The sequence below is a fragment of the Meleagris gallopavo genome, chromosome 2, assembly GCF_905368555.1.
Source record: "Meleagris gallopavo chromosome 2, MGAL_WU_HG_1.1, whole genome shotgun sequence".
Classification (NCBI taxonomy): Eukaryota; Metazoa; Chordata; class Aves; order Galliformes; family Phasianidae; genus Meleagris; species Meleagris gallopavo.
The window spans coordinates 8,466,116-8,588,011 of NC_139405.1; the positions used below are offsets into that span (position 1 = coordinate 8,466,116).

The 121,896-nt window shown below is 41.1% G+C and overlaps 2 protein-coding genes and 1 non-coding gene across 5 annotated transcripts; 1 reads left to right on the plus strand and 2 right to left on the minus strand.

The window, feature by feature from the left end:
• Positions 1–40,958: 40,958 nt before the first annotated feature.
• On the minus strand, positions 40,959–41,030 carry TRNAM-CAU (transfer RNA methionine (anticodon CAU)). Its single transcript has one exon. It is a non-coding gene; the product is annotated as a tRNA-Met (tRNA).
• A 3,925-nt stretch (positions 41,031–44,955) lies between these two features.
• Positions 44,956–110,624, plus strand: FBXO11 (F-box protein 11). Of its 2 annotated transcripts, none has more exons than XM_085218845.1 (23): positions 44,956–45,443; positions 77,818–77,945; positions 78,052–78,133; positions 83,145–83,286; positions 84,619–84,748; positions 85,678–85,761; positions 85,844–85,976; positions 91,524–91,630; positions 91,717–91,828; positions 96,714–96,820; positions 96,906–97,043; positions 102,645–102,862; positions 103,143–103,228; positions 103,310–103,404; positions 104,162–104,284; positions 104,381–104,466; positions 104,820–104,896; positions 105,002–105,145; positions 106,461–106,571; positions 107,676–107,783; positions 108,616–108,724; positions 109,102–109,200; positions 109,276–110,624. In XM_085218845.1, exons 1-23 carry the CDS (start codon positions 45,335–45,337, stop codon positions 109,403–109,405), a joined length of 2,658 nt encoding a protein of 885 aa, XP_085074971.1. In that variant the 5' UTR covers positions 44,956–45,334; the 3' UTR covers positions 109,406–110,624. The 2 variants fall into 2 exon arrangements, with proteins under 2 accessions (XP_085074971.1, XP_085074970.1); XM_085218844.1 differs by having other exon boundaries at positions 44,957–45,443; positions 83,142–83,286.
• Positions 110,591–121,640, minus strand: MSH6 (mutS homolog 6). 2 transcript variants are annotated; one of them, XM_085218842.1, is made up of 10 exons: positions 121,353–121,640; positions 120,569–120,771; positions 118,752–118,927; positions 115,026–117,567; positions 114,526–114,791; positions 113,875–113,992; positions 112,360–112,449; positions 111,606–111,760; positions 111,210–111,409; positions 110,591–110,758 (listed from the first exon to the last, which is right to left on the minus strand). In XM_085218842.1, the coding sequence occupies exons 1-10, from the start codon at positions 121,547–121,549 to the stop codon at positions 110,677–110,679; spliced, it is 4,029 nt and encodes a 1,342-aa protein (XP_085074968.1). In that variant the 5' UTR covers positions 121,550–121,640; the 3' UTR covers positions 110,591–110,676. The 2 variants fall into 2 exon arrangements, with proteins under 2 accessions (XP_085074968.1, XP_085074967.1); XM_085218841.1 differs by having other exon boundaries at positions 115,026–117,570.
• Between the last annotated feature and the right edge of the window lie 256 nt (positions 121,641–121,896).

Genomic DNA, 121,896 nt, shown 5'->3' on the forward strand with positions numbered 1-121,896 from the left:
ACGGGAACTGAACAAGAGAATTATCACAATTATGAACAAAAAAAAACTCGGATAGTATTTTACATAAAAGCTCGCAACACAACAAACCTCTATATGTAAATTTAAAAAAGCCTCTGTCATGTGTCATTCAGCAGAATGCTTTGATTTTTAGTTTATTTTTCAAGATTTCTCTCATCTAGACCTTACTAGATAGTAAGAAAGAGCTCCTGGGCACTGAAGATGCATTAAGTGGGACATAACTTCATTCAAACTAACAACATTCTTGGCTGACACATGAAGGTAACGGCTAGTTATGTGTGGAAAGGAATGCAGCCTCCAGAATTCCCCTCCCCAGAACATGGGAAAGGAAGTATCTGTGCTGAAGCACAAACCACTCCCATTACAAAGCCCTCACTGCCATTGATTTTTCCACCCTTCCACAACAAGGCTACAGCAAAAGCTCCATTTCCAAGAAACATCTCAAAAATAAGTAACCTACCCTCACTCGCATTTTAAAGCGATGAAAATGATCACAGGAAGACATGGAAACATCTAATCACCTTCCCTTCACACTGTAACATGATGGAAAGCAGAGCAATGACAGCAGAGTAGCAAGGTCCCCCGCTGCAGCAAGAGGGTATGCTCAAATGCAACAGCCACAGACATAGAAATAAATGAAAGATGCTACATACCCTTAGGAGGCCTCAGACATGCAAGAGATCTCCAGCAAAATCCCCTTGCCTCTACTGCCAACCCTTAAATGAGGTCTGGGAAGGGCTGGATCCTGGCTCCACCACTTCTGGTCACTCAGGAATACTGCATGCACTGAGCTCCCCTGGGTTGATTGCCTGAGTTGGACCTGTCTTCCCACCAATCACTCAATCATGTGGTTCAGCTGTGGCTTAGCATTTCTGCTACACGCTCCAACTCCTGAAACCCCTAAATCTCCATCACATCAAGCTGCACAGAAGGTCAATCAGTTGACATAATTTTGCTCATCTGCATTGGAGGAAAGTGACCTTCAGCCAATTTGCAGCAGCTGATGCTCTGGCACAATAGGGTAGATGATGACAGTGAGGGAAAGGAGGCATCACTCATATTTGTCTTCTGTGAGATTTGGGTATTAGCTTCATGTCCAATGGCACCTTACATCAATACTTAGGGCAAAACAGGAGAGAGAGGGATAAAAGCAGGGTAAAGAAACTGAGAACTACAGAGCTTAGTAAAGCACACAGGAAAAAAGCAAGAGTTCCCACTGTGTGTATGTGTCTTCCTCATGGCTCAAAAGCCTTTGGATGAGTTGCACAGACACACTCTTGAATTGCTAAATCCGTATCATCATTTAGACTATTTTCCTGCTGTGAAAGGATGGGTAAGAACGTCTAGACACTAAGAGGCTGAGCCTATTGATGCCATCAGGATCTGTCCTCGTCATGCTGTCAGCTCTATAGACCACCACAGCTGCACTCTCTGGCTCTCCAGCTGTGCTGTGCAAACTGCCTATGTCCCTACCCAAAGAAACGCAGAGCTATTACGTGATGATGAAAAATACATATTTTTGGGGGAATTCATTTCTCAAACATAATCCAGTGGATCTTCTCCAAAAGCCTCTTAGGCAGTCTATTCAGAAGTGTTTGTATGAAAACCAAAATGATTTAGCAACCTTTAGTCACATCTCCATTTGCACATACGTATAAGCACATACGAGGCGAGGGAGATTCTGCTTCTGAGCTTTGTCAGCGAGGGAAATACATGCACACCAAATATCATTTCATTGAGAAAACCCAGGGCTGCAGCACTTTGCCTTTTTCTCTCCTAGTATGAATTAACACAGTGGAGAGGGACACCAGACACAAGTATGTTTGGCATCCTCTTGGCTGTGTCTTACGAAGGATGAATGCAGAACTAGAAGGGAGAGAAAAGGGCTAGGAAAGGGGAGTTGCATGGTTCTTTGCATTTGACAGTGCACTAGAAGGTAGCCATGACACTTAGGGCTTTACTCAGTTCCTCCTTGCTGTCTTTAGTGTAGGAGAACAGTGTCAAGTTTCTTAGGAGCTATTTGCTCTTAAGAGTTTCAAGTCCCACAGTACTTTTTTATTATTATATTTATTTTTATTATATGTATCTGATGAAAAAAACCATGCAGCTATCGCTTCTAGCTGTGTTTGTATGTGTTATTATTTTCTGTAATGAGAAGGAGGAGGAGAATGAGTGTTGCAGCTCTCATAGCAAAGGGACATCAAGGATCTGTTGAGTTGCTGTTAGGTCTGGATGCGCAGAGCTCATTCAGTTTCACTGCACTATCCAGTAATAAGCTGTTTTTGCAGACATTCCCAATTAATTAGAATAGTTAGAAAGCCGTTCTTTAACATTAGAACAACATTGCCTGTTGGAGACTTTTCTGACAAAATTCAAACGTGGGGAATGTATTTCAACAGCATTTTGATAGCTGGGAAGATTCCAGCCTGTCATGAGAGAAATGGATGAAATTAGGAATCAAAAGGAAGAAAGCTTAACTTAGCCAAACTGTTCTGAGTTGTTATTTAATCTGGCTTTCTCAGCTGACGGTGCTCAGGTGATGTTTCTTCAGCTAACTCAAGCCAAAGCACAAGGCCAAAGAAAATTTGCATTTGATTTATTTACAGCTGAGAAGACTGAAACTATTGAAGAACAATGCAAACAGCCAGCAGCAAAAAAATGTAGGGGAAACAATGGAACTCCTGCACTTGAACCTGAAGACCGCGGAGTATTTATAATTAGAATCCAGTTTGTGTTTCTCAAAATTCAGGTCACGAGAGCCAGCGTTTTCTATTTTTCAAGGCCCCTACACTTGTGACTCAGACAGTCCTTCAATACAGAGCCCCAGCTCCAGCTGTTAGAGTTTATTGACTTCAAGTGAGCACAGAGGCAAAGGTTTGAAAGAAGTATGGCTAGTTCCTGTTAAAGGCTGCTATTATGAGCTATACGGTGCTTATTCAGCTCTACCATTACCATTGTTGAATTCAGAAGCCTACATTCTGATCACCATTGACCAATGCCCAATTTCACCCAAACTCTTGCACTGTGACCTGCATAAAGCCTATTCACACACCAGCTCATTAGTGATGTAACTCTGCACAAGTAGGCATGGTGCATCAGTGTAACAAAAAGGCTGGATCATGGGTGACAAGCCTTAGCAGCTGTGGGCCAAAAGCTCTATGCTTTAAAGGACAAAACTGAACCAAATTCGAGGAACTGGCTTTTTTTAAGACTTATTCCTGTAATCTTCACTGGCATGGTGGAAGAGGTTATTCAACACTCTGCCCCACATCTATCCAAGCTGGTGTTCCTCCCTATAGTGGGTGCAGGAATTGTGCCTGTTCTTGGCAGTGCAGGGACGAGCTGCAATGCACAAATATTACCAAGAGAACAAAGATTAGCTATTTCAACCTATTCCTACCATTTCACATGTAGGAAGATATTATTTGCTACATAGAGGGTAATTCCCCTAAAGGACAGCACGGTTAAGTGACAAATTAATTTGCTGCTTACATTCACTAGCTCTTCCAGCTGGCTTAATTCTCATCAGCCACCATAATTTATTAACAGTGAGGTGAGAAAAGACATGAATCAGCTTAATGTGCTATAAGTAGGGCATTGTCATGGCAACAAGATGCGGACTGTTTTCTACTATTTATGTATGGTTTGTTTTGTACTCAACCTTAAGATACTGCTTGAGACAACTAGAATTAGAAACATCTTTTTTTCTCGACTTCTTTTTTCACTTCAGTGTATCTTTTAAAAAAATTATCAAAATGAGTATGTGAAAGGCTCCAAGGCATCTCTCCAGGAAAACAGCTACCTATATCCTGCGTAACGAGTCTTCCTAGAAACAGAAGCCTTTACTCTGATCTCACAATCATTTCCTCACATTGTCACACAACAAATTCCATGGATTAACTCCTGGTTTATAGCAGTCTGAGATCAAAACCAGACCTTCCCAGGTCTATACGTATGGCTAGGAACTGGGGAAAAATTTAAGAGTGTCATTGAAAAGAAATTGTTTTGTAAAATAGTACATTCTATTTAGCACAAGACATGGGAAAACAATTCAGTATGTTGCATTTATCACAGACTCCTGATGGAGAGGTATGAAGCTGAAAATTCAAAGTAAATAATAAACGATTTTTATGGCCTTTCCAACTAAGTTTAAATTCTTTGCACCATTTGCATCAGCAACTAATAGTTTTCATACACCCAGATCTTCATCCAAACATCCTATTATTTACTACTGAGTTGCACAAAGGGAGCAGCTGGAATGTTAACACAGCACGCTGAAAAACAATTACCAATATTACTCTTCCAATTTCTTTATTTTTGCACCAACTGCAAATTGCAATCTGATAATAAATAACTAAGGAAAATTGAAATATCTCTAGGATGACTGGAGGAGAACACAGGGAAAAATGAAATCATTTTCATGGAAAGTTTTGCTATCTTAAAATACGGCTTTGTTCTGAGTAGGGACAAAAAAGGATTGAAAAAGTCACACAGTTTTCTCCATTAGGTACTCATTCATTATTTTAATGTCTGGTTTTATATTACCCTAGGTATTTGTTTGCACAACATGTAGGGCAACAGGCAGCTGGGCTGGACCATGACACAAATATGTTCACATTTACCAACCTGAGACAAAAGAATAAACAATACCATTTTGAACTCAAAACTTCTGTCAAGCTACAACTGCAGATGTTCCATTAAACACCACTAAATGATATCTGCTGGGGTCAACCATAGGAGCTAGTTAAGAAATGAAAGATCAGGATAGCCTTACCTCAAGGTTCAATGGATTATTCCGCTCAGTGCTGCTAATGGCCCCAAGTACACACAAGTTGATAGCAGTGAATTAGAATGCTTATGGAGGTCAAGTTGGGAGTCTTGTTTTCAGCACTTCCTTACTCCATGTTCAGTGAGCACAGTGGATAAGTCTGGCCTCACCTGGAAACAGTGGTGTCTTTCCCCAGTAACTGCTCTGGGCACTATAGCCAGCCCTATGAGCTCTATGTCCTTAACAACTCGCCTCTTCTAGCAATAATGAATAAGCTGTCAGCCATCCAGATACTTAAATGGTATGCCCAGTCCTTCCCTGGATACCTTTTCACTGCTCGAGATCCACCTTGCATTCTTCAAGGTAGCAGTGCCTAATGGACAGATTATGTTGCAGCTGCCTTCTCCCTCAACAGAAGGTGACTATAATTAACTTGGAAAGGACATATCCAGAAGTGGCGTATGGTCCTTTTTCCTTCCTCATATGTAAGAAGATGGCCTGAATGGTTTCCACCTTCCTGATACCTAACTGCTCAGAGTCACAGGGTAAGATCCTTAGTGGGTGGGTGGGAGGGAATGCTCATCAGCCGTTAGACAAGACTTCCATCACCCACACAGCGTATCCTTTCTCGATGTCAGAGAAGTGCTAAGTCCCAAATATTTTTTATCCCACTGCTAAAGTGTATGGGCATTGTGTGTCCCAGGCACATCAGGTTGCTACAAGTCTGGGTGCTGCCTATAGCTGGCATGTCTCTTTTGTGCTTATCCTGTCTACAGGTAAGTGCACTGAATGAGAGCCCATTACAATGAAACAAAAGAAATCCCTGCCCTTGTGCAATTATATACTGTTTTTCCTATGCAGAAAACAAAGAATATATAATTGACATAACTGACCCTTCCCAAAGCTAGTCCTTCCATCAAAAATAAATATACCAAATCCTTCTTTTCACATTTTAGTTTATATCTGTAGAGAGCAATAAATAATAACGTATTACTTATTTGTTGTTTGATACCAAAATTTTTTTCTTATGATTCTTGTTACTGAAAAACGCTGATGCAGGAGTCTGCCAGAGGAACAAGACTGGAATATCCTTCATTATTTGCATTAGCTCTGGTTATGTAATTTAGAACTAAATTTTTACCTCAATGAGAGCATCACTGGAAAAAGCATTCTTCAAGTCACACGTCTCTGCCCAGTTCTGACAAAATGGCAGAGGAAGAGGGAAAACAGCACAGAGCTTATGCTTCCCAAGATGGGGAGAAGAAGAATGAAGAATTTGGGCTTAGTTTACCTATTGTTGGTAAACAATACATTTAAATCAAACCTTGAGAGACATGAGTTTGGGCAGCCCTTTGCTGCCCAATATAGTTGGAGGAAATGCCAGTCCCATAGACAACAAATAGGAAGTAGGTACCTCCTTCTGAATGTACTGTACCAGCCCATGTCTTAGGAAAAGGGCTTCCCCAAGAGGCAGGCCAAAGTCCTTTATTCAACCCCAGGGTATCCTGGACTCACCTTTCTGCAGCACCTAAATCCCACCTGGAAAATACTGCTTTTGTTGGCAAAGACTTGATTTGGGAGGTTTGTCTGATTTCAGGTGATGTGGAACCGGGAGAGATCCTTGCCCACTGGAGAGCTTGGGCTTCAAAAAGGAGGTTCAGGAGGCTGGTGAGGATCACTCCTTGGCAGCTGGAAGGAGTCTCTCTGAGATTGCTTTTAGCTAATGATACTGGATGTAGGACTAGACAGATGTAAAAGAGTTAAAACATAGAAGTACTTGAAGATGAAGGATTCATCTTCCCTTACAGCATTCTTTCCATATAATTTAAAAGACAGCAAATCAGTAAAAGCAGGAACTGTTTTGCAAGAAATACAAAAGTCTGCAAGAGATTTAGTGTGCAGAGGACAAGCGCTAGGAACAACTTGATATATAAGGATTTCAAAAAATCAAAAACGACCATCATGAATGAGAATTGCAAGAAGATGCAAAGAAAACCCGGAGAGGATTTGCAGAAGTTGCAGTGCTAGCCACTTTCCTACAAAGTTGTGGCATCTGCTATGATGAAGAAATATATTTCATGGTAACAATACACGGAATAGTTGAGTATATTTTTGGAGAAAATGTGATTTATCTCACTGAAGCATCTCACAATCCCACCTAAGTCTAGCCCTTGGTCAATACCAAGGAAACACAACCTAACATTCTGTTTCGTACAGGGGAGCATATACCTCAGACCTGGGGCCAGGTTTCCTTGTTATGCTCATGGAGAAATAAATTTACTGCATACAATAATGCAACACACATGGCTAATGGGGAAGACGAACCATTTCATAAATCCATAAGAAAATGAGGATTGTTTTAGGCAGTATTATTAGAGTTTCCTAAAATATGCTTAAGACTTCACATGTTAACAGCATTCCTCTCAACCCAGCAGGCAACAGTGAGAGCTGAGGTGAGTGGCTTTGCTGGCACCACTCTAGTTTGTGCCTATTCCCTTGGAGAATATCACATTCATTAGAATTGCTTTAACTTACCTCAGTGCTTTCCAAGATAATCATCAGGGACAGAAAGGCAGAAAGCCTTCTTCCCACCCTACTAAATGCTCTGAGCCTTGCAAACACTTCTTGGTGCACCCAGAGGGGAGGAGAGGGCTGAAGGAAAGAGGGCAGGAGGGTTATCCTGCAGCCTGCAGGCCCAGCACACAGAGCTTTCCTCCCCAGAGCCTTCCTCACCCACGTCCTCACTCTGTGCAACCACCAGCAATCCCCAAACAGAGAAAAGTTGCAGAACTGCTGTTTTTGTTGGGCTTGCAGCCATAATGGACCTGGGAAACCAACTTGGGGCCATGCTGTGTGTGCTAGCAGGGCACATTTTCCTCCACGGAAATGTCGGTTCCAGAAGAGTTTGCCTGGCTGAAAAGGTGGTAGTGACACCACAGGGCACGTGGTGGGGAAGGAGAGGCTGTGTAGGAGCCTGCAGCCCCAGAGCCACCAGTCCTGGCCTGAGCACAGCTCTGGGCAAGGAAATTCAGGAATTAAAAATTAAAGTTTGCCATCTAGTGGTAGGCCTCAGGAGATGCTTTAAGACACAGCCGACCCCAAATTTATAGGTGATGGGTTTGTGATTTCTAAAAAATATGATGTGTTTATTTTTATTAACACTGGATGACCCACAGAAATCATGAAAGAGGGATTTTTAATCTTGGCAAATTGCTTGCTCATACGTGGTGTTACACCTGGACCGGTGTAACATCCAACAGGACATAATTCTGTGTATGAAATCCCGAATGATACAAGGAAAAAAAAAAAAAAAAAAAAAAAAAAAATCAAAGAATTCACGATAAAATAAAAATGAGACAATAAAATGCAATCATTTCCCACCAGTTCCTTCTTTTGTGTGGGACAGTGTTAGTTCCCAGGGGATTACTTCTGTCTTTTCTCTGAAGTTTTTATTTCCCCTTTGAGCTTAGCTGTGTTCATACCGAGTTTCTGTGATACTCTGCAGAAGCACATCCTATTGCAAGAGTCCCTTATAGCTTTGTCCGAGCAGCACAGGCCACCTGAATGGGATTGTATGTGTCTATAGGATCCCTATGGAGACCTCCTCTGCTGGGATGACTGATCGTTTATTTCTGTGAGAAAGAACCATGTGAGGCAGCAGGAACAGGGGCACTGGTTTCTGAAGGGAAGAAAAGGCTGAGGATCCTTCATGGAGAAAGCTAGCAAAAATGTCTGTACCTCAGAAGTCAGCCTGGAGAGGGGAAAAGGAAAGGTCTGGAAGGTAATGGGGTATATGATCTACTTTGGTGCCCAGATTGCAATTAATGAACTGTGGGCATTCAGCCTGATGCCTACACAGTCCCTTGTGCTCCACACACAACATTTCTGTTAGCAGAACTCCAGGTGGAATTAGCAATTTTTGCAGCATAATCACATTGTTGAGTCATACTTAATTTATGAACTGCTATAAACACAAGATAATTTTATCATATTGATATTGAGTTGATTATTTCCCATTCTGTATTTATGCGTTTGATATCTCCTTCTGCAGTATGGTGCTTCACACTTATCATTAGTGAACTTCATCTTGTTGATCTGAGACCATCTCTTCAATTTATCATTTTGCGTTACAATCCCACCTGCCAGACTGAGAAGATTTCACAAGTGTACTCTGTATTTATCCTCCAAATCACTAATAACAATATTGACGAACATCAGACCTGAAGATCTCCACACATCTGCTCGGGATGCTCACTTGACATTTACTTCCAGCTTGACATTAAGTCATTTGCGGAAACTCCTTGAGAGTTTTTTCATCTATTTGTATATACACTCATAATCATAATTTTGTATAAACTGTATTTTGCTAGCTTATATGTATGAATACAGGTTACTGGCACCAAAAATTATGTTAAACGTATTGCCTACTGTTTCTTCCAGTCATCAGTATTTAGAATACAGAATTGATGAAGAATAAGCCACTAAATTTATGTTGAAAGCCCAGAGAAGATAAATGCCCTGCACTTTTGGGTTCGACTTAGTGTGCAGTTTCAGCACAACAGAAATATTTGCTGATGATGAAGATGTTCCTTAATATAGCACATGGACAGAAATGATGCAAGTGCCTATTAGGCCTGAGAGAGAATTTCTACGCTTCCGGTAAAAAGTAAAAATAAGAAAAGGACTTAATAACCGTAACTGTGTCAGTTTTACTGCTAGCACATAATTAGTTCAGAAGAAGAGGATTTCAGAATGTCCACAGCATAACTGCTTCTCTCTACTTAGGTAATCTGCTTCTGATTCAGAAGCTCCAGTTCATGTTAATTTTTTATGTGTAGGAATATCTTCAGGGTCTATATCCCCAGAGCGGGGGCAGGAGGATGTTCCTTCCCAGATCTGGATTTTGTAGTTTGCAAAGGAAAAGTATTCAACCTAAGAGGAAAAAAAAAAAAAAAAAAGCACACGCTTATGAAAGGACTTGGCTTTTCACCACACGGGACTGCTCATATGTGATGCCTCTATTTCAGGCATGGGCTGGAGGGTTTCAGGATGCCATCAATCTGAAATATAGCGTCCACATACAGGCCCTCCCAGGCAGGTGCTTGGGAAGAGGCAAGGAAAGTGTCAGACCTGTGAGGGAAACAAAGGAATCAGGTAACAACCTTTCCCCATGAAAGCCTCCATCAAGGGAGTGCAATCAAGGAGGCGATCTTGCGAGACAGGGCCAGCAAAGGCACATGGGATGAGGAGGCAGCAGGGACCTTTAGGCCCAGCCCTGCTGCTTTTGGGGATTCTCCCGTCTTCTTGAGTTCCTATTGCTTTTTCTGTCTAATCAATGCAGAAGTAAATGGCATTTTGTAGGTGGCTGCATCACAACATGATGACCCAACGTCGTGTCCCATGAAATCCATGATGGCAATGAAGGATGAATCACACCACCGCCGATTCAGCTCCTACGTAGACCCACTGTAGGTGTTTAATGTGTCTGTGCCGGGCTTCAGAGAGTAAATCACACAGAAGCCAGGCTGGGAGACTTTCCACTTTACAGTAGTTTGGACAGTGCTGTTCTGATGCCCTTCTCAAGTCACAGCCTTTTCTTCTCTTGGATGGAGGTTAGGCTGCACTCTCTCCCTAGCCGCCTGCTAGTCCCTGAGGCCACTAGCAGTCTCAAGGAGGCCGAGCAACTCGGGAGGTGCAGCAGTGACCCAGCTCCTCCTGCCCACCCCACTAGGTGGCCCTGCGAGCCCGGCCAACAGCCGGGGCTGCTCGTCCTGCACAACGCAGGCGCAGCGCTGCACTGACAGCAGCCCAGCAAACACGTCGGAAACAGCCTCTTTTAAAGCAAAAATAAGAGTAATATTTTTTTTTTTTTCCCTTCCGCTAAGCTTTCTTTTTGAAGGAGCTCCAAATTCACAGTGTGCAAAATTGAGTTGATGGTTGGTCTTAGTGGCCTTTTCTCAACCTTAATGATTCTACGATTTTAAATGCAAAAGGCAGCTAGCTCTCTGTTTTGCCACACGGTGGGAAGGATGGTTTCTCCTCCTGGTTAGCACCGAGGCAGTGGACTCTGACCGTACCTCCAAATTCTGCTGGTGCCTGACAAATGACACCACAATCCCTTATCCCAGTTCAGCCCTTTACAAGAGACAGTGCTCTGATCCGATTCCTCCACTGTGATGTTGTGAAGTGAAATGAAGGGTGAAAATATTCTTTTTGGATTCCCAGATAGAAACATGCAGTAACAACAACAAAATTTGATTACTGTCAATGTGTGGATGTTCACACTCTCACAGCAAATGCCTCATTCTGACAGTAAATAGGGGTAGGTGGAGGCAGGTATCTACAGCCTCAGGCTGAATTAGGCATTACAGGCATATTCAGTGGCTGCCTCTGGTAAGCAGAGATCTTGCTTTGTTGCTCTGAGCTGCTCAGGTAATCCCTGAAGTGCTTCCAGAGGTCAGCAGAAGAAGGGAGGAAAGAGGAGACACTGAAGGAAGCACATGCAGATGTGGTTTCTGTGGGCCTGCAAAGGAGAGGAAGCAGGAGGTAAAAGCTGGAAGGTGTGCTTGGATTATGTGTGTATTTATTATTTAATGTCTTGTTCTCCTTGTAGCACTGAATCCGGGGAGGAAAAGAATGCCTCTTTCCTGTATGAGCTGGAGAAATCCACACCACATTTCTGTATTTCTCTTTCCTAATCTGTCAAATCAGGGCACCAGCATTTAGCAGCCTCTGCTGAGGCTTTCTTACAAACAGCTAAGATCATCAGGAAGGAGAAGGGAAAACAAGCAGCAGAACTGAGGTTTCTGAAGCCACTGCATATGGAGATTTCTGCAGCAGAAGTCTCTTCTCATGAAGGTTCTGTGTTTTGGAGCCATCAGTGGAGCTTGGGGCCTGCTGTGTCACGCACTGTACAAACACACAGGGAGAGACAATCCCTGCTGCAAAGGACATTCTATTTAAATAGACATGACAGAGGGAAAACAAAGGGAGGAATTGAAATGAGTTGACTAGCTCAGGGTTACACCAGTCGGTGCCAAAGCCAGAGGCAGCAGTTGGTATCCTGATTTCTAGCCCAGCAATCTGTTTTTTCTCATGGCCAACCACCTTTTGCAGCTCTAATGCTTACAGGGTGTTAATGGCACTACAGATAATTATATATTACTTGGTATTTTTAACTAGTGTGAGCTTTATGCATAAGCACACACACCACTGAACTCAGCCACCCAGCTCCCAGCCTATGAGGGGTTTGGAGGGCATTAAATAGCAGCTACAAGGTGACCTCTAGAGCAGAAATGTGACACAAGGAATGGGAAGGGAGGAGAGTCCAACTCTTATGAAATCTAGCTATTGAAACACCTTCACATCTTGCAACACCAAGTCAAAAACTCTTTGTCTTAAAGATTTAAGAACAGACATAGGAAAAACTGTATTTATCTCATGTTAATCACCTAGGCAACGGGGAAAGCAGAAATGAGCTTCACTTTCTACTGTGTTGTATAATTTGCAAGTTTATTCAAATGCCTGTTCTGACGTATCAGAAATACTTCTGGTTCTACTAAAAATTCACATTTTTAAGAACCAAAAAAGGTATCAATAAAGCAATCAGATTTGGTTTGTAGCTTTTCCTCTGATCCAGGCATTGCGTGCCTGCATGCCCAGTTATCTGATGTCCTACAATCTGCATTAGAAGTAGAGCCGCATTTTAATCTCTCCTTTAGGGGTTCCCATATATGCAGAGCCCTGGTTGCAACAGCCAGGATTTGATTGAGATCACAGCCAAGGAACGGGCTGGGAATTGTTCTTTCCTCCACCAGCCAGCAGGAAACAGTTAAAAGCCTCTTCCTCAAGCCTGAAAGGTGTTACAAAGGATATATCCCCAAAATGAAATAACACTACGCACACTCAGACCTGAAGCTTGTGCTGTAATAGTGCAACACAGCTTTTAGTGAGCTAAAAGCAATCCAGCCTGCCGTAGGATCTTGCAGGATTCAAGCCTCTGCTGGTATCTTGGCTTGGCCAAGCAGACAGGAAGACTGTATCTCTTAGCAAGGGAGAACAGCAAGGTCATAATTCTCCAGGGGCTTCATCAAATCCAAAGTTATTTCTGTTAAAATGAGAAATGTTAGCTTTAGTATCTGCTACATTGCACAAGGATGTAAAAATACATGGGTTAAAAAATCCTCTGTTGAAACTTAACCACTGTCTGAAAAATCAGATCTTTAAGACATCAAATAATTCACAGTTGCATTCTAAAAAAGAACAGGTTAATTTTCATTTAGTTGTTTCTCTTCTTGTCCAGACTGCACTTTGCATCTGACAGATTTTAATTTTCTTTCCACAGACTTCTTCATTTCCTAAATGGAAAAAAAAAAAAGAAAAAAAAGAAAAAAAGAAAGAAAGAAAATCATTCAACCTAGATGGTCCTTCCAGAAAACAATTTTATCCTTCCTCCCTCCCCTTCCCCCCCGACTTTGGTAGCGTCTTTATTTACATTGTTTCAAAACCTATTTTCCTTGAAAAGAAATGTTGATGAGGTTTGGCTTTCCTCCCTGCATTTCCTAGGCAGAGTTGCTGGTGCTTTGGTCTGCCTGCCTGAGCCCAACATGAATTCCAAATTGTTAGTATTATTTTACTAAGTAGAGCAGATTTTCTGACTTGAAACCGTGATGTTCCATTTTTGCCATACTTATAAAAACTTTCCCCCAACTTTGTAAACTTCTAAGTAATTATAGAAAAGTCACAGAGCTTCAAGAATAACCAAAGCCAAGATTATGAGGCCCAGTAACTGAGGGAATTAGGAATTTTTCCGTTCACTTCAATGAGTTTTGGTTTAAACACTATGAAGTCAGATTCATCTGTACATAACAAGTGAATGGAAAAATTCCAAATATGGACAATATGATACCATTCATGCAAACTACTGGAAAAGGTAGGAAATAGGAAAGGTGTACGGTCAGAATTGCTACCAATCCTTTTTGCAAAATATCAAAACCCCAGAAAAGGACAAGAAGGTTTCCTGAAGAAACAACAGGGTAAGCCTGTAAATTCTTTTAAAGAGGATGAAAGGAAAGTGGTGTTTGTGGCCAGAACTCCCAAAGCAGATGAGAAGAGAAAGCACAGCCTGAAAAGCACAGCACTGTTGGCTGCCCAGAGCATCAGAACCTGCCTCAGTATAGGCAGACTAAAAGTAAACCTTCACATGTAGGATGCAACCTTTTCTTCCAAGTTCATGCAATGGTATAGGGAAAGAAGTGAAGCCTGGAAAATTCAGAAAGGAATTTTCATAAGAACAGCACCGCTTCTCCGGGAAGCCCATTTCAATGTTTGATCTCTCCTTAATTGAAGAAATTCTCCCTAACAACCAATCTAAAGAATTTCCTTGTGTTTTGTCACTTGCCACCTGAGAAAAGTGACCAACACACACCTCTCTGAAACCTCCTTTCAGATAGTCACCAGGAGCAGTGAGGTCTCCCCTCATCTCATCTTCTCCAGATTAAACAACCCTGATTCCCTCAGCCACTCTTTATAAGTCTTAAAACACTAAAGGCTAAATGTTGGTTATTTTCAATAATTAGAATTAATAAAATAAATGAAATTCCTAATCATGCTGCATCTGCTTTTAAATCGTAAAAAGAATAATGACACACAACAATGCCATGCAACTATCAACACATGACAACTCTAGGAAGCACTGGCATCCAATAATTTGCCTATGAAAACATTTGTTAACATTTTAAAGTAGATAAAGAAGAATACCACTTACTTGTTGAAACAGATGAGCCTGGACCACTGGGAAGGAAGTTGAGTATGTAGTCCAACTATCTTCTACAAACAGACTTGCTCCACTTGGGCCCAAAAATAATGAACAAACAGACAGCCTTGGGCGTGCAAAGACAGACTGTGACATGGGCAGAAGTATGTGAGGTGGTAGGATAAAGAAGAGAGACTTTTAGAATACAATGATAGAATTTTGCAAGGAGAATGTTTTGGGGCATTTGGGAATTAACCGTGCCAGGTAATCTTTCAGACTTTTTAGGAAAAAAAAGAAGTGAACCTGCAGGTTACAAATGGGTAAAATACAAGACAGAAGCCATGTGTTGTCATTTTTACTTCTCCTGCAAAAGGCATCCTCCCTTAAGTCTCTATCAAGGAATGTGCTGTATATCATGGAAGAGGAGGCAGGATGCAGAAATTCAGTAATTTCCATTAACTGACACTAGGCTAAAACCATAATTGATTAAACAAACAAACGAAGTGGTTTGGGGAAGTCTATTAGATTCTGCTTTGCTATTTACCATTCACACAAGTTCATTATAGAGTACAAGTTTGTAAGATGCCCATCTGCCTATTAATAATTGATTTAATTTAACACGAAGTGTGTGTAATCTGTTTCCTCGTTCCTCTATAAATATAACCTATGAATCATTGGTAACCAGTAAAGAAGCTGATTGACCACATGATACTAACTCTTTTCCTAACTCTAGTGGCTGACTTGCATTTAAGAAAGCTAAACGTCCACTAAATACTCTGTGGTTATAACAAGGATGCTACTGGAAAAGGAGACAATTAGTCAGTGGAGTAAGATAACATTTACTTGTGGATAAGAGTTTATAAATGTGCCTTCATCCTTTTCCAGTATTCCCAAGTTGGCCTAATGTTACATACTAAATTATTATCAGACATGGGCCTCGCTGGCTTTGGCCCAACATCTTGTCTCTCACAGACCTAAGGAAAACTTTAAATTACAAATAGAAGATGCTCTTATTCTCCATATAATGATACAAGTATTAGTACCATCTATCTACCTCACAATCACAAAAGATTTCCTACTTCCAGTACTCTTTAAAGGCAAGGAACCGACATTTTTCCTATTTAACTAATTGGGGAATAAGGCACACAGAGTGTGCTGAGAATCCGACTTTGCAAGGGCTTTTAATTTTACTATTTCAACCATTTCTGTTAGTGATCATGTGTGTTTTTCACCAAGATTTTCACTCAGTGTGTGTCACTTCTTTTGTTAGCTCCAAATGTGCAAAGGTTGAAAGAGTGTTTTTACTAGTGAAAAATCTTTCAAGAACTTTTATAAATTATTCAAACTTCTGGTTTAAACTGAGCTCCCTAAAATGTTTCCTTTCACACACTTCTTAGTGCCAAATACAACCCATCTGGAATTATTATTAATTCTCTTGAACTGTATAATTCTAAGCACTATTGCAAGTGCTGGTTATTTTTGTGTTTTTTTTTTTTTTTTTTTAAAGAACGAATTGATTCAATGTTTTATAACCATAATTGGAATAGAGCGTTAAGACTCAACAGCTCATTTTTTTATTCCGGGAAATGGCAAGCAACACATCTTGTACTCAATCAGTTATATTAGCAGAGCAACGCTGAAAAGTCTTGTATCACGTAGCTATCATCTACACTTAGCTTTTCTTATTCAGTTATTTTCCATACACTCAAGTTAAAATATCTTTGGAGATTTTAAGAAAGTGTAGTGAACAGATAGGAAGTCTGCCCCACGCACTTCATTGGGCACATCAGACAATTAAATTCCCTGCTACTGAAGATCACAATCAAAACGCGAAGTATATTTCTCCATATACAAATTCCAATCAAAATGTTAATTCCTGGTTCACCATCAGAAATACCATGAAATTCAGTTTGCAAGAAGCCTTTCAAAAAAAAAAACCAACCAAACAAAAAACAAACAAAGCAAAACAAAGGCAAAGCTCGTGAACAATGAGCGTTTTCATGTCAACCTGTTTACCTAGTTTGTTATTGCATTAAATACTGCCCTTAAACTTGTGAATTATTTCCAGGATTTTCCATACACACCTAAATGAAGAGAACTGTGAAACTCTGTTGTCACTAACATAAGTGGCACAACTCCCATTGACTCAAATCCAGAGAGGTCTTCACTCAGATCAGCTTGGAATTTCTCACACATTTCTCCATGTTGAAGCAATGTTGGAGACACCTCGGTTGCAAATTTGGCTCTTTTATGGCTGTGCTGGGGAAAGTCGTATCTCTTTATTGTCTTTATTTTTAGATGTCAGGGAATTTTTCACTGAGAGAGTGGCGAGGTGCTGGCACAGACTGCCCAGAGAGGTTGTGGGTGCTCCATCCCTGGAAGTATTCAAGGCCAGACTGGATGGGGCACTGGGCAGCCTGAGCTGGTCCTTGATTTAGTGGTTGGCAACCCTACCAGTGGAAAGGAATGGAACTAAGTGATCTTTGAGGTCCCTTCCAACCCAAGTCGCTTTGTGATTCTATGATTCATACCTCCACAGGATTGCACAGCCTATCTGGTACAACCAGGCCAGTGAAGGGCAGAGGCTGCATCCACCACAACTTGTAGATTAAAGTATCAGACTTTCATTCCAGGTGACAAGTGCTCAGGTACAGAGATCTATAGCTATGGAAGCAATCAGTTTCAGAGTGACACAATTATGAATTCACAACCAGACTGTCATGATACAAACTAGGCTCAGTACTTATTTCTTTGGATGCTTTTCTGGTGCAATTTACTGTTACATGAAAGATATCCAAAACACAGATAAAAGGAGTACTTTTCCAAGTGCAAAATCCCCTCCAACTGTTAGCCATAAACTCACCATAAAGTAAGACACCACTTGTGTCTCTGGTTCAAAGCCTCGCTCAAAATAGAGTCAACTTTGAATAAAGGTGAGGCTACTCAGGGCCTTATCCAGGTAAGTATTTAATATATCCAAGCACGGAGAGCCCACAACCTCTCTGAGAGCCTGTTCTAGTGCTTGATTACCTTCACTGTAAAGATCACCTTGTATCTTAACAGTGTTTATCTCATCACAACCAGCGTCCACTGCCCCAGCCCTTCTGTTGTACACTTCCAGAAAAGTCTGGCTGTACATTTTCTGTGACCACTTACATAGTTACAGAGAAAAGAGAGATCCTCCCTTAATTACCTTCTCTCCAGGATGAATAACCCAGCTTTGTTGATCTGCCCTCATATAACATATGCCCCAACAACCTGACCATTCTAGCATCCCTTGCTAAACTTGCTTTGGCTTGTCCATGCCTACACTAGTGTGAAGTCCCAGACTGAACACAGCCCTGCAGATGTGGTCTTAGTATAGAGCAATAGGAGTAATCGCTTCCCTTGAGGTTCTGGCTACACTCCTGGTAATACAGCCAGTATGCTGCAGGCCTTGGCCGCAGGGGCTCACTGCTGGCTCTTGTTCAGCACATTGTCCACCCACATGTTTCCAGCTTGTGCTGTTGCATTATTATAGCATTCTTCCTTAGTAGGTGTAGGACTTTGAATTCGCCTCTGTTGAACTTAATGAAATTTCAGTCAAATAACTTTTCCAGCCAGTTGAGATCCCTATTCAGCGAACAGCCCTTCAGTGTACTACTGACTGTTAACTCTATTGTGTGTCATCAGTGAACTTGCTGGAAGTCCACCTCATTACATTACTCAGGTTTAACGAAGACATGAAATAGCATCAGACCCAGTCGTAGCCCTTGAGGTGCACCATTAGTACCTAGCTGCTGGTTCAACTTTGGTCTGCTGTATGATATTCCTTGGACCTGGTAGTCCAGCCAAGTTTCCATCTCGCTCCTTCCAACCTTCCTATCTCGCTCTTCAGTCCCTCTCTTTCAAGCTCAGCTCTGAGGATACTTCAGGAGATTGTGTCAAAAGCCTTGTTAAAGTTCAGATAAATGACATCCACTGTTTCATATTGCCTGCTGAGACCACTGACATCCACTGGAACTGCCCACTTCACCAGTAGGTGCCCAGCATCACTGCTCATTGGCACCATTCTGCATATTTTTGGTCACAGTGTTTGTCACAGAGACCACACGAAAGGATCCTAAATAAATTGGTATGCTGATATAGCTACAACATAGCTATGAGAACTCTATTGAATACCAATGCCAAAAGACAACTACAAAATAAAAATTGTTCAAAAACATTGGAGCAAAGTCACCAAATTCAACTGAGAAAAGTTTAATGTATTAGTAGTAAGCTTCCCTGGAATATTCCTGTAATTATTACAGCTCTTCAGGCACAAAGAAATAATTTTCTGGATTTGGATCACTGTGTTAGTTAGTCTGACAAGTCCAAAAATAAAGTAAATTTTCACACATCAATCATTAGCATATTTGCCTAAGAAACAGTGTGCAGAATTCATGCAAAATCAACAGCTTATTCAAGTAAATACATATTCATAATTATTCTATGTGAAATACTGCTTTCTGATTTTAGTCACTGAATACTAACTACATTCCTGACAAATAAACCAAAATAACAGTTCCTCTGTTACTATGGAGAGGGAGAGGAGAATGTACTGTGCTTAAAGACTAATTATGAAATCTTTGGAGTAAGAACCAGATACTGCGATCCCCTTGTATGCTATATATACATACACACACACACACACATTCTTTTGTGTGTGTGTGTGTGTGTGTGTGTGTGTGTGTGTGTGTGTGTGTACACATAAGCTCAAGATTTTACGTTCAAGGTTGTGGAGAGAGAGAAATGGAAAATGCTCGTGAGCTGGTCTGGAGACAAACTGAAGAGTCATTTTATGGGAGGGACATTTTCCATCATTCCGAGATACAGAAAGGGAAAGCACAGTTCTCAGCTGAAGTGAAACAAACATGAAAGCAGCTTTGGCATTAGCAAACATGCTGCCTCTTAAATTGATTCTAGCTCACTGGACACAGTCATCACCATCATAGCCAATCCCTATCCCTTCCACATCTCCAGCAGTTTGCATCACCAAGGAAAGATATATATCCTCAAAGGAATCAGTATGCATCTGTGTGCACATACACACCTGCAGACACACAGCCATTTGACTCCAAATCTACATAATGTGATTTTCTAGCATCAAGTAGAATACAATTGCTCCTTCTCACTCCCCTGATGCATCACAAGGAACTAGCATAAAATGCTTTATTACCATGGCTGTAGAAGTAGACTGTGAGTCACATGGATCACAGAACCAGTAGAGTGAAGAACGCTCCCTGCAATATGGAGCCTGCAGAAGCACTGCCAAGCAGTGAGTGCAGCACTGCCAAGCATCACTGCAGCAAGACGCAGACACTCAGTGCTCTATTCAATAAAGGCCAGGTTACGCTGCATTTCCCAGTATAGCTTAAAATAACATTTTACTCTTTACCACCTTTAGCAAAGGATTGCTAAGCACTTTGCACAGATTAATGGCATTCAGGTTCCAAGCACCCTTTGTGGTAGTTACCCATATGGCAGAGGGTTTTTTCTTCCCAAGTAGCACACTGCACTCATTATTATGCAGCAGACTTTTTGTTTCTGTATACCCAGCCTGGGCTCTTACAAGAAAGTGATTATACTTGCTTAAATGGAGATACTGGTGACAAGATAATTTATAATGCTTTGCTGCATAATCATGAAGCCAAGGTCAGGGAAACCTTTGACGTAGCATAGTCAGGGAAGTTGTAAATAAAGCACATACCATGAAAGGGTTCAGTCTCAGTGAGAACAGACGGACAAGAAAGAACAGACAAAAAAGAACCTCCCCCACTCCTGCCTTGGTGAAATCTCACTCCCTCTTTGTCTCTGGAGATACTGTGGTTGGCTAATTAGAGAAGGAGGTGGAACTATGAATCCAATTTCACTTGTTCTCAACTTTACCGTAATTCCTACGTTTGAGAAGCCAGTGAAGTGACACAACACTACTACAATTTCCCATTCATCAGCACAAAGCAGAAGAGCAGGAGTTGGGCTAAAAATAATTAAGAGGCAGGATCAGATACTGTGTGCATACATCTGCATGTATGCAGGCATGTCAGCCACAAGCACTGACTGGAAACAACAACAGCAGAAAAGGGGGAGATGAGCACTACCAGTATTTTTATCTCGACATACAAATACCCCACAGATTTACCTACAGCATACTTAGTAGAGAGGAAATAACGCCTGAGAAAACTGTGCTCAAATTGTACCATAAAAATCAATATTGGCATTATTTCACATGCACTGCTATTACTTTGCATCTGAGCAACAACAGCAGGGCTTTTCAGAAAACATTGGACCTACTTCTGTACTTCGCCTTTGTAGGCAGGCTGGGTGCGAGATGTGGCTGCCCATGGATGCTGCCCCAGAAGCACAGACAGCTGTTCCAGGGCCTCCTTCCAAGGCCACACTAGTCAGACACGTGGGTACTCGTGGTCATCTGAGCTGCTCTTCTATATCTGTTTGGATGAGATTGCTGAAAGAAGGAAGATATACCGGATAGGTAGGCCCAAGACAAATGGCTGGGTCATATAAGTAGCTCTGTGTGAGTATCTGCAAAAGATTCCCCAGCGTTACCACTAGACAGCCTAGACATACAATTACTTGCTCATTTTCTAGGAAAAACCTTAACTACATAGCGTGTAGCTCTGCTAACAAGCATACCAAGAAGAAATAACAGGCCAAATCCTCAAGCCAGTGTAAACCAACTGTATTTGCTTGCCTCTGCTAGAACGCCCTCTCTTATTTCAGCTCAAGAGCTAATGCACAGTACCTTAATATGCATTTATGTTAATATTTCAGTGTTTGAAGAGGTAGATCGTGCAACTGGCACATCAGACTACACGTAACCTCAAAAACCTTAAAGGATCTACCTCAAATAACCATTCAAGAGTGACTACCTGGCATGTGTAACCTCTCTGGAAAAGCCACAGTACCTCCCACCCACAGTACCTCCTTGTGATCAACGTTTCAGAAAGACGATACACATTACACATTCCTATTTTGAAGAGCAGAATTTTAAAGGAGAGAATAGGTTAATGAACAGAAGAAAATGTGAACAATTACCAGCTTTAGGCACTGCAAGATACAGGAAAAGAAAACATCAATAGACCATCCAGGTCCCTTCAGACCACAGCTGTAGCCCTCTCTCCAACACTGCCTCTTGGCAGAGACTGGATCTATCCCTAGGGTACAGGCTCAGTGCCAATCACTCCACAGTGTTATTGAGATGCATAGCACAACTCATCAGTGAGCTTTTTCTGCATAGGGGTGCACAAGGAGGAAAAGGTTGAGGTCAAAAGTGAGCTGGCTGCCCTGTAATGACAGGGTCTGGCATCACATAAGCTTAAAAAATAGCCCTGATTAAGAAGCGTAAGCAGTATTTTCTTTCACACAGTATGATCTTGCACTGCTATGCAACTTGAAATATGAGTATATACAAGCACTGAAATCTGCCAGAATTTGCAATCCTTTCACAAAGGCTTGTCATTCCTTTACCAGATAACTCTCTGTAAGATATGATGAAGAGGGAGTTGGAACACATCATATTAGAATGAATACAAATGTAATTATCATGCTTTTCCAAACACTTCCACTTGAAAAAAAAAAAAATAAATCTGTTAAGTAATCCTGAATCAAGCAGGCTGATCAGTCAGGAATAAGGCAGTTGAATTAGTAAATCTTCCTGGCTCTCATTTCTGAAAGACAAGATCCTGTAATACTTAAGTTAAACATTAGCTTACTCTGTGAGGAACCTTCAGAAATCAATGAGGATTGCACTACATGACTAAGACTGGCAGAATACAATAACAATTATAGACTAAAATTGGCCTTCATTCAGGTATTTCTGTTTTATTTTTTAGTGTTTTTCCATGTTCTTCCTCCTCTATGTCTGCACTCAAGAAAACACAGAACCTCCCCTCCCCCCTCACAGAAACCACTCAAATGGCTTCTTTCTCTATTATACAAGAGCTGCCAAATTTCTTGTTAAAGAAAGGTAATGTTTGACAAAACCTGGCAGATTCGAGTGTTATTTCTTAACCTGGACAGAGACCAGTCTTTCTGACAAAATGGAAGCAGCAATTTGTGGCTTTTAAATATGAAGTGGTTTATTCCTTTTTGAACAAGAAGCGTAGCCGAAATCAGTAGAGAAAGCATTAAGAAAAGCAACCTGGGTTTAAACAAAAGGAGATAAATGCTTGAAGCATTTCTTTTTAACAAAGTGTGGGGGAGGAAGAGAAAGAAATGAGGGGACATACTTTCCATTTGCAGTTCACTTCCTCAACTTCTCCCAGAAGCAGAACAGACTGTATCTTGTTAGAGAAACCAAAAGCCCAAAGATACTGGTAAAGAGAAGAGTATCAGCGTGATATAAAAACGGAGGTGTGAAAGAATATTCCTCCAGCCTTTTATTTTGAGACAGCTCAATGTTAAATCACGTTATGCTGCACAGAGAAACCTTGCTCCTTGAGAGCTGCAGCTCAGATTTCTCTATGGTCTTGCCTCTTGGGTGGGACTCCACAAATATCACTGCTAGGTGTCAGGCACAGCAGGCTCCTTGCTTCAGCCCAGACAGAAAGACATTCTGCTGGGGCAGCAGTGGTGGGGAGAGTTCCCCTCTGGCCTTACAGGGAAGCACTTGAGCCTCGATGGCCAGTTCAATGTACTGAAGAGCAGGCAACTTAGGTTAGGCAATTATAATGCAATGGAAAATGCAGCAATAACAGCAGAGTAGCAAGGTCCCAGACTGTAGCAGGCATAGATTTGCTCAAATACAGCAGCCACAGGCACAAAAAGGAACAAAGGTGCTTACCTTCAAAAGGTCTCAGGAATAGAGGGATCTCAAGCAAGATATCCTCACCTTCACTGCCAACCCTTAAATGAGGTCTGGGAAGGGGTGGATCCTGGCTACACACCTTTGATCACTCAGATGCATTGCATACACCTGAGCTTCGCTGGGTTGGCCCTGCCTTCCCACCAGATGCTCAGTTACTGCTTCAGGCCATGACTTAGCATTTCTGCTACTGCAACCCAAAGAGACGGCAATTTTCTGACTTCTCCTGATCAATGAGTGATAGTGCTACAGATGCTAGTGTGGCAGAAACTGCATTTTTGATCAAAAATATTATTTTAGTGGAAAATTAAGAAACAGGTTACTGAAAAGGAAGCAGTCCAGGAAAAAGTTCCTGAACTGCTAGGATTTCAGTAATGAAATCACACAGAAATCATCCTACTTTTAGGGTGCAGGCACTACAGAATGACAGAATAGTTTGGATTAGTGAGGACCTTAAAGACCATTTAGTTCCAGTCCCCCGCCATGAGCAGAGAAACCTCTCACTAGATCAGGCTGCCCAAAGCCCCATCCAACACGGTCTTGCTGGTTTCCTGCCTCCCCTGCTTAATTTCTCACACGTGTGGATGGAGAGCTCCTGCACACTGCAAAAAGTGTCCTGAAGGAAAACACACCAGACAGCAGTGTTCTGTTTCTGTGAGTGTGATTCACTCTGCCTCTCCACAGCTGAGGGACAGGTTGTGACGGGAGGCATTGCTACATAACTGTACTGCTATGTAACTGTCTGTGCTTTTGCACCTGCTAGTTTTAAGTCTCCATTTCCCTCCAGTGTTGTACAAACTTTTCTACTTGAATCAGATGCTTGAGATTTTTTCAGCTTGTTTTTTCAAATCAGATGCTGTCTGGCTAACTGAAACCGGTGGTATTTTCTGCTCATCTCCTAAAACCATGTAGGTTGAAATGAGGTACCCAGCATCCCTTCCACTCTTTTTCTTCAAAAGCGTCCTAGTTTCCATGGGAAAAAAACCTGTGAGCATAGGCTGGAAGGCATTGCAGTGTGGTCAGAGAGGTGACAAGGGAAGCAGGTCTGCGGGCACCTACCTGATGGCAGAAACAGAGCTAGTGTGTCAGGAGTGTCTTATTCTTTCTGCAGATACAGGCAGCAAAAAAAAAAAAAAAAAAAAAAAAAAAGATTTGTTGCTTAGTGTAGCGTTGCCTCCTATTTTGGAACTGGATTTATCTCTAAGCTGTTACTTCATTTCATGTTCCTTTCAAGCTCCTCTTCTGTGAAGAACATTTTAGAAGGAAATGCCACTGGATTACACAGCTGCTGTCTGCCTAGGCTTTAAATATGCCAATTTGCATCAGCCTGTAGGCAGCACTGAGAACAGGCTGGCATTGACTGCAGCCTTCCTGTGTTACTAGTGGCATCTTACTTTCAAATCCAAAACAACTGAAGGAAAAAGGTGTAGCAAAACCATGGAGAGACAGTTCTGAGGTACTAAAAATATTCCTTCTTCTGATAAAAACCACGTGAAACACAATACCCTTGGGGGAAGCCCTACAGAATGTCAGCATGAAGCTATAATAACTGATGGAAGAAAAATGAAGATCCTGAAACAAAAAAAGCCCCCATTTGTGGAACTAATCAGGCTGGGAATTAAAGTTATTGAGAACAAGTCTATTAGTAAGCACAGTGAAAACCTGAAAACATTTTAAAGATAAATGGAAACAGGTACTAAGAGAAAGCTAAGTCCTATCCTTGCTTTACAGACTCAAATAATTTGGATAAGAATTCAGGTGCAAAAATGCTACTCAGAAGCAAAGCTCTGAAGCTCTGCAGTAACCACTTCTGTTAACAGAAGCAGGCAAATCATTCTGGGAAGCATCACTACAAAATCTTCTAATGTTGCCTTTGTAGAGTACAAGTAGGTTTTCATCTCCTATAGAGACCTGCTGTACTGCTGTTCCATCTTCGGGTTATGCAAGGTCTTCGTGCCTTGGCAGACTGAGAAGAGCAGGCAATGTGAACAGCCTGAAAATTGGCTGTCTGCTCTGGCTCTTGTTAAACTGATTCTTGCTATAAGAGTTATCACTTGGGAAACAAAGATGTTAGGCTAGGATCCCTACATGAGGGAACCACCTTGCACATTTGGGGACTGGTATATGTGTGCATATGAAGGGATTCAAATTCAGAATAGCCTCAGGCTTCTTTTATTTTCAAAAAGAAAGCATAAATAACTGCTAGGGATGGACAGAGAACACAGATGTCAGAAAACAAGGCAACAACACTTTAATTTACTGCCATTTGCTCTTCTTTGTATGGGAGACTTTTAAAGGATATAGTAGTGAGAAAATGCTATACTGCAGAATCACAGAATTGCAGGGGTTGGAAGGGACTTCCAGTGATCATAGAGTCTAACTCCCTGCTAAAGCAGTTCCCTACAGCAGGTCACACAGGTAGGCATTTGGATGGGTCTTGAATATCTCCACAGGAGACTCCACAGCCTCTCTGAGCAGTTCCAGTGGTCTGTCACCCTCAGAGTAATGTAGTCAGTACTTCCTTAGAGAAAGGAAGCTAACTTTTAAGAGACATGCTTTGTTGAATTAAGCTAGAAAAGCATAAGATTATTTAGTAATCACCATTCTATAGGCACGGCACCAACCTTTGGTGAATGATAATGTTATTTCAAGACATTTCTAAGTATTGGTTTCAACAATTCCATGATTTCAGTATTGAATACTCAGGAGTGCCTCACTCCTCAAAATTACCTGATTCGTTTCATTTGGCACATCTGAGGAGCTCAGGGTTCAGTATCAAAATGTAACCCCATGGCAAAGCACTTAAAAGACCTTAACTACTAAATTAACATCCCTGTTTTCAAACAGACGTGTGAGATGAAGAGCAGACTCTGGATTTAGTGCTTAAAAACTTAGAGACCATATAGAATTATTTATAGAAACTAACTTAGCTGCAGCTATGATTATCTTGTGGGACTCATTAAGACCATGTTTGACATTTAAATAAGTTCTTGTTTCTGGTGGCAAGAATGACAGTGTGTACTTTAAAGATATTACAGGATATAGAAATGAAGATAAAAGCTTCAGAACCACCTTATACTTACTTTCTGCTCTGTCTGCCCTCTTATAACGTGAAAATATGACAAGAGGGATGGTGGCCTCTGAGGTATTGCATGGAAAGAAAGGAGAAAGTTAACTGGGGAAGCACCAAACTAGATGCCTGAAAGAAGACGATTAAGAGAGAAATAAGAATACTATATTGCTTCTGAATCCAGGACTACCAATCACTAATCAGACATTACGGAGCCCAACCTCATCTTTATTTCACGTGCAGTATAAAGCAAATGACTAGATAGGGCCTTTTCTTTTTTCCCCCCACAGACCTACGTAGCCTATCAAAAAGGCAGGATAAATTCACAGCAGCACTTCTATGCAAATAGCATAGAGTGCCCTAAAATAATCCTATGAACAATGAAAATTCCTATAGATTTTTAATTTTGCCCTTTTTCCTCCCTGACTCCTCTTAGTCTTCCTATGATAGTCTGTACCATCAGCTAGACATTTCCACTACAACTCTAGGGAAGCCAAAAATGCATGTGCATTTTGCTCCCCATTTATCTTTCAGCAACACTCAAACATGAGAACTTTACACATCTTGAGCAAATGTTAAAGTGTTAAAGATGCCATTAGTCACTTGGGTGTATGCCTGCTTGACTCCCATTTGCTCATGAATATCTACTAGCCATATAGAAGAGTATTTCTTTGAGCCTGCAGGTAGCAGGAAATAATGCTCAAATACTATCATGGTGAATGTAATATAAAAAGTATATAAAATATGAGTAGATTAGTCTAAAACATGGATGAAGATGTGTTGGGAAATAATGCTTTTACTTGAAAATTGGTTTTTCCCTCAGTGTGGCATGGATTGGGATTTTTTGTTCTCTTGATACAATATAAATCTGAGTTTTTCCCTAGACAAATAGAAATACATCAGTGTAAGTGGGTGAAAAATATAAAATCTGGCAGATTGAATGACTATGAGAAATGTTCTGTTTTTATCAGCTTATTATGTGGATTTTATATTTGGTTCTGTACTGGTTGTATGTCTAGGAAATAAGTATTTCATAAATGCAGATAATCAGAAAAAACAGCACACTGAAATATATATTCACCCGTTGTACACTGGCACATTCTTATGGATAGGCTCTTAAATTCAGAGTGGTTTTTAAGAAGTTGATTTAGAACTTTAAAAACAATTTTAATGTATAGAAGTTCTGAAGCTACATACATTGAAGACTGAGATGCTCAGAGACTGTAGTACATGGACTGATTGGTACCTTACAGACCAACCAGTAGAATTCTTGTTTGTTTCAGTTTATACAGACTGTACTGCCTAGCATCTTGCTCTGAAATTTAGCTGGAAATCAGAGTTAATTCCAAATGGTTCAGAATTATATGCAAACTTTTATACCCAAATTGGATAGGACAAGGGAGAATGGGTTTAGGTTGGATATTAGGAGGAGGTGGTGACGCAGTGGAACAGGCTGCCCAAGGAGGTAGTGAATGCCCCAGCCCTGGAGGCATTCAAGGCCAGGCTGGATGTGGCTCTGGGCAGCCTGGTCTGCTGGTTGGTCACCCTGCACATAGCAGGGGAGTTGAAACTAGATGATCATTGTGGTCCTTTTCAACCCAGGATTTTTTATGATTCTATGATTCAAATGCCTACGGTCTCTCAAACACTCCTTCCTAGAACAAAAAGACCGAGTTTTAAGCTAGTTAAAAACTTTAGAACAGATTCCAATTGGCCTGATTTTCTTTCAGTAGGATTGATCTGTAATTCATAATTTCTGGCACATGTCCCTAGATAAGCAATATGTCACATCCCTGTTGCAACATTGCATCTGCAGGACTAAATATATATAGCCCTCAAGATACACAGGGATGTTCAGCCTGAGCCTCTAATTTGTAGTTTACCTCCATGTTCCTATTTGATTTACCAAAGGCTTTTGAATATCTGTTCAACCTTGTTCACTTGGAAACAGTTCTTAGCATGTGTAATAGAAAAAAGTGAATGGAAAATATAGGAAACTGGATGGAAAAAGATCAGTGAAAAAATGCACTAGTTGATCTCTGAGAAATTTCTCGTCTTGCATTTTGTCACTGTATTCCCTTCAAATGCTTAACTAATCAACTAATTATCATTTATTTGGTTAATGAGAAATAATGCAAAGCATCTGACTGTACTTTGTAAAGGAGTATAAACTACACGCTTAAAATTTTCAAGCCATATTGACTCCATGATCTTTTTGGAGGTACCCTGATGGATTTCAGGGAGACATTTCTAGAGGATGCACAGCACTGACAGATATACTGAAAAACTGCCAAATAAATCTAAGCAGTTCCATATTGGAGGGAATTTTTCTTCTTTTTCTTAAAGGCAGAAATTTCAAAGTACAAAGTGAATTTGAAAATGCAAGCAAAGACAAAAAAAATGGAAGGCTATAGCCTAAATCACTAATTCAGGACATGCAGACTGGCTACGTCATAATAGGTACTCTCATGTAAAACAGAGAGAAAAGCGTTGCAGAAAGAAATGTGCATAAAACCCTAGTCATATATACTAGCTTATTTCCAAGTTATGGTATCCATCTACAACAAAACCAGAGAAGAATATGAATCTAACACCAACCTTGAAAATGTTAAGAGGGCCAATCCAATTCCTAGATAATTACCAGACCATGCAATTACCCCTTGTGCCTGAATGAGATGGAGCAAGAGGAGTATTAAATATCCTGAAGGATGTTATGAAGTTTGCCACTTTGTATAACAGAAAGCAGCAGAGGCAAAAAGACTGGTGACACAAGCAGAAATTAAGATTCTTGGGAAAAGGGGTGATATGGGTAAGTTTCTCTGTGATCCTTCTGATGCCATCTGCATGCAAAATCTGAATCCCTAGGACAGAATCCCTTGATTTCATGCCAATCTGCTCTAACATTGTTTTGAAACCAGTGAGGTTATGTAGGGTAAGGGCAGAAACTGGATGCCTGCTCAGGGAGAAGCTTATAGTTCCCCAGAGGATGACAGGCAATAACACAAATGGAGATTTTGCTCTTTAAACTTAACATTAATAATGCCAAGCTATTTCCCTTTCCACACTATTATGACTAGTTGCTTTTGTTATTCATAGTTACAATTACTGGTAGTGCATTAGGACCTGGAGATCTTGACTGTCATCAGTCCCAATGTGTGCTGTGCAAACACCTCATAAGACGGTGCATGTGGTCTATCTGCCCCCAGAGCTCAGCTTCAAAAAGACAAAGCAACCAAATGGAAGGAGGAGACCAGAGAAATGGGAAGGAAATCATCCAGACATCACAACTCCATGTCAGGATGGAAATCAAAATGAGACAAGCATCTAGCCCAATGCATTGTGACTGTTTCTCAACAAAACATGCACAAGAATTCCAAGCAGGTCTTGTAGCTACACTTTTATTTTGCGATGCAGATCACCGAATCACAGAATGGTTTGGGTTAGAAGGGACCTTTAAGATGATGTAGTTCCAAGCCCCTGCTATAGGCAGGCACAGCTCCTTCTAGACCAGATTGCTCACAGCCCCATCCAGCCTGGCCTTGAAGGCTCCAGGGAGGGGGCATCCACAGCCTCACTGGGCAACCTGTTCCAGTGTCTCACTACCCTCACAGTGAAGAATTTCTTCCTAATATCTAGTCTAGATCTACACTCTTCCAGTTAAAAGCCACTTCCCCTCATCCTGTTGCAAAGTGCCCTTACAAAAAGTCCCTCCCCATCTTTCCTGTAGGCTCCTTCAGGTACTGGAAGACTCCTCAGAGCCTTCTCTTCTCCAACTGAAGAGCCCCAGCTCTCAGCCTGTCCTCATAAGGGAAGTTAATTGGTCTCTCTAATACATACTGTAAGTTGCTTATACAACATGATGGATTACATTTTTACACTGGTACCTGGTAAAACTTGAGCTTGGTTCTCTCCTGTTGTATGTTTAATTATTTGACATAGGCAAACAACTGTTATTTCCTCCAGCTCCAGCTGAAGGCCATGAATGGCTAGTGAGAAACACAAGAGAACACTGGATACAAGGAACTCCAGCATGAGGCACTTTCAACAGCAATTAACAAGATCTATTCAGCTGCAGATCTGATAACTGAGGTGTGATAACTGGCACATGGTCACTGCAAAACTGTGAAGTGGGACTTTGAGCAATAATCTGAATACAAATCCTGTGTGCTACCAGGGGTTACAAACTCTGTAATAGCAAATCAGGGGAGAGTAATAAGGTGTTGCGTTTTTTGTTTGTTTAAGATGATTTCAACTGTTTCTTTCATGTCAAATACGTGCAAATAAACCTGAGCACCCTAAGACAAGTTAAAATATATACACTTCAGAGAATCAAAATGTTATAACATTGTTAATCTGAAGCAACTAAAAAAGACATGTAATTTTAAGGGGAATTCATTTTTTTTTTTCTTTTTCGCAATTCACGTCATCAGAATTCTAAAAAACAGACACTGGAAATTTTTTTTCTCCTTGAAAGTGGTATTTTAACATCACTACATTATTGTCAAAGAAGGAAGCTTAGTGAGCATACCATCACAAGGTTAAATAAAAACAACAGAGACAAATGGCAGTGCTAGTGATGCAAAAAAGAAAAACCAAGCCATTTCACCTGACTAAACCAAATAATAAACAAAGGCCTTTGAACTGCTAACAAGTTAATTCACAAATTGTAGGGTTCAGTATTAAATATAATACGCCACAAGAAACTTTCTCACAAAAAAAAAATTAGAACCAGCCTCAATTCAGCTTGGCTTCCACTGTGCATCCCTGAGAGGGGAAATTCTTCTCACGCAGGTGGAAAATAACTGCAAGCTTTGCCCTACGGTGAGTGTGCAAGAGGCTGAGGCAGGGTAAAAGGAGTGAGCAGGAAGGATCTGACCTGAAACAGAACAGCAGACTTAAAAGGCACCGGTAAATGAAAAGTCATTCCAAGATTAGGTTCTCAATGAAAAAATAACAAAGATGTTTTTTGGTATGCAGCTGAAGATAGATTCCATATGAAAACACTTAAAAGGCCTTATTGATATTTTTCATTCTCAACCCTCTCTGAATAAGTACAACATATTGAAAAGAAATAAAAGGCATTTTTAAAAACTTCCTGAAATGTAGATGTGGAAGCTACGCAACTGATGTTTTCACTTTCCAAATCAAAAAGATTTTGATGTTGCAATTCCTTCACACTTTTTTCCTTCCATCTGTCTGATCTTGTCCTCGCTTCTCGTAAAATACTACAAGTGAGGAAAAAGAAAACAACTTTGCCTGAAAACCAAACTGACTTACAGTCAGATAATTCAAATGTTCCAGAAGCCTTGTGGAAAATTTTGAGAAAGCACGGAGAAATGTTTCCCATTTTCAGACTCTCCTTAGTACTCAGTTAATCTTTAAAAATCTCTTATTGGGGCACGTCTAAGTTTTTCAACCCTGGAAAGGACTGTTCTGGATAGTATTTGTTTCCTCTTCTCATAAAACAAACAACACACAACAACAACAACCACCACCCCCCCAAAAAAAAAACCTGACAGAATGAATATGGAACATCATTTTGAAAAGACAAAACAAACGTAAGAAGTGAAAACTCAGTGTGAATTTCCTCAGGTTGCCTAACATCTGTTAATGGTAAAACGCATACAAATACATATAATAGATTCAGTGAACAGCAGAAGTACACATGGGAAAAAAGCTATTATTGTGTTGATACATCAGACATTAAAGCTTTCTATCTTAATAGAGCTTGTAGAGTTAAACTGCTTGTAAGAACAGGCTTAGCACCTGCAATTGTTAGAGAGCACATTAATCTGGGTGTAGAGATGGTCATAAATGGCACACAGGCAATCCCTCATTTCTGGCATCTCAATCAAAAAAATAATACCCAAGCTCTCTAGGCTAATTTTACCCTAAAAATTCACTCCTGTCCGAAGAGTTGTAAGAGCCTACCGTCTAACTTTATAGCTCAGATCCTCTTTCGAAAACAAATGCCTGCTGAAAACATAGAGCCCAGGCCACTCGCACCCAGAGAGCAGGAATGCAGGAGAGCATGTGGGATAGCACCACCTAGTGACTAATATCGCGGTAATGCCACCGGTAAAAAACAAGGGGAATACGAACTCAACATAAAAGCATGCCGTGTCCCATTTAGCTTCGTGTTTTTTGTTTCTTTGTCCTCGGAGATGTCTCATTTTGACCAAATATTGTTATAACTGGGGAGGAAATTTAGTCTAAATTCAAACTATCGGTCTTGGCCAAAACATAATCCTCTTTTAAAATAAGGCACTTAATTTTGAATTTGCACTTTCAACGCCATAAATATGCAGTGTATCTGGGAATCCAAACCACCAAGAACTCAGCTCTGCAACCATGACTCAAGTGAATAATCATGAGACATCTGTGGGACTTCTTCCAGGAGCAGGAAAAGCAGCATATGTCTCTGAAAGTGCTCAGAGCAGCACAATTCTACCAGCTTTATCGCAAACCCCCTATCTGCTGGTTGAAGCCTCAGCTTCTGGAGTTGAGTGCTTCCATGCAAATCAGAATTTTTACCCAGAAATCAAAATGATTTCCTGACTCTGAAGCTTATGGAAAAGCTTGGGGAAAACGTAAGATTCTCAATGCCCCAAACTGGAAAGTGCCATAAGCAATAGAGAAGCATATTTTAAAATGATTGAAGATCACTGAGGAAATGTAAGTATGGGTGTCTGGAGGTGGCAGAACCATAGAATCATAAAATATCATGAGTTGGAAGGAACCCACAAGGATCATCGAGTCTGGCTCCTGGCTCTGCACAGCTCTACACCAAATCCAAACCTGTGGCTGAGAGCACTATCTAAACACTCCTTGAACTCCAGTACTGGAGCAGCATCCATCACCCTGTGGGGCAGAGCCTTTCCCTAACCCCCAGCTGCCTCTCTCCTCTCTCCCATGCCGCTCCCTCAGCCCTGTCGTTGTCACACAGAGCAGAGCACAGCGCGGCCCTCTGCTCTGCAGGATAAAGCAATCTGAAGCAGCAAAAGTATCCTCTTCATTGCCTGGAATGCAGTGGGTTATACAGTTGTAATATACTACAAGAAACAAGTCTTACTGTTTCTGTTGGTATTTTCACCATCAAGTGAGTTTTTCTTTGTTGTTCATGTCACTTGCATCCTTTAGCTTGGTCAGTGCAGCATCCAGGCTACGTGTTCAAGCAAAGGACTTTTGCAAGTTGAGTTTGTTCAGGTCAGGGTACAGGCAGATCTCCCTTGCTCCTGGTGTTCTCAAAAGCATAATTCCTCAATGCATTTTCCATCAGTGCTACTTTCTCTTTTGTCTGCCTTTAGGGTCAATGCTGTGTTTTTCCCACTCTGCTGTATCATTAGTAGCACTCTGAAAGAGACTTTCTTTGGATGGGAAATGTTTGGTGAATTTTTAAATGCCATTATTGATTTCACATTAATTTCCTTTATGAACCAGGAAAACCTTTTATGTGAAGCTGTAAAAGCCAAGAAACATATGACAAGCCGTTTAAAAACTACTGCCTGGAAGCAGTCAGAATCAACTAATTTATTTTCCTTTTTTTTTAAAGTAAATTCTTGAAATACAGTATATCTCCATTGACTAGTATAATCCATCCTGAAGTATATAGCAAAAAAACTTTGTGTTTTACCTGCAGAGATGACTACCTCTTAAACTTCTGCTACAAGTAGGGAGACTTCGCCCAAAGCCATTTTCTTCTTTTCCTCCAGTGGCCCAGGACTACATAATACAGAATGACTGCCTCTGAATTGGCCCACATCACTTTTGAGGCTTCTGTTTCAGGACATCAAATCTGTAAAAGGGCAGGTAATTCTTTCGTATAGGCAACCTCTGTTGCATCAATTTATTTCACATCCCATAAATCTGCTTCCAGACGCAGATTACTGACTGCTCTTTAGTGAATAACTTTTTAGTCATTTTCTGGCCTCAGAAAATTGCCTTTGAAATATTTTATGCAAGAGTATTCATTATGAACAATCAATGTACTGAGAATGTCAGCACCTCAAGAAAGCATTTTATAAAAGATGAGTAAACTTACATTCACAGTCATCTTTCTGTACGTTTCATTCTTCTAAGATGTATGTGTTACATCCGTGTATAATTAGATGAATTTGATGACCTGAGTTGAATAATGTCAGAACTGCCTTACTTGTATTTTAGAAAGGGAAAGCAATCAATTTACAGCTTTGTATTCTTTACCATTATTTTTAGACATGACATCTGTCATATCATGCTTGATAGCAACCCAACATACTTACCCTGGCATACCACTTTGTATGCTTAGTCAGAAGCCAAAAACAAATTTGTTCAGATGGAACTACAGACTACGCAGAGGCATTTATGTAAAGTGAGAACATCCTTTGTATCGATTGGAGGGTGAAAGGGTTACTTGCGCCCACTTATCCTGATATTAAATTTTAAAATGTAGAACAACTTGAATATAATTTTGTTTTAATACGAAAGGAGAACAGATTGTTTTGCTTCATCTAGTAAAGTTCAAGCCTTAAAAATGTTTACAATCCAAACACTCTAGAAAGTATTTTAAAGATGCTGCCAGCTAATTAAATTCAGGAGCAGCAGATTCTAATCTACCTTGCAGGAGCATGTGAAGTAACAATATCGGTCACTTTGGCTGCTTTGCAATGCTGGGAGATTAAAACACAGGACACTTAGCATGACTAACTACAATCAAGGGTAGCAAATACCTCTCCTGGCACGTCACCACATCACACCTGTGGGAAGACAACAGCATGGTCGAGCAGCTGGTTACTCCTTGGCTGGAAGAAAGCCCCTCCAAAACCTTCTTCCCTAAGCTCTAAAGGTCATCCATTGACTTCCTCCTCTGGTTTAAAACACGCTCTCTTCCAAACCACAATATGAATCCCATCTTTATACTGTTTGGAAGGAAAAAGCCACAAGACAACCTATATTCATGAGAGAAAAGTTTACAGACTGGGCTTTATTTGTTTGGTGTTTTTTTTCCCCTGAGAAAACTGCTAGCTTTAATACTGAATCGGTATCAGTTTTAGACAAATTTATATTCAGCAGTCCAATTAGAATTGCTCACTAACCATAATAGAAATATTTTTTTCTGCATGTGCAGAGAGAGGATATTTTTCCCTTTTATCTTACGGTATGAATGATGAACAGGACAATTCTAATTAAAACCAACACCAAGCATTCCATTTCCCAATCTTTATCTTTTTATGTTCCTTCACCAACTACTCTTGCACACCTCCAAAGAATTTGACTCATAAATGTGACTGCTAGTTTCTTTCTCCCACACCTCACAGGCTGAGTTTTGAAACACTGAAGGCATGTATACATAGTCCAATATACTGTCTTGCAACAGAACATAGTCAGCTGTCAAGACACTCATGCAGGCTGTGGAAACTACATAACTGTGATGGCTAGACCTACAGTATCCACCCAAACACCTTCAGAGCTATGCAAAATTGCTCTGCATATTCCACAGTCCAATGTTGCCCAAGAATCAGCCATTGCAACTCACATCACATTGAAAAAGAATTTATATAAAGAACATTTGATTTGATGCTTTTTCTCATTCTCAATTTGTTTTCTGCATCATTTATCACTAGGGAAAAAAAATAAAACTCACACCTTCAACAGAAGTAATGCTACCTACAGATGTAAATCTAAAATCAAACTTATCAAAATATACCTGTTTTTGCCAAGCAATATTTACAAGACAACTTAATCACAAACAGAAATAAGATCATCTGTTTGATGAAAAAAAGACAAAGATCAGCTATTAAGAAATGGAGATTACAAAACAAACATAATGAACTTCTAGAACAGCATCTCAATCATGCACATACAGTGACTGACAATAACCCATACACACAAACAGCACACAGTTTCCTTTTATACAATTCCTAATTGGAAAAATCTTTAGAATGCTTGACTAATATCGTCTTATTCAAGTTTCCCTTCTCATCTTACTCAAATGAGATTTCAAAATACATGAGAATCTCAGTTTTCCACTTTCCTCTTCTGCTTTGCTATGAAGAAGAACAGAAACAAACAGTGAGCTACTAGAAGAGATAAGATTTTCAGTGCCTCAGTAGACTTGGGTTTGTACTACTGAACACAGACAAGTGCAGGAAAGTCAGAATTGATTAAGCAAAGTTAGATCTTTAGATGTAACTGTTTTGGAAGCTGTCCTTACAGTGACTATGCTGTCACCTGTATCATATAAATTTCTTCAAGGCCTAGATCACACTGACACTTATAATCAGTAGTCAGCAGAGAGGATTTTACAGTGCTATCGATCTCATTTAAACACACGTTCTGAATGGATGATCTCTTCCCCATCTCTGCTTGTCCGCATAAAACTGATGAGAACCCAAGGCATTAGTCATAGGCAACTGAAGGAGAGAACAGTCCCTTCCATACACAGTGCCAGTTATCCTTTACTGGTTAACTTGGGTGAATTCCTGATTTTATGTCTTCTGTGAAACAAAGGGTTACGGACCTTGATGACCAAGGATTCAAAAGGAGATACCTGTAGCACATTACCCTGAAAAATGATTATATTTTGTCAGTGTTGTCTGTTGCAAAATACCTCCTGTTGATTAGCTCACCCTGCTGAGGTACGGGAATACTTACATGTGAATAAGAGTACAAACAGGAGCATGCATTTCCTCACCATATTGGTAACTGCCAAAACCACATGGCACTGGTTAGAGACATCTGGAGACACGGATATACCTATTGGACATCCTTTGCCAATATTATCTGCCACTTACCCTCAGCAGTAGGAGGGAACAACCAACATCACCACCACGTGGCAACAAATGGAAACAAAACTGCTTAAAGTCATTAAGTCCATATGCTTTGAGCCATTGTAAGCTGGTTATCTTTAAGTAACGCTTCCACTTGCTGAAACAGATGGATTAGCCAAGAAACACAATACAGTGCTTCATCAGCAGCCCAAAGAGATCCTACAGCAGAGCAGCCACATCCGAGAGCATCCCAGAAAAACAGACCTAATGAAACATGGCTTTCACCCAGAGGTTCAGGAAGGGGCTAACGGCATGCAATTCCAGGATCACAGCAACTGTGAGCAACCCAAACTTTTCACCACACAAGAGCCATGCTTTCCTGCCACATCCCTGCACTAACGGTTATACACATACATGAAAACTAACTGCACTTCTAGCTAGAAGATTTTTCAGCTAAATTACCTCTTTGATCTGCTTAACCATGTTGTTGCATAAATACTATTTGACAGAACAGGGGACAGGGTAGGGGCAGCAAAACAACACCTGTGAAGAGCAGGCTTGCTTTTTAACAGCAACAACAAATTAAGCCCTAACTGCAAAATACTCTTCAGGACATTCGAAAACCCTTTCTGGGGAAATACCTTCCATAAATCACAATGTTAACTAGACCTTTTCCTCACCCCTAGGATAAGCCATGACTGATACAACTGAGGCTAATAACAAGGACCCAACTCCTCTCCTCCAGCTGCCCAACCCAGAGATGGAACAAACTGACACGACATATGCATATGATGCGTCATACCTATTTACTTTTTCTGATCGGTTATTGGCAAGCTCATTGCAATTAATTTCACAACCCTTCCACATTTAAATAAGCCCCCTGAAGAGCAGGATACAGTTTTGGAGCAGGAGATCTATAGCAGTGGTCTACCAGACAGCAAAGAAAGATACTAAGATTCTTTGTATTCATCGTTGTTAGTATGAAGAACTTGTTCCCATCAGTGAACAAAAAGTTACTGACAAGGTAAAGTAGGCAGATAATACTAATAGAATCCACACCCAACCTGCTTTGCTTTCAGTATCTGAAGCAAAAACATTTTACCCACTCTATGTATTGACATGCTGATGGTGAGACTATTTTGCTTCCACACTTTTCAGTTCTTGAGTTCAGGATTGAAGTAGGTGTCACTCCTTCATAAACCTCAGAGTTAGCACTGAGGTGCTGAATAACACTTAAGAAGCATCTTTTGGATGCTCTACAATGCCACCAAAACCTGAAAACACTCCCAGGAAAATCCCGAGGCAGGTGATGTTTGTAGGTACCCATAGATACGGTTTTGAAACATGACCAGAAGAGTGCTGATGGTGCTTTGAAACTCAGAACGCCATCCCACCAGGACTCTTCAGCAGCTGCTTTTTATTAAAAAAAAAGAAAAGAAAAAAAAAGAAAAGAAAAACAAAACCTCAGATATCATTCCAACTTCCAAAAACTTTTTATTAGGGCAGAATCAAAATTAGGATGTTAAATAACCAAGTTTCAACAGTGTGTACTTCCAGAAAATAACACATTTTTCCTTCTTCCCAAGGTCTTTACTCATTCTGCAGAATCCAAGTTGGTACAGTAACAAACAACACACCAGGCACAGACATTCACCCACAAGGCAACCCATTATGGTCAGCCAAAATCAAGCTAGATTTCAGAAGACAGAGATTCCAGGCAAATGCAGAGAGTTATAACAATCATTTACTGTAAGATCAGGAAGACATAGCAGAACCAGGCGTCAGAGCAACTGCAACAAAACAGCAATCATATATTCAGCTGCAGAGCAAGCAAGTTCAACAAGTTGTAGATACCCCTATTTCTGAAAGGTTCACTTCTTCCAAGCTTATGAGAAACAACCCTCTAGGTTTAAATTCAAGTAGTCACCAGTGGGTCAATCCCAAGTCTTCAAAACAGTATTTTTAGACCAGGTTTACATTAAGAGCTTATGAAATAGTTAGAAATGATAGATAGAAGCTTATGCTTCTGAAAGCTGTGATGTGACGCTGTGGAGAAAGCCTTGGATAAAGACTCCTGTTCCTTAGGTCCTATTCCTAGCCCCACTAATAGCTAAAAATGTTTTTGGGCAAGTTATTTCAGCGCTTTGTGCCTCACTTTTATCTGTAAGGAGAGGGACAGACACACAGCCCCTTGCAGAGTCATCTGATCTGATTAAACCCGAAGATAAAAACATGATTTCTTCTATTTCTTATTCAAATCCAGAGTTGTACATAGCAGAAGGCTCTGTAGTGGGCTTTCTGCAACAAACTGCAACAGGGGCCTCAACATACTACTTTTTGCTCAAATATTAAGGAAGAACCATAGAGAATGCTGTGTTTTCCACCTAATAACAGATCAGGCATTTCACGTTTTTTCAATGTGCTGATTCTGAACAACCTTAAAGAGATTTAGGCCTTCATAAACAATTTAAAGGCTGTTTCTACTTATCTTCTGTGAACCCTTTAGAAGTAAACCACAGCCCACCAACCAGTAAAATCAGTTATTCTAGACTTGTTTTGATCAATACTCACATCCTCAGGCTATGCAGGGACCATAACAGGCAAGTCCAACCTGCAGCCCTCACGCAGCCCAGTAGAGCTTGCAAGGCAACCACCCCCCACCACCACAGCAGCAGCTCTGCGCACCCCGCTCACCCCCAGCAGCCATACACCCATTGCTCAGCAGTAACCAAACATCAGTGCACTATTAACACCGTGCTGAAACCAGGGCATGGAGAGAGCACAGCGATAACTCAAATTATGGCAAATCACAGAATCACAGAATTGTAGGGGTTGGAAGGGACCTCTAGAGATCATCGAGACCAACCCCCCTGCCAAAGCAGGTTCCCTACACCAGGTCGCACAGGTAGGCATCCAGGCGAGACTTGAATATCTCCAGAGAAGGAGACTCCACAACCCCCTGGGCAGCCTGTTCCAGTGCTCCGTCACCCTCACCGTGAAGAAGTTCTTATGCGCATTCGTGCGAAACTTCCTGTGCTGCAGCTGATGTCCGTTTCCCCTCGTCCTGTCTCCACATACCACTGAAAAGAGACTGGCCTCACCGCTATGGCCGCCACACCTCAGATATTTATAAACCTGGATCAGGTCCCCTCTCAGTCGTCTTTTCTCAAGGCTAAACAGACCTAGTTCACTTAGCCTTTCTTCATAGGGGAGATGCTCCAGGCCCTTCACCATCTTTGTGGCCCTCCGCTGGACTCTTTCCAAGAGATCCCTGTCTTTTTTGTACTGGGGAGCCCAGAACTGGACACAGTACTCCAGATGAGGCCTTACCAGGGCAGAGTAGAGGGGGAGGATCACCTCCCTCGACCTGCTGGACACGCTCTTCTTAATGCACCCCAGAATGCCATTGGCCTTTTTGGCCACGAGGGCACACTGCTGGCTCATGGCCAACCTGTCGTCCACCAGGACGCCCAGGTCCCTCTCTGCAGAGCTCCTCTCCAGCAGCTCATCCCCCAGCCTGTATTGGTGCATGCAATTATTCCTCCCTAGGTGTAAGACCCTACACTTGCTTTTGTTGAACCTCATCCGGTTTCTTACTGCCCAGCTCTCCAGCCTGTCCAGGTCTCGCTGAATGGCAGCACAGCCTTCAGGCGTGTCAGCCAATCCTCCCAACTTCGTATCATCAGCAAACTTGCTGAGGGTGGCCACTATCCCCTCATCAAGGTCATTGATGAAGATGTTGAACAAAAGATTTCAGCTAGCAGAGGATGGTTTCGATCCATCGACCTCTGGGTTATGGGCCCAGCACGCTTCCGCTGCGCCACTCTGCTGCACTTTGATGCATTGGATAAGCAGTCCTGCTAGCAGCAAAAAATACACAGCCTTGATTTCTGTTTAGATAAGAAATTTGAGAATTGGTTTCAAGATTGCAAAAAACACTTTTGTAAACTTGCAGCTTCATTTTCATTTGACACAAGTATTTTTTTCAAATGGAATGTACACATTTATAATCAAATAGTCTACTCAAAAACCTGATCACGCCTCTACCAGATTTTTATAAGAGAAATACCACTCACTTCACAGTCATGCCTTATTCATACCATCGCTTTTGGCAGTAGTACATTTGTGAACAACTGTTGTCAACCACAAAGCACAGAAAAGAGTAAAGCTTCATAAAAAAAACTCCAGCGAGAACCCTGAGAACTCAGCGAGAATTGTAACCACTGCCACTGAACCAAACTGATTCATTAGTTTCACAGAAACAAGGTCAAACTTCCCATTAGTTTTATGAATTGTTGCTCTTTTTCAATTTGAATAGAAATACTAAAAACTCATGTACGTAAATAACTGTTATACAAGTGCTGCTCCAAAAGTAATGCCTCCTGTTTAATTATTTTGGCCCACATGGTCAGAGGTGGATGCTGGTGGAATGGCAGCAGAGGTCAAACCTTTCCACCGATATCCCATTACATGCTGCTGTGGGACAGATAGTAGCAGGCAGGCAGTCTGACACGATGACATCTGATGTGGAAGTCCACAGGGAACAAAGGGGTCACCAAAATCCTCCACTTCAAAAAACTCAACTCCTTCATTGATACTTGAACATTTAAGGAGATCCAACAGTGAATGTGAGCAGAGTGTGGCAGTGGAAGGTGCATGGTGCAGTGGCAACAGTAGGTCACCTCTGTGGGTGCACATTCTGATGAGCACAGCATGCGTGTTCATGGTTAGCATAGCTAACAGTGGTGACTACATTAAGAAATAGCATTTTGCAGGTTAAGAATTTGCTCTATCAAACAGAGCTACTGTGCTCATTGTATCTGCAATAGTTCCCAGAAACTAAAAGGCATTGCTTTCGGAGCAACTCACTGCCCAAGGCAATTACTCTTCACTCAGTGAGGGCCAGGCAAGCCAAAAGGTTGGACACTCATGCATTCTAAGATGAGTCTGCTGCACATTCAAAGCATTCTCAACACTGTCTGAAATAACGGTACTACAGAATGGATACATTAAAGGAAATAAAGTAGTGGCGATTCCTGCAGATGAACCTGTTTTTGCTGACTTAGCAGTTTACACTGGCCCACACTAATTTGTCAACCATTCACCATCTTGTTTCTTCTCTATTCTCTACTGAAATTTTAGAAAAGGATTACTTAGCTGTATTATCCATTATCTTCAGCTGATCTTCAAGGTGTTTGTCTTCTTCCCTTCAGAAATCAGCAGAATCAGAGCTGCTCACTTGTCTCTCTGCATATCAGCCTCACAAATAAATAGGAAACCCTGTAGCAGTATTTCCATCACTACTTGTGCTACTTCTGAGAAGTTGTCTCATTAGTTAAGCAGTTCCAACTACCCATAATTAACAACTCGCTGCCATCACTAAGCACACTGTGGCATCTCTTTTCACATGCAGAAAGGAAGTTGATCTCTTGGCAGCCAACTCTTTGTGTACACAATGAGAAGATGCACACTTGAAATTCGGTGCAGGTTGGATATACCATAGAAAATGTCATGTGTCTCTGTGTAGCAGAAGGGGGTTTCCTCAAGAAGCTTCATAGCAATAATTAATCCATGAGATTGCCATATACAAGTTTTTAAGAAATGACTTACAAAACTGAAGTTACGATTGTCAGAGATAAACAGGATACATTTAATTCTGCTACGAAAGAAAACTTATTCCAGTTAAGACTGTTCTGAAGAATTTCCAGGCTTTCTGGTGTCTGGCCTCTTAAAACACAGCCAAGATTATCAGAAGAGTAACATCACTATTTTGATAGCCCATGCCTTGTAAGATACAAACAAACACTTCCACACATCACTTTTATACTCATGATTTATTTAGTAACTTAATACAGTTCATCTTACTCAGCATACTTACTTACCATATCATCTCAAAGCACTTTTCACTGTAGCCTTCTAGAGATTGTCCTCAATCTTGGCTAAATCAGTAAGACTCCATATTAGAACTGTTCATGAATAGTCATAACATTTTCTCCCATTCACAGTAAGTTTTACTGACTCATACCATTATGTTCTTAACACAAGTTAGCAGCTTAAGAAGCCATTTACAAGAGCTGTTTTTATGCCAAGAAATGATGTAAAGTACTTCAAGATCAAGATTTTGACTTCTACGAAGTCTTGCTCTAGTTCAAGTTTCAAACAATTTTCTTCTAATATCAGAAGCTTTAGATGAAAATTGCTCTCCATCCATTTTGGCTCTCAAACATGTTTTCAAGAACTTGGGCAGTTCTATGACTGTGAAGTACACTACTGAATAATTTCAGGTAACTTTGAGTCACTAAGAAATCACTTTCTGGATCTTGGAGGAGGAAAATGATCAACTAGAACAGCTTAAGAGAAAAACAGTTTATTAACTGAAATGCTAGAGAAGTTTCCAGATGATGTGAAATTCCTTAACTGCATCACAGTAAGTTAGGCACAGTTCTTGAATAGGGATCATTTAAAGCAGTTTCACAATGCTGTTAACATCAAAAAGCACTCTGATACCTGCACATCCTAACAAACATTTATCTGCTAGCCTGACAATTGTAATGGTAGATATTGGCCCCAGATTGACAGCTATCCTTTTTCTGTGAAGGTCACTTCATACGCAACAAGCCTTATTATTCATCCTCCTTTCACAGGTACAAGAATTCTTTTTCTCAGGCATGGAAAACAACCCTCCACTGTTTTTTCCTTCATAGCAACAAAAGACTAAGTCTAAAAAAAAATATTCCTTCATATATGTATTACATACACACTTGTTCTCTGGACTGATAGGAACTTCAGTCAACTTTCATTATCATTGACTTCAGAAGCACAAATATAAACATCTTTAAATTATGACTTCTTATGTTTTGAAAAGCACTCACCTCTTAAGGTTCCACTACATCTTCACATCAGCTTTGAACAACCTTCTGCCTAATGTACTTTTAATTACAAGCATTTGCTTACATTCTACACCAGCTAACACAGCAAGTGCTGATCCCAGAGGCCTCAAGTGCTCAGTTTAAAGCAGCACTACACACTGACCAACCTTCACAGCAATAGAAGCAGTCTCTGCAAAGAGAAGGTGCACTCCTCACTGCTTGAATTTATTAGCAGAACTCTGAAAAGCAAGAAAGCACAGTTGGATTAAATCATTCTTTGCTGGTTGCAAGCCACCAACAGAGCAGCAACACAACAAACAGAATAAAACAGAAGCCTCATAGTGTGTCTAAAAATTCAGCCCAAAATAAACAGCGTATTGATATACTAAAGAGTACAGACCGTGAAACACTCACGCCCCAAACGAAGAAGTTGCTAACAACTCGCCAGGCCACAAGCTCTCTGCAGAAACCTAACCCCCACCCCAGCGCCGAGCACACGCGGGTTCCCAAGGCAGGACAGACGGACACACAAGGCACTCCGGCTCCCTCTCCTCGCACTCGGGCCCCTCCGAGCTCCTCATCCAGCTGCTCGCCCACCTGCGTACCCGAAGGGAGCTCCGCGGAAGGCCCGGCGCCGGACCCGACAGCACAAAGCTCCCCCCGCCGCCAGCCCAGTCCGGGCCTCGGCCGCCGCAGCCACCATGGCCGCTCGCCCACAGCGCGCCGCCCGGCCCGGCCTCCCCCGCCCGCCCCTTATATAGCTCTCTGCCACCCCACCCCGCGCCGCGCCGCTCGCCCAACCCGCGTCCCATAGAAGCGACGCGCCGATTGGTCGCCCCGCCGTCGGCCCGCTGTGTGGGAAGCGGCGATTGGCGGAGCGCGGCCGCCAGCGGCTGCCTCCCCGCGAGTGTGTGTCTCCGGCAGTGTCAATGGCTCCTCCTGCCACGGAGCAGCGACGGGCTTGAGACGGGCAGGACCGCGGGGCTCCTTTAAGAGAGGGATTTTCGGGGGGGTCGGGAGGGGGGCGCGGAGCCGACGTCCCCCGCAGGCAGCGCTCGGGAGACCCAGCGGCTCCTCTGCCTCCGAGCGAGCCGGGGAGCGGCGGCGGCGGGACCCGCGCCCGGAGCTCCCTCCTTCCCTTCCCTTCCCTACTGCCCGCTGCGGCGAGGCGAGGCGGCCGCCCGCGGCTCCCTCCTTCCTCCCGACGAGGCGCCGGGTGCCGGAGGCTTCCCCCCTCCCCTCCCGCCACCCACACGAGTCGGCAAATGAACTCGGTCCGAGCCGCCAACAGGAGACCCAGGCGAGTGTCCAGGCCGCGCCCGGTGCAGCAGCAGCAGGAGAGGAACAACGCCGCCGCCGCCGCCGGGGATCGGGGTAAGCGCGGCGCCGAACGCGGCCTGCGCGGGGCCGGTGGCGGAGCCGGGCCTCGCCGCGGCAGGAAGGGCCCGGGCGGCTTCACCCCTGGCTCCCGCTCAGGCCGCGCTTTGTTTGGCTCGGGCTCTGCCCGGCCCGGGGCCGTCGGGCCCCGCCGAGAGAGAGAGAGAGGGAGGGAGGGAGGGAGGGAGAGAGGGAGGCGGGGGCTCGGCTCGGCCCCGCGCTCCCACGCCCGCCGCTGAGGAGAAGGGGGGTGGGGGGGAGGGAGCGATCGCCGCCGGCCCCCCGGGAGGGAACGGGGCGAGACCCCCCACCCCTCCCCCCGTCCCTCAGGGCCGCGCCGCCATCGCCCGGCGGGGGGAAGAGCGGCCGGGGGCTGCGGAGGAGGGGAGCCGGCGCCGGTCACACCGGCGGAACGCGGCTCGGCAGCGTTCTGCGCAGTTCGGCGGCCGCGCTTCGGTTGGGGGCGCGAGGCTCGGCGAGGCTCGGCTCGACGGCCGCCTATTTACCGCCGCCCCGCCGCGGCCCTGGGGTGGCCCCGAGGCGGCCGGAGCGGGGCCGCCGTCCCCTCTCTCCTCGGCCCTGCCCGTGGGTCCGCCCGCCCCGCTGGGGCCGGGGCCTATCGCCGAACGGCGGCGATCCGAGCCCGGGCAGGGAGAGCACCATTGTCTGAGGGAGGAGGTGGGAGCCCTCCCGTCGCGGGGGCCGGCGAGCGGCGGCGAGGGCGATCCCTCGGGCCCGGGGCCTCGGGCAGCGCCGGTGCTGCCGGTGCGCTCGGTGCCTTCCACATTTCCTCCGCATTTATTTATTTATTTGGAGGCGAGATGGGGGTGGGATCGGAGGAGACATTTTGCATGGCTTATCTGCCGGATGGGGCTTTAACGTTTCGTGCGGCGGCTGTCACGGCTCCCGCACGACGGAGGGGACGGCTCGGGTCGGCGGTGCGGCTTCGGATGCGCAAATGTCTCGTTAAAATAAAAGAAAGAGCCCCTCATTGTCAGGCGGCCGCCTTTTGTTTGAGTGTCGGGGCTATCGCCCGGGGAACGCGGCGTTTAACCGCGCAGATGCGTCACGAGAAATATCTCGGCGCTTCTTCGGCAATCAAAGCGTTTTAATCGAATGAAGTAAATACGATTTAATCTGAGGAAGTATTTTTAATTCTGCGTGCCTCTCCCCTCCCCTTCCTCCCCCCGCCCTCCCCCACCCCCCCAGCACACATTGGTCAGAGCAAAGAATGTTCCCCAGACCGGAGCGGTGTATGTACCAGAGGATGTGATGTCTTATGCCCAATTATGGGGCTTGTGTAAATCTTCCCAAATCTTCTGTAATTATATAATTAAAATGACTTCTCTGCTAAGCTGACATTAAAAAAAAAAAAAAGGTACTTCCTGCTCTCAATGACACACGCCGAGGGTTTTCATCGTTGTTGTTCCATATGCATAATGCAGGTTTTTCTCGGCCCCCAAGTTCACTTTTTATTTTCAACAGATGAAAATTACGATTTCTAAAGGCCTTTGGATCGCCATGCTTACAGATCAAACGCTGTGATTGTTCAGCTTTACATTGCACTACCTGTGTCCGACTGCTCACATGGTACTAATTTGCTACAGATACAGGCAGAAACTTTTCCTGATCGAATAGGAGGCTGCAATTTCTTTGCGTTCCTCTGATGTTCTGTGGAATTCTGCGTTAACTTTTTTGTTCTCCCTTGCATTGTTACTGCTGTTTACCACTCGGTGGTAACTGTTTGCCAAAATTCCTGTTCCATATGGGTCGCCACTGCTTGCTTTTTCCTTCCGTTTTTGAAGGTCAGTTGTGCCGAGGTCTGACTCCTCAAAAATGCATGATGAGCACTGAGGTCTTTTGTGTTGGATTTATTCACGTTTGGGGGCTCTCCAGTCCAGTTCCTGTCCCCATCTTGAAACTCTGCAGGCCTGATCCAATCCCTCTGGAAGCTGGTGCCAGTTTTACCTGTGACTTTGATGGCTTTGTGCAAGGCTGTAACTGTAAGGGATGATGAATAATGCTGCTAAATTAGAAGCCAATATGCTGGGGTTAGACTATACCACACAAGTGCTGACTTCTTTTCACCTTTATTCCCAAACAATGTAGGTCACCTTAAAAAGACTGTAGAAAAGAAGCAGTGCAAGTTATTAGTAAAGGATCTAAATTAAACTCAGATGTAAATTTGGATAAAAAGATTTTATTAGATAATGGGAGTGTGCTTCTGATTAAATGAAAAATATTTTTTGCTATAATTAATTCCTCTCCTCTTCATATCTGTAAGGAGGGGCTTATAAATAACTTGGAAGAGAATTTGTAATGTAGCGCATGGTTAGTCTTTGGAACTTCTTGTTGTTTCATGTCAGTAAAGCAGATTGTTCAGTAGAACGTGTGCTAGATCCAGAAATGTATTTATTATTTGATGCTGCACAAGTGTTTTGCAACTGTGCAACAGCTGCCAAATTTTCACCATTGGTTAAAAACTGAGAGTTATGGCTCCTGTTATTAATACATTGCTAGGAAAAAATGCTCTAAAACCCCTCCATCAAAGGTTCCCTGTCAACGTTTAAAATAATATAATGCTGTATTTTATAATTCAAGGTTATTCTTATTTTATATATCTAATATGAATAATCTAATGAACATATATTCATGCTATCATGATTTCGTGCCTGTATTCTGATTGCAGTAGGGAAGGGACATCATAAATGCATACAGATAAAAATTTTTCTCCCCTAACCTTACTGCGTTGTATAGCCAAGATAAGATGTCATCAAGATATTCTTCCCAAGATGTTTTGCCTTATGTTCCGCCGTTCACACCTCCGCCATCTAAATTAGCCACTCTGGCTACACTCTGCTTCTTCTGCTTTACCTTTTCCCTGCTAATCTTTCCCCAGGCACCAGTGGGGCTGCCAATGGTTCGTTCTGTGGGTTTGGAATTCTGCACAAAGAATCCAGTATTGATGGATCTTTTGACTTTATTTAGGACAATGGTCTGTCCAAAGGGAACTTTGCATCGGGTGATGTCTGTGTTTAAATATTCCCATGTTTGCTTGTAGTGCCTTTTTTATTTTATTTTTATTTTTAATTATCTTGAGGATGTAGGTTTAGTTACATTTTCAGGAAGAAAACAAGATCTGACACTTTAAAAACAAACAAACAAAAAAAACCAGAATGCAGCTACACTTAACCAGATAGCTGTAGCATTCAGTAGTTTGTTTTTTTCTGGTTTCTAACCTTCTCAAAATGAGAAATCCATGAATGCATATGTGCTTCTTTATAACATCAGCACCTTACTGGATATGGTACTAATGAGGCTCTGAGATTTATGTCCAGCATTAAGTGTTTTCAGGATTGTGCCTTGCATGTTGTTAAGTACCACGTGTGCAGTGCCATGGCAGCTGGGGCTACCGAGCTCCTGCTTCTTTCTTTTATATTGTGTTGGTGTCCATGTGACAAGGCAGTGAGCAGGCTCAGAGCTAGCTGTGCCGAAAAGCAACTCCTTTTTTTCTTTCACAGGTGTATTTTTGGCAGAAGTTGCAAGAAGAAGGGAAGGGACAATGCCGAATGCCTGTGGGTGTGGTGGGTCTGTGGCTGCTCTGATTTAGATTGGGTTCAGCTAGGTCAATGCTTGTGGAGTTGGTACATATGGAGAACAGCCCATACACCTGCCTTACAAGTTTGCTTTTCTAAAATTTTTTAGATTCCTTTCTTTTCCTCCTTGATCTGTTTTCCAAAGAAAACAAGACTTCTACACCCATGCAGTCTGTCTGTCACTCTGCAGCTTCTGAACTTATTAGCCCATTTCAACCGGATTTAACAAAGGAGTGTAAAGTTCTTAACTTTTGTGGAAATAGGCAGAGAGAGAAGACAATGAAGGAAAGACGGTTATAACTTACACTTTCTGCCCATGCCAGGAAGCAACAGCCAGCTGGCCTGTCAGCACACAAGGTAATTGAATTAGTCATTTGTCTGCATAGGGGACATGAGTGTTGGAAGTATTGGGTGAGGGAGTGGGTTAGGCTTTGTAAGGCACAAACATGTAGAAACTAAGCTCCAGTAGATCTCTTGCTCACACAGCTTGAATTTTGTAACGTCAAGATAAACATCTCAGGCAACTTAAGGAGTCTTTCTTTGGGCCTGTTTCCAGTGTGTGTATGTAGGTGCGTGCCTGATTATTTTTTAATAGACGCACCAGAAGTAGTACATTGGTGCATGCTGGGCTGTAGCAGTAAAGGAATGAAATGACTCCTATTCTGAAGCAGATACCCAGACTTGTATCAAAATAACTAAATTGGTTTCAGTTTTTTTAGGATCATCCCTAATGGCAAGAAGTCAAGAAGTCAGCTCAAGAAGTTGCTCCAGGTGGAAAGAAATCTAATACAGGTTTTTCCATATTCTATAAAGGAGAACCTTAGGCTGTAAAAAGATGTGTTTAGGTATGGATATGTTTTTGCAGTGAAAAGTTCCCAAAGTCTTCCTTTCAGATAAAAAAAGAAAATTTATGAACTCAGTACTGCAAGCATTACTGCTCTTTCTCAAATCCTAATCTTGCATCATGCATGCGAAGGAGTTGTATTCTTCTACTGTTGTCCTTCTTGTGGGACAAATGCCTAAATTTAGGCTAAAGCTTTTCTCATTTCTGGAAAGATCAAGTATATTTCTTGCTGTAGTAATGCTGGTTGTCCCTAGTTTTGAAATATCTTGGTCATTTATAAGAATACCAACAACTCTTCTAGTTTCCCAGAAATAGCAAATCTTTTTGAATTTTGATTCTTGGCCTCAAGGGTAAAGTAACCAATGTCTCCTCCATGAATCTGTTTGATACTGTTCTGTTTGGAGGAAGGTCACGCTCTGTGTCCCTTTCTTGCTCCACTGCTTCCTGGGAGCTTCATAGTGGTGCATCACAGCTGTCCTACGTGTGCCAGGCCTCAATTGCAGAACATTAGGCATAATAAACACGATGGGCACTAAATATGCAGAATTTAATGCATACGCATGGAATTGGAGTACTGTGAGTGTTCTGTTAGCTCAGCAGCTGCCCAGGAATGTCAGGCTTCCAGCTTACTTCCCCTAGCAGCTTCCTCACCAGCATTGTGAAGCTGGGGTGTCCAACAAGTGCCAGTGTGCAGTATGTGCTCATTGCACTTGCATACTGGTATGGAATAGGGGAGGTGAGGGGCTGTCACTGCAGCAAGAACAGCTCCTTTGGTCACCACTGCTCTGCCTTACTTCTACGAAGGAGGTTGCTGGGAGAGGGCATGCTCCAGGTGTGTTGCAATGTGGGTCGCCTATGGCACAGCTTAAACTTCCTTCAGCAGCAGATGGCTGTGCACTGCTTGATCTTCTGTACAGTGGAGGTGGTGTGTTTCTCTGGGCTTCCCTGAAGTACATGGATTCCATGTGTTTAGCATTGTATGTTATAACATCAGTTAAGGAAGGTAAATCAGAACTGTGTCAGTAATAAGACAAGGAGACATGACTGAGCTAATAGGAACTAAAAAAATTGAAGGTTTGTTTTCAGTTGATTTTGTCATTACTTAATCTTCTTGTGTTTGCTTATTGTTTAGTTCTTAAGATTGTTTTTTGCTTATGTGTTGTTCCTCTGTTGAATGCTTGAAAAGGAGGGATGATGTCCTTGCTAATTTTTATTATTGTTCATACGTTATCTGGAGATATCCTGAAATTTTAATTTGAGTTCTTTGCTTCTCGATGAACTGAACTGCTGGGGGAAGGAAAAAAAGTAAACTAAAATATGTAGTGAAACTACAGAACACCTATCTTTGTGATTCTGTCGTTAGAGAACTCTTTAAAGTGATGCAAAAGAGGAAATCCAGGCCTTGCCATAGGTTCTGAAGTGAAGACGATGCTGTGAAGATGTCTTGTGCGATCTTAATTTTGCTTCTGACTAGGAAGTTGAGTGAGCTTTGTTAAGATGGTTAAAATCTCTGGCTTTGGGGTACTTCTAGAAAGATAACTGGCATAGTGGTTATTGTGGCTCTGAATAAATAAAGCTTATTGGTGTATTGCTCCCTGCTCTTAAAATGTTACGTTATTCATCCTTACTTTGCAGCTGGTTGGACACAAGCAACAAATAACCACTTGCAAAGCATTTGGTTCTTCCATTGGGCTTTTAAGGACTACTTCTGTTCTCTGAGGTATTTCATTTAGCTGTGTTTGGAAAAGATAGCTCAGTTATTTTAGAACCTGGTTGCTAGAGGGAGGGATTATCCCACCATTCCTGCTTCTAAACACGTGTTTTTATCCCCTGCCTTGTACTGGCACTTGCCAGTGGAAATGAGAGGAAGGGAGCAGGGTTGCCATGTGATGTCACAGCTGACTGTTACATTGGCTTGCATGGGAGACTGTGGTCCTATGCAGGGCATAGTGGTAGTTCAATCTCTGTGGTAGGAACTGTGGAAATGCCACTGTGGTTTTGTTCCAAGATGTGCACTATTATACATATAACAAAACCAGAATACAAGTTTCTGTTAATTGTAATAGATGCCTGCAGCTTGCACTCCGTTGTTGGACTCATTTGAGTCCTCTCCTAGTGTCTTAAGTTGGGGAGTCGAGGCACAGGTTTACTCTGCAAGCTCTGCCTGGTTCATAGCTTCCCTCCCATTCTCCTTTCCTTTCCCTAGCTTTTATTGCCAAATATGATGCTCTACAGTATGGAATATCCTTTTGTTGGTTGAGGTCAGCTGCCATGGTCTCCACCTCTCAAGCACCCTCAGCCTCCTGACTGTGGGGGGTCCATGAGTACTTGGTGCTGTGCCAGTGCTGCTCAGCCATAGCCAAGCCATCACTGTGCTGTCTCTGCAGAGTGCAGCTCTATGTGGGCTGCTGTGGGGAAAGCTCACTCCATCCCAGCCAGACCCAAGCATCAGTCTTGTGTTTACATTCTCAACAGTGTTTTTCCTCCTTTTTTTTTTCAGTCCTGACTGACTTCATGTGTGCCTGGATTAATTCTGTTACTTAATGATTGTGGATTTTTTGGTAATTGTTCATGAAAACTGTTTTTAAAAATGAACTGTACTTCATATCAGGTATTGCTCTAGGGTTGGGGGAGTCATGGGAATGGCTGGAAAGTATTGGGGTGGAGGGCAGGAGTTCTTTGAGCTGTGGGCTGCTGGAAGGATAGTCTTCCTCTAGTTCCTGAAAGCTGTATAGGGAAACAAGCATTCCTGGGGATGAGGTTAGGAAGCGTATTTTTTTTTCTTCTACTGTGAATTACCATTACAAGGTACAGTACAGAACAACCGTAATTGGAATTACTGCACTTGCTTTGAATAACCACTGTCCAGACCAACAAAGAGCTGAACTTGCAGTCTCATGATCATCTTGCTGTGTGCATGCTCTTACACTGAGGGGCTGGTTAGCATGAATAGGTCACGTTACAGTAAGTATTTCCTTTTGCTTATCCCAGTTTGTATTGTTTGGAAACAGCCTGCTTGCCTTAAGGGCTCTGATCTGTGGGTTCAGTTCCGTTGTATGTTTTCAGTTTATACATTCAGAAGCAAAAGTTACAGGGTTCAGTCTCTGCTTTCTGAATAAGGCTGATCTATAACTCTGCTGCCAGTCTAAGTTTCAAGCTATCTTTGTATTTGGACAGGTTATTGCAGGATGACAGGTTACCATATGTCAGTTGATCTGTGGTATCTGATGCACCGTAATTGTTCATGTGTATGCTCTTAGCCTGTGGCAAATGGAAGGTAATTTGAGTTAGCTTGACCCTCTTTCATTACGCTCTTTCAAGGCACTCCCTTCTCCACGTGGATTGTTAAACCTGCTGAGTGCCTTGGCTAAAAAATAATCCAGTTTCTGTCTCCAAGCTAGTTGTGTGTATCTCTGTAGTAGTGAGATGAGGGCTTTCCCATCATTTGCTGTATTGTTGCTGTTTTGAGACAATACTTGTTGAAGGAATTATTGCTACTCAGATGTTACCCTGAAAATCAATCAGATGTTGTTAATTACTAGGTATGTTTTTCTTTTGGGAAAACTTATGAAAGCTTTATGAGCACACTGTAAAACACTACAGTGCATGGGTTGTTTTGCAGTATCTCAGTATACTTGGATTTGCAAAGGTGGGATTTACTTTGACTTCTTTTGAAAGATGGCTGGTAATTGCAATCATTCTAATACCGCTGCAGTAGTGCTTTTTGCATGTTCTGATTTAAAGTTCACTGAAATCCTGGCTGTTTGGTAGGTTGTCACTGACCACAAAATGGCACCTGACTTCAGTCTGAATTGGCACGAGAGGTAAAACAGTCAACTATTTTTCTCAGTGCTTAGTTGTTATATGAACACTGAGTTTGCAACAATAAATACATAGCTATCCAACCTGCTTCATCAGTAATTATTAAGAATATGAAATACTACTGAAACATACATGGGCCAAAATGCTTCTCAGCACTTAGGCATTTTCCCCTTTTCCCCCAGGCAAATCCCATCAGTTTACTACTGCACTGCTGACCCTATGTGTAATGTATATTTCAAATGAAGCTTCGTTCCCACTTCTCATTGCTATCTAGTCAATGGGAATTTCTGAAGGGGTATTAGGTAAAAGGTACAGTTGCTAAGGACTTTTTTTTGCCTTGTTCTTGGGGAAAATGAGCAGAAAAGTGCTAGTCCTTACTTGGGGTTCAGTCTTCTGGAGATGTGATAGGCCTCAGGAGACGCGATAGGCCTCAGTACTGAGTGAAGTCCTCTGAGAAACAAATAGTTGTGAAGGTGATCTATCAGCATAACTTCAGATAGGGCTGCAGTTGGTTACAGAAACTTCATACTGCAGAAGTACAGCCACACTTCTATTACAATCATTTTAACATGCAAAAAATTTAATTGTTTTAATAAGAACTGAGGGCACAATGGATGCTTTTGGTTAAGTAAGTATTTTGTGATTACCGTGAAAGAAAAAGACTTAAAATTCCCCAACAGGACATCAGTTTGAACTGTATGAGGTAACCATGTATTTGCTGTTTTCTTTATTTGGTGCCATTTTGAAGGTTATTGGACAGCAGCTGTAGATACAGGCTGTAAGACTTTGTCAAGGTGTGACTCTTCATTTTTTCTCTGAAGGTGGTAAGATCTGTGACCATCTTCCTCTTGGCAAAATGTTCTGTGTCTCTACTTCAAACAGTTATTCAAGATCAGTTATTCAAAATAAACCAGAGTTTACTCTGGAATTTCACTTGCACTGTTATCTAACCTGTAGTGACTCTGACTGTCCCTGTTGAGATTGCTGATAGCAGCAGAAGGTGGCTGAGCTCCAGGAAGCTGCAGAGCTGAAGGTCTCTAAGGTGGCTGCAGTAAGTGCAAGTAAGTGCAAATGAGTAGTGTGTGTTCCATTACAGAACAGCCATTTGGTTCTGATCCATTTGGTGCTTCCTCTCCTGCTCCATTCTTAGCTCTGCAAAGATGCGTTGTAATGAGGCCTTTAAGGCATATGCTTCAGGGCATTGCTAAGAGATCCTCCCTCAATGCAAATTGAGAAGCTGTTTGGCTAGCTGAACATCAGTGAGAAGGCAGGAAATGAATAGTGTGAGCTACTGTTGTAGTCTGGATGGTTAGAGGAGGAATTAGTATGGTTGTGATAAAGGGCAATAGCTGAATGGCTTCACGTGGCCTTCAGTGATGAGTTTAGACCCCTTGTGTCTTGCCAGACTTTTTAGTATCAGCAGTTCCTGATTGATAATCTGTGAATATACTTGACAGTATCAATGTGGATGTTTGCAGTGGTCAAATTTTACTGTAAATTAAAAGATCCCAGCTAGGTTCTGTGAGTGCCCAATGAATTCTGTTCTGGAGATAAAGTCATTGTAATACATGCCAGTGTGCTGCAGCATTTCCCATCTTGTCTAAGTGACTGTTGACAGTCTGAGCTTGGATCAAACTCATTTTTAATGTGAACAGGAAATAATGCTTTTTGACAACTCTCATCTAAACCTATTTTTCTTTCTTAAATGTAGCAGAAGAGTTTAAAAATAAAAAGTTATATACAAAAGAAACTCAATATATATCTTCAAACGAAAATATAGTGGCCATATTCTTGTTGAATGGAGCGCTTTATATATTGGGGACTTCCTTAGTATTGCTCTTAACTTTGGCTTCCATAATTGGAATGAAAATAAAAAGCAATTATAAAGGAAATGTTAACTTACTTGTGAAAATCTGGAAAATGTGTCAAAATAAAAATGGGAAAATATTTTTCAACAATTTTATTTGAAATTTTCAATATTGATATGATGGATTAGTCCAGTTTAAGTTAATTTTTTTTTCATTCACTTCATGTTTTTTTCTGACTTGTTTTCTGGACTACTTTTTCCAATACACTAGAGATTTGAGCATACACTCTGCTGTGGGTTGCTTCAACACCATTTAATATAGTGGAAGTTAAAAATAGATTGTGTATGGCAAAATCATGATTTTTAACTGTTTGAAAGATATACCAAGCAGTACCTGCCATCCGCTGATGCTTTAAGAATAGATTAATTATCATCTTCTTGGTCAGACTGTGACAGTCTGCATAGCTTGCATCATTTATTTCAGTCTCCTTAATGCCCGAGATCATAAAGAGCACTATGAGCTGCCAGTGTATCTTTTCATATGCAAAATCTGAAGCATTATACAATCAGATGAGTAGTGGCTGAAACACTTAGTGAGTTGGCACAATGATTTTCAGGCTCAATACACTTTGGATGCTGCCCTCTTCATCACCCTTTGCAGCAAGGTTGGACCTCCAGCATTGGCAAACAACAGACACAGTCCACCAAAGCACTGCTCTAAGGGCTGTGGAGGGCAGACTTTTTCAACTTTTCATGTAACTTGAGTGGTGGGAGTAATTGCTGCTTTCATAATGAACAAGTTTTACGTAGTAGGAGGAAACTGAAGATTTCATCTGTGTCAGTATCTTTGTGATGTTCCACTGCCAGTGCAGTCAGTAAAGTTCTGCATACGTCTGGGGTGTTATACATTGACTATGATTTTTCTTAATGCTTGTATATAGTGTCCTGTTGGGAGAAAGGATAATATTTGCAGTAATAAAAAATACTGTGTGTGCATTATGGTGGCTGGGGAACGGCTTGAGCCTCGTTACTTTGTCTTTCCTAAGATTTATGGATGTAAAGAAGGTGTCTGTCTTGTTTTGTTGCCTTTCCTGGACCCCAGTTCTGTACTGTTGCAGAAGAGGCCAAATATGTTTCAACAAACTAATCTTTTTTTTATCTTTGATTACAGTAGTTAAGTTTTTAATTCCTGTAGCTTCTGAAATCAAAATGTGTTTTGAGAAGGAGTGAAAAAGATATAGATCAGAATATCAAAATCACAGAGGTTAGTAGTGTCCAAAAATCCTGCTTGCACTGTTCTTGTAGATCAGTTTAAAAAAGTATATGTATATGATCCTTTTTTTATAAATACACATAGGTGATAAATTTCCTAATTTCATCCCAAGGCATATCTTTCTCTACCTCCAAATCAGATATCTTTCATATGTATGGAGGCAAAATTCTGAAGCATCCCTCTGTCTGAACCTTGTAGTCTCTTTGTGTAGATGAAAGTTTCTTGCAGTGAGAGCCTTAATGTGATCATGGGGGTTCGTTCAGACTTAGTAAAAAGTTGGCCTTTTTTCTCCTCTTAGAATTGAGATTCATTCATGCATTTGTGCATATTCAACTCTTACTGAAAAGCAGGAGGGGTGATTCGATGGTGGTTTCCTTTCAGTAGCTCCAGTAGTAGTAATGCAGTAGATGGAGTTAGGATAAGGGATAGTTCCTAGTCCAGGAGGTTCCTGACTCCTCGGAGAAGTTTTTTTCTTAAGTAAATTCTTAGAGTATACAGTAAGGAACTGTTCAGAGATTCAGTGTGGGGTAATGTTTCTTACAACTTCTGTAAAAAAAAAAAAAAAAATTGGTATAATTGTGACCTATTGTAATTTCAGGTACAGGTAAGAAATAACCTTGTTTTACAGACTTGGATGTTTCTCATGCACTTGGTGTCTTGTACGTAGTCTTCCAGTTGTTGTGTGGCTGCCATCATTAGATGCCTGTGATGCAATGAAGTGCCATTGCTCTGACTTCAGCAGCAGAAAGCGAACGCAGTAAGGAATGTCCCAACTTGCCCAGTGTCACCAGGGGAGCCTGTAGGCATGGCCTCGTTGGCTTAAGCAGTCTGATTCAGAATGCCACCAAAAGTGGTTTGGTACTTTGTTTCTGATTTCCGTCCTTCATGGATTGTAGTGTCAGTGCATCTGTACAGACACTTTATGTTCTGTAAAGGAGCTGGTGGGGAAAAGCCCTGTTCTGTCTTTTCTGGCAGCAATGTCATCCTAAACCGGTTTCCCTTGATTATGAATTGCATCCTTGGCAGAGCACAACACTGAGCTTGATGCTTTAAGGCTCTTGAAGTTGATATTGTAGTTTGGAAACTACGCTGCTTCTCTTGGTTCAGTACCTGTCTTATTTTAGTGCTCAGCTTGTTCCAGGATACAAAATCAGATGGGAAGAGGGGGTGATTTGTCCCATTCCCAGCTGATTCCTGTTCAAGGTGAGGATCACTGAACGGCTCCAATTCTGGTTGTGATGGTGCTTTGATCTTTCAGGGCAGCATATTTAGGTAAGGGGGGATTGAAGTTGGGTTGTTTAATTATGCTAGGCTGAAACCTGGAGCTGCTCTTGAATTGCCAGGAGCTGTATGGCCATCTGTCATTGGGGTAACAACTTGTATTTGAAGGGGCAGCTGGCAGGGTTGAGGCTTGCTTCAGCTGGCAGACTTTTTTAATTTGCCACTACGTGTCAGTCAGAGCCCTTGTTTGTGAGTAAGGAAGAGAGTAGGGGTTGCCTTAATTGTTTGTGCAATTAATTGAAAATCCCGAGAGGAAAAGTGGGCATTTCTGCGAGAATAAATTAAATTCATATAATGTGTATTCTGTCTTCTTACAGACTGCTTTTTGTAGTTCTAACATGTAACAATCATGACAGTTGTCAAGGCATAGGTGTATTTCTGGGCGCACTGAGCCATACATATGGTGCAAGAAAATTGTATTCCTACTGAAAGTGTTATTTGTGAAAGCACAAAGACTGAAGGAAACACATTCAGACTCGACCTAGAGAAAGCATCATGTGAAAATTCAGACACTGAGATGTTGCACTAGTTCTTAAGATAACTGTTTCTAATAGGTTTTTTACAGGTTTCTGAGAAAGGGTGTGTGCCTTCTTAATGGTGCTAATCAGAGTTGGACATGTTGCTGTGAATCGAGAGGAAAAAGCACTGATGACTTCACTTGATCTGAGAATAACTGGGTGGCTTATGAAAGGTAACTGATGCACAATAGATAATTGGAGAACACTTCTGTCCATTTTTCTAGCATGTCCAGCGGAGGACATGTCTATTAAAGGGAGCACATGTCATGTTTTTCACCAGCACAAAGTCAGTATACATTTTGTAGGTCTCAGAATCTATCTCAGGGTTGACTGTGCGTTTACAGTGTCTAAAAATAATTGGTGGGGCCCACAGGCTGAGTGTGGAGCCTTCTAAACACACAGTAGGACATGTCTGGAGCACCTCCTCCTTGGTGCATGTAACTCAGGGAACAAATAGTCTGGAATCAAACCTTTTGTACAGCTGTCCACCTAAATCATGTCATTTGGTAGGCAAAAGCAAATTTTTGACAACTTTTTTTTTATTTCAGGTGTAGTGGAAACATTTGTCTTGAATGATTGCCTCAAGAATGCCCAGGAAATGAAAGCTAATTCTGTATTTTTCTGTCTGAAAAATACAGTTGATATTTAAAAACAAAACAGAAAATATTGTAGTGAACTGAAGAAAAAATGGCAGTTGTAATTACTGGAAAAGTTAGTGATAAACAATTCTTTTCCCATACTAGCAAAATTTAGTTCGGTTCCACTTTCAAAATGATTTTTAGTCTAATTGCTTCCAGTAAATTACTCACCAGATGTATAGGCCAGCTTTTCAGATGCTCACATGCATGAGTTAGTTGCCTTGAATTTGATCTTTGTATTCCCATACCATGATCCCTAGAAGATATAATACCAACAGTCTTGTTGGCAAGCATGCTATCATGCATGAGACTGTCCCACTGAGTGGGGCAGGGAAGAGGAAGAGCTGTGGAGTCCTGGTGTATTCCTATGGATTTTAAATGGCATTTAACTTCTGTTTGATGTGCTGGCCTCTTGTCTCTGTCATTTACTGTGATGAGGGCGGAGAATTTGGTGATGGCACAACTCTTTTCTTTCCCCTCTTTTCATCCCTGGTCTTTTCTTTCCTGGGAATTTGGAGCTATTCAGTCTTTACAGTGAGCACAAGTTCACAGCAGGGTTTCACTTTGTAGAAGATGAAAAATTCATTTTGAACTGTTCTTTGCTCAAGCATCTGCAGTTCTGTGTTTGTCTGCTAAGGGCATCAAAAAAAAGGTTTTCTGTTTTGTTTTTGCTCTGTGTTTGTATTGGTTATTTTGTTTCTGCATTGATTCTAGAAGTCTTTAGCTTTGTATGACTCTCTTCCATGCTAGCCACTTTCATAGAATCACAGGATGGCTTGGGTTGGAGGCGATCCTAAAACCCTCCCAGCCCCAACCCCTGCCGTGGGCAGGGCTGCTCCCCACCAGCTCAGGCTGCCCAGGTCCCATCCAACCTGGCCTTGGGCACCTCCAGGAATGGGGCACCACAGCTCTGGGCAGCAGTGCCAGGGCCTCACCACCCTCTGAGTGAAGAATTTCTCCTAACATCTAATACAGATCTCCCTTTTTCTATTTTAAAGCCATTCTATCTCGTCCTATTCACTATCTGATCATGTAAAAAATCAGTCTTCCTCCTATTTTTAAGCTCTCTTCAAGCACTGCAAGGCCACACTGAGGTCAGCCAGAGCTGAACAAGCCCAGATCCCTCAACTTTTCTTCATAGGACAGGTGTTTCAGCCCTCTGAACATCTTTGTGCCCTACCTTTGGACCTGCTTCAACAGCTCCACATCCTTCACAGCCCCAGGCTTGGGCATAGTACTCCAGATGGGTCTCAGGAGAACAGAGCAGAGGAGGAAAATCACCTCTCTCTGGTGCCACCCCTCTTTGGATGCTGCCCAGGTTACAGTTGAGCTTCTGGGCTGCAGGTGCACACTGCTGGCTCACTTTCATAGCTGAAGGTTTTCAGGTCTGTAGCCACAGTCCATTGCTTCCTTTTTCCTAAAGGAAAGCTGCTCTCCTTTTTGTTTGTTTTATAAGAATGCAAAAGGTAGTTTTGAAATGCTTTCTTTAGCTTAAAAATCTGCCTTAAAAATTTGGGGACAGTACCTCTTGAGTGTGAAATGTAATTAACACATTCTTCAAATCCTGTTATCTCACAGCTCTTCACCTATTTTTTCATGGGAACGCTGACATTTTCTAATGCATGGCACCACCATAGAGTGAATGGTTCTAACAGAATACAGTTGCTAAAAAGTAGCGAGTTTCTGGTCTTCTCCCTCATTGCTGCTCTAGGTCTTGTTAGCGTAGTACTGTTTTGTGTATGCTAAATTATATGTATACAACAGTTTACTGCCTGGCAGTAAAGCCAGTCTGAGCTCTAAATATAACGTTCCTGCTCCAAAGCTACGTGGTTACAAATGTTTAATTGTTTTTTTTTCTCACTCTGGTAACTGCTTTTAACTAGTGCATTTAATCCAGAAAATGTTGAATATGTTATTGTTATATGTTTTTCTTTGTACCAGATAGGAACCCCAATAGATGTGAATTGCTGCTGTGTATGTTTAATTAAAAGTAATAGATGTACATTGCTGAAAGGAATTGTCAGCCTCCTTCCTATATGCAAAGCCTGAAGTTACTGCTAGTACTAAATCCAGTGGTTGTAACCAGGCTTAAGGACTTTTTTTATGTTATCCTGAAGCATTTCTTATACTCTCAGTCTGCATATGTACCATTTCTATTTAATGTGAACTGCTGTGTTGCCTACAAATCAGTTAAGGCATTAGCATGATGTATACCTTCTACTTAGCACCAGCAGAGCTTGATCAGATGAGGAAGCTGATGACAGGGGGAAGGTGTGAATAATAGTTTCTTCAGCTGGAACTAGAGCAGAAGTTACCATAAAAATGGGGGTTGAACATTTATACAGAGTAATTCCTCATCCTGACCCCCTATTCAGGAGAATCCGGGAGAACTTCTTCCTTACAGAACTTTATTTTTAATTGCTGTCTAATGTATTTTTAATTATTATACCCTAAACTCTGGCTACTTTTTTTTCCAGTTTCCAACTTAGACCAGAGTACTCATGCAAGACATAATTAAGTTGCTCTTCCATAGGAGACTGTCGCATCACTCATATTGCTGGTGGATTCCTTTCAGTGTTCTGGGCTTCTGCATCGTCTGCCGTCTCCTCATGCAGTAACTTGCATTGCTGTCACTGTTGCCAGTGTTGTAGCTGTCTTACTTGTGGTGTATGGTATGTTGCTACTCTCGTAATAAAAAGTAGGTAGAAATTTCTGAGTGTTCTGTGTATGTCAGGCAGAAGAACTTCTGGGCAAAAGAAAAGGACTTTTTTACTGCTGTGTCTGAAGAGACCAGCCTGAGAGTGGAAGGAGATGTAGGTTTGTACTTTAGCAATTAAGGATGGCTGGGGTCGAGGACAACCAAGTGTAAGTAAGTGTCCTTACTCAGTGTGGATGCCCTTCAGCCTCTTTTGGGCCTTAAAAGAGAGCGGCTGGATGCAGGCAATTCAGCCTCAGAGAAGTCTGCTTTGTGGTCAAAACACAGAGGCAGCTCACTTCTTGGGTGCGCTCCGAATGGAGATTTGAAGGGAACTCGAAGAGAAAAAGGCAGCAAAGATATCTGCAGTGTTTTGTGTGGTTACTGATGTGGAGGATAAGTGTGCTGAGCTTCTGTGAGTAGGAATTGAAGGCAGTGAATCTTAGAAATTGCTGGATATACTCGAGAATGTTTTTCTTCTCTGCCTGAATTATCAAAAAAGCAAGTCCTGGCTGAAGAGTAGCATATACTGAAGGATTGTGCTGTGAAGTCTTCAGACTCTTAGTGCCTTATGACTTAAACTTTTTAAAAATACCTGGGGAAAACAACTGCAGCAGGTCAATTTGTGTACAGCTTAGTGCACACTAGAGTCTTCTTTTGCTGCCTTTTTTTTTCCCTGCAAGTGAAATTTGCAGTCAGAAACACTGAAATTCAAACTTAACAGAAATTTTGTGTTAGATCATCTTATATGTATTAATAGGTTTCTAGTGGTAAATATTTTTTCCATATGATTGATATCTAATAACAGCAGATTTCTAAAACAAATAACAACTCTTCTCACAGCTTTCTGTTACAGTGTGCGAGGACAAACTAAGCAAAAAATGAAGGAAGTGTATCAAAAGGAAAATGGTGGTGTGGAATTCCTTGTTATTCATACTGGGGTGGTGAGAACAAAAAAAATGGAAAGGGATTTACAGCTCTTGCTGAATTAATGCTAGCCATCTCTCCTTAACAGAGGTAGCAAGGTTTTAGAGGCAGTATTTCCTACCAAGATACTGTTTTTTGAGCTTGGAAATGAAAAACCCAGTAACCAGCTAACCATAAGACAGCTAACTCACTTGGTGTATTTATAACATCTGGAGTATTGGACAGATGTTGATATATGGAGGGAAAGGATTCCTGTAGAAAACTTCAGGATTAATTCAGAGTTGTGAGGCCTGTTGCATTGTTGCAAGCTAATATTTTGAAGATTTATCCTTAAAAGTCAGTTCTAATAGCTACTCTACACAGAAAAGTTACATCTTTACATTAGGTCTAATGTTACTTGAATAAATGCACTGGTATTTTTACTGTTTCATTGTTTATTCTACTGTTACGGAACAGAAACAGGTTTTTTTTTTTAAGTGAATATTGCTTGTGAATAAACATCTTGAGAATTCAAGCTGACAGAATACATTTTTAGTCAATTTTTAGTGACTGTGTTAAGCATTAATATATCAAAGATGTCTAATGTTCTGTGTTGTCAAACAAAATGTAATAGAAAACAGTGCAAATCTCATTGTACATGTGGTAAAATATCCTTGATAGGTAGCAGAACATTTACATTATACCCATTCTGCTACTGGGAAAACAAAAACAATGAGTAGAAGTCAAGTAATACTATTCTAGATGGTGTGTAATTAACAGTTGATGAGTTTTGTGAGCCTCCTCTACTAAGGTTGAACTCTGCAGGACTCTCAGAATTATAGGTGGCTTGGGTCAGAAGGGACCTTAATGATCGTCTAGTTATAGAATGTCTGTCTAAAATATAGTCAGTTTGTAGATGCTTTATAGAGGTCTTCTTGAAAGAGTTGGACACTCTAGTAAGGCTTCCTTCGAGGCAACTGTCAGTGAAAACCTCTTTGTCTATAGAAGTGATGGTTAATGTTGGATTGGAGCTGAATTGTTGGCACTGACCAGTGTTCTCTGAAGCACTGCAGTTCTCCAAGATCAAAACATGCGGGAAAAGTTGAAAGGACGAGGGCAAGATGAAGTAGGCCCTGGCACTTCTCTGCATTTAAGATTTATTTTTATTCCTGTATAGCATCTATGTATAGAAATGCATACCTGTTTTTTGATAGAGATCTCAAACTTCCATCAATAAAAGATGGAATCTCCTGCAGGTCCTTTCAGAGCCTGAGTAGGTTTCGTTTTTTTTTGTTGGTTTGTTTTTCCTGGAAATGTTTCTGAAAGTGTCTTTTTCCAGAAATGTTCCTCTACACTTCTGAGGAACACCTCAGGTATCTCTTCGAGGAAATACATCTCTACAGCAACTTGTTTCATTTACTTGTTCACTTCTGCTTGTGACTGCACACTTCCAGCCACGATAACGTTTTTCCAGAATGTCCCTGTAGGTAGTTGGTCTGCTGCTGGTGTTGGTTGCGCTGATAAACTGGAAGTGAAGATTCATTCTATCATAGCTCTGGCTCTGGCCTGTTTCCTATCCTCTGCCAATAGTGAAGATCCACACAGCACTGGCAAGAAATAATTCACCGACTGTCAGGTGTTACACATCAAAGATTGAATCCTGATAATCAAATCAGGCTGCTTAGTTTTAATCATCATTTGACAGATGCACAGTAATTTTTATGCTCCTTTCTTGTTAGTGTATGTCAGTGCTGGGCTATCTCTGACATGTAGCAGGTGAAGGAAGGGAAAAATGTGTTAGCTACTACTGTATAGTGATGAGGTTCTTCAAGATGTAATCTGTATTTCAAAGTAGCCTTCTACTCTTGCTGTCCAGAAACTTCACCTTTTGCAGGTTTTGAATAATGCCTGCTTGTCCAGCCCGTGAGAGCACAAAGAAACCATGGGATGTGTGTGCTCTTGACAAGCTTAATTGCTATCCATATGCCTTTTGTGGGGGGGGTTGTAGATTTCTGAAACACACGTGTTGCTTGTGTGACATCAAGATGCTTTCGTTATCTTCCAGAGGAAAAGTGGCTGTTCTATTAAAATTTCAATCATGGATTAATGACCACAATTGTTTCTGCATAGTTTGCAAGTCCAGTAAAGAAAAATGAGTTACTTGTAGTTAATGAAATGAAGGACTTCTGGTGCTGAATTGCTCTCCTAAGCTTTGGCAGAGAATAAATTAATTCAGATCTAATGTTGGAAGCTGGTGTTCGGTAGATCCTTCTTTCTTGTCACCAGCAGTTTTCAGCAGTATTTAAATTCAAAGGCATTCAAATAAAATACCTATTCTACTCCCATTGTATAGCAGTGATGTTAGAAGGAAGCAGCAGTTGAAAGAATATAAGTTGCAGTGTCTTTTAAAACCTTCTTGGCATACATCTGGGAAACATTAATCATTCATATGCTCGTGAATCAAGTAAAGCATCTTGAGATGGCAGTTCTGAATTGGCTCTGTCAGTTTCAAGCAAGTCATTGAGAACAGGGTTTTTAACCAGTGTGGCCATCCTTCCAGATTGCTTATGGCCATCTCTTTTCTCTGTTAGCAAGCCAGCAGGGAAAAGGAGAAATGAACATTGTTCATGTAATCGCAAAACTGCACAGTCAGCATGCTGGTATATGCTTTTGTGGAGGGGGTGGAAGGCTGAATTAATTAGCGTGCTTATCTTCTGCTGTTCCAGTTGTGCTTGTGAACCTGTCTACAAAGCTCATCAGGGTAAGCTTGGGTTTCCCTCCCTGCTATGTCTGTAGTGACTAACATGGCTCTCTAGGTGTTCTTACAAATGAGTAACAGTGGAACAATTGAGTAGTGTGCAGGTGTGTCAGGTTGGTAAGTAAGGAACGAGTGGGACTGTGACAGGATCACTCAATGAACGAAACTGAAACCGGGGTGATGATTACCAAGACTGACAGAAAATAGGGCAAAGAAAATAAATTTAATTCACTGGTGTTATATAACCATCTTAGTGCAGCCTGTAGTTTCATTAGTTGGAGAACATACCTTGTAAGGGAGAGCTATTGCATGTGGTTTCACTTTTAGCAAATTGACTGTAATTTAGAATAGAGGTGTAGGAGATTGAATATATTATTATACTGTTTTCCTAGCTGGTGTGGATCTTAGTTGTGGGGTTTTTTCAGTGTGTTCTAGCATGCTTGAATTTACAGTTGTGAAGGACTGCGAGGCAGCAGTGTGCCCTTGTGGCCAGGAAACCTGATGGTACCTTGGGGTGCATCTTTGAGCATTGCCAGCAGGGTGAGGGAGGCGATCATCCTTCTTTGCTGTGCTCTGGTTGAAGCCACATCTGGAGAACTGTGCCCAGTTCTAGGCTCCCCTTTTGAAGAAAGGCAGGGAACTTCTGGAGAGAGTCCAGTATAGGGACATGAAGATGACTGGGAGCCCGGAGCATCTCCTGTAGGAGAGTGGTTGCCTGACTGTTCAGCACATTAAAGTCAAGCGATGATTTAATTGTCCTGTGATGGTGACTTCTCTCTCCACTAACTACATGGCCATGCTCCTAACAAGCTGTCAGAGAGGTCTGTGATTATTGAGACAACAGTTTTCTTGTTAGGTACTTTGATTTGGTCATTCATGTCAGAATGCTAAGATAACTCAGAGTGGCAAGAACTAGCTTTGGCTGAGGTTCTTACAAAATCATAGAGAGGAGAAGGGAACACAGAGGTGCTGAAGTTTGCTTCAGAATCTCAGGGTGGTTTAAATTGGAAGGGGCCTCTGCAGGCCATGTGCTCTAGCCCATGGTTTAGCAGGGCCACCCAGGTGCCCTGATCCATGTCCTGGTGGCTGTTGAAGACCATCAAGGAGGAGTCTGCACAGCCTGTCTGGGAAAGCTGTGCCAGTGTTGTCACCCACACAGTAAAGAAGCATCTCATTATGTTCAGATGAAATTTTGTTCATTTATTTGTTTGTAAAATCCTTCCAGTGCCTTTGTGCTTTCTCCCCTTGTTTTTTACACTTGTCAGATAAGTTTTTTATTTTTCATTTTTCAGATAATTATCTATTTTGAAGGACAAACCATTCAAATATTATCTGTAAGACTGTCATACAAAACTAAAGGAAGGCTTTTTAGCCATTCACCTGGTTTGCAGTACGGTGTTCCTTTCTAATTTAATATTCTTTATTTCTGCAGCCTTTTAAGGGTATAGTTGGGTGACCTAAAAACAACAGTGAGTTAAGAGTGGCAGCCCTCCTCAACTGAGGTATAGTGGCTGACCAAACCAGTAAGTTGATGCACCAGGCAAAATTATTTTGGTAAAGTGAGAAGTAGATCAGTGCGCTTGGAACTGCTCCTAGGCCATATACATGACTCTTTCTATGATATATTTTTGTATATATAATCAGAATTGTTTGGAGAAGAATGCTTAGCAGCTGTGCACATGCAAAGAGCAGCGTTTCCAGGCTGCATGTATTTGTTCAGGACTTACTGTTTCTGAAAAAGTAAAACAGAGAAGATCATGTGGCACAGGCTTGTGGAACACTTGGGAATAGGGAAGGGAGCAGAAAAAGGGGAGTCAACACTCATTGTAGGATGGAGGAGTCCCAGGGAGGCAGCTGCCATGGGGACTCATGACAACTTTTAATATTATCATTAATTTTCCAGATAAACTGTTCCGTCTCAAAAATATTCAGAAAATGCACGTACAGTCAGACAAAGGGTTTAATGATTCACTTTTTCCTGCATATGTTTAGTCCACTGAATTGCCAGAGTATCTTGTCCTCTAATTACCATGCTTTGTGTATGTGCCAGAGAGAAAATACGCAGTGCAGATCGATAGTGATGGAACTATCCAGACATGAAAGGAGATGTTGCGTATTAAGGTGCGCAGTTGTCTAGATAAAATGTGTTGTAAAATGGGTGAACTCCCAGAACTGCGGAAATTAAGCAGAATGGAAAGTTGGGAAAGAATGAGCAGCTGTTTAACAAGAAGCAAAGTTCAGGATTCTGCTGTGGTTATACACAGGGACTGGGTGGAAGAGGCAGCGGAGGAGTGAAAACCAACGTGGTGAAAACTTCCAGCACTTACTTCTGGATGTCTTAGACAATGTGGAAAGATTGGTAGTTGTAACTGCTGTGTGACTTATGCGTGCTGTCAGGTAACCAAGCTTATGACTTCATCATCTCTCTTAATGCTGTTAAGAGTAAATTTGAAATACAGATTACAAGCACCTCTCACTTTCAAATAAAAAAATCTGCTGTTGAAGCTGTTGGCGATTAGTACTTTCTTCATCAGATCACGTTTCTGTACTGCTTACTAAAACAGAGCTTTGGCCAGATTGGGACTACGGGAAAAACAGTTTCTCCAAGATACTGTCAGTAGTGACATACAGTTCATCTTGATACAGGACATCACCTGCAAAGCTCTGAACTTAGGAGAATTCATTGTGAACACATCTCAATTTGAAATCTTGATTTAAGCCACCTCTTCACTTTTACTTCACATTTTATTTTTAAAGAAATTAGTAATTAGCTGCCAAAAAAACCCATAATAAATGTTAAATGCACTTTGGCTTTTACCTCTTGCACCTCTTCCATGCACGTATGCACATAAAGTAGCAGTTATGGCTGCTGGTGTTTTGGTTTGGTTAGTTTTGGTTTTTGCTGGTTTTGTCTCTGAAATGTTGTGAATACTTTGTAGTTATAGCTACTTCAGTAGCTGCTGTAGTAACTGTAGGGTTGAGATGCTCGGGGATCCTTGTCCCACAGAGCAAGGAAGAAGAAATCCTCTCTGTACTGCAGCTTCCTTGAGCATAAATACGTAACTTTGTTTCTAGCTTTCCTGACACTTATTTTATAACACATGCTGGGGATGGAAGGCAGACCATAATGCTCATCTAATTTGTATTTACATAATGCGCTGGTATTTTAAAACCAAATAGGGAACCTTTTTAGTCTTATCTCCCAAAGTAGAAGGCTTGAATACAGCTGGTTGTTCGGTACAATTTGCTTTCTTAAGAACTGTTGGCCATTCTTCCTACAGTACTTATGTTGATGGCAGTTTTTCATTTTTACTCCCATTAACAAAATTAGATTCAAATCAGAAGTTTCCAACTACAGTGGTATTTTATAATTTGGTATTAGCTTTCATAACCCATCCTAAGAACATACAATGCTAACAAATAAGTAATGACTAACAAAGAATTTTCTTTTCCAAGCCCTGATGTTGCTTGGTTTTGCAGTAGTTGCCCATGTTGTTTTTATGCAGTCATTTCCATGCAGCTAGATAGAGCCATGCTTTCCTGCTCTTGTCAGGCACTTTGGAGTTTGTAATTCAAGTAATAGAATAGGAGGAAAGGCATTTTGAAAAGTTTTGAGTAAATAGTGATCAGATACGTCTGACTCAGAGCAGGTCTTCAAAAAAACACAGGCTCGTTCCAAACTATGTTAAATACAACATGCTTTTGATTGAGCCAAGGCTAAATGAGGCTTGCTTTGTTTTTGTTATTGTTGCTGTCTTAATCATCATTAAATGGCCTTTTTGAAAGTCAGATTACAAGTAAATACCCCTGCAGTAGGGATTCTGTTCCTTTTACTCAATAAAACAGTAATTTGGGGGGATTCTTGCTTTGATTTCCTTCCACTACCTACCTCTCTTCTTCTCCTCCGTATTCTGTAGTGTTTTTAGGTTTCTAGTCAGGCTGTTCAAATGCTGGTAATTTGCAATTCTCCATTTCCACCATGACATTCAAAATAGCATGAATGTTGATGGTAGTACTTGAGCTGTGGGTAAGGGAGAAGGAAGCAGTGCATGTGTTTAGTATCACTGTAATGGTGAGTTAGAAGAAACAGCCAGAAGAGATAGCAGAATACGTACTCTAACTTTTGCAGTTCACAGTTACCTTTTTTTAGTGACATGCTGTTGGGTATCCAAAACCATGGGTATTATTCACTCAAACGGTTCTTTTTTCCCTCCCTGCTATGTCAAGGTTAGAGGATCTGAGTCCATGTTGAGGCCCTTTGCTTCCTCCTGGACCAACGGTTTTAGGTAAATGGCAACTGCAGCCAAATACAACTTGGAAACTTCTTTTGGTGTGCGGTATGTGATTGTACCAGTAGGGATTAAAAGGAAAAAAAAAAAAGGTTTTGTAGGTTTTTGTAGCCTTCAGAAACAAAACAATCCAGCAGACTACATGAAAGTGTTATCTGGGATCTATAAAAACCCATTAATCAAACTGTGCCGTTTTCGTGGTGGTCCTGTTTTCCTACAGTAACATTAAATTATACAGAGTGCTTATGTTGATGGCTGATTTTGCTTTTTCTTCCTTTACTGTAACATAATTGTAAGGTACAGACAGAAAGGAATGACAGCCCAAACCAGTAAGCTTTAAAGCACTAACAGTCTGCTTTTTCTTCCTGCTTAGAGAGGTAAACACCGTGCTGGCTGTGCCCATCTCACCTCCAGCACACAGGAAGAGCTGTCTGGTCTTTCATCTCACTTGCCTTTTAACTTTGTTGTCACAATCATATACAATTCTGGGCCAATCACTTCCCAATTTAAGTTTTCCTCTTTCTAGTCTTAAATGGATTAGATTTACCTCTAGATTCTTAAAAAGAGCCCAAATTTGCATTGTTGCTGGCCGTTTTCTATTCTGTTTAATGTTTTAACTATGAAGAGACATACTGATGCTCAAAAGAAATCTCTTGTAGAAGGAAACCTTCTCAGTCACCCTAGGCTGCTGGTCTGCAAAGAATGAAGATAGTTAGATACCCAGCCCTAGGGAAATTTCTGCAGCAAACTTCTCCAGATATGTGTAGAATTTCTACAATAATTATTAATGAGTCCCAGAACACACCTTGATTTGCATGTAATCTGTTGTCTTAACTCCACCTATTAGTCTAACAAGTTCTGAAATATTTCAGCTTACGTCTTGATTTAATTTTCCTATTTCTTGGCTTGTTTGCTGCTGCAAGACAGATTGATGACTGCCCTTAGTTGTCATGGTAGGCATCGGAGAAACGTTTTTTTTTTTTATTATTTTAAAGAATCTTAGGAAATTCCTTGTGCAGTATATCACTGCTCCTTGACATAACTGGGTTCCATCTGAGCCAATGTATTGATAGATGTCAGTCAATTCTGATAGAGTCCCAGCAGGGCAGATGGCTCTGCATGGCAAGCATTTCTCAATCTGCTACTGGGGTAGTAGCAGGGGATTTTGCCACCATCCCCTCCCAGCATTACAGCAGTGCTGTGCAGACGTGGTTGGTGGTGAAGAGATCTGTGGGAGGCTTTCATTTCCTGAAAGTTGGGTGAAATGATTGTGCCCTGAGATTGTGCTCTATGGGAGTTATGCTTGAATAGTTGCAATAGTGATTGTCATAATGAGATTCCTAGTGATGTGGATTTTTTTATTACACATAAACTTTCCTGTCATTTCAAGGGGAGACTGATTTCTTTAGCTTCCTGTGCACTGGAAGAGAATCTCTGCAAATGGATCGGTTAGAGGCTATAGAAAACTTGAGATTTCAGATGTAGATAACCTCAAGTAAAATCTCTGCATTCTCACTGAATTGCTCACTCCTGTACTGTGTTTTCCCCCACTGTTTTGTTTTTAAGATACCAGAAACAGACGCACAAAACCGACCTGACGTACATTCTTTAGCATTGCTAAGGAGAGTTATTTATAAACTCCTAATTCATTCTTTGTAGTTTATGGATATCATTAATATCCAGATTTCATGTAATTAAAGAAAGTGACCTTTCTGCTTAATAGTTCAGCTACGCTATGCTTATTGGGAATAATAGATTGTCTCATATGCCTCCTGTTAGTTTTAGATCTCCTGTTTGAGATGCCTTTTCCTGGGAAGGTAGGAATTTTCTTGGGAAGAAGGTGAGGAGGAAAGGTTTGGTTTTGCTGGTGTTTAGGTGCGTTGAAGCACAGCCAGAAGCTAAAATATGGCGGTTGATCAGAACAGTTGCTGTGGTCAGCTGTAATGCAGAATAAAACACGCGAACCTCTTACAGTGTGTTTTTGGGATGCCTTTATTCTTGTCACTGGCTGTGCTGTTTTTAATGAGTTGAAAGTTACTGTGTTTAAGCTGAAGAGGAGGATGACCTTCTCGACTGGTAGAAATGTAATGAGGATGGGCTTCTAAGTGCCTTTCTTATGTAGTGCTTAAAGACTGTATTCTTGCACCCTTAAAATCTACTTGGTCAGCTTTTTCCCAGTATCATCAAGGAACCGTGCAGCAAGGCCACAGCTTTGGAAGTATTGCTTTGTTAACAAGGAGTGCATCCAAAAAGGAATCCTTGTCTCTTCTCAAAGAAAGCTTCTCAGAGCAGGAGTCAAGCTGCCTATGAAGCAGGAAAGAAACTCCTTAATAAAATAATTGTAAAGCAGCCACCTGGAGTTCTGTTTATTACTTTGATGTAATTCTGTTATCAGCTGGGGAAACATAGCAGAGGAAAAACACTATCTTATTCTGGTCTGTTGGTACTATTGTTTGAAACCTGCCAGGGCTGATTATTAGAGCTGCTAGTTCTAAGAAAGCTTTCCTCCCTTTTCTAAAATGAGTTATCCAACAAGCAGTTCAAGTATGCAGGCACCTGTGCAGTTATTCTGTGTGTCTAATAAAAATGCACATGATAATATATTTGTTTTTAACTTTTCTTTAATTGGATGCTAGTATAATGGGGAGAGTGGCAGGATGTTTTCTGGAAAGAAACCAGAGTTTTGAATCAGATACTTGTTAACACTTTCTGCTCCTGGCTTCTGAAAAGGAAAATATTCATCGTAGTATTGAGTGGGTTTTTAAATTAGTGTCCACACATGGTTTTGTGGTAGATGGTTTTAGACTATGAATTCCCTAGTGGACAAGGCTGGGATGTGAATAGCTGCTCGTGACTGTCCATAAGTTTTAAAGAAGTACAGCTGGGGACAAGCTTTGGGCTTGCAGCCAGTTTCTTTCCCTGTTGTCAACTTTCACTTTGCCTGCTTTGTGCCAGTTCTAAGGACTTAAGTTTTTGCCTTGTGTATATAAGCTGTATTTTAATATTCAGCATTTTGATAGTGCTAGTTGACCTCACAGACCTTTGTCAGAATGCTTTTCTTCTCATCTGATTTGGGTAACCTACATAAGGATTGATGTAATGAGCTTCACTATGAGCTGAGTTGGAGAAAAGATTGGATTCTTAGATAAGTTAATTTCCATTGCATCCAAAGAAGAACAGAAGAAATATTCTGAGTCTTAAGTACTCTGTATAGTTATTATCTTCTTCCTTGTGGTTAAAAAAAGTAAATAGAAATAGATGTCTTGTAGAGCACAAGCTTTTGAGCAAATAAAAATAGAGTTGAGCATCAATCCGATCTATTCTTACACTTTTTAGGTCATCATGTTATCTTACACTGCATGACCTAATTCCAAAGAGTAATAAGCTGTCTCATTTGATTATTGATGTTTAAAACCTTAAAATGTAAATTCTAAAAATAATTTTTTTCCTTTATGCGAGTACCAGGAATTTCAGTTCTCATACAGAAATAATTATCTTCATATACAAAAAAATTCCACATGTGAACACACTAAACACTTGTTTATCAAATAAACTGTTACAATAAGCTTGGATAGTGTTAGAGAAGAAGATGTCTTCGGTTTATTATCAGCTTAGAAATTGTATGAATGCTTAAAGTATCCTAGCAGTCAGTAATAGTTGTTTTGTCTAGTTGTGGCTTTCTAGAAGGCAGAATCACTTTATTCTGTATGGCGTTCAGTCTGATCTTTCTGGAGTCCTACTGAAAGCATGCACTCTTCAACTTAGGTTTGTTGCCATCACAAACTGGTGCCTGCAACTCAGAATGGAGATATCTGAATCTTTTTCTTGCTTTCAGTTCCAAACAGCCTTGTCTCCTGTCAGAGATTAATCCTTGTTGACCTGTGCCCTCAGAACCTTAGAAAAATGCCACTTCTTTAGTTTTATCTGCGTGAGTTAAATTTATTTGAATACTGTTTGGAAAATACTGCAGGATTTGCATAATGATAATTAAAACACACCACCATATTTATCAGAATCTTTAGTTTTAGGGATAGTGGTAGCTGTAAACTCATTTATTTCTTAGTTCAACATTTTCTTTTACCATTAAACATAAAATGAAGGGAGGGAGGATGTATGCATACGTCATCTAGAGCTTGACCATGAAAGACCATAAAATGTTCTCACTGTTATGATGTTAGGTCTTGCTTCAATAAATTACTTCTTGCAGTTGGACTCGATGACCCCTGTAGGTTCTTTGCAAATGAATGATTCTGTTCTGTCTTTGCACTTTGTTTTCCTCAGTTGTTGAGATTTTTTTATTGTGGTATTCCCAGCTAGTGGCTTTCTCTTTGAAGGCGAGTTAAATATTCAGACAGCTCCTGAATAAAAATGGTTTCCTCTGCAGTCTCCACTCCAAACTGCAGACTGCATGGATCTGCAATGCATAACATAAACTAAGCCTTAAATGCTGCCCTGAATTGGTGGGAAAAGTTCCATGGGTGTTTTTGTTTTGTTTTGTTTTTCTCTCAGGTAAGGAGTAGAATGTACCTTACACATATGCAGTCATTTCTTACTTGCTACTGAATCTGCTCATAGAAGAATGTGACATTTCTTTGGGAGGGTTTGCAAGGACATAGGATGAGTTCCTATTGCACTGCTGAAACATACAGCCATTTAACAGCTCACTCCCAGAGTGTTTTTATTTAAAGAAAAATGGTGGTGGTTTCTCCTTGGGTTTTTTTTGGAGTGCTGACAATTTGTTACTGAGATGTTCATGTTTTTGTAACCATTGTAAGTGCAAATACAAAACTACAGCCGTGTAGTTACGTTCTCTAGTTAGTTTATCTTCATTTCTGTCCTTTTTTGCATTTTTTTCTTCCTTTTCTATTCCCTTAAGCTTTACTCTTCCTTTCTTAGACACTGCGGTTCTAGGCAATGAAAAGTAATGGGGGCTATCATCTCAATCGGTTGGCAGCGTATCTTCCCATGGTGTTTTACGGACACAGGTTTTGACCCTTTAATTTAAAAAAAACAATAATTTCAAATAAAATATTTTTATCTTCTTACATAATACAACTCATATAAAGCACTACAGGTAAATGTTTGAGAACAGACTCAGCTTTTTTAATCTCTTACACCACAAATGTATTGACTTAAAATTTTGACAGCATCTGGGAATCATTTCAGCAGGTGTTGTATGAGAGCATTAATATTACACACTTGCTCCCCTGAATTTGTTTAATGGCTTTTATCAGGCAAACGCTTCTACCGTCAGCAGATATTGATAATGCCTTTTATTTATGTTAGTAGATGCAGAAGCCAGTACTGTTGCTCTTCAGTTGGTTTTCTCAAAATGTTTTGGAGGCATTGAGACTGTCATTTTTTCTTTCCTTAAAACAGGACTATGTTTATGTGAGTGTCTCTAGGGGAGAATTTTCAGAATGCTTGCTTAGCACAGAAGGTTTCCAGGCAAAATTATGAGTGTTGTCATGTTACTCCTTTAAGGAGAGGTAACATTAATGCTCCTGCCCTGCTCCTGGGCCTTGCTGCTCGCATCCACACTTCCCTCAGGTGCCCTCCTTGCTAGCCAGATGGAAGAAGGGAGATTTTAATTCTTCCAGTGCCTGCTGTGAAGTCTGAGTGAATGAGTGCATCTCTTAATGTCATCTGTGCTAGGAAGGTGATCTTTGAGCAGGACTCTTGCCATCCTTCTAAATATGCTGTGAAAAAATGAGTACGTTTCCTTTCTGCTTAGCCAGTCTCTCAGTGTTTCAGCCAAACTGACCTTTACTTCCACGCTACCCCCACAGACTTCTATCTTCTTTGCAGTGGTAATATGTTATATGTTCAGCAGCTTCTGCTGGTTTTCTTTTAAGAACCCAATTGGGGTTTTCCCATTGCCCTTTTCATCACCTACTGAGAGATCAAACCTCTGCGCTTTGATTTTTTTTTTCTTTTGCTTATTATATTTTTCCTGTGTTCCATGGGGCAGTTTTGAACTATTGTATTTACTATGAAGAACAAGAAAAAAAAATATTGCTGTTCTGACATGCCCCATGTTCACTGTGAAATGAGAAGAGGCTTAAGATGCTTGAAATCCCTAAGTAACAGGGATCAGCAACAGAATTAATAATTACTCTATTCGACTGTAGACAGGGAAATATGGGGTGTGAATATAGTGGTGTGCAGTGTTTGAGCGCAGACAGGTGCCAGTCTGGTTGTGAGGGAGCCTTGCTCTGGGCTGCTGCAAGGCCCGTTTCAGACCACAGCTCCCTGCCATGGCTGTGTGTGAGGGAAACTGGGAGCTCTTCTCTCGTAGGCTTTCTCTTCCAGCTTCTGATGCCTTGTGTTTTGCTTGACGACAGTATTTTCTGTCAGAGGTGTCACAAACATGTAAAATTCCATGGCTGAATCATGGGGGTGCGGTCAGTCACCTAGTAAGGCATCAACAGCCTCCAGTGGGAGCACAATGCCAGAGCTGTGCTGGCCTTGTCACAGGGACATGCACTGCAGGTCATGTATTGATATTTCTCTGTGTAATGGATAAACATTCTTCAGAGACAGACAAGTCCTCCACTGCTAGTGGGTCTGTCAAGTAAGTAACGGGGGGGCAGAGGGTAAGTAAGCTAGTCTAGTTTAACTTGGGAGTTTTGTTATTTAAAAAAAATGTTCAAGGTTTCACTCGCTGTGCTCAATCTCATGTTGCTGCAAGCAAAAAGGTGGAGTTGGAGAAGAACAAGAAGGCACTGAGATAACTTTTTCTTCAGACTTTTGTTGGTTAGGTGTCACTAGCATAGCAGCTTGGGCTATGACAGGGTGCATAAACCTACGTAAATGCAATTTTCTTACAATTTATATTTGGGGAAAAGAAGCTCGTGAGATTATTATCTGGAAAGGTAGAGAAAGAATAGTTTTAGAACTTTTTTTTGTGTGTGTGTTTTATTAGTATGGACTGTCCTAATACTTGAAGGATGCAGAGTATGTGTTTTTGCTATGGTGGTTTTGTTTAGTTTTGTCTTTTCATGCTAATACTTTCAAGAAAACTGCTTATTCTACAGTATTGCTTTTCTGGCCATCACTTGTACATCATGTTTTATCCAGTTCAAAAATGAAAAAGCATTAAAACTAAAAATAAGTCTGATTTTTTTCCCCTACAGTTATGTGTCTGCAGAAAGTACAGCTTTTACTTTAGCAGAAAACAAGGTTTTGATTTATTTTCTTGAGGACTTTTGTATTGGTCTTTGTGAAATTATTGTAATTGCATTATGCAATCCTAGTTGTAGGATGTCTGACAATAAACAATTCCTTGCTTTGCTGGATATGTTGCATAATTAAAAATACATATAATTTTACATATAGGAATCAAAAGTGGTAAATGAATATCTTAAATTGGTATCACACTTTCTGCGTTTCCTCCCCTCTTTAAAGCTACTTCATGTTCTGTCTTCCTATTCCATTTTACCAAAGGATTTGTATACTGAAGTATTCCTGAAATGTTTTGGAAAAATCTGCCATGAGTTTTAAAGTAAATGCCCTATTTTCTAAGGCTTTTCTTGATAACCTCAGTTTAATAGCAAAGCTCCAGTGGTCCTTGTTACAATAGTTTTACAGAGATAAAAACCTTGAGCTAATGGGGTGATGAAATTAGTATAGTGAATAACATCTGCAAATAAAGTGAAACCCTATCTTAATCACTTCTCTTAAAAAAAAAAACAACATAGCTTGTGGTATAGCTGCTGTTTATGCGTGTTGAACATAGGTTAATTCATTTTTGCTTTTAATGTGCTTCTTAATGTGGACACAGCATTCGTAAAACTACATTTTGTCAAATATTCCCTGTGCTTTAGCACTTTTCCTACCCTTGCCTGACTGGGTGCATTTATCAAAGAATCTGTGGGTTTTATGGTATAAAAAAACATCCTACAATTCTAACTGACAAACCTTTTTTGTTGCTGTTATTGACAGATGATGATGTACCTGCAGATATGGTTGCAGAAGAATCAGGTCCTGGTGCACAAAATAGTCCATACCAACTTCGCAGAAAAACTCTTCTACCTAAAAGAACAGCTTGCCCTACAAAGAACAGTATGGAGGTAACTTGATTTGGTTTCAACTGTGAAGTAGTACTTGTCTCAGAATAGGCAGCGCTTTCTATAATTTACCTAATGACCAAATGAATTCTGATTTATTTTGTTAAAGGGTGCCTCCACTTCAGCTACTGAAAACTTTGGTCACCGAGCTAAACGTGCCAGAGTATCTGGAAAATCCCAGGATTTATCAGGTAATAACTGTACAAAGATTAGGGGGCAAAATACACCTTTGATACCCGCCCCTCTCCCCAACTTTTTTCTTCTTTTCTCCAACTGAGGAACTTCAGTAAAAGGACAACTAGAAGCTTGTTCTGAGCTTCAGATTTGGAACCTTGGTTTTAGTCTGACTTTAGAATCTGGTCCCTAGTACAGATTTTTATTTCAAACCTTCCATTTTACATCCCCTCCTACATGCTATCGTTCTATCTTTGAATTTCTGTAGCTATTTAAGAATCTTTTAACCATAGGTTTGTATACTTGAAATGACCAAAACCAAACATCAGCTTGTAATTTTACTTCCAGTTTCATTTCCCAATCTGATACTGAAAGCATGGTGCAAAGTCTTACTATCATAAGCTCAATTTCTCTCAACAGTTTGTGATTTTCCTTCAAGGTTGTTCGCTTCTGATACATTTTTCATTATGCTCTTACTGACCTCCTTACTTTATTGATGTGGGTAATTTTGTATAAAATCCTCACACCTTACACGACACTTAAAAGGGAATTTTCCACGTGTTTGCTGCATGTTGCTTTTGTTGCATTACTGAGCTCATTTGGGCAAGGTACTGGAATTGTGGAGGCTTCTCCACCATGGAATTGTAAACTGTTTTTTGTAATTGTACTCTTGAGATTGTATTGAAACCAGTCACAGCTGGACAAGGGAGTGTTCTTGTCAAACTATTTGCTATTAATATCTCTCACAATATGGATGATGGCTACTCTTTTTATTTTCCCTTCGAGTTTTCTGAGTTGTGACTCTAAATTTCTGTCAATGCAAATTGCTACAATATTTTCTTGTCTTTTTGTTGTTGTTGTTAGCATAGATAATGGTAGCTATTGTGACTGAATAAGCATGAGATTTTCTGGAATATCATGAGTGGAAATGGTATGTTATCATTTGGAACAAATAGCTGTTTGCTTAAGAACTGTAGATGAAATGAAGGTGTGGGTCTAGTAGTGCAGGGTTATGTCTGGGCAGAGAACCATTCTTCCTTGTATGGACTCTGAGAAGTGCTTTTGAGTGTGTCCATCTGGGTGAGAATCAGAAGCTGAAGAAGGTTATTCCTAGTTTTCATCCTTATTTTAGAACAACTGCTGCTCTGAAATAGTTGCTATTTCGAAATTTTAATGTGCTCTTCCTGAAAATATTCCAAACTTATTTTTGATTATTTCAAGTTTTGACATATTTTTTTTTTTCTTTTCTCTGGAACTCAGTCCCCAAATAGTCCTGGTGCTAAAGGATAGTGGCTTCCAATCTTGAGATAGGAAGACTAATGAATATAGTCATCTTGAGAAAGTCACACGTTACAGCAAACGCGCAAATCACTTCACTTGCACCCTTTTCAGTAGAATAATACGAAATGAAGAAAATAGAAGTTTAGACAAGAAAAAAATATTATTGAGCTGTGTTTCTTACATGAGATGCATAAGCAAATTTTAAATTCAGTACTGTTCTGACTGTCTCCTTGTATCAACTGAGCTGTAAATGTCTGCTTCCGCTGTGATCTTTCAACCTTCAGTACCACTTGTCTTCTGTTCTCTTCCTTTTTGTTTATTATTGTGCAGGGCTTTTTTTCCTCTCATGCTACATCATATATTTGCATTTTCATTTTATATTGGGTAGTTGCTGCCTTTTAACCATCTTTGGAAGAATTGAGTTCAGAGACAATTAGCTTCTTTTTTTTTCTCTGAACTCGAGTTGCAGTACATACAGAAACTCTAGGTTATTGGATCATTTATTGATTATTCCATACATCAGATAAGTCCGTAGCCTGTGGCTCACAGAACTTACTACCTTTTTGATTTTTTTTGCCTTTTCCTGAAGATTTATATCCAAAATCACGTATGCCATGTTTTCTGACATCTGTTTCTTAGCAAGAAAATATGTTTACTAACGGCCTCTGTTCAAAGCAAAAGCTGTTAGTCACTGTCCTCACCATTAAATGGACAAAAATTGGGATCCATACAATACATAATTTACAACTCAAGATTCACAGGATGGCATTCTTCACCTTTGTACAAAGGCTAATTCACTTTCAGGCAAGTTTTCCTGCCCTCCATCTTAGTAATGCTATACTATCAACAGAAGTATAAATAAAAATTGAAAAATAAAAAGAATTTGAATTCAAGCACATCCTGTGGAAAAAGAGTGATGTAGCCAGCTATGTTTCTGATTTTTAACTTTTTACTATATTATTAATAATCTTTATTAATCTTTAATAATCTTTATTAATAATCATCAGTATTTGAATTGTCATGTTAGAGTAGTGGTCAAGGTTGGTAAAAGCCTCTTAAATTTTGTCTTTTTAAAAATTTACTTTTATTCATACTGACAAAATGAAGGTTAAGTATGAAAGCTTTTCAAGCGCATGGAATAGTGTACTGCTATTCCTGGCAGCTGGAAAACTAACAATTCTGCTTTAGTCACCAGGTAGGGCAATGCAGTTTTAAAGGTCTGTTTTTGTAAACTTCGGAAAAGAACATACCTGCACCTTGCCTCTGACTGAGCAGAAAGGCAGCTTGAGTGTCTTACATCTGAAGGAAGTAAGGTGGAAGTAAGGTAAAGGTGGAAGAGGACAGCAAATACTTGTTAAAAAAAAAAAAAAAAAAAAAACCTCCATTTTGCAAGTAGTGCCTAATTAAATGCCTTCCAGTTAAAATTACTTGGCAAATTGCAATATGTGATGTTGGTTTTTCCTCAAGAAGAAATTTTTTTTGTGCTGTCAAAGTTGGTTACTATTTCTTCCAGTGACAGAAACACATTTAAATACAGTTTTTTTTATCTTATATTGTGGCCTAGGAAGGAAACAGAAAGAAATTCTGAGCAGTGGGAGACACTATTCAAGTGAACTTCCCCTTTCCATTCAAACTTAGTCAAGTCTTAACTTACATGTAAACGTAAAGGAAGATGAAGTTCTGCAGGCTGTTTAGTCAAGAAACCAATTGTCTAGGGAGGAAGATAACATTGCATGCCTCAAACATTTGTATGTTAAAAGCAGAAGACAGGTCATGGGAGGTCTCTGAGAATATTTACTGTCCTGCGTTCACAACATTATGTTTTAGCTTTTAAGACTGTATCTCCATCTAACTGGAATGCTACCAGAAAAAGATGAATTCAGAAGCAATGCCCAGCAATCCTGTGATGCATTTCAAGGGTAATTGGGACTGTAGAATGAGTTGCTGTTGCCTGTTTGATACAGCAAAAAACTTCAACTCCAGTGGAAAAATACCTTCTTAAAAACCAGCATTTAATGTCAGGTAGCATTTTTGGATGACTCCTGGCTGTACTCACCTCATGAGTTGGCACATGTTCCCTATATCTTGGGTTCTACAAGTCTATCTTGAACATAAGACCTTTCCAGACTACTTGCTTGCACGTCGTTAGTTTTGGTAATCTACTGGCTTCAGCCTGTAAGATTTTTATTATTAAAAATAATAATAGTGCATGGCATTAATAATACTGCTACTGAAAAGAACTGTCTTGCCTGACTTCTGGACATTCATTCCTGTCTCCTTCCTTGCACCCATGCTGGTGGTTCTGTAGCTTGTTAACAAGCTGCACTGAAGAGTTGGTCCAGAAAAATGTAAATTTGGAGGGGGGCAGGTAAGAATGAGGAAGAAGTTCTGGTGATTCTTTCTTCTCTCCATGATCAATACTAGCAACTTAAAAATTTGTTTTGAGAGAGAATAGTGAGACTTTTTTCCTTTTGTACAGCGTTGATTTTTGTTTGACTGGAGTGGTGTGTTTGTAGAGTTTCTGCCCCTCTGTTGTTACTGTTAAGACCAGCAGGGAAAATCGGCTTTTGTGAATCACTTGTTGCACCATTATGTGAATGTCACCCAAGGAACAGGTTTAGGGGAAGTCACTGCAGAGACAACAATGTTTCAGAGTTTCTGCCATCTTGTATATGTGAGGGAGACCTCATTTGGAAACTGTTTTTCTGAATCTAACTCCCTCAAATTTGGTAGTCTTCTGTCTGAGGGTCACTTCAACATTCTCTCTGTAATAGTCAAAATCACAGTTGTATTGCTCCCTTGGTTTAGATGTTCTAGGAAAAAATTAATAATGCAAGGAGCATTACATGGATGTAATTGCATTATGAATATAGCAGAAGCTCTTAATGCCTTGCATACAAATCCACTAAAAGTTGGAAGCTGTTCTGTATGGTTCTGCCTGAGAAAAGATCTTAAAGGCAATAACCAAACAAATGACCTCTAAAAACAGAACTACACTGTTGCAAGGATACCTGCCATGGAAGGTCCTCATGAGAATGCAGACTGCAGATGGCCTTTTTGCTATAAGCTGTTGTATGTGATGTGCACAACGGCAGGGGTATCAAGTGCACTGATGTCTCTGCAAAGCAATGAGAAGAATGCCATATTCTCAAACCTTTCTCAAAAAACACATCATCAGGCAAGACTAGTGCTTCATTTGGCTTCATTTTTATTTTTCTTTTTTAATTTTATGAGAAAACACTTAAGCAGGAGTAAGTAGAAGGATATCTTGGATTTACTGTTTGATGGCTTCCTACATCCCAGGCATATTTCTTCATAATGTGTTTGTTGTGTGGAGGTAGGGAAGTTTTACTAGTATCTTCTTCAGACTGACTGCTTTTGGGTAAATTCCTTTGTTTCAGAATATTTGAACTGCTGATTCTGGTACTGGATCATTATTACATGGATAGTATGGGTTAGTTGAGCCACGGCAAAGCTAATAGTAAAGAGCCAGTGTATCTGAAATACCCTTACTAGCTGGTTTTTGTCAATATATAGCTTCTACCTGACACCAGGGTCAACCATTTACCTAGTTTTATCTTCAAATTTTGAAGATAAAATGATGAAGTGATGAAGGGCACTTAAAATTTGTAATTTTTGAACTTTAAGTTGGAATCTTGCAAGTGGCAAGTTGGCGATATATTTTGATCAGAATTTGGGCTGCTTAAATATGTCAGTAACCTTACATAAATCACTGTTTAATAGCAGCACCTGCAGAACAGTATCTTCAGGAAAAGTTGCCAGATGAAGTGGTTCTAAAGATCTTCTCCTACCTGCTGGAGCAGGATCTCTGCAGAGCAGCTTGTGTGTGTAAACGCTTCAGTGAGCTGGCTAATGATCCAATTTTGTGGTAAGTGAAAAGCTATTCCTCATTATCTTGAGAAATATAAGCTGTGCTGCATGAGATGCCAGGACAATGGAGAAAATGAACTATTGGTTAGGAACTGCAATTAGTTGCGTTTAAACAAATTGTATTTCAGTATCTCTGGTTTACACAAGCATTATTTGGTTACTTAGAATTTCTGATCAGGCGTGTTAAACAGTAACACTTCTGATTCTCTAGTTGTATAAATACTAGTTAAATAATGACTTTAAAATGCAGTGAGCTATTCCTTCAGCAGCACTCCTTCTGTTCTTCCCCTCTTTAACCTTCTTCACATTTCCATGGGGTTTGTATTTGACTTGAGAAGAAATGCATATCTTGATGTCAAGTGCACGTTGGTCTGGTGTTACATATTTGGGGTTTGGTTTGGTTTCTTTTTCTTTTTTTGCTTGTTTGTTTTAATGTTTGGATACTCTGGTTGTTTTCTGACATATAAGTTCACTCACCCTGGGGTTATTGAGAACGTGGATTAACGGGATCTAAATTAACATTATTTAGTAAGGAAAAGTAGTGTGTTTCATATGCTGGGATTTGTTTTGTTCTTCATTTGTTTTGGGGTAGAGATTAATACTAATAACCGAGTTTGAGTATGGCATCACAGAAGTGCTGTTTTGTTTTGTTCAGGTGAATTTTGATGACATTTTGTTAGCTGAGTTACATTTTCTAAGATTCAGTGGCGTTCTGTAAGGCTAGACCTAATGTCATTCAGCTCAGGCACTGCAACTATTTGTATTCTGACACTAAACAAAACAATCCAGTTGTTTTTTAGCTGGAGCATTATTTTCTTTTAAGCTTGTGTAATCTGTCCAATGATGGAATTTTTCTTGAGATATGATAAATCATTTGTTCTCTTTGAATGCATTTTTTTCTGCCTTTTTTTTTTTTTTTGTAAGATGGAGAAGAATTGGTGGCACACTTAGTAGTGTTTTGTTGTTCTTATGGTAGCTTTCCTAACTGCTAAAGCACTGCTGCAGTTAATACACAATTAGACACTGATTTCACAAGCAGTGTAGCTTAAAGGAAATTCTCCCTACATTTCAGTTACATGTTGAGAATGTGACCATTTGGATCCTGAAACATATCAGAAGTTATTTTACAAAACCACAGAAGTCAGTCCAGTAGAGAAATTGCTTGGAAGGTGTTTATGTGTTTGGTACTGATCTTTTTCAAATTCGTTGTTGTGAACTATGTTGAATCCTGTTGGGGGATGAAATATATGTGTTTTTAGTGTGGTGTGTTAAAATGAAAGAGGAATGGGTAGTACATTAATTTTGTTCTGTGATTGACACTTCTACTCAGGAAAAGACTGTATATGGAAGTATTTGAGTACACACGTCCAATGATGCATCCTGAAGCTGGTAAATTTTATCAGATTAATCCAGAAGAATATGAACATCCAAATCCCTGGAAGGAAAGCTTTCAGCAACTGGTAACAGTAGTATTAATTTATGTTTCAATTTAAAGGTGATTTATGAAAGTAAAAAATCTTGACTTCTGGAACATAGGTGACCATACAGCAATGGTTTGGGTTTTGGAATTGAAAGTAAGTGAGATAGCAAGACTAAGGAGATAGGAGAGATTCCTGTGTTGTTATGCAATAGGGAAATATCTGAAGTTATTTCTTGATTTCAGAGATGTTGTAATCAGGTATATTAAACATGTGCATGCTGATTGTGAGATTCATACACTTCTTCCTTTAGCAAAAGAAAGATATCACTTGGGCTTAAATAGTGATTTACAGCTGACACGATTGGAGCTAAGCAGATTACTTTAAAGGCATGTGATTGAACCTCTAATCCGAAGTATCAAAACACTGTAGGAATGTCTGGGTGTGATATTTGAAAAATGTAGAAGAGGGAAATAAATAAAATATCAAAATTGATCTGTTACACAATGTGATGTATATTTGCTTTTAAACTTCAGAAGTTCATTAACTAAAACTTGGCAGCTTGGTGCAGTACTAAATCAGATGTGAAGATGTACAAGATTATTTTTTTTCACCGTATAAATGCAATTTGTTTTGTGGTAAGCAGCTACAATCAAAGTATGGAAATAACAGCATTGTTTGTGGGGCACATACACAGCATTTATTGTCACATTTCAGTTCCTTCATAGGCCTCTGGCTGTGTAAGAGCTGGTCACTCTTTTAAGATTCAGACTTTGTTTTTGGTGCTGCCACTTACAATTGAGTGCCTGATGTGGGAAGTCAAATATGATACTTAGATCCTGAAACTAACTGAAAATAGCAAGTACCTTGTTAAGTGATAAACAGATCCCTTATCTGTACCTTCAGGTGTCTGGCTGTGCACTCAGCTCCACCTGTCTGCAACTTACCATTAACTGTTTTCCCTGTTTCAGTACAAAGGAGCACATGTAAAGCCAGGTTTTGCTGAACACTTCTACAGTAATCCTGCAAGATATAAAGGAAGAGAAAATATGTTGGTATGTTTCTAAGCAGTTATTCTTAAGAATATTTATGCACCTCTGCATGGATATCTCTCTGAACTTCTCCCTTTTCTTCTAGTATTATGATACCATTGAGGATGCTCTTGGTGGAGTTCAGGAAGCTCATTTTGATGGACTTATCTTTGTTCACTCTGGTATATATACTGATGAATGGATATATATTGAATCTCCAATCACCATGATCGGTGCAGGTATTTAAACTGAGAACATTTTTGTCTCAAGGCATGACTTGTGTTAACTACTGCCTTTGTTACAAAGATATTCTGGTGTATTAAGTATCTGGTATAAATGCCAGTCTTTCTTCATGGGCTTAGTGAAATAATTATTTTCTGTACAAAAAATTGTTGATGCTTCAGACCAAAGTACCATCATCTGCTTGTTAGTTCTAGGAATAACTTTTTATTTTATTAGGAGAAAAATTGAATTTGTCAGGAGGTATATTCAGTTAGGACTCCAATTGAAATTTTCAGGTGGTTCATATGAAATTTGTTTATATATAACTTATCTCCAGAGTAGAACCCAGCAGTGGGAGCAAGACCAAATTAGTATCTGTCCCATTTTCTTCAGCATTATAATTTCATCTCGAGGAAGGAATGAGAACATCTAGCAGAAAGATTCTGAGACTAGAGGTTCTTTCTCTGTTCATCTCCCAGCTGCTCCTCTAAAAAAGAATCCTTTATGGAGAAGATCTATTCTGAAAGTCTTGGGGAGTTAATACACAATAATTCACCTGTCTGTAAATTGTGGTGCTAGAGTAGCTGTTTGTTTCTTTGTTCTCACTGTGAGCATACTAATCCTGAGTAACACAATTGAGTGGTAAGAATTTAAATTCTCTTTGTTTGGTAGAAATTTTTGTTAAGAGGTCTTGAACTTCTTGCTTTTATGGTGACCGTAAGTCAGTTTTCATCTCTGTGCATTTTTTGAGATTAAAAAAAAAATATGTATCTCCTAAAGTGTTTTATTTGCTCTGACTACCAACTGTCTTGTTCCAGAGTGAACCTCTTTCTGGCACTTCCTGCCTGGGTGTTGTAATCTTGGAGGGAGAACTGTTTTGACCATATGAGGCAGATAGTTCCACTGTTAGTCTTAAAACTGGCTCCTGCAGATCAGGAAGGTGCATCTGAATTACTGTGTTAGTTTGTCAGTTCAGGGCTGTGCTAATAGTACTGAGTGTGCTGAACTTCCCACTTACAGTACGTAGGTTTGTTATGGAGAGGTTTTGGAGCACGAACTGAATTCCTTTTGGATGAGACTAATCTAAGACATGTTCCTGGAATACACTTGCTGCACTCTAGCAGTCAGTGTGCATTCAGTCAAAGGGACCAGACTAGGACTAATCCAGAGTCACAGTTGCTTCTTCCCTGCCTGTTCTGCAACAAACATGGTGTGGGTGTCAGCTCCTCAGCACTGAGGCGTTTAACTCTGTAGTTCCACTCCTGGAATGCTGCAGTGCTTGCCAAATGCAGGCACAGCCTTGGAGAATTAACAAAAATACTGACCTGGCTTCTGTTTCAGTTAGAGGGTGACAGTAATAGATACTAGGGCAAGAGTCATACTCTTTCAGTGCTTAAAATCCAGATCAGACTGGATCGGCTCTGTTCTAAGATATTTTATATCTCAGTTTCTAGATGAAATTTGGAAGGACATCCTTGATACCTGTTTACGCTTCTGCATACTCTCTGGCTTCTCTCAAGAAAGACCCTCTGCTACAGTAATTCTCTGGAATTATCTTCAGTTATTCAGAAAATCAATTTTATATGCAGGTCTTTGAAAGCAAGAGATCTGCATTGTGTATTTTTGTAATTGAATAGCTGTCTTGGGAAGCAAAATCTCCAAAAGTAAACCAGAAATACATGATGTATTTGTTTCAGTTTCTGGCACTGCTGTCTCTTCACCTTATCAGACTTCCTACGCTAAATGGTCAGTGTCTTTGTAGAGGGAGTCAATCTTAAATTGTCTGGAAAAGAAAGCAAGTTAATGTGAAGCACTAAGCCTTGGAGATCTGCCTCTTTCCAGTTCAATCTTTGCTTTTCAGAATGGTAGGGCCAAATCTCTTTTCAATTTGTTATCAGTCTTCTTTAATGATTTCTTCTGTGGACTTGTGAAGAAGTGCAGCATTTCTAGAAAGGCAAACCTCAAACTCTGGAGTTTTGTTTTCTCAAATAAGAAAAATGCTCTTACAGAATAGTGCCTAGTATTCTTGATTTGTTCTTTTGTTTAATTTTGGTGTTTTATTTTGTTGGATCTAGGTAAATGGCGGTGGTTTGCAAAGAAGCCTTTGGAGAAATTATCACAGTAATAACATCAGAATATCCTGGGTTGGAAGGAACCTAAAACGATCTTTAAGTCCCAACTCCCGGCTTCATACTAAAGCCAGAAAGTTAGTTAGAAACTAACTAAAAATTAAACCCTATGTCTAAGAGCATTGTCTAAACACTTCCTTAACTCTGGCAGGCTTGGTGCTGTGACCACTGCCATTGACTGACTAGCACTCCCACGTATCATTGGCCTTTTTGGCTATCAGGGCACACTGTTTATTCATTCAGCTTGCCATCAACTGAAACCTCCAGATGCCATTCCACAGAAGTGCTCTGCAGCCTCTCATCCTCCAGTCTGTTCATTCATCCAGAGTTGCTCCATTCCAGGTGCAGAATCCAGAATCTAGCCCTGCTTTTGCTAAACTTATGTGGTTGGTGATTGCCTAGCACTCTTAATTTGTGAATATCTCTGCAAGGTCTCTACTCTTCAGGGATTCAACAACTCTTCTTAGCCTAGTATCATCCACAAACTGGCTTTGTTTGTATTTGAGTCCTGCATCCAGGCTACTTTTGAAAACATTAAAGAGAACTTGCCCTAAAATAGATCCCTGAGGCACCCCACTAGTGCCTGATGTAACTCAGCTTACTATAACCATTTGAACCCAACCCACATTATGTACTTGGCTAGCTGTATGCTGGACATTTTGTCCAGAAGGATACTGTAAGAGAAAATACCAAAAGCTGTACTGAAATGGGAAAAAAATAAAATAACAACATATACTCCCTTCTCTTGGTCAACTAAGTGGGTGACCTTGTCATGAAACAAATTATTATTAACATGGCTTTTCTGAACCATCAAGTAGGAAGCAAGAGTAGAAGTCCTGTTCTGATGCATCTATTTCAGTGGACAGAAATGCCTATTAACTTCTTAATAAATAAATGATATTTTTTAGGATTTGGAGGGGAGGACATGGGAGAGAAGTAGGTGGAGTCAGCTATATGCAGGAGTGCAGGCCTTCTGTGGAGTTCTCATGTCACTCAAGATGGCAAAACTCCTCTTAACTGCTTCAGCAGTTATCCATATATGTATCTTTATCTGAAAGTCTTGATTGATTTCTTTTTTTGCCCTGTATTTTGGGAGATAGGGCTTTCATTTTTCTGCTTGATTTAAATAATGTGCAGATAAGTGAAAAGGGAATTATTGAAAGATTTTTCCAGTAAAGAAAAAAGAGTGGCAACAATAAGAACAGTAACTGTAATTTTAAGGATAGTAAAATTTAAAATGGTAAAGAGTGTCACAGTTAAATACTTTTTGTGTTCAAAAAAGTCCTTTCATAGCCTGAACTCCTTTTCAGGTACCTGTTCTGCATCTTCGAACTGGAAATACGTTTGACAAATTCAGTGCTGTGTTCTTCATTATGGATTTTTTAGAGTTCAGAATCTAGGAGGATCTCAGCATATTGCCTGTTATGATTGCTGAGGGTCTTAGCAATTATTTTCTGCAGAATCTGGTGTTATTTGCTGTTAATGCACTGAAAACTGAAATCGTTTTATACATTTTTAGAAATTAAAGAACTCTGATGCTACATCCAGTTAAGTTTTTAATTGTTTAATTTATTTTAAAAAATGGGTAGTCTCTTATTCATAGGCTTTCTGTTAAACTGTTTCTAAAATAGTTTCATTTGGGGCCCTTATACTGTAGTCAAACTGATCCTGTGGAATGTTGACTCTCTTAGACTTGGCAAATGGTCTTATTTGCTTGATTATAAAATTAATGGCCCTTTTGTTTGTCTTTTCCCTTTCTTACATTGGTTTATCTTTTCTAAGGTGATCTGAGCCAAAAATTGAAATAGAGATATTTCTCTGAATAATTATTTTGCAAAGATTCAGCAAGTTGGAGCATAAAATTTCTTTGATTCATTTAAAATGAAACCAGTGCTTAAATAAGTCCCCTTCCCTTTTAAGCCTTTTCCTGGTGGATGATCTGAACATACTGGTCTTCCTAATTGGCATGTTCCATAATGGGTGTTCTGGGACCACCCAAACTCAGAACTGTAGGTTAACTCTTGTGCTGAGTGGAAGGAGATACCTGTAGTGAACAGCATGTGCGTGCACGGCTGTGCGTACCAGTGCATTTACACTGTGGTGAAAAAACATCCAATAGATATGTTACCAGGCTGCACAAAATTGTTTTGTATGGTGTTACAGAGCCTCTTTTAGTTATTGTCTGGTAGTGTGTGAATAGTGGTATGAAGAGCTAGACTACCTTAAAACATTTGCTGTAGTGAAAGCAGAGATCTGGCTTTTAGATAGTGAGAACAAGCTGGATAATGATGTAAATATTGCTTCATTCTGACTGGCACCTTTCTGCCTGAGTGATAAAGAACAGGACATACTACTTGTCTCTTCTGGTGTCAACAGACAACAGAAAAATCTGCTGGTGAGAAATCCTGTGCATAGGCTCTTCAATAAAATAGAAAATTGAGGGCAAATCTGTCTGTATTTGCATATCTCTTGTTTCGAAATTGATTGCAACTCTCAGCCATTCCCATAACTTATTTGCTATAATTTGTGAAACTTGAATGTTTGCATTTCATACATTGAGGAAGGATTGCTCTAGCTTGCATATTTAATGTGCAGTTTTGAATTAAACAGTCTCTGCTTGTGAATGAGTATCACTGTAAATTTACACCATTCTTAGGACTGTTGTTAACTTGTGCTCCCTCTGCTGGCTTTTGCAGTCCATACGTAAGCGTGTTCTGCCTTTGGCTTAAGGATGAAAATACAGCAGAGCCTTGCTGTTAATGTGGGAAATCAATCTGCAGATTATGGGAACATGGAAATGAACTATTTTGAAACCTTCTATATGCTTTCAGAAGTAGAGCTCAGTCTTGTTGTCCAGGATTTTCTTGTAAATAATAATGAAGAAACCACTTCAACTCGGAGAGGTGTTGAGAGTCATTGCTGATTACTGAGGTCATAAGCAGATTACTAATTTGTTGTATAAATTGGTTTAAATTAGTGATGAAATGTATGTATTCAGGTTTAAGAAAAGAGTTTAAAATACCAAACTAAGCTATATTTGGTTAGAGAATTACAGTGCCTCTAGACTAGAATCTGGGTTTGTTGAACCCAATGTGTCGTTTTTATACAGAAAGTGTGCTGGTATTTTGCACCTAGTGGTTTTTTTCCTTGTACAAATGTTCAGTTTATGCCTTATTTTATTGAGGAGCTATTTTCCCAGATATTCCAGCAAACTAGAAGTCAGAAAAACTAGCTCCTTATAAGAGAAGATTTTCTTAAGCTGCTAGATATTGAATTGGTACAAGATTGTTAGACTGCTTTTTTCATCATCTCTGAAATATTTATGTGATACCAAGATTTCTACCTTCCAGGAATTCTGTTGTTGCCTTGAACAGAATTCTTTGAGGACCTTTTTTCACCAGCATATGCTAAAAACTTAGATTTCATGTTTTGCAGCTCCTGGAAAAGTAGCAGATAAGGTTATAATAGAAAACACTAGAGATTCCACCTTCGTTTTTATGGAGGGTTCTGAAGACGCCTATGTTGGATATATGACAATCAGGGTAAGAATCTGAAACTTGAGTGGAGCTTTTAATAATCTCATTTTAATGCCTGAGCCAATAGATAAATACTCGTTTTCCTTTTTCAGTTCAATCCTGATGACAAATCTGCTCAGCACCACAATGCACACCACTGCTTAGAGATCACCGTGAACTGCAGTCCAATTATAGATCACTGTATTATTCGAAGTACTTGTACAGGTTAGTGGGCTTTTTATTGTTTGAGATTGACACTGCTTAACACTGACTAATCTAACCTGAGTGCGTGAAAGCAGCACACAAATTGTGACTAATGTTGACATGTTTTTTTTTCTTTTTTGTGCAGGTATTCATTACAGAGCTTTAAACTTCTTTAACTTTCAGTGACATTATTATCAAGATATGGGTCCAGAATTTTTGCTGTCATGTATACTTGGCCTTCCATTTGAGTCACTGTGGACTCATTAGGCAGTTAGTTTAAAACCTGAACAGTCACAGGAGAGTGTTTATATAAAACTTACTTGTTTCTGGTTTGCATAATTGTAGCTGGCAGGAGACAGCATTTGAGGGGGGTGTATGTGGGACTTTTACATTAGATTCATTACAGCGTGCATTGTTGGAATTTGATGACATCAAAACTGTTTGTGAGCTATAACTCTTAAGCTAAGTTCTCTTTCCTGTCAGGAGTGGAAAGGATTTGATGTGTGCTAACTGTAAGTTGCTAGCTATACTGACAGAACAAATACATGATGTGAATAGTTAAACACTCGTTTCACCATCAGGGATAATGAGAAATTTAACCATCAGTAGAATAGGATCTGGAAAGAGAGGGTGAGAGGCAGTGAAGGTCTGGGAGGCACTGTGACAGTTACAGGCACTGGAAACAAGACATGGCAATTCACAAGAAGACAGCAAGTTTTAACATCTTCAAAAACAAGCAGATAAAGTATAGTTGGAGAATCAGAAAAAATGGGAGAAGAAGAATGGAGATACTGAGTCTTTGTGTGGAAATCACAATATAAACTGTAGATATCTAAGTTCAGGTGGTGAAGTGGAATGAATCTACACAGCAGGCTGTGCATAATAGTTGTTCAGCTCAACACTGAGGCAGGGAAATTAGGAGATCTTCAGCTAGACATAGACTATTTTTCTGGTGCAAACAAGAAATCCTCCAGGGAACTGTAATGAGGATAGTGGAAGGATTCCTTTGACTGTGCCTCATAGAGGAAGACATGCTCCTTTTTAGAGGTTTCAGGTTGTAAAACTCTACCACAGTTACGAATAAGGCAGCTCTGCTTCACATTGCCATCTGTTTTATGGGGGACAGATAGCTATTATGGGAAAGTGATAAGAACAAAGGATAGCTAGCTACTCTCAGTATCTTGACTTCTTTAATTTTACCTTTTTTTAAACTTAAATGCTGGGAATTTCAAGGATGTGAAATAAGTTTGTTCTTTCTGTTCCCCTGCATAATATTGGGGACCCCATAAATGGGGGGAATTACAATAATTTATTGGACTACCTTAAACTTTCTTTGAAAAGCAGCTTAAAGAGCTGCATGGTTTCATATTGGAACATGTTTATCTGTAAGCTGGTAGGTCTTGATGTTTTTGTGAAAAATGTTTGTAAAAGTTGTTTCGATTTTTCCTGGCCACTGTTTGTTATGACAAGCCATTTCTGATAATTTTGGACTTTTGTCCTCTTCAGCCCACTGGATTGCTGAATTCTGGATGCACTGTATTTGTTTCTCTGCTCTGAAGTCAACATTTCTGGTCAATTTTGGAGGCAGTGCATAGGCTGTGCTGTCAACGCTTATTGATTATTAATTTTTATTGACTTTTTAATTCTACCAAGCCTTGCTATAACCTACTCAGGAAGTACTGAGTGCGTGTAAAAAAGGTAGAAAGAATGGCAGTCTGCCAAAAAAGGCATTTACTGTTTCAGGTCAGTGGCATCTCTGAAATATTGATCCATATGCATTCAAAATTTCTTTCCTCACACATGCTTGATACCCTTTCTTTAGATCTCCTAATTGCATTAAAGCATCTTTCTGCATTGTTATATGTAAAGTTCTTAATGTATGTAATATGTCTAGATGGGAGCTGTGTGAATAATTTCAGCTCAGAAGGTCTCTTACTGCCAGTCCAAAGCATCTTTGAAACGAAGTTTAAGTGGCAAGATTCTGAGTCCAGATATTCTGCATTAATTGCAGAGGAAATCTGTATTAGTTCTCATCTTGATAGGAAAAAACAGAAATTGATGGAAGAGAGCCTCATTTATTTATTCAAGTATTGTTCAAGTGTAGTTATTATATTCTGGGTTAAGAACAAATAAATAAAGCCTGAACCAGTAATATATGTGCTTAGTACTCTTGAAGTACCAATTTCACACAACAAATAAGTCCACTGAAGTGAGTCAGAATAAAGATTACATTTTTTAATAATCAAAATGTGGTAAGAGCAATACCTCTATAGCATTTTACTGAGTTCCCAAAAATGCAGAATTTGCTAGCAGATAATACCAGTAGGCAACAAGTAAGAATTGCCAGAAACTGTAGTAAATCCTTCCCCTCAGCAGAACATGAGCCTTCCATTGAAATGGAGGTTCTTTCCCTCTGAGGAAGGGAAGGCCTTGAAAAACAAGAGGACAAGTGAGTTAGAAGAGCTTAACTTGGAAAGAGGGTTTCAGTAGTGATGCTGGTCTGTCATAGATAAAGAAGAATTTGAATGGCAAAGTGTTGTGTAATTTTTGTTCCATATTTAATGAGAATAGGTAGGAATGATAGATGTGCTCGTACCCTGGAGGGATGGTGAAGTATGTTCCACTCTGACAGTAAGAGTGGATGAGGTTAAACAGCTGTAAAAACAGGCCTTGTAAAATCACAAGGGCTTGAAAAGCACTGGCCAAAATGTCTTCTGGACTCCTGTTATATATCAACAGGAACTTGAAGCCCGGGTTTGGTGATTTGTATGACCCTGTTGGAGCAGATGGGAGGTGGCAGGCGTAGCAGGAACTGAACGGGATGAAATATGGGCTGCAGTACTGCTTATTGATCCTGCATGGAGTGAGATAGTGAATGCAGGCTTTGGTCAATCTGTAATTCAGATTTATTAATCGAAGGAAATTTATGTCTACTTACAGATAACTTTAATGGTTGCATTACACTTAGCATTCTTGATGACTTCTTTTGAAGAAGGTAGTAGTCCCAGTATAAATGTGTGGATCCCTGAAAGATATTTGACTTCATCTTGCACTACTTCTGAGCGCTTGAATTCCACAGAATTAACAGAGAACACATCAAATAGATTTTAAATAACTTGTAGGGTTGTTGGCTACTTTGTGGCTGTTTCAAAGATGACTACTTGACTTCAAGCTATTAACACTGTCAGTGACTTGCAGAAAAATAAGACGTACTGATGGAATTTGTAAGTGATGATGACTTAGGGTGTTACAAATCAGGAGGAGGATGAGCTGCTAGACCCTTTTTGGAAGATAACTCTCATAATGTTTGTGTTAATGTGGGTAAGTGCAAGTAACTAGGAACAAAAGCCTGTTGTTGTGTGTAAGTGATAAACCTCTATCCTAGGAAGCTGTATTCCTGGGAAGGCTGTAAGAATCACTGCAGGTGAAGAGTTGAATATGAGCTTGTGATGTGGCCAGAAGAACCAATGTGATCCTTCACTGCATTTGTGGGGATATGGAGGAGGAATAGAGAGATTGTATTACACTTCTTATTCCTGGTTCAGATCAGGTCCTGGTGTCCATAACAGCATAATGAAATGTTAGGAACAGTTCAATGAGAAGTCCTGAAAGATAAAAGAGAAGAATTCATTCATAATGAAAAACACACTGACCACAACTTGTTACTTAGTGAAGGAGAAGGCTGAAGGAATGTTTTACTTGCACTAAATTCATCCATTCAGTGGTTCTCTTTATACTAATGTATCCATAACCAGTAACTGGATACTGAAGCTGGAGAAATTAAATTGAAAAATGAAAATGTAAATTAACAGGGTAATGAGTCTGTAGCTAACTAATAAGCTTTATGGTCTTTTCTCAGTTGTTGGAAATCTTGAAATCAATATTAAATGTATTTCTAAAAAATACATGCTGAAGCTCCAGTTACAAGAATTGAAGCAGGAATTAATTCAGGGAATCCTTACTGTCTGTGTTCATAAGGTCAGATAAGACAAAATAATTTCTTCAGGATTTGGAAAAGAAAGCATAGTCTTTGTGGTACTATACTTGAAGATAATATGAAAGCTTACTAATAGGGCATGTGCTGGCTTGCTGGTTTAATGGAGTTTACTTGAGGGGAAGGTGTGCCTTATGTAGGCCAAATAATGCTTAGATGAAATCTTACCATTCAGAAATCACTGTAAATGTGCACTGATTTTAGGGGGAGCAGAGTTTCATGTGTTCATCCTTCATGGAGTTAGGAGAATTGAACTGAGCTGATGAGTTCTCAAGCAGTTTTGAGCCCTAGCAGCCTCAAGTTTGTTGTCCGGGTAGTAGTGTAGTAGTTGAAATCATCCAAAGGGCTGCAACAAGGAGCTTTCAAATTCAGTTGGGTGTCTTGTATGTGGTTCTGTACTTCAGGCCTGTCTCCTGCTTGTCTTGAGCGAGACAGTACGACTTTGCATGCTACAAAATGATGGTTTGGTTGTGCTCCTTGGTGTGGTGCGTTGTGAAAGTTACAATGAAATGAAACTAAGGCAGCGATTATCATTAGAATTTTATTGTATTCCTGTGGTCCTTTGTCTGTCGTAAGCCACTGGCATACAGTGGGCCGAATGTGGGGAAATTACTGAGCAAGAGCTTTCGTAAAGGTGAGTTATTATTTCAACCATTGTCAGTTCTGGCAGTCGTGTGCGGCTGTGCAGCTTGGAGAAGGGATTTTAAAAAGCAACTCTTAGTTCAGGTTTTTGCATCTGCAGAATGATGACATGGGTGTTTTTCTGCCAGTGGCTTCCAGGGTTTGGCACTGCGCATGCCTCAGCCTTTAAAAATATCAGTTCAGTCTTAACTTTTCTTGCAGCGGCGCTGCCAGACTATTTATAAATATGCTGTGCTCTGACGCTATGGTAACTGTTCTGTTTTCTTCCAGTTGGCTCTGCAGTATGCGTTAGTGGCCAAGGAGCTTGTCCTACTATTAAACACTGTAACATCAGCGACTGTGAAAATGTTGGACTTTATATTACAGACCATGCACAGGTATTTTCTATCAAAACTTCCTTACTTTGATACAGTTGTTTACTGTTCCCGATTCCCATCTTAATTTACCTGTTCTATTTTCTAGGGAATATATGAGGACAATGAGATCTCCAACAATGCATTAGCAGGGATTTGGGTTAAAAACCACGGAAATCCCATTATCAGGCGGAATCACATTCACCATGGACGTGATGTTGGCGTTTTCACTTTTGACCATGGCATGGTAACACTTTATTTTCTTCTTTTGAAGAAAGAAATGTAGACCTTGAGTAGCTGAAGTCTTCAGGTCTTGTCCATTATCAAGTAAATGTTTAAAAGAAAACTGCTTTTACATGTCAACAGATGTTTTAAAATCTGCCTATGGCAGCTTCTTTTGTCCTTGTGTGGGCAACTTCACTTTAAAGACAGTTCTAGCTGGAAGGGATGTAGGCAGACTTTTTGCAGATGATTTACAGCCTCTTAGATTGAATGATGTTGATGTGATGCCTTTTGAAATAGGATGCACATGGTAGGCTTAGATTTACACTATCACATACGTTTGCTTGTGAAATTGACAAAAAAAATTTGTAGGACTCTGTACCTTTATTAGGGTGTCAGAAGATACAAAAACATAATATAATGTGGTGTGGACTCTTACCTTGGTTCTGCTCTAACGTTACAGCTCTGAAGCAGAGCATGCCCAGCTTGCTTCAGCATTCAGATGTTCTTTAATGAAAATGTTTGTGTGGAATGAAGGTGAAACCTTCCATGTACATGTAAAATAGTGAGTAATGGGTGTGCACAGCCCTAGAAATAGAGAACAGAATGGATTTTTGCCATTGGAATAAAAAATTATTTGCTTGTTTGTTTCCGGCAAAATACTGCATGTCTTCCACTCAGTGCCACATCATTTTTTTTCCTGCTTGAATGCCAAACTTGTAATTCTCTGCACCCAGCTGACAAAAACATTTTTTTTTTTTTTGGTCACTTTTTTCTTTAGTTAGGAATGCAAATGTGAACTGCACATTGGAAGTACAGAATGTGATTAAAGTACAGTGAACAAAACGTCAGACCAAATGAGGGCTACTGAGGTTAATGCTGCTCGCTTTCAGATCAAGTGTAGTAACAAAATCAACGTGATTTCAGATTTCCTCTAGCACAGAATTTGATTATCTTGCTGCAGGAGTTGGATACTGCTCAGCAGGGATTGTATATACCTCTTGTTATAGAAAATAATAAACTGTCTAGCCACTTGCTTTGGGCTTTCGGTTTTAATGGTGCTGTAGATAAATAGGTGCTGTTGTAATGGAAGCCTTCCTGTAACAGACTTGATTTCAGAATGCTGCTGGAGAATGAGGTCAGCCAAACTGAGTACATGTGTCACACGCTGTGGGATACTGCTGCATATTCCTTTCCATACATTTTGTTCCTAGCCTTGATACCTGACAAGGTGCCTGACAAGCTGTGGCTGAATATGTTAGGCCTCTTCTTTGTCAGGAAGGCTGTAATTGGACTTGTTACGTTACATGCTCAATCTTTGCAAGTAAATATCTGTTGTCATCTGAGTTGTTATTTTGTTGGTAGATGTTACTCAAGTTTTCAAGGAAGGAAAAATAATGCTTGTAAAAATGCAAGCACTGAACACCAGTGGCTTTGAGTAGCTGAGAAAGACAAGTCACAGGTCACTATCACAGACACAGCTTGGGTGTAAAATGTACCTCTGTTTTCTCATTTCATTGTCTCACTATATCTTCTGACCTTCGGACCCACTGTTCCTTCCATATCCCCATGTATTTCATTTCACTGTCGTGCTCCGCCCAGATTTAGTAGGTTCAGCTGTCTAACTAAAATAATCATTTAAAGTTGTACTCACTGAATACTTGCTCCAAATAAACAGTAGTCCAACATTTTAAAGAAACAAAATTCATCGATTCAGCCACTGCATTGCTTTAAGTTTCCTCTTGAGGTTTTTCTGTGTTGGAGGAGTGTTGGCCAGCTATCGGGTGCCTACTGAATAAAATAAGGTGTTTACTTTGGGAAATGAATTTCTGTAATTTCAATAAATAATGAATGTAACTATGGCAAGAAAATAACATAGCTAGCTTTCAAAAAATGCAGTGTATTTTATAATGGAAAAAAAGAAGAGGATAGTTCTAGAAGTGCAAATTTTGATCCCTGCGTATTGTTAGGCTCACTTAATTATGGGTCTTTCTTCCTTTTGTTAGCATGTTTTCCTGGCCTTATAGGTACTTGTTGTGTTTGCTGATTGCAGCCCAGCTCTGACTGAGTTTTTAAGTATTGGTGATCTGGAAATAGTATTAGCAGAAGATGCACTGTGTATAGAAGACACTACTGAGGCCTTTCTTCTTTCTACCTGGGTTGCTGGGGAAGTAGGAATAGAGGAGTAATACAGTAGTAGCATTTGATTTGCAGTTTCCTGGTCTCAGCGTAAGCTGGTCAGGACATCTGCTGCAGTTACTGTTTGCTGCTTATGGCTGCTTATGAAGCCTCCTGTCTGGAGAAAAGGAGACTCGGGGATCTCCTCAGTGTGTGTAAATCCTTGAATGGAAGGTGCAAAGAAGCCAGAGCTGGGCTCTTTCCAGTGGTTCCCAGTGACAGACAAGAGGTAGGGAGCACAAACTGGAACACAGGAGGCTTCCTCTGACTACTAGGAAGTATTCCTGTGCTGTGTGGATGCCAGAATACTGGCACAAGCCGTGTCCTAGAGAAGCCTCCCCAGCTGCTCTGGGTGTTCCTGCTAGAGCAGGTTTGGAGCAGGCAGACCCAGAGGTCCCTGCCAGCCTTAGCCATCCTGTGAGACTGGCATTCTTCTTGCCAATGGAAGGCCAGGCATAGTGGAATTCTCCTGTTCTGTACTTCTTTTGCATTCTCCATTAGATCCTGGGGTGCATACTTGCTCTGTGTTGGACAAAGTGGTACCCACACAAAACTCCCTTTTAGCAACATATGCGTGTGTTATTAGGGTTACATACACAAATATTTGTGTATGTTTTTGCTTTATTTTATATGCTCTAGAGATGTAGTTGTGTGGCCATTTTGTAAAGGGTACTGACAAGCCTAAGATGTTACACCTTAGTTTTCTGTTATCTGAGTGTTTGGAGCTTCATCTAAGCTGTATTAATGTGTTATATAAGCACTCCTAATCCACTTCAGCGTATGCATATGTGCATAAACCTCTCCCAAGACATGAATATGCTCTGAAACATGTAATAAAGTGAATTCAGCTGGAGGAAGCCTGGTGAAGGAGAGTGCTTCTGTATTTCTAAAGGAGAGCTTGTGAGTTGGCTGAAGGTCTGCTAGGAGGAGCTTCTGATTTAAGTCCTGAAGTCTGGTATTAAGTGTACGGGTACTGGACGGTTTTAAAAAGAAAAATAATAATGAAACCAGAACTGCATTCACTCGATTCATTTGAAACAACAGTATTTGATCTGTTTTCTTACAGCTTGACTGTGTATTCCAATGCTATGATAGAAGTAAGGTGGAGTCCAAAGACTTTCTCCTTTTTATGCAAAAGAAACAGTGGCACCTTAAAGAGAACACATGAATAATAGTTATCTTAGCTAAAAATATGAGGGCTGATCCTCTTATCTCACATAGTAACTATGGTTAGAGGCTTGCAAATTTTATGTGCAGTGTGGTGAAGTCTTTGTGATACATAGAGTTTGGAAAAAAAAAAAAGGGAGAAGTGCAATAACACTGGCCTGTGTGTTTGGGAAGTATTTCAATAAGTTGGTCAATTTTTTAACAATATCCAATCATTAAGAATGTCCCAGTTCCACTGAGGAAACGCTTAAAAACTTTGGTTGTGAGGTTCTCGATCAGGCTGCTGGAACAGGTGGTGAGATGAGATCACTGCAGAATGGAAATAGCCTTTAAGCAGCACAGTGTCTTCCAGATAAAAATCCTACATACAGTTGAGTAGGTTTCCATAGATTCGTGGAATGGCTTTGGTTGGAGGGGACCTCAAGGGTCATGTAGTTCTATTGCCAAGCACTAAATGACATACCAGCTCAGGCTGCCCAGGGCCCATCCAACCTGGCTTTGAGGGATGGGCAGCCACAGCTCTGGGCAGCAGTGCCAGGGCCTCCTCTCCATCTCAGTGAAAAATTTCCCCCAACATCTAATCTAAATCTCCCCTGTTTTAGTTTAAAACCATTCCCCCTTGTCCTGTCACTATCCAACCATGTAAAAAGTTGGTTTCCCTCTTGTTTATAAGCTCCCTTTAAGCTTTGGAAGGCTGCAGTGAGGTCTCTGTGGAGTCTTCTCTGAACAAGCCCAGATCCCTTAGCGTGTCTCAAGAGGAGAGGTGTTCCGGTGCTCTGAGCATCTTGGTGGCCTTTTCTGGATCCTTTCCAAGAATTCCACATCTTTCCTGAGCTGGGGATTCTAGGTCTGGGCACAGTACTCCAGATGGGGCCTCATAAGATGGGGTCTCTGTGATGTTTCCCTTTTTCCAGTCACTGATGACTCCACTCCTTTGTCCCTAAGGACAGTTTCCCAAGGGATCCCATCCAGGGCATTTCTTAAATAGCCAGAAGTTTGCTGTCCTGAAATTTGGGGTTCTGACTTTGGTTTTTTGCTAGACCCATCCTCCTCTAGATCACCAACTCTACCAGGGCATGCTCATTGCAGCCTTCAGTCTCAGGAGCTCCTGAGTGCTTGTGACTGTGAAGTGAGACAAGTACATTCCAGTGCCAGATTCCTACCCTACACGCTATTTTCCTGTGGGTTTCTGTGCCGCAGTGCCAACTCTCAGAGGTTAAAGAGTGCTTTGTTTTTCACTTCCAAGTTCTCAGCCTGTTTTTTGTCTTTGGATGCCTGTGAAACTTAACCTCTTCTTCCTAAACCAGCGACGTTCTGCCGTTTGCCGAGCGCTGAGCCTGCAGGCTGGAGCCAGCAGCAGCCCTCCCTGCCACACACAGATGTCTCTTGCCAGGTGCCAGAGACAAGATACCAGATGGAATGGTGTTGGGTCGCTGTATGCAAACAACAGAGAACCTTCAGTTAACTGGAAGAATGGGCTGAAGTAATTTTACGATGTTAAAATGGAGTCCTAAGCATAAGGCTTCGTTTTCCTTGTTCCCAAATGAGAAAATCATTCTTTAAAATATTACAGATCTGGTAATTTTAAAGGAGTGTTTATACAGTCCAGAATGTAAACGAAACTTATGTCAGTCTCTGTAGAATGCATAAAAATTCCGTTGGCCTTTTGCAGCATATAGCAGATTTCTCCTTTGCCCTAAAAAGAAAGGGTTTGTTTTGCATTGTGAATGTGAGTTCTTTTATGCTGCTTTTATGCTGTCTTTATAAAATCCACCTACTCTCAGATAGAGGCTGTTCCAGACTTCGGTAGGCAAATTTTTCTGAACTTTTTTTTATTTTAAGAGTATAGTATCAGTAAACACTTAAGAAATCTTAAAACACCCCTGATTTTTTTTATTTTATTTTTAAAGACCTGTATTTTTTAAACAGCTGATGTGAGATATCTGCATTTCTGTAATGGTGTGATCTTTGAAAGAAGAAAGAAAGCCCTCCTAGAGTGCAGAAGAAAAACACTTTGAAAAAGAAAAGCAGTGAACAAAATCACATCAGTTAAAAAATGTAACCCTAATTTATTTCAAAGCAGTGCCTGTTAGAGTAGATGGAACAAAAACAAGTGACACAAGGTGTTTTAATTAGCCAAATAAGTACTGATTCTTTGATAATTCAGGTGCTGTTTCCTCTTAAATAACAGTGGTGTTGGGAAGGGAGGGAATATCAGAACATCCAGTCTTCACTTTACAAAGGATATTTACAGGAAACTTCGTGTGTTCTGTGTCTTAAGGGTTATTTTGAAAGCTGCAACATCCATAGGAACAGGATAGCAGGTTTTGAAGTGAAAGCATATGCCAATCCGACAGTGGTTCGGTGTGAAATTCATCATGGCCAGACTGGAGGCATCTACGTCCATGAAAAAGGAAGAGGACAATTCATAGAGAACAAAATCTATGCAAACAACTTTGCAGGTGTTTGGATTACCTCAAACAGTGACCCAACAATAAGGTATTGATATTTTTCTGCTTAGCAGTGGAGCTTTGGTGGGAATGGGAAATGTGCAACTTTATTTTCTTTATTGTTACTGAACTGTGAATGTTCCTGTATGTGTAAAAATGAAATGGCTGTCTGTGTTTGGCTGTGCATGTACTTGAAGTGGGTATTTCTTGAAAAGCCACAAAACAAAGATTCTGTTTCTGCTTTGCTTGAACTCTGAGTGCTGTACAGTCCTAGACACTGTGTATTGTATAGCACTGTACAATTCCATAACGAGTATCTTGCTTCATAGGGGCAATGCAATTTTTAATGGGAATCAAGGTGGTGTTTATATCTTCGGTGATGGAAGAGGCCTTATTGAAGGAAATGACATTTATGGTAAGCTCCTTTTCTTACTGCATCTTGGATTCGGAGAAAAATGAGCGCAGAAGTTGCATTGAATACCATTTCTGTTAACAGGTAATGCATTGGCAGGAATACAGATTAGAACAAACAGCTGTCCCATAGTTCGACACAACAAGATTCATGATGGTCAGCATGGTGGCATTTACGTGGTAAGCATTACCTGCAGGCAGGCAGGAAAACTTGCTTTCAGTTCATAGAAGCTTACAAAAGGACAGTAGTGTGTGTAAAGTGCGTGCTTGTGCTTACACTGACTGCATTTCTTAGGTTGAAAAATAGGCTAGTTGTGTCAGGGTGAAGCTTGTATTGTAAAGTGAGGAATAAAGCGTAGTTTTCAGCACATACAAGATCTCCTCTGGTTAAACTGATGCAGCTGTTGATTTACCTCAACCATTTTGCATTTTGGTGAAGGAAACGTTTTCTTCTCTTCCTACCAAAAATTACCAGATGTTCTGCTAATGCTGCAAGTGGAGAGCTTCATCTGCTTCTTCTACAGATCTAACCAGGACAGTTCACTCTGGGAGTACTGCTTTCCATTTAAGCACAAGCATGTGGTAAAGAGTTACCTTAAGTGATGTGTGCCAGCCCAGTGGATGAGGCTGGGTGTTGGTCTGAGGGGCTGAGCTCTGGCTTGGTGCTGGGGAGGTGCCTCTTCTAGCAAAAGGCAGCAAGGATTTGCAAGTTTTACTGCAGAACCTTGAAGTGTAGTGGCTCACATGCAGAGGGTTCTTAATTTTACAACAGAGTCAAAATGGTGACGTAATGTTATTGTTTAAAAATAGTGCAGATATATACCTGGAGAGAAGGACTTCCCACAGTAAAGGAGCTGTGAGGGGGTGGTGGGTAGCAGCAGCGAAAGGGTATTTGCACTTAGCAGATGGTCTCGACTCTTACACTTCTTGTATTCAGCATGAAAAAGGCCAAGGTGTGATTGAGGAGAACGAAGTTTACAGCAATACTTTGGCTGGGGTCTGGGTGACAACGGGGAGCACTCCGGTCTTGAGGAGGAACAGAATACACAGTGGGAAACAGGTGAGTTTTACTCAGCGTGCTGGGAGGGGGACGGAGGAGGAGCAACGGTTTTATTTCATTACCTTCAAACTAATAATGACATTTCTCACATACTAGGTTGGAGTTTATTTCTACGACAATGGACACGGCGTGTTAGAAGACAACGACATCTATAATCACATGTACTCAGGGGTTCAGATAAGGTAACGTGTATTCTCATTCCTCTGCCTAAACAGACATGGTGTTGTGTTATTTCATCCTTTTTTTTTTTAACTGCTCTTGTCGCTTTGCTTCTAAAAATAACTTGTGTGGAATTCAGAACGTTGGAGTATTCTTATGCTGCGGCTCAGCAGAAGGAATTGTCTCTAATGTAGGCTGGGTATTGACCTCTGAAGTGTGTAGAAACTTAAATCTGTTTGCTGACTTGAAAATACAGTATTTTATTAAGGTTTCAACCAGTCACATCTGTTGGATGTTTCTGTAGAGGCGCTTCCATAGTTTGGCCTTGAGGAACAGGAAGCTGTGGTAAATGATTTCTTTGTATCTATATCTCTAGAACTGGAAGCAACCCCAAAATCAGACGCAACAAGATCTGGGGAGGTCAGAATGGTGGTATTCTTGTTTATAATTCCGGTAGGTCTGTTTCTGTCATCTATCCCTAATTGGTATTTTTCTGTGATATTATCTTCTCCTATTTTCTATCTTTTCCTATTTTTAATTATTTTTCCTACTCTCTAGGGCTTGGATTTATAGAAGACAATGAAATTTTTGATAATGCAATGGCTGGTGTATGGATTAAAACAGATAGCAATCCTACACTAAGAAGAAACAAAATCCATGATGGAAGAGATGGAGGCATCTGTATATTTAATGGAGGAAGAGGTAATTTTTCCCTTTCTGGCATATATCAAGTGTTCTGGATAAGAGTTTAATTTCAGTTTAAGCAGTGTCCATTTTAAAGTACCCTTTAGAAATCCAGCTCTTGTCTTTTGAAGTAGTAAGCTGTAACAAACATACCGTGGTGCTTTTTAGCCTTAATTACATCACTAATACTAAACTCTGTGGGAGGCAGAGGGGTAATTAATCTCATCTGAGACGACTGTGTTGATTACTGCTTACGTCAGTGCTTCTGTCTCATCTGTAAGCTTTGCCATTTCACTGGAGGACAGTACTCAATTCAAGTTTCCTAGCCAACATCTTGCATGTGAGCTTTCTGGGTTTTGCCAGTGTGACAGATTGAGGGGGGGGGGGGAAAAAGAGATGTTTTTAAAGGAATCAGTTTAAAGTATTCCTGTCCTACAGTAGCAAAAATACAAATTAAGCTTTATATTGGCAGGCTGCTGCTTTCAGGGGACAAGTGCAGAATGAAGCTAGAAGAAGAAAATCTGAAAGTTGAAAGATCCTCTTGTTTCCATAAAATTCATATGGCATTTAGAAGGATTTTCTGTAATTGTGTATGCATTCCCACATTCCCAAATTCTGTTATGTACAGAATATTATGTACAGTATGCACTGAAAATTGCCCAGAGAAGTTGCGGATGCTCCATCCCTGGAGGTGTTCAAGGCCAGGTTGGATGGGGCCCTGGGCAGCCTGGTGTTGTATTAAATGTGGAGGTTGGTGGCCCTGCATGTAGCAGGGGGTTGGAGATTCATGATCCTTGAGGTCCCTTCCAACCCAAGCCATTCTGTGAAAAGAGAATCCTAATGTGCTTATGCACTGAGGTCTTCCAAGTTCTTAAAGGCAGCTGACAGGAGGGAGTGTGACTTTTTACATGGGCATAGGACATAGTGTGACTTTTTACATGGGTGACAGGACAAGGGTGAAGGGCTTTAAACTAAAAGAGGGGAGATCTATGTTAGAAATTCTTCACTCAGAGGGTGCTGAAGCCCTGGCACTGCTGCTCAGAGCTGTGGTGCCCCATCCCTGGAGGTGCCCAAGGCCAGGTTGGATGGGCCCTGGGCAGCCTGAGCTGGTGGGAGGCAGCCCTGCCCCCAGCAGGGGTTGGGGCTGAGTGGGCTTTAGGGTCCCTTCCAACCCAAACCATTCTGTGGTTCTGCAGTGACATTAAACTTCACTAGCCAACTTCAGTGCTATTGGTGGATATTCTTCAGATGAAAGGAATAACATTCCACAGAATGGTTACAGGTTATGGAGGAAATGTTAACTGAAATCTCTTCTTTGCTGCTTCTGTAATAGGTCTTCTGGAAGAGAATGATATCTTCAGGAATGCCCAAGCTGGTGTTCTTATCAGCACCAACAGCCACCCTGTGCTAAGGAAAAATCGAATATTTGATGGCTTTGCTGCAGGTTTGTGTTGTTCAGATCAAATTGTGAAGTTTTAGAGCTTAGAGTAAGCTGTTCACTGAGCTAAATCTGTGTCTTTACCCCACATTACTGACGGCTTTTAACAAGTGATTGGGATGGCCTTCAGTCTGTTCTTGAAATAATTTCAGAATTGTAGCTAAAATACCTGTTATTGCTCACCTGGTGAGAATCAGTGCATAGTCTTCCTTCTCATTTTTCAGTGAAATACTATTTATTTCACTGTTTTATTTTAGAAGTAATGGATAAAGTTGTCTGGGAGGTATTTATAGTTGATCTGATGGATGCTCTGTTGCTGCTTTAAAACAAGGAACCGTATAACAAACAGATTTTAGAGGGATATCAGTTGCATCTCAGGTATAACCCTCGTTCCACAAACTTGGAAAATGATTGAAATAAGCATTTCTGACTCCAAAAGAAATGAGGAATGTTTAATATTAAACGATCACACATCCACACATCTTCCATTCCAACTAAAATTGTGTTCCTGAGTTTCCCCCCATCTTTTTTTCAGAAGAAGGAAGTTTTCTGAGAAGGAGGCTGTAAAGGTGTTCTTTCTGTGTGCAGTGGGGGGAACGATAGGTTGCTGTCAAGAGCAGTCCAGGAGAAATTACATGGAAGATGTGGGTTAATGATGAAGGTGAAGATTGGGATGACTTTTAGGTCCTCTTCTTGAAAATTTATTTTTAAAAAGTGTTTTAGAAGAGGTAAGGTGTGTGTACAAGATCTTCCATGTGTATGTGAAGATGGCAGGTTGAGCACCCAAAAATCTTGTCCTCTGGAGAATATCTGATAATGGTATTGTGTTATTATCAGATACACTGATAACGTATTGTTCCTGCTAGAAATCACGTGCCAACTGTAGCTCTCTGAAAGGACTCAGTGAGGATTTGAACCTCAGATTTATAGTGCTTCAGAGTCCCCATTTCTAACCATGTCAGTTTTCTTTTTGTCCTTGAGCTTATGGTTAAAAAAACACAAAAACACACAGAAACCCTCACAGCTCCACAGGGAGGTGCAGCTGCACAATGGCCAAGGACTGACTTCTCCCGCTTTTCTTTTCTCTCCTCTATTCCCATCCCACAACAGGCATTGAAATAACAAATCACGCTACTGCAACATTAGAAGGCAATCAGATTTTCAACAACCGCTTTGGGGGTTTATTTCTTGCATCTGGTGTCAACGTCACGATGAAAGGTGAGCCGAGCCTTTGTTGGTTGTATTTGGTCACTTTGTGCTTTAATTCAGTGCTGGTTTGCCTTTTTATTGGACCGCTTCTTTTCAGCTTCTGGTTCCGATCTGGTATGGCTTTGAGCTGAGTTTGTAATGAAGCACTTGGGCTGAGGGCAGTAAGCCAAGCTGAGCCCTGTGAGATTTTTAGATGGATAGCCAGAACATTCCAAAGGTAACTTAAGGTTTTCCAGTCATGTAGAAATGGTTATTAGCTCTTCTGTCTCTGAGCTGGTCACTGGTTCTGAGCGGGTGAGGTGGTCACTGCACATCTCTAATTGATGTTCTAAGCTAGGATAATGGGAAGTTTTCTGTCACAGCTCTGAAAACAAATGTCCAGTAAAGAAGCACGCCTCACTCAGCTCTTGGGATCTGGAAGTGTGGACGTTCACAATCCCAAAGCACTTCTTCAGAAAATAGGAGCATCCATTACAGGCATCCAGTTCCAATGTCTGATGGAGTGTGCACGAGATGGGATCTAACCTGTCTCTAACCATCCTTCACAAACCAATTCACAAAGTATTAAACAAGGGTGGGTCAGAGGATTCATGCAATCCATGCACAGAGGAGCAGTCTTTCTGGGCTGAGTCCTGCACTGCGTTGTCTGAGCATCTGCCTTGCCTTTGAGCAGCTGTCTTGCATTGAGTCATTCATATGCAGAAGTGCCAAAACTAAAACACAGACATAGGACTAACTGTTCCTAATAGTTCTAAGCCTTAAAAGGTGGGGAAAAAACGACTTGGATGTCTTTGAAAAGTCACTGACTTAGTGTGCTTGTTTTTTCTTTCCCCCCCAACAGATAACAAAATAATGAACAATCAAGATGCCATAGAAAAAGCTGTCAGTAGAGGCCAGTGTTTATATAAGATATCCAGTTACACCAGCTATCCCATGCATGACTTCTACAGGTAACAGTTTCCTTCCGGCCACCCACAGCAGGTTCCTCAGACAAGTCCCTCCTTCCTTTAGCAAGGTTCCTAAAAGTTGCCATGTCAGTAACACACAGATGTGTTCTCTCAGTCTTGAGAGAAGAGATTCAGTCAGGTTCCATAGCGCTGAAGAAAACGGCTGGTTGCCACAAACCTGAGCCCTAAGGCAGCACATGGCAAAGCTCCTTTTCCAAAACACAGCCAGGAGCGTGCCAGGAGATCCCAGTTAAAGTGAAGTTCCTCCCAGGTGTTATGCTGCTGTGTGTGTCCTTAAGTGCTGCTCTGCCCCCACGCCCTCCCCAGCCCCTGTCCCAGCCCGCTGGGTTTTGGTTCATGCCCCATGTGTCTCTCCCCAGATGTCACACCTGCAACACCACGGACCGTAACGCCATTTGTGTGAACTGCATTAAGAAGTGCCATCAAGGACATGACGTAGAATTCATTAGACATGATAGGTATGTTTCCTACGAGCGTGTCGAGCTCTTCTGATGATGCAAGTGTGAGAACTAAAGAGCTCTCTTTCTTTGTAGGTTTTTCTGTGACTGTGGTGCTGGAACACTGTCTAATCCCTGTACACTTGCTGGAGAGCCTACACATGATACAGATACACTATATGACTCTGCTCCACCTATAGAATCTAATACATTGCAGCACAACTGAATTCCTTTCAGAAAGAAAGTCCTGCCATTCTAATATCATAACTGTTAAACCTTTTTTTTTGGAGGAAGTTATACTTGCCCATTTCTGCAGAAAGAGACTGTATTAAAGCGGATGTGTGAGGTGTTGACACTATGGAGCTCAACCTACCAAAAAAGAAAGTGGCAATATGTTGACTCAGGATAACAGAACTGGGCGTTTTAGCATTACTGTGTAAACAAAGACTTTGAAGGGACAGAAGTGAAGAAAAAAAATAAGCTGCAGTTTTGTACAGATACCAACTTCCGAAAGCTGGTGTTTTTACAAGTAGCATTGAAACGCAGTCCAATTTGCAGTAGTACTATTCTGTAGACAAGCAGCATTCTTTGTTGCTGCCTTTATGGACATGGGTACCAATTGCTTTTGTAACATGGTAAAAAGAAAAAATGTGAGCTAGCACTTCTGCATTTCTTTTGATTTTTTTTTTAACATTTATTCAGATTGAGAAATATGATTTTAATGCTTTAATCTCATGTAGTTTGTTTCTAATTTCAAGCAAAAAAAAAATCTTATTGTACTTGAATGTGTCCTGTTTTGTTAGCACACCTAGACTTGCTGTAACTGTACTCATGTCCCAGTATGTACGTTCTTTCTATGAAAGAGAAAACACTAATCTTAAATTATATCCAGCAATTTTTCTGGTGTCTTCTGAAGTTAGAATAATCTCCTTCCCTGCCCCAGCAATAGTCTGTACTCAAACCACCCTAACAAAAAAAGCGAGTGTTTTAATGAGACTTCCTAGACTATAATGCACTATAAAACAGAGTACCCATGTAACTAAGTTTTGTGAGTGAAATTTTACTATGTTTTAAAGTACACGGTAGAAAGTCTCCTCAAAACAGTCTTGTATTTTACTCTGTTCATAGTTTTTTTTGAACAGTCTGGACATTACTTTACATAACCTGCTGGAAATCGCAGCAATTTCCTGCTCTAATGAAGCTGAGACAAGTATATATACAGCCCTATACAGTTTCATAGCTTTTTTCCATTTATGTGTATTGGTGACAGTGGGTAATCAACAGCCTGAAAGTGTATGCATGTACCATAACATCTAGACTTAATATATTGTGGAGTACTCAATAACCATTATGTAGAGGGTAGGTAAGAATTAAAGGGTTTAATTTCCTAGGAAAGACAATGGAAAAATGGTCATTTTTAAAAAATAAAGTTTATTAGATCATAACGTTGTCTGCTACCACCTTTTTGACAAACCGCTAGTACAGAAACTCCTCAAGTTAAAGGTGACTGAGCATAGTGCTAAGCTTCCCTACCGCGTTCGCATCACGTGTTGCACCATCCACCACCCGGCACAGAAACCTGAGGGAAGCAAAAAGCATCACTGTCATTAACATAGCAACAAAGGGGCAAGAGCACCTGGCACTCCTTGTGTGGGGTCAAAGCTGCTGTCAGCCTGCAGCACCCGAGTGCAGAGGCAGCATAGCGCTGTTCCCCAGCAGCCACCAGCACGGGCTCACTCACAGCCCTTGGGTTTGGCTCAAGCTCACACCCTGTCCCTCTGCAGCCATGCTCTTTGCCTTAAGCACAAGCACAGTGACCCAGACTCAAACTACAGCATCCAATCTGCTATCTTACAGCCAGGCTGAACGTCCCTCCCCCAGTGACTGTATAATACATTTGATACTCACAAAAAATGGGTTTTGCTTCCCCCCCCCCTCTGCTCTGCTTTTGTAAAGAAAAGCAGCAACCGAATTGTAAAATGGCTGCCAAGAAAGCAACGTCCAACTTCAGAATAGAGAAGAGGCCTCACCTGAATATTCGCAATGACATTGTCTTTTCTTCAAACTCTCTTGCTTTTCTGTGCCCTTTCTGAATAACTTCCTCTGGGATGTCAGCAAGTCTTGCTGCATTGAAGCCATAGCTTTTTGGACACGCTCCTTCAATGAATTTATACAGAAATGTAATTGTTTCTTGGCTTGGATCTTCGCTCTCATTTTCCACCATACAAGCCTAGAAAAGTTAAATGACTGCCAGTTAAGTTTATGTCACACAAGACAAACAGCTGCACAAAACTACCTGCTCCCAGGGGAGCCCTGTGTCTGAGCAGAAGGCTGCAGAGAATCGTTCACAGCACGAGGTCTGCCAGCCACCAGGACAAATCCCATCCGCTGATGTTCAAGATTTGCACGTTACAGCTGATACAAACCATGTGTCCGAGCCGCACGGCCGCGCTGCCCGAGTAGTCCTCTACCAAGGAGTGGTAATGCGTGGAGAACAGCGTGCGACACTTGATGTTCTCGGCAAGTTCTCTAACAACTGCACTTGCTATCGCTGTTCCATCAAACGTAGCCGTGCCTCGGCCTGGTGTGAAATGGAAAAGCCGTCATCCCCAAGAACCAAGAACATAAACAGTCTGACGTCTACTTGCTGCTGAAGAGACCCCCACAAGTGTGAAGATGGGTCAACAGAAGCAAAGCTGTTGTTCCTGAAGACTTAGGAATGCAATTCACTGACGTGCTGCAAGCTAATACACAGCAAACCCCCTTCCGTGCAGCGAGGGCGGGGAGGAAAGAAACAGCAGTGAGAGCCACCAGCAGGGCCAAGTGACTGCAGCATCTGCTCCCTAACAGCCACTGTCTCTTCTGTACTGCAGAGAAAGACATTTCTGCTCTGAGACTTGCTGCTGGCATGCTAAAGGTTTGCTGTGGTTAATCTAGCAAAGGCCAGCAGGAAGACTCAGCTGGAAATAAATAGGCTAATAGGGATTGGAGGATGGGAGGCGCTGCACTGGTTCCCAGGGCACCCAAGGGATCCATGTTTTACAGGGGATGAGTTGGGTAGTGTCTGGTTACAAATCAGTGACACTACACTACGACTCCCTCTGTGTACCCCATTCTCATCAGCACAGCCCTAGTGCCCATCTCAGCCAGTTTCCATCTGTTACAAAGCAGACTGATTACCGAGTTCATCCACAAGAACGAGGGAATGCTCTGTTGCATGCTGCAGGATGCTGGAAGTCTCGCTTAATTCAACAAAGAAGGTACTTTCACCTTTAAAGAGAAAAAATAGCTATGAAGGCATTGAAGAGCTCAAGAACACAGCTGAAAGATTGTTTGATCTGCACTGAGTCTTAGTCAAACTAAAATGAAACTTGAAGCAAACTCATCAAAAACATAACGCTTGTTCTTTTCCTAGCATGAGAAGAGTAGGGCTTAATTTGACTGACAGGATGTGTACTGGTTAGGCACCAAACCCTGCTCATCTGTGCACTCAGAGCACTGGTCAGATTATTAGCTCAATGAAAAGAAAGGCACAAAGGAAACAAGACAAGATCTTTTGCCCCTTCTTGCTCTCAAATGCATGACAGGCAGCCCTCGCATATATACATGACTTTTCAACAGGGAATAAACAAACAAACAAAAAAAACAACAGGAAACCTTAAAAAGATTTAAGAAATGCCCTTATTGTTTTGGTGGGTGATGACAAAGCAATGGATTGTTCAGACAATTAAGGCTGCAGTCATCCAAAAAAAACCTTTCTTAGTAAAAACCTCACTGCTGAAAACCAAATGTCTGCCAGGAGTACCAGCACACCAAGTTACAATCCATGACCTGAAATCCTGCTCTTTGTTTTAAAACAGACTACAAGCAGAAGTACACAATTCAGAGCCTTGCACACTATATTCCATATGGGTATAAATCCAGATTTACCAGTTCTTTGCAGGGTTCATTCCTGCTCTACTCATCACAGGCAACAGTAACTACTGCAGTTTCAGAGTAGAGAAGTGTTTACTTCTTGTATCCTTGGGTCACAACCACATAACCCTCCACACCCTTCTGCTCTAAAACAAGTTTCATACAGGCATGGTTGAACACGATCCACTAATGTTCTCTGCATTTCCAGGACTTGGTATGGTTTTCTTTTTGTACTGAAGTTAAACAAAATAGGAAATAGCTGCAAGAGCCTCCAATTGGGGAAATACTTGTTTTTTCTTTAATTAAGTGTTCAGATTGAATGATTCATTTCCAAATTCCTCATGTGCAACAAAATTCAGCAGGCTTTAGTTCTCATATTCACTGACCCACATCTTTCAGTACAAAGATCACAGCAAATCTGCACCTTCCTTAACTGAATCATGATACTACACTTAGTAGCACAAAGAATGATTATTTTTCCAGCCGCGTGAGTCTGGGCACACCACCCCAGGCACACATCCCCAGTGTAGCTGTTGTGGCCTTCACTTCAATGAGGAAATGCAATATTGCATAAGTGAACCCGAGTGTCAAAGAGAACAGACAATACACACATGGAACAAACGAGCGTAGCAAGCAATCCCACACATGCTCTGAACAATGGCAGACAAAGCACTCTGCCCAGCTCTCCGTGGAAGTACGACACAGCATCCCTCTCCCACCTGCATACAGGTGTGCTAAGAACCTCCCTCTGTGGCAGAACACTGGAGTTCACAAACTCACCTGACATGATTCTGTCGGAGGCACCGAGCCGTGTAAATACTCGGTCGATGGGTGTGAGCCTGCAGACCTCAGCAGGCACGTAGCATCCCAGCTGAGCCATTATAACCAGGAGACCAGCCTGCAGAACAAACATTGCCACACATGAAATTCCACTGTGTGCTTGGGGCTTCGGTTCCACACAGAGAACAAGGGAACAAAGCTAAGACTCGAGTACATAAAACTTCCCCACTGTTTTAGCAGCTCCAAGTCGCAGCATCATAATCCCTGATTACGAGACTAAAGTACTCAGACAGCCTTGAAAACACAGCAAGCAGTGCTTATAAGGCAAACTCCCTACTGCTTCCCCAGTTGCCTCCAAACTGTTTTCATCTTGTTCAACCCAAAGCATCTTTTGTCAGATGATACCAAGTCCTGGGGTAAGATCACTATGATGCTCTATCACATCACAAGAGCAATAAAACTTATTCCCCAATAAAGTAAAGAAATAGACAATCTACTACCTAAACATAAGCATTTTTAACCCGAATTATAACTTGGCTGCAGTGTTATTGCAGTACACCCCTGGGACCTTTATGAACAGCCAAGTCACAATTCCTTTCATCAAAACACAGGCACCCTGGAACACTCAGTTTTATGTAGCTCAGCAGTCACCTGTCTCATGAGTGTTGATTTGCCACCCATGTTTGGGCCAGTGACTAGTACACAGGAAGCTTCACTACCACCATCTTCATCCTTACTGCCTATCACGATGTCATTAGGAATAAAATCATCCCCAAAGAAAGTTTTTGTAATGCAAGGATGGCGTGCATTTTTCAGTTCCAGGACGGGAGGAGCACTATCCACAGGCAGTAGAATTACAGGTCGGCACAGTGGTCCATCACCATCTTGACTGTAGTTAGCAAGGGACATCAAGACATCTACAAGATTAAAAGAAATTCCACAACAGGAATGATGAAAGAGCTTGGGAACAGCGAGACCCAGCACCCCGCCTGTTCTGCCATATTAATGCTGTTATCACAACCAGAGTTTTTAAATCACCAATGAAGGGCCGGCCACAGCCCTTTTCTATTTGGCTTACCATGACCAGATTTCATCCTTTACTCTGGAAGAGCGATTTTACTTTATGTAAAACTTGCACGAAAGGCTCTTACCCAGCACAGCGATGCACTGTACGGCTGTCTGCCAGTCTTGGCTGTTTTTGTCAAAGTTGTAAAACAAACGCCTCATGCAGTCTTTCAGAGCCGCATCTCTTCGCTCCTCAGCATTAATCAACTCAGCCAGCATCTTCTCAATCTCCTTGGTCCAGTAACGTTTGTATCCTTTCCTGGTTGACTTCAGCTCGTATTCTTCAGGTAAATTACGCGATATGGCGGTTTCTGGTATTTCCATTTGATACCGATTTTTGCCCGTCCCCCAGTACAGCACGGATTTGACTCCGAGCAGTTTGCGTTGCTTATCGAGGTATGCTCGGAAATCTTCCTCAACAGTTTTAATATCCTGTAGTGCTTTATCGTAATCGGAGTCAAAACCTGCCTTTGGAGTAATCACTCCTGTCTTGCGAGCCTGGTTATGATCAAAAGCAGTATCCCACCTTTTAAGCTCTGCGCTCAAGTCTGGGAAGCGTCCATCTGGATGTTTGGCTTTGCGGGTGACCAACTGCTTAAGGACTTGAGATTTGAAGTCACTGGCAACTTCTTCCATGGCATCGACAATTTCGTTCATTACTTTAAACCCCTCCAGCGCAGACAAAAAGTCGGCAATTTTTTTTTTGCTGTATTTAATTTCTTCATAAAAGATGGCCCTGCTGTCAGGATGGTTCTGACTTTTAAGCGGTGATCCAATGCTGTGAATTTTGCTGAGCAGCCTTTCAAGGTCAGGAAGTTTCTTCAGATGCTCACTAATTTCAGTCAGTTTAGCCGGCACCGCCAGAAGGTCCTCAACAGCATCTAAACGATCATTAATGGATGTAGGATTACAAAGCGGAGCACAAAGCCACTGTTTCAGGAGCCGCTTCCCAAACGGCGTACAACAGGAATCAATCCTCTCCAACAAAGTACCTTCTGTGGTTCCGTTGGTTCCATTCTGCAGGACTTCCAGATTCATCAGAGTGACTCCGTCCAGCACCATGCGCCGGTCAGTTCTGGCAAAGAAATTACTGGCACTTGCAGTTTTTGCATTATCAGCATCCACAGGGACATACTTCTCAAAGTTTGCCAGCGATAGCAGCTCCTGATCAATCAGACACTTTTTGAGATAGAAGACAATTCCCCCAAGAGCTGACAAAGCTAACTCGCTGTTTTCGCCAGGAGTTAACCCCAGCGAGTCACTCTCTGAAGTCAGAGATTTGATTACAGAGGGCAGAACACATCCATTCTCAGGGTTTTGATTCTCCTTGAAATACTCTTCTTCAAGAAGAACTTTTAGTGTTTTAGATGCACTCCAGAACTGGGAGCCAGAGATCAGCCCCTCCTGAATGCAAGAAATGAGTGAGCCTTTCAGTATCTTCTGAGTGTCCACAGTCAGGTTCCCCTTCTCAAACAGGACCTGCACAGGAGTGTAATGTGCCACTAAAGTCCTAAACCTCGAGCAGTGCCGGTCATCTGAGAACTGGCCAACATAAAACTTCCCAACTGATGTGTCAACAAAACAGACCCCATAAACACGTTGTCCAGAGGAGTCTTCTTTTTCCTTAACACACAGAAGGTATTTGTTATGGTTCTCTGACGGATCACAATCTATAATGCTGTAAGTCTGAGTGCCCTTGGTAAGGATTCTGCAGATTTCCCGACGTACAACCTTGTCAAACCTGGTTGGGTGGGCCGTTGCCTTGCAGCGCGCTTCCATCATTTCAGGAGTTTCTGTTTGCTCAACACGGGCTATCTTGTAGCCCTTCTGAACCAGAATAGCAGAGAATCTGCCAAATGCAGTTTCTGGAAAACCGGAATGAGCCCATGAACCTTTCATAAATATCAGGCCCAGCTCATTCACACCAATGACTGCATCCATGTGATACAACTCATAGAATTTTCCAACTTTGTAGCAAATCACCGCATCAAAGTTCTGACTTTTCAGCTGCCACCACCTCCGCATTCCAGGTGTACATTTGTTAAGATAGTCCTCAGGTACGTACAAAGTACATGGGTCATAGTCAGGGTCATTCTGTCGTCTCCTGTGTGCATCTTTCTTTTTCCCTTCCTGCAGCCACTCAAGCTTCTCATGTTCCCATGCTGCCAAGCCACCAGTGCCTCCACTGCAAGCATTTGCCTGAGACTCAAAATTGTCAGGTGCTGCAAACAATGTCAGCTTAGACTTGGCTTCTAACGAAACTGGTGCGGCTCTTTTGGGTGCTTCAGAATGTTCATTTTCCAAGCTACTTCTTTTAGAAGGCTTGCTAACGTTTCCTCTCTTCCGTTTAGAAGGGACTTTTATGGGACTTTCTTCAACGCTCTCTGCATCTGTCTCTGCATCAGTAGCTTCATTTTCATCCACCCCACTACTAGCTTCCTCGCTGCTTGCTGCTTCTTTCACATCAGGCTTGAACTCTACATCAGAACCATCACGATCGCTGTCCGAATCCAGCACTCTTCTTCTTTTGGCTTTTATGGCACTTCCTCTGCTTGGTACTCGCTTCTTGCCCTTCACATCCTCCTCACTATTGCTGTCATCACTGTCACCTGATGCACTTCCACTCATCTGCTGAAAGAGAAATTATTTAATCTATTAAAAGTTCTGGCCACAAAGTAAAATATCACAGCTGCAAAGAGAAGCACACAAATGCAGTAGCTATGATACTTCAAGCAAGTCACAGCCACACAGCTGTATAACTTCACAGAATATTCTTTACTGGGAAATACACTATCTGTCCGTGGCGTAACTGCTCTTCTCTGTATTCCTTACTGCTTCATTTGAATATGCATAAGTGATCCATGTTAAAAAATAGAAGCTTCAAACACAAAGGGTGTAAAGTACATGACAGCCAGCACAAAGAAGAAACACCTCCATCAGCTAACCATGCTGTTCAGTTCATGTATGTTTAGTAGAAAGAAAGGGAACTCCATTATTTGTCTTTTCAGCCTAAAGCTTTAACAGTACCAGTGCCTGTGCTAGAAGAATGCAGCAATCGAAAGACTGTACTAAGTGGTGGTTTGCCCCGCAGTGTTGTCACCTGTTGCTGGAGAAATGTCATGTTGGAGAAAGAACAGACAGGTCACATTGACAGAAGAGGTAAGGAACACTACTGTCCATCAGCAGTTTCCTCATACCACAGAAATTTATTCCAATGCACGTGGCAGTATTGAAATGGTATTTGAATTATAATACATTATGAATGCAACACACTAAAAGATCTCATGTTAGTTATCCCAACAGACTAGCATTAACAGTATAAAAATTTGCATTTTGGTGCAACTCCACAAGATCAGGCTCTAAAACCCAACTTAGTGTCTTAAACCAAGCATTCAAAAAGTTATCAATTTTTACATGAGAAATGAGAATTTCAACTGAATTTAGGACAGTTTAGAATATGAATAGAGATAATATGAATAAAAGAGAGTAATTTGTCAGACAGCAGGTAAGTGGGGGTACCCAGGGAATGGCCACTGAGAAGAGATTATAAATATATTAGAGAATTTAAGAAACTTATTGAGGTCAGGGAACACTGAAGAGACATTAGACTTGTTCTTCTTACTAGAAGAACATATGATCTAACAGCACAAAGGCAATACAAAATGGCATAGGCATTCATTGTATGCGCTATCAAGGAGCGGACAAGCAGTGGTTACTGTACCACAAGGTTGCAGATACTCTGTGCTTAGTTCCAAGACACAGCTTCTAAATTCTACCGTTATTTCTGAAAATGACAGCAAGAAATATTTTACCTCCATTTCCTCCTCCTCTGCCTCCTCAGCATCTGAAGGTTCGCTGCACACTGCCAGCTCAAGTCTCTTAGGTTTATCTTTATTCATGGCATCATCTGCCAGCTCCATTGCTTTTTTAATTTCAGGCTTCGTACTATAAAACATACCTCCCTTCAGCACCTCTCTGTCTGATGAGCCTGCAAAACAGCCACCTGTCAGAAACTGAGCTGGTCCAGCATTTAGCCAGTTAGCATTCATCTTTTGCTTTTAAATGTACCCAAGCTATTAGATATCATTAGATTATTAAATATATTACATATAATATGTACATTCTATATACAATGTATTTTCCCTCCTCTCACATCCCTTTAGCAGTGCAGTTCCTCTTTTCTTGCAGAAGGCAACTATCTGAAAACAAAGACAAAAAGCAAAGGCAACCAACCTATAGACTGGTTTCTAGAAAGGATCTCCAGAGAAGTAGGGATTCATCTTAATGCTATGCTGAAGGAATAAATGGTGAATACATAACATACCGCATACTCGGCTTAGGGACAGAGAAGAGAACGCCACAGATGGGGAAGGATGATTCCTTTTTCTGCTTTTTTAGCTGTCTGCATGAAGCAATAGGTTCTGCTTGAACACATCTTTACACCTGTTCTTGCAAGTCACTTGGGAGGCTGCTGTTAGCCGAAGCTTCAGCTCCAAATTAACTGTAGGCCAAAGCTTGTGGGCTCTCAGTACCCAAGTACGAAGTTTCAAGGAGCTATTTCTACCATGCAAATGCAACATATCAACAAACTAGATCTTCATTTTAGTTTGCAAATGCAGCGAGACAATCTAAAAATACTTTTAATGTATTTGATAATGACAACAGTTGCAGGAGCAAATCCCATCATGCAATTTAATTGCATAGTCATGTGCAACATCTTCATTTTCACTTAATCTATTTATATACATAAATCACTCAATTTCTCGTATGCCCAACTGTTACAAAGTCTGGCTTTGTGGTGTTTATATTTATTCAGTTGTAAGCAATACTTTTTCTCTTAACCAATGATTTCAACTTCTTTTTTTTTTTAAAGTGCTTTTCACCTTAATTTAACAGCAAAGCAAGCATTTTAAATACTCATTTTAAATATTCATACTCTGTTCTGAATTAACCACCTTTCTTGCAGATAGACTAGTACTCCTGTGCTTAAACATTTTGCACTTTTCTTATTTTACTGCGATTATTTTGGTAAGTAATTCAATTCTTTAACCCACATCTGTTTCTATAAATACTGCAAGTTGTTTTAAAAATACACCCGATTCTTTTCGAATGCCTTCAGGAAAGATGCATGTGAACCCATTCACCTACACTGGACTGTACTAACACTGGGAAAACATTACCATTTTAAAACTAATTATGGCTTAAGTGCAATACCCTTAAGACGGAGCTCTTGTGCCTAATCTTCCTACTCAGGGCAAATGTCAACTCTCAAATACTTGCTTACAAACAAGATTTGACAGTTCTAACATTTTTTCTGGATTTCAGGGATTTGTCTTTGATTTTCTTTATATACATGTGGAGAATAAAAGAAGAAAAACTTTAAAACATAAGCAAGCTTTCAGCTTTCACTGTAACCTAACAAACAAGAGGGCTCAGGGCTTTATAACCACAAACACCCCAAACCCACAAAAACTTACTTTCCCTAACATTAGGCAGTACAAAACGTGCTTTCACTCTCAACACTGCTCTTGGTTTTGTTGCTCATTTCTTATGGAGAACACCATGCCCTAGATTCTGAACCAGAAGGAGAGGCATCTCTACTTCAAAGCAATTTATTGACATCTCCTACCTTTGTATGGCCTCAGGTACTTGATGCTGACCCAGCCCCTCGTGGGACTGACATCAAAGAACTGCACGTGGATCCGAGCAGAGCTCCCCTTCCCTCTGACGATGGTTCCTTCTGTGGGGTGGTTGTAGATGAGGCACGGCCACCAGGGATAGCCTTCCATCTTGGCCCAGACCAAGTCCCCGGGAGAATAAACACTGGAGACACTGCACAGACAAGAGACGTAGGGGTTAACGAGTATTGTCCTCACAGAGGAAGGCACGCAGTGCAGCAGCGTGCCTGCGGAAGGGCCCGGGAAGCTGCTGGGAGGCGTGACCTAGTTGAGCCCTTCAGATCCTTCTAACGGTGCCCACACCCCTCTCAGTCTCGTTTTTGTTCTTCGTTCCCCCAGGCTCCGCTCTGCATTCCTTCCCTACCCACCCGACCTATATTTCCTAAGGGCGGAGGAGCGCTCAACCAGTCGTTAGTTAGAAGAAGATCCCGGGCTATGCACTGGAGACGGCTCCGAGCCACGCACAGGACACGGCCAGATTACACAGCCGCTCGCTTCCCGCAGGAGAACAGGGGAGGGCAGGACGCACGAAGGAAACGAGCTGAGCTCCCCATAGCCCCGCGCACAGAACGCCCGGCCGACGGGAAGCCGGCCCACGGCAAAGGGGCCCGGGCTCGCTCTCCCCCGCCACCGAGCCCCAGCACACCAGAGGCCGCGCCGCACAGAGATGATCGCTCCGCTCCTCGGCCCGAGGCAGGCCCAAGCCCCGCAGGCCCCGCAGCCCCCGCCGCTTACCCGCGGCCCTTGGCGGCCGCCCCATCCGCTTTGCCATTCTCCTTGCTACGTTCCGCGGGCCTGGCGGCGGCCTCGAAACCGTTCCGCTCCCTGGAAGAGTGGCAGCGGTTCTCCCCGCCGGCGGGCGGAGGAGTGGCGGCGGCCCGCGGCTGCTGGGCCTTGGGGAAGAATCGGAGCAGCGTGCTCTGACGAGACATGGCCACGGCGAGAAACGCGGCCCGCCGCCGGCGCGCCAAGACAGCGCGCCAAGACAGCGCGCCACTCCCGCCTACCAGCGCGCGCGCCGCCCACCCGCGCGCCGCACCAACCGCGTCAGGCGGGAACCGCCATCTTGGCACCGCTCCGCCCCCTCGGGTCGTGCCCTGCGCTGCCGTCCGCTGCGCTGGGGTTGCTGTCCGCTGAGCCGCCGTTCCCGAATTCGGGAGCTCGTAGCTAAATCTTGTCTCTGTGCACTACACCTACTCGTCTGTTAACATACCTTTAGGGACAGTGATCCCACCGCCTCCCTGGGCAGCCCGTGCCAACGCTTCGCAGCCCTCTGTGT

What these genes read in the sequence shown, in the direction of transcription:
- FBXO11 (XM_085218844.1), top strand. Translation starts at nt 45,335, where the DNA reads ATGAACTCGGTCCGAGCCGCCAACAGGAGACCCAGGCGAGTGTCCAGG. An exon ending in AGGAAAGCTTTCAGCAACTG is followed by an intron (nt 84,749 to 85,677) that starts GTAACAGTAGTA and finishes TCCCTGTTTCAG; the next exon opens with TACAAAGGAGCACATGTAAA. An exon ending in AAGGAAGAGAAAATATGTTG is followed by an intron (nt 85,762 to 85,843) that starts GTATGTTTCTAA and finishes CTTTTCTTCTAG; the next exon opens with TATTATGATACCATTGAGGA.
- MSH6 (XM_085218841.1), bottom strand. Translation starts at nt 121,549, where the DNA reads ATGTCTCGTCAGAGCACGCTGCTCCGATTCTTCCCCAAGGCCCAGCAG. An exon ending in GCGGCCGCCAAGGGCCGCGG is followed by an intron (nt 120,772 to 121,352) that starts GTAAGCGGCGGG and finishes TTGTCTGTGCAG; the next exon opens with TGTCTCCAGTGTTTATTCTC. An exon ending in CTCCGACAGAATCATGTCAG is followed by an intron (nt 112,450 to 113,874) that starts GTGAGTTTGTGA and finishes TTCTCTTTAAAG; the next exon opens with GTGAAAGTACCTTCTTTGTT.